The sequence below is a fragment of the Chiloscyllium plagiosum genome, chromosome 30, assembly GCF_004010195.1.
Source record: "Chiloscyllium plagiosum isolate BGI_BamShark_2017 chromosome 30, ASM401019v2, whole genome shotgun sequence".
Taxonomy (NCBI): domain Eukaryota; kingdom Metazoa; phylum Chordata; class Chondrichthyes; order Orectolobiformes; family Hemiscylliidae; genus Chiloscyllium; species Chiloscyllium plagiosum.
This window is the reverse complement of record NC_057739.1, coordinates 40,439,986-40,562,482: the sequence shown is the minus strand read 5'-3', so window position 1 is coordinate 40,562,482 and position 122,497 is coordinate 40,439,986. Positions and strand designations below refer to the sequence as shown.

General features: G+C 39.8%; 2 protein-coding genes across 12 annotated transcripts in view; one reads left to right on the top strand and one right to left on the bottom strand.

The window, feature by feature from the left end:
- Positions 1-1,436: 1,436 nt before the first annotated feature.
- On the top strand, positions 1,437-93,860 carry LOC122564948 (nucleus accumbens-associated protein 2-like). 11 transcript variants are annotated; one of them, XM_043720478.1, is made up of 11 exons: positions 1,437-1,554; positions 13,652-13,726; positions 16,323-16,411; positions 17,422-17,596; positions 32,507-32,613; positions 43,151-43,328; positions 57,084-57,995; positions 76,976-77,152; positions 86,678-86,783; positions 86,900-86,997; positions 91,741-93,860. In XM_043720478.1, exons 7-11 carry the CDS (start codon positions 57,140-57,142, stop codon positions 92,232-92,234), a joined length of 1,731 nt encoding a protein of 576 aa, XP_043576413.1. In that variant the 5' UTR covers positions 1,437-1,554; positions 13,652-13,726; positions 16,323-16,411; positions 17,422-17,596; positions 32,507-32,613; positions 43,151-43,328; positions 57,084-57,139; the 3' UTR covers positions 92,235-93,860. The 11 variants fall into 11 exon arrangements, with proteins under 11 accessions (XP_043576413.1, XP_043576410.1, XP_043576414.1 ...); XM_043720475.1 differs by lacking the exon at positions 43,151-43,328; XM_043720481.1 differs by lacking the exons at positions 1,437-1,554; positions 43,151-43,328 and adding an exon at positions 1,797-2,124.
- A 25,498-nt stretch (positions 93,861-119,358) lies between these two features.
- Positions 119,359-122,497, bottom strand: part of LOC122564619 (xenotropic and polytropic retrovirus receptor 1 homolog) — an 84,318-nt gene continuing 81,179 nt past the window's right edge. The window contains exon 15 of the mRNA XM_043719709.1: positions 119,359-119,615. Coding sequence (XP_043575644.1) covers positions 119,552-119,615 — 64 coding nt within the window. The 3' untranslated portion in view covers positions 119,359-119,551. The remainder of the gene's footprint in view (positions 119,616-122,497) is intronic.

Genomic DNA, 122,497 nt, shown 5'->3' with positions numbered 1-122,497 from the left:
TGGTACGTGTATGGAATGAGCTGCCAGAGGAAGTGGTGGAGGCTGGTACAATTGCAACATTTAATAGGCATTTGGATGGGTATATGAATAGGAAGGGTTTGGAAGGATATGGGCCGGGTGCTGGTAGGTGGGACTAGATTGGGTTGGGATATCTGGTCGGCATGGAGGGGTTGGACTGAAGGGTCTCATTCCATGCTGTACATCTCTATGACTCTATAACTTCCTCTCTCAGCTCATGCAGCTGCTTTGCCAGTTCTTTCACAAATTGTTTAACCCTATCCTTAAATTTGCACATCTCTGGTCCTCTCATTACCATGTCCTCTAGCAGCAGCATAACCCATCCAATCACTAATTCAAAGGAGGTTAGCCCCGTTCCCTTTGCTGGTGTTGACCTCAGTTTCATTAGGGTGGTGGGGAGTACACTAACCCATCGCTGCCCTGTCTCTGTCAGGGCTTTAGTCAGACTAGATTTCAGTGTCCGATTCATTTGCTCTACCAAACCTGAACTTTGAGGATGGTAGGGGATTTGGAATTTCTGTTTAATACCTAACAGGGCACATATCTGTTTAATTATTTTCCATGTAAAATGTGTTCCTTGGCCAGAATCTGCAGTGGAATGTTTCTACTCACCGAGTAAATCATGGGTGAAATGGCCATGCTGAATTAGCCAGGGATATGCAGGCTAGGTGGGTCAGCCATGGGAAATGTGGAGTTACAGGTATAGGGTGGGGTGGGCTGCTTTTTGGAGGGTCAGTGTGATGGGCCACATGACCTGCTTCCACACTGCAGGGATTCTATAATCTATGAGCTAAGACTGGATCAACTGGGCTAAAGATTGGATCAAGTAGGCTTGTAATCACTGGAATTGTTGAAGAATGAGGGAGGGATCACATAGAGACAAATAAAATCCTGATGGGACTGGCAGGCTAGACGTGGGAAGAATGGTCCCGATGTCGGGGAAGCCCAGATATCGGGGCAGTCTAAGAATAAACCATTCAGGACTGATATGAAGAAGAATTTCTTCACTCAGAGCGTTGAGAACCTGTGTAATTTTCTCCCAGAGGAAACTGTTGGGGCTGATTAGTGAGATATATTCGAGAGGGAGCTGGAGTTGGCCCTTGCAGCTAAAGGGATCAAGGGGGATGAAGAGAGGGGGGGGAACGGGATACTGTGATTGCATGATCAGCCATGATTGTGTTGAAGGGCCGAATGGCCTACTCCTGCACCTAGTTTCTCGGGTTTAGTTCGGGAACGCGGTCGGCGTGGACCGGTTGAGCCAAAGGGTCTGATCTACATGCTGCATGATTGCATGAGCCAGGGAAGAAAGGCGGTTTCCGGGGGAGGGGGAGATGTTTACAGATGGGCGCGGCTTGTTGCCGGGATACCGCGTGGCCGGCTGCGTGCGTCTACGTCACTTCCGTTGCTAAGAGGGCTGGTTTCCGGTGCGGTCGAAAGCTGTGCTCGATCTCGCCTGCGCTTGGCCACTGAGTGAGGGAGAGAGGGGCGGGGAAGAAACCCCGGAGGACGCCGTCGCTCTGCGGAGCTAACGGGCAGGTACAGGAATGCCGTGGTATTTAAATTTTGTTTCGTTCACTTTCTTCCCCTCCGCCTTCCTGGGGCAGGGGGTCGGAAAGGGCAGAGTAAGGGCCGGAGTTTTCAAGCAATCCCCTTAGCGACGGCCGGGGTCGGGATTAGGCGCGCCACTGCGCACGCGCGCCGTTGGCAGCTACTCTCGGAGCGGGTGGGCGCCTGAAACGTGAAGTTTTCCCAACCCGGGAGGGTGGGAATAGAAAACTTCAGAACTTCCTTCCTTTTTAGAAGTTGTTTCAGCGTTCCCCTCTACCTAGCCCTGTGGGGGGTAGTGGAATTCGCAATAGCTCTGAATGCCCTTTTTGGTTGCTGCCCACTTTTAGAAACTGCCTCTTGTTCCCCTCCACCATGGCTTTCTGCTCCATTGGAATAGGCTAATTCAGGATGCTATGCATTAGCGAATGTTTAATCATCCCATCAGTGCAATTTTTAATTGTTTTATATTATATCCTGTTAAACTTTTGTTAGTGTAGTCGTCTGTTTGTTCGTAATCTTTAATCCATTTTTGGAAACCTCCGTTGACACGCGTCTTTGGTATGTCCATGCATATTTGCCGAATACAGTAGTTACTTTTTTTCCTACGAGGAACTGACTCTCATTAAGAATTTCAGATACAGTACGAGAACTGTACTTGTGTGTATTTGTTGAGATTTATTGGGCTAGAAATGATTCATGGTTTTGCAGGTCTGGCTGAAATCATCTGTGTGTTTCTGTGCACGTAGTTTAACTACATTTTTTTGCAATCTGAAAATGCTGAGGTGATTTTAAGAAATGACGCCAACGCAGGGTTTGTTATACAGTATAGATTAGTGCAACATGTGACTTATGATTGCAGTGAACTTAAATTATTTCAAAGTCGTACTGCTAATGTAAAATGGACCATATTCTGATTTTACTTTTTACCCTTCACCAGTAGATTACTGAGGTATTTACTATTTGATATGGGGTTTGCATGTGGCACAATACATTGACTGGGCATTTATACTCTGGTAGATTATTTCCATCAATTTAAAATGAGTATAATGGATAAATGTCTCAGTCCTAACTGTGCACCAGTATCTAATGTGAATTTTCTGAGTTGTTCAATAATGATGGTACACTGGAATAGAATAGTCATGTGGATTTCCCTTTGGGTATATTATGAATCAGAGCAGTGAGCTATTGGTATCAGGAAAATCTCAGTGGGTCTGGCAGCATCTGTATGGAGAGAAAAGAGCTGACAAAGGGTCAGTTAGACTCGAAATGTCAGCTCTTTTCTCTCCTTACAGATGCTGCCAGACCTGCTGAGATTTTCCAGCATTTTCTCTTTTGGTTTCAGATTCCAGCATCTGCAGTAATTTGCTTTTATTGGTATCAGGAGTTTGAAGTGTAAAGACGAATGGATCTGCCGTTTCATCCTTAGCTGTGACCTCAAAGACTTTTACAAAACCTTACATGGATGACAAAGAACAAAACTTGGATAAGCCTACTGTGACATGGTATCAAAATTTGCTTGAGAGTCAAGTTAGTTTCAATCTACTGATATTATCTCATTTTGAATATAACGTCTCTGGGCATAGTGCCGTGGGTTTAAGTTTAATGTTTCTAGTGGAAGGAAAAAGTACAATTTGAGGTTACAGAAGTGAATCTTCCTTGACAGTGTATTGACTGGGTCATCAATTTTGCTCATGTATGAAGCTGGAAATTCTGCAGCAGAAAAGCAGTTGTGTAGATATGTTCAGTCATCAGCCTTCTAGTTTTTGAAAACGGTAGGGAAAGTGAATGTATCTGGCTATAAATAATCTGATTTTAAAATCATATTAAAGCACAAATATGTAATTAGTTGAAAATGAGAAAAGGCCACTCGGCCTATCAAACATTATTGTTCATATGCTGAATCTTGTGCAATCTTGAATCCATTTACACTTCGAATGCTGCTCAAGTCTGGCTGTTCTCTTTTTTTTAAATTAACATAAATGCTCTTTAAAAAGCTGATTTCCATAAGTATAGATGGCCTAAAAACATTAGTTTATAATCAACTTTTTAATAAAACTTAGGTCTTAAAATAGGTTCGGGTGCATTTTGTTATTTGTTTTAATAAACATTAAGACAAACTGCAGGGCTAAATGGTGCTGATGCTACAAGTGTTATCAGAGTAAGCAGTTTACAACATTTTTAATTTGTTTTCACTTGCCTGAAGTAAAGGCTTCAAAATATGTATTGAGGAATCCAGCCTAAAATGGAGCATTATGCTCTTAATGATTCAAAAGTTAAAATTCTATTAAAGGCCAAGCCATTAGAAATTTGCCGAAGTTTTAAAAGTTTTAAATCCTCTTATGAGTATGTTACAAATTTCAGTTCCTGAAGATGCAACTAAAAAAACTTTTCAAATGGAAATTTGTTTAGGCACTAACTGAATAAATTAAAGAGAGGCAATATGTTTTTCACTTATGAAATATTCGCAATTTCCTCTGCAATTTTCCTTTCCATTTTAAATGCTGCTGTGTTTCTGTGGGATTTTTCCATTATAAATATTTACATAAAATGCTGGCATGGAATCAGATTTGTGGGCTGTGTGCATGTTTACACTCTCTCAGTTCTGAATATTGTAAGGTTATTTTAATCAACCTGTTCAGACAGGTATGACACATATCTGAAGCAGGTGGACATTGAACCTGGCCTTTTGACCCAGGAGCAAGGATACTACCACTGAAAGTACTGATGCTAAATAAACTGGGGTTTTCGAGATGGCACACTACCACCTTTCTCAAATGCACTTAGAAATGAGTAATAAGTATTGGCCTTTTCAAGGATGCCTACACCTCCAGAAATACCTCCCACCTGTGCTTGAGGTTATTCTTGTTTTGATTCTCACCAATGCAGGCATGGCTGGATTTTGAATGCATAGTAACCAAAATTGCATAACTCCAGAATGTGTTCTGCTCAGTGTCCTAAATCTTTTTCAGCTGGGTGTTTAGCATCTTTTTGCTGTTTCAATAATGCTTTCATAACTTTGTCTCAGTTATGGACATACTAAGTCTACTGTTGCTTGTTGGTCCCTTTCTCAGTACTTTCTTAGTGCTATTTCAGTTCCTTTTGTGGTATTATTTCTCTTCCCATTGGTCTGTTCAACTGACGTGAATCTTCTATCAAATAGTTGATGACAGACTCTGTCTCAGTGAGTTAGATAGACTGGAATTTTTTTTCACTTAGGAATTCCTGTGTTCATTAACCATCATCTTAGAAGTTTTTCATTTGCAAAACTCAATTTCAAGCACATGTTTTGAAAAGCATTTTAAGTTGATTTAGTTCTCTAATGCTGAGTGTTTTTGCCACTATAATTCCTCTAATTCCAGTTGTAGAGCCTTTCTAGCTCAGCATTGGAAAATACCATAATTTACACCATCAATTCAAAACTGTTCACAAAAAGATAATAGAACAATATGCTAACTATATTGCAGAAGGCATTTGACCAATAAACTTAAGGTGTAATTCTGAACTCCAATATTTCCTTGTTCTTCCTCAGCATCCCCTGTGCAAAAGTCTCATTAGGCATTTTGTGTATCTTGGTTAGACCATCTTAAGGGCTAGAAGGTGACATGACTGTTTGTTTAGGAATGTGTTTTCATTTCTAGATCAAACAGAACAATTTAAAGGGCGATCTGTTGTTTCTCAGCCCAGCATGGTTTGGTGGGTGGTGCATGGCAGTCAGCACTGCTACCTCAGCACCAACGACCCAGTTTCATTTCTGGGTGACTGTCTGTCTGTGTGGAGTTTGCATATTCTCCCTGTGTCTGTGTGGGTTTCTCTGGGTGCACAGGTTTCCTCCCACAGTCCAAAGATTTCTAGTTTAAGTACCTTGGCCATGCTAAATTGCCACATAGTAGCCAGGGATGTGCAGATTAGGCAATTTAAGGTAAATGTAGGGCTGTTGAGTGGCGTCTCTGTCGGAATGCTGTTTGGAGGGACAATGCAGTCGATGGGCTCAATGGCCTCTTCTGCACTGTAGGGATTCAATATTTCTTTTAAAAAAGGCTCTTGGTTGTTCAACATTTTAATATTTTCTGAGCTCTTATTACATGTCCCAAATGCTTACCCAACTTTCTGTCGTTTTTAAAAACGAAAAGACAGCAGTTAGTGAAGTGTGCATAGGTACAGATAACTGAGAGGAGACACACTGTTGTATACCCTTAGCATGGAATAATGGTAAAGCCTGAGTGTAAGTTTGCACACTGAGCTGAAAGGTTTGTTTTCAGACATTTCGTCGCCCTACTAGATAACATCATCGATGAGACTCGGGCCTTAACACCAGTGTTTCACCAGCTTTCTATTTGTGTTCAGGTTTCCTTAGGTTGATGTCGTCGTTTCCTGTAGTAACGTCACTTTCCTGTTCTTTTTCTCAGAGGGTGATAGGTGGGATCCAAGTCAATGTTTTTGTTCATAGCATTCCAGTTGGAATGCTATGCTTCTAGGAATTCTCGTGTGGCTCTCTGTTGGCTTGTCCTAGGATGGATGTGTTGTTCCAGTCAAAGTGGTGTCCTTCCTCATCTGTATGTAAGGATACGTTGGGTCATGTCTTTTTGTGGCTAATTGATGTGCATGTATCGTGGTGGCTTGTTTTCTGCCTGTTGGTCCAATGTAGTGTTTGTTACAGTTCTTGCAAGGTATTTTGTAAATGACATTTATTTTGCTTGTTGTCTGTATACGGTCTTTCAAGTTCATTAGCTGCTGTTTTAGTGTGCTAGTGGGTTTGAGGTCTACCGTGATGCCATGAGGTCTGAGTAGTCTGGCAGTCATTTCTGAGATGTCTTTCTAGGGGAGAGTTTTGTATGCTGCTTTGGGTTTGTTGCTGAGAAATCGATGGACTGTGTTCATTGGGTTCCCGTTCTTTTTGAACACGCTGCTTTTCATAGTTCCTCGGTGCTGCAGTGTGTGGTAGCTCGTTGAAATAATGTTCTAATGCAGCTTTGTTTGTGGGTGTTAGGATGATTTGCTTCTGTCATTCAGTATTTAGTCTATATGTTATTCTCCTGGAGACGCTGGTTAGTAGACAAAATTCGCTAATGGTAAAGCCTTTTTGAATTTGTAATTAAAAATTGTTCAATAAAATGATTTGGTGAGTTGTCGAAATGCAAATGTATCACTCTAATATTCCAAATTTAGTGAGCAAAGGTGACATGCTATGAATTCTTACTAGTTTTGTTGCTTAGTCTTTAAATACTGTAACTTTATTGAATTTTATAAATCCGTCGGTAAACCATTTAACATGTTTTAGTATGTGGAATTTTGCTGAGCTTCTAAAGCCTCCAGTTGTTAGAGATTTGAAAGTGGTTTCCTTTGTGAATTTGCTCATGTTCTCATACAGCATAATTCATACAGCAGACTGATAAGTAACTAGCAAGCACTGGTTCCCTTGCCCACTGTTTTTTGTGCAATGCATTTAATAACATGCAAACTCCAAAATGTAGTCTTGTGCCTTCTACAAAGAAACAAAATATATTTTAAGTTAGTGTCACAGTGTCTGTGAAAAGATTTGCTGATAGGTTCATTAAGACTTAAAATACTTTACAGTAGGAGCATGCTGCACTGATTGTGGGTTTCTAAAAAGTGCAAATCTTGCTTTGAGATGTGGGAATATTATGCAGTATTGATTTTAGTCTGTGTATTTTTAGTAGAGCCAGACCTAATGTTCATATGTGATTGAGCCTGATGGGTTAGCAGTTTCAATTTTCCTGTAGTGGATATGTCCTTGAGTGGTATTAACTGAGACTATCTGTATTCTGACTACTTGCTTATGATATGTCATTAAGTTTAGCTATGTGATCTTATTACTGTCAGGGTGCCCCTTTTTTTCCTTACATTTTCATCTGCAGCAAGACTCTGACTCTATTACCCCTCACCATACTTTTCTTTTGCTGAAATCATGTTGGAAAGTTCCTGCTGGGAATACCAACGCTTCATTTATTACCATCACTATGTATTAACTACTTGTCCATGGAGGCCATTACAGCAAATACAGCATTATCCTCACTCAGTTGTTCCTTTTTCTAACAATATTACACTGTGGGAATCACTCACTGACTTTTTTTGTACTGTCTGGTGTCAGCAGTGCCATTTTTTGGGTGAACAGTTTAAGCCTGTTTGTGATCTTGGGTGGATGTATCCAATTCCATGTATTATTTTGAAGCAGAGTAAGGGCAATCTCCCTGGTGTCCAAGCCATTAATTATCCATCAATCAGTATTACTTGCATGAACTTTGACATTTTACTTTCACTTTATATGAACGCTGACAAAATTTAAAAGAATATTGTACTAAATTTGAATGTTAATGTCAAGTGTCAACATCAACAGAAAACAGTATGTTGTGACTTAAAAGGCTATTGATATGGTATTTTAAAGGTGGAACTGAGCTTCTGAACCACATGATTGATAGCAACTTTTGGAGTTAGTGAAGCAAAATCCAGTTATTGGAGTCTTTTGGGTTTTAGGTAAAAATTAAGTTGGCAAAGTTCCATTGTTAATAAAACTCTTCAGAGCTTTTGCATAGTAAATGCTTTCATAATCATGAAACTGTTTTTAGCAAGAGTTCAAATGTGATATTATCACAGGGCACAATGTGAATCAGGTGGTTTTGAAGTAACATCTTTGCCTCATGCAGTGATTTTAAATGGTCTTGCCTCTTTCAAGCAGTTGGAGTCATCTGAGTTTGCTGACAATAAAGTTGTGATTTCTGTGACAGCTGTTTCACTTCTGATTAAGCTAACAATTCAGTCTTTTATTTGCATGACCTAGAATAGAAGGTTAAATAAAATGTGCCGGCCTAGGCAGTGGCTACGCTATGTAAAGAGCACAATATGTGCCTTCAAGTCATTTCACAACTTCCTAAATTGATGTAAGGTAACAGCATGGTTTCAGTATGTGGGCTGAAAATACCATTTGCTGTTCATACTGTTAATTAAATGTTTTAACACACAGTATGGCAGAATGATCCTTCCAAGTCTTAACTACTGCAAGCAGTTTAACTTGCAGCATTGTGCACAGTGGAGCAACAATTCATAATTGGCTATTCATTAAACAGGGAATGTGTGTAAGATTTTAGTTTTCCTATTTCCCCCATAATTTGTTTTTTTATTCCAGTTCTTGACATCCAGTTTTATTCTTTTGTCTTTTCAGTTTATTAATTAAATTTGGTCAATATTTTCATCTCCCAGACAATTGAATCTGAGCAGAGATGGTGTGGCTGGCAGGGACGGCACTGAGAACAAATTTGGTCGAGATGGGCTGGAAGTGTGTGTTTTTTTTTATATATAATCTGGTTTTTAAAATGAGTTGCTGATTGCATTTAAACTGAATGTAGGGAGGGATCGCAGGAAAGCAACTCTTCACATTGATTATATGTGTATTGGAGTAGTTGATTTATGTGAGGATCCCTCCCATTAAGTGAAATGGCTAAAGACCCATAACAAAAGCTTTATTTGCAGATTGTGATTTTTTTTTCCCCCAGAAAATTAATTAATAGAATTTACAGTGCAGCCTGGCCATTGGCAGAGTGAAGGAAGGTGTCATCAACAGTGCTATCAAGTGGTTCTTACAAAGCCATAACCTGCTTGTTGATGCTGAGTTTGGACTCTTCCAGAGTTGCTTGGCATCTGATCTCAAGCTTTGACCAAGCACGGGTAAATTAGCTGAATGCTTAAACTGAGGTGAGCGACTGCTGTTGAAACATTGAGGTAATATTTCACTAATGAATTTAAGGAACCAGAGCAAAGTTGGTATCGCTGGAAATTTAAAGGGAGAGAACTCTCCATTGATTGGAGTCGAACCTTGCACAAAATGTTCTTGAGATTCTTAGAGGTCAATCATTTCCAGGTCAAACTCTGCAACTGCTTCATCAATGATCGTCTCTGCATCAGGAAGTCAGAAGTGTGATATTCATTTTGCATAATGGTCATGTTGTTTATTTTGTTCAGCAACATCTGTGACGACTCAGATACTGAAGCAATCTGTAACCACGTGCAGCAAGACCTGGACAGCATTCTGGTTTGACACACAAGTGCTAGAAAGAAGCTAAGTAGACAAGAAAATTTTTTAAAATCTCTCATGACGTTCAATGGCATTACGATCTGAATTCTCCACAATCATAACCTGGAGGTTACCATTGACCAGAAAGTGAACTGGATTAGCCATATTTGCATCATAAAAATTGAGCTACAACGTGTGTTCTATTGTAATCTGATCCTGTAGAAATGAGAATTCTGGATAAAGGATGATTGAAAAAATTAACATTTACAGATTCTTCTTTATGGCTTAGGGACTTGTATTTTTGAGAGTCAAGTATTTGTGCTGACTGGAGACTATCTTTGAAAGCTAATGAATTTCAAATGTTGCTGACCACTTGATGATTAAATGTGGGTTCAAGGAAGTGTGATATTTTGTGATAAGCAAATGATGGTATTGGCTCAGTTTTGAGGGTACACTTTTTTTGATATGTTTGTATTTATTTAAAATATATTTCTTAAAAACTTACAAGGCTAGAATGGGAAATAGTATTTTCTGTGGTCTTATGAAACTTTTTTTTGCACAGTGCAGTTGGAAGATTTCGCAATTTATATGCTGGACACTTCTTCACTCAGGAAAATGTGTTGGTGTGTGCCAATCTCAGAAGGCTCTATCATGCTAGTGTTTCTATGACAGTTTCGTTTCTGTTTTTTTTAATCCAGTAAATTTTGCTTAAGCAGTTTTCAAGAAATTTTGCTATGTTGCTATTTTACACATTCCACATTCATTTCAAATTTTTTGTCAATTTTGGTAAAAGAGTCATGTACTTCACAGACTTTTATATAATGACTATAGGAAGACTGTACAATACAGCATGTTTTTCTAACCATTGTTGTGGTTGTCTTATTTTAGGTGTGTAGTGATTTGAGAAAATGTAGCATTGCTCAGAATATTATGTCCCATGCATATAAAAGGCATGATGGAAAATTATTGGTATTATGCTGCATTCCAGGTATTGGAGCTGAAACCTCAAGAGCAGGAAGGAAAAGCTTGCATTTATGTAGCACCTTTCTTGACATCTGTTTTCCAAAATGGCTCTAAAGCCAACAAAATTGCTTCTGAAATGTTGTTGCTGTTGTAATCCAAAATTTATTGCCTTGGACTTAATTGATTTATGATAAACTACTGGTTTTGGCAAATCAGTTGTTAATTTTCATATCTGTTCTATGTTTATCCATTAATAAAACCCAAAACGTAACTTTGAAAATGCTATTGGTTATGTTTGGAATCATGAGGTAACTTTGAAGAAAACTCTGGTCATGTATTTGTACAATTAAAATTGTGCTTGATTAGAATACTTTCCTTCTATACGTTTATAGCACATTTGCATATTTAGCATCACATCACATCTTTAAATCTGGAATGTACAATATTAAATGCATACATTTGAAGGTCAAACATGCAACCTGTTGTTAGAAGCATAGAAAATAATAGGAGTAGGGATTCAGCTCTTCAAGCCTGCGTTTCCAATCATTATGATCACGATTAAGCATCCAACTCAATGGAATGTTCATGCTTTTCTCCCATATTCTTTTTGATCCTTTTGGCTCCAAGTGCGATATCCGATTCGTCCTTGAAATCATATGATGTTTTGGCCTTGTCTGCTTTCTGTGGCAGTGGATTCCACAGGCTTACATATGGATTCCAGAGTTTTACAATATGGAAACAGACCCTTCAGTCGAACTAAATAAAAGCAAATTACTGCAGATGCTGGAATTTCAAACCTTGGACCAACCTCGGACCGTCAGCTCTTTTCTCTCCTTACAGATGCTGCCAGACCTGCTGAGACTTTCCTGCATTTTCTGTTTTGCCTTTGGTCCAACTCATCTGTGCCAACCAGACATTCCAATCTGACCTAGTCCCATTTGCCAAGATTTGGTCCATATCCCTCTAAACCCTTCCTATTCATATACCTATCCAGCTGCCTTATAAATGTTGTAATTGTACTGCCTCCACCACTTTGACAACTTGTTCCAAATGTGGACCACCCTTTGTGTGATAAAGTTAAATCTTTCCCTTCTCTCCTTTAATCTACGCCCTCTAGTTTTGGACTCCCCAACCCTGGGAAACAGATCTTGACTATTTCACCTTATCCATGCCCTGCATACTTTTATTTACATGTATATGGTCATCCCTTCGCCTCCAATGCTCCAGGGAGAAAAAAGCTCTAGCCCATTCAACCTCTCCCTGTAACTCAAACCTTGTAGTCCCGGCAACATCCTTGTAACTCTTTTCTGCACCATCTCAAGTTCAACAACATCTTTCCTATAGAAAGGCAACCAGAATTGTATACAGTATTGTATAAGTGCCCTCCCTAATATCCTGCACAGCTGCAACATTACTTCCTAACTCCTGTATTCAGTGTTCTGACCATTGAAGGTAGGCATGCCAGACACTGCTTTTACCATCCTGTCTACCTATGACTCCACGGTCTTTGTTTGGTAGCGCTCCCCGGGGCCCTACCACTTAACTGTAGAAGTTCTGTCCTGCTTTGCCTGACCAATATGCAATTTGGGTGAAGACATTTATCCTCATCTATGTTAAATGGCAAACCGTGTATCCTTGGAGTGTGACACCTGTTTCTGGACTCCCCTGCCATTGGGATCAATGCTATCTAGTTCTTTTAGAATTTTATAGGTTTCTGAGATCCCCTCCATTCTTCTGAACTCCAGCATATATCCTGACTGATTCAACCCATCCTGTGGTAAACCTTCACTGCACTCCATGAATTGTAAGAAGATCCTTCCTCTGATAAAGAGTCCAAAACTTGCACAGTTTTCCAGTTGTGCTCTCATCAAGGCTGTGTAAAATTGCAGCAAGGCATCCCTGTTTCTGTACTCTAATACTGTTGCTATAGAGGCCAATATGCTATTTGTCATCTTTACTTGCTGCTAAACCTGCATAAGTGTATAAGGATACCTAGGCTTTGTTGCATATTCATTACCCTCTCTCAATTTATGGCCATTTCGATAATAATCTGCCTTCCTGCTTTTGCTATCCTCACATTTATACTGCATCTGTCATGCATTTTAGAATCCAAACAATGTACTACTATTTTTTCTCTCTTGCTCAAGTTCATTGAATGGACCATTCTTGGTATAAAGTCAGCATCCACTTCTTGTGCTGGGGTTCTATTTTTCAGGACTATTTCTTGCCTCCTGGTCCAGTGAGTGGTAGATGAAAAGCTGCTACATCTTGTCTCCTCTTAGTAATATTTAAACTCTACACTGCCAAGCAATATTTAGCTTGCCTCACTGGACAACTAAGTGATGTCCACTCTGAATTCAAATCTCTTTCATTCATGGTAGCTGATCATTTGTTTTTTTAAAAAATGTTTCCTACTGTTCTATTGCTTGTTTTGAATGTTTTGCGCTGAATCAATCTGGAGTTGCAAGAAGTAGTAGTGAGTCGGTGGGCAGTAGTTACTAGTTGTGAAAATTGTGTGTATTATCAGGATTAGAGTGAAACATTATACTAAGCAGGCATCTATTTGAGCTCTGAGAAACTTCTAGCTGTGCAACTAAATTATAGTTTTTCACTTTCACTTTAGGATGCATTTGGAGACAGTATTTTGAGCTGTCAGTCAGCAGGATAGCCTGGTAGTTATACCTTCTGATGGTGACCATAAGAACAATTTGAGATGTTGAATACCGAGCTTCAGCCAAAATCATTGGGGTGATTGCCATTTATATCAGAAAAAATCAATGCTGTAGCACAAAAACTTTTCTTACTGATTTCTTTCAATGCTGGTTCCTTTAGTAGTCAAAGTTTTTAAGATTTAATTTACCCTTTGTACAATAATTGAAATAGAGCCTTATTTTGTGATGAGTAAGTATGTGTGAATGAGGAAATATTTTGCCTATCCAATGACATTCATCTTTGTGTGTGATCCAAATGCCAATTTCATCTGTATCCAAATTCAGGAACTTGATATTTACCTTGTTCTTCCTCCCTCCTTAAACTGTGATTGGAATTAAATGTAGAAATATGACTGAAATGTAAATCTGTTTTTGTTCACTTCAGGTGCTGATGGACTTGCTGGGGATTTGCAGTGTTTTCCGATTTGATTATTGCTCACGTCTCTGAAGGAGGGCAGAGGTAATGTTTTCATTCTTTTAGTCTGCCTGTAAACAATTTTGCCTGAATTGCATGGATGAATTTCAATAAAATGTAAAGTAGTCCAAGGTTGAGCTCATTAGAGATCTGGATCTTCAATTGTTTTGGAAGGATTGGTTATAGAAACTTGGAATCTCTTCGCTCCTTTCAAATTTATCACAGCTGTTTAACGAAAATAAAGTAAACAGATTTCCAGAGCATCATCCAGGTAGAGAAAGCTGCAAGGAAGAGGTGTGTAAATAAAATATTAGTGAGTTAATGCTGAGTGGCAGCGCGATCTGCTCTACTAAGTGCCCACTTAAAGAATTTGGATAACTTTTTTTTATCTTGTAGATTACAATAGAGACGCAGGGAAACCTACAGCTTAAGAAATGTTATTTCTTATATTGAAATATAATTTGCACAAATGTGGAATGTTAATCATGGGCTGTATAAAAAAAAATTCAAAGAAAGTTCAACTACCTGCTTCAGTTTTCCAAACAATTTACTAAATGGGTGGCAAATGATATTCTATTCCTTGACTATCTCGCTGGACCACGGTTCCCCCAGTTTGGATATTTCATGTTCCTCAGTACTCCAATTGTTGTGATAATAATAGTAATAGAAGAAAATTGCATTGAAACGCAGGGAGCCTGCCCACAAATCTGTTCAGCAGAGCTTTGCAATAGCTGAGGGAACAATATTTAACCTGATTTGGGTACAAACATGTAGTTTAAAAAAAATGGAGGATTTGTTGCAATGAATACTTGAAAATCTTTTACATTTTTCAATTTCTCAACATCTTTACAATGGCCTGACTTTGTACAGTAAAAGATATAGAAAAATGTTGAGAGTTACTATGGAAAAGCTGTCATCTTTTTCTGTCTGTTGTGCTATCCTCAGATGAGTGCGATAGCGTCTGCCATGTCAGCACTGCAGTCAAAGGTTGCTAGTGCTTGGCAGAGTTGGGATGCAAGAAAGTTTCTTCCGCCTTACAGCATTGTTTTTCACATGATGTATCAGATTCACCTTCTCTCCAGTTGACAGCAATTTTAACTCTCTCTGGTTCAGACGTACGTGCAGGATTTGAGCCTCTTTTCATAGAGGGATCCCAGTATTGAATGATGGCTTGCCTGTGATTTCACACTCTAATGTGGCCTAACTCCGCACCAATTGGTTAGCATTGTCATATAACAAATGTGCACAAGTTTGGTTAATCTGAAGCTACAAGTCCAGAGCTTTGATTTATGTGCACCCCTCACTTCAATATCCTGTTTTGGCTATGTGAATGCCGACAACTTTGCCACAGCCAGAGTTTGTCACTATCCGAACTTAATCAGAATGAAATCATAAGTTTCGACCATTGTAATGTATGTCCCTTTTGCCTCAGTACAAATTTGAAAACCTGAGGTCTTGGGTAATGCAAGTGGCTTCCTCTTTGTAGTTCAGTATTGATCTAGCCAGTGCTGATAGCAAAATAATCTATTTCCAGCCTTCCATTTAAGGTGAGGAGCAATTCGAATCTGAGCATTATTGGGAAAAAAACATTTTGTTGAAATTTTCCATCTAGCACTCATGACAATTCATGAGACATGCTGAACATATACATTGCAGACAGACACATGCAAACACTCCTCCTGTTTCAACGCAGAGTAGGTGACAACCGTTATCAGCTTCATTTCTAAAGGCAGTGCCTTGACCAGTCAGTCAACCTGCCTCGTTTAAAACTTGATTCTTGTCAATTAACTGTCAGTCTTTATTAACTGGTGCATTTCTCCATAACAACTCCTCTATCCATCACTGCACTTTCTCTCCAATTTAAGTGTTGATTTTCGCCTTTTCTGTAGTATTCTTGTGGATTGTCCTAATGAATTGCAAGGTGAAAAGCTTTGTCAGAATGTGTCTTTTGTCAGCAGTACTTGAGTTTGCATTTCCAGAAACCATTTCAAGGTTGTAAGTCTGCATAGTTTCTGGAGGAGTACCATGTGTCATCTGGAAATCTTCAGTACAACTTAGGCCTGTGAAGTACATTCCATTTCATTACGAATGCATTGGCAGCTACCGCATAATACTGAGGGTAATATTTAATACCAAATATAAGCATATAAATGGCATGATGAAATGAAAGTTGTGAATGAAAGTTTGTAACTTTAATGAAAATGTTTTTTATTAAAAAATAATGTTGAATTCAAACCTTGGCACACTTGCTTTTGTCAGAATCTCTATAGGAGAAAGTGAGGTCTGTAGATGCTGGAGATCAGAGATGGAAATGTGTTGCTGGAAAAGCGCAGCAGGTCAGGCAGCATTTCTCCTGTTCCCTAGATGCTGCCTGACCTGCTGTGCTTTTCCAGCAACACATTTCCATCTCAGAATCTCTATAGTGGAGTAGTTTCTTACCATCTCAATATTTTCTCCCTTGTCCAAACTACAGTCTTTTAAAAAACTCCATAGTGCCATCTAAATACTGCTACTTTATCTGTTATACTCCTCTCCTTTTTTAGCTGTGGTAGTCCTTTGGACTTTTGCATAATTTTATAGTTTGGAAAATGTGCTTAGTTCATGAATAATGTTGTAATGTGTTTTGAGTCTTTTCTTGCAGGCAATGAATAGACCATAACTGAGCATCGAGTTTGATGGCACGGTGCCAGCTGCTGCACCTAATCTTCTGTAGGCAAACCTGCTAACCCTGTAACTATGATATTTAAAATCTAATTAAAGCCTTGTATAGAGTGCATCTGTAGGGTTTTACATAAGAAATGTATGTAGTATGCCCCTGTATCGCTACACGTGGGTTGCCAATAAAACAACATTACACACTTTTATGGAGGCAGAATTGACTAAGGAAATGAATGTTCACTTCTCCACCCTCAAGTAGAGACAGATTGAGAAACTTCAATCAATGTCAAAAAACAAACCACTAGTCTGGTATAAAACAGCTGGAGAAACCTAGTAGGTTTGGCAGAAACTGAAGAGAGAAAACAATAACATTCTAGATTCAGTTAACATTTTGGAATATTTAGGTGTAGGTATGTTTCATTTGCAATTTGGGCAAACAATCTACCAAAATAAATTCTTCAGCTTATTTCAGGAGCCAGCTTTAGTGTCTCACCCAGTGAATTGCATACCCATCTAAATAGTACTTATAGCGAGCAGATTCAACTTTAATCCTGATTGCATAAACCTACCCGCAATAGTGTTTCTTTGTTTAAAATCCCACCTGTAGAGTCGAGAGGTTTTCCTTAGACCTGAGTGCCAGGCTGGTTTTGTTGCACCACTCAAAACCCAAGTTTGCTGCGCTGACATTACTTTTTTGCTGTTATTTTTCTAATTTCATGTTTGATCTACTCACTCTCTCAGACACAACACATCAATTGCATTTGTTACAGTTTTTTTTTGTTGCGTTGCTGACCAGATTTCATTGTTATAATAGCAACTTTTATTTGGTACTTTTAAGTTTAGTGAGATGCTTCTCCTTGTTAAACCCGATATTATCTTGCATGTGTGTCATTAGACTTGATCACTCATACTCTATTACATTGTTGGTACTCTTGATAATCTTTAGCTCTATCAATTAAGGAAAATAAACTTTAGATTTATATTGGTCTTTTTGACATTATCAGTGAAGTACTTTAAGTGTAATTGTTGCAAAACAATGCTTTTGTGTCTGCATTTTAAATTCGTGCCCTTCTTGCTCCCAGATTTGATCTAATCCATCTCCGTCCTGGTCTCCACATGGTCTGAAATCCTGCAAAGTATAGTCATTTTAATCAACCTGTTTGGACATGTTGTGGTACATGTTTGGGCAACTTGAATCCAGTCCTTCTGGATCACAGGGAGATTTACTTCTGCATTGCAAGAGTCTGATCCTATAAAGTAAATATTTGGAGCAAAATGCCTTTTACTATTAATCTTTTTTGAATGCTTCTTCTATGTATCCATTGTTCTCTGTAGAACCTAAAACTTTGTTAATCTTTCATAACACGTTATCTTCACACTTGAAATGTATTTAATGATACATCCTGTCAGTGGCATTTTTATGTATTTCATTGTTTCCAATGAGACCTGGATGACTGAGGAACAATACCTAAAAGTAACTATTCAGACTATTCAATCCATTTTGTTAACTTAAAGTTCGGTGTATTCTAAGCATCCATCTATCTCTCAATCTCTTGTACCCCTTAATTATTTCTTTCTCCAAAAATAACTCCAGCTGTCTCTTGAATTTTCCAGGACTGTCTGTTTGGCTGTCGTTTGACATATTCACCGAGCTGCCAGAAATACACCATGCTCTTATTTCAGAAGTATTTTATTCAAAATGCACTGAACATTTAGCTCAAAATTTCGCTATGCAATGTTCTTTGCATTTGGTTGATTCAAGTTACTGGCTGATTAAAATTTAAGCATGAAGAGTTACTGTTAGGAGTGCTTAACAGCTATCAGTTTACTGAATTAGGCAGCTGATGACATTGTGATCTAAAACTCTTATTCTTAATCTACAACTCTGCACAAGTACCAACTTCCACCTTTCATTTCTTGATCCTCTCCCTATCCATAGACAACACTGCAGCTGTTTTTTTTAATTAAGCTATTCAGATATGTTATGTCAACTCTCTGGAAAAGGTAGGATTTGCACTCTGGCCTTCTGACTCCGAGGTGGGATGTTACCGCTGCACTATAAGAGCCCAATTCTTCTGGTACCCACTCCCAAAACACCCATTACTTCAATGAGCTTCACCTACTTTGAACTGATTCGGAAACTATCCTGGTTTACACTTGGGACCTAATGTTTCTAGCATTGTCAAAGTGTAGGCTAGTTGAATCTGACCAGCTGGCTTTTCTCCTTCCACAGTTTAATCCATGTTCCTTATGAGAGTTGATAACTATTTCTACTCACTTTATAAACTTTGGAATTTTCGTCCTCTCTCAAAATGAAAATCCTCTCAATTTAAACTCTGCTCATTGCTTGGACATCTAAACCTTTTCAGTTGGTTTCTGTACCTCTTTCAGAGTCAGATGGTTGCACTGCTCAGTATTGCATGTAAATTACTTTTCTCTGTGGTATTTTCTGTATTCTTTCTGCATATCTAGTTAGTCTTATCACATCATGTTTGTCCATATTAAATGATGTCTACCACACCAGCCTGAACTATCTGGATCATTCTGTTTAATTTGTGTGCTATCCGAAAGTTGCACTGCACCACAATGTCCCCTTTGTTCTAAAACAGTGTGCACTTGGAACACCACTAGGATGTCTGCTAATGTGTTGAATATTTTAGTTGATACACTTCTATGGATATATAAAGAACTTAAAATTCGATTGCCAGGTTATTAACATAGCAGTGCAGTTCCTTTGAGCCCACTAATCTGGTCTTTCAGAACAGAAGTATTTTTTTCCCCAGATCTGGGAGCTTTATGACTCATGATTGCAGTGCCTGCAAACATTTCAATGTGTTGAGGCTTATTAATTTTGAATAAGATGGAAATTACAAGTCTAATTGCATAAAGTGGAAGCTTTTTGCTTGATATGGTGACTGCTGAATAAAGTATAAATTTTCCCTGTGTGAAATTGGCTATGAATAAAAAAATCCCTTTATTACGCCAATTTTTCCATTTGATTTACTTTCTTCCTGCTAAAATAGCAGGCTCTGCCAGGTGGAGCTCAAAGGGGATTGAAAAATACTGCTTTGGGTTATAGATTTCATGGTATGCTTTCAGTTAAATAATCCCAATTATATGGTGGCCAACCTAATGCAGAAGTAGAGAGGTGAATGGTAATTTAAAATGATTTGAGATTTTGCTCAATTGGCCAGGTATCTGTATCTTAAACCAACAAGCAATGTTATGGCAATATGCTCCTATCACAAAAGTTTTTAAGATTTTCTTACTTGCTATTGGTATGAATCTTTGAATCTCATGGACTTGTTTCAATGACATTTCATTTTCTAAAAGACTAAATATTACTCTGCAAATGCTACTAATCTGAAATATAAACAAAAATGCTGGAAACAGCATCTGTGAAGAGAGAAACATAACAGTTAAGGTGTGCGACCTTCTGTCAGAACTGTATAATGTAGCAGGTTTTGAGCAAATCTAGATTAGAGGAGAGATAATGGGGAAGGAATGAAAGAGAGCCCTGGGATTGGATGGAAAGCAGAATTAATTTATTTATCAGCAATATCCTATTGTCACCTACTCTTGGGGAAAAATGACAACAGTGGTTCTAATGTAATGTTTGGTTCTGGCATAGTGTCTTTACCTGCTGTGGAAATACTTATGTTATTCCTCATGATACAATTTGGGGCGTAGGTTGTGTAGTATTGAAAGATCCAAGAGGCATGTCTGACCAAACATTAGACCTTTCAGTGAAAAGGAGCAGGCTTCCATCAGTGCATCATGCTTCAAGTAACCAGATTCAACCTGGAGACTGAGATCTTTGCACATAATTCACATGTAAGGCCTTGTTCCTCTAGCTTTCATTGCGTTTCATTGGAATATTGTAATAAACAGCTGTGAGATCTGAATGGAATTGAGAATTGAAAGTGTAAGAACTGGAGTCTGAGAGCCATGTTTGCAAACTGAAAGGAAGTGTTCAGCAAAGTGATCACTCAGACTTTGGCCTACTGAATGTAGAGGAAGCTGTAATATGTACAGTGATGCAGTATGCAGAGTTGAAAGATGTACATTCTTTCATTCAAGGAGTGATTATGGCAAGGTTGGAATTGTTTCAAGGAATAGTGTGGAATAGACTGTCACAAAGGAGTTCGGGAATACGGGAAGGGAAGTGATATTTTGGTGCGTGTGTTGTACTGGAGGTAATTAAAAAGACAGGTTAATTGCTCCATATAGAGGCTAGTGGCAGGAAGGTGCCCAGTCCCCTCTATCCCAGAATGAAGTGTGGAGAATTGGGTGGATACTGTTGGAGAGTTGCAGAAGAAAGGAATGCTCCTTGAGCCCCTCAAGCCTGTTCATCCATTTGACTAGATTATAGCTGGGAGAAAGTGAGGACTGCAGATGCTGGGGATCAGAGCTTAAAAATGTGTTGCTGGAAAAGCACAGCAGGTCAGGCAGCATCAAAGGAGAAGGAGAAGAATCGACGTTTCGGGCATAAGCCCTTCAGGAATGAGGAGGGTGTGCCAAGCACACTAAGATAAAAGGTAGGGAGGAGGGACTTGGGGCAGGGGCGTTGGGAATGCGATAGGTGGAAGGAAATTAAGGTGAGGGTGATAGGCCGGAGAGGGGGTGGGGGCGGAGAGGTCGGGAAGAAGATTGCAGGTCAAGAAGGCGGTGCTGAGTTTGAGGGTTGGGACTGAGAAAAGGTGGGAGGGGAAATGAGGAAGCTGGAGAAATCTGCATTCATCCCTTGTGGTTGGAGGATTCCAGAGAACACCTCTGGGACACCCACCCACACCAACCAACCCAACCGCCCCATGGCTGAACACTTTAATTCCCCCACCCACTCTGCCAAGGACACGCAGGTCCTTGGCCTCCTCCATCGCCAGACCATGGTAACATGACGCCTGGAGGAAGAGCGACTCATCTTCCGCCTAGGAACCCTTCTAGGATTGCCTCATTTTCCCCTCCCCCACCTTACCCCAGCTCCAACTTTCCAGCTCAGCACAATCCTCATGACCTGTCCCACCTGTCAATCTTCCTTCCCACCTCTCTGCTCCACCCTCCTCTCTGACCTAGCACCTTTTACCCTCCTCTCCATTCATCTATTGCACACTCAACTACATTTTCCCCAGCCCAATCCCCCTTTTATCTCTCCACCTCCGAGGCTCTCAGCCTCATTCCTGATGAAGGGCTTTTGCCCGAAATGTCGACTTTCCTGCTCCTCGGATGTTGCCTGATCTGTGCTTTTCCAGGACCATTCTAACCTCCAGCATCTGCAGTACTCACTGCTGCCTATACTCAATGACCCTCCACAGCCCTTTGGGATAATTGCAATCTTCTGGGTGAAAGCCAACTCCTTTCACCTCTGTCCTAAATAGCCAATTACTTATTCTTAGGCTGTGTAAAGAACACCCAAGTTTCATTGCATAGCTGTACTTTCCAAACTTTCTTCATTTAAGAAACGCTCTGTATATCTATTCTTTCCAAAATGCATATTTCCATGTCATAATCCCATCAGCCATGTTTTTGTCCATTTGCTGAGCCTATCCAAATCCTTCTGGAAATGGTTTGCATCTTCAAGATACGTGTTCCTGCATAGCTTTTATTATGTTACAGGAGGAAATGGTAGCAATCCAGTGGTAATGTTGCTGGGTCTAGGCATTGATCCCCGTGGAGCCCCACCAGTCAAAGTCTGCCAATGTGAGAATGACCTATTTATTTCAACTCTTTTCTGTCTGTTAGACATGCTGGTTAGTCCATACCAGTACGTGCCATTCCCTTTAATGTGATAAAACATCCTAAGGAACTCCACACCAGTATTGTGAAATTTTGTGATATTGAGCCGCCAAAGGAGATGTCAATGCAGATAAATGAAAGGTACGTCAAAGAAGCCTAGGCAGTTCGACCAGGAATAGGCTATTCGGCCCTTCTGAGTCTTTTCTGCCATTCAATATGATAGTGGCTGATTTTTGAACTCCGTACAGTGATCCTACTTCCTCTCCATACTTTTTTTGATCTCTTCAGCCCCAAGAACTATATCTAACTGTCTTTTAAAATATGGTATGTTTTGGCCTCAGTTGCTGTTTGTGGCAGAATTCTACCGGCTCACGACTCTCTAGGTAAAGAAATTTCTCATCTTAGTCCTAAATGGCCTACCTTATATCTGTAATCTGTGACCCCATGGTTTTGGATCCCCACTTACTTTCAGTGACTAATGTCCAAGGCCCCCTCCGCCCAGGAAAAAAAACACATCTCTTGCCATTCAGATGATCTACCAAAATGGATAACCTCGCATTTATCTACATTATTCTTCATAACTGTGCATTTGCCCACCCACTCAACTTGCACAATCACACTAAAGCATTTCTGCACCCTTCTGACAGTTCACTCTCCAAATCTACTTTGTGTTGTCTGCAAACTTGGAGAAATTGCATTTAGTTCTCTTGTCAAAATCATTTGGATGTATTGTCAATAGCTGGGGCCTAAGCAATGATCCCTGTTATACCCCACAAGTTACTGCCTTCCACTCTGAAAAAACCCATGTAGTCCTACTTCGTCTTCTCCATGCCAATTGGTTCTTCATCCATGTTGGTACACTGCGCAGAATTTGAGAAAAATTAAGGAGTATCATGAAGGAAGAAGGAAAGAGGCAGAAAGGTTTAAGGAGAAAGGGTTATGGGTAAAATCTTTGTAACTTTGGTGGAGTGAAGAAAATAAGGTACGTGCTGGACCCCCATTGACCAATCTTGTCTTTCCTACTTCCTTGCTCAATGTCTCTAGCCTTGCAAATTTATTTTATTCAAGTGCCCATCCAGTTTCCTTTCAAACTCCTGTTTTCTATTTGCAGTACACTTGTGAGCAGCAAATTCCAGGTCAGTGATGTTTACTGCAGAAAATAAGTTGTTTTACACAACTCCAGTATTGCTTGCACAAAACCTTAAAATCTGTGCACAGCTGGCCCATAAGAAATAGGAACAGAGTAGACTATTTGGCCCGTCAACCCTGCCCCAGCATTCAAGAGAATCATGGTCGATCTGACATTCCTCAGATCTACTTTCCTGCAATTTCCCTGTAATCCTTGATTTCCCCTATTGATCAAGAATCTGTTTCCGTCTTAATATACACAAGGATTCTGTCCCTCAAGTTCTCTGTAGCAAGTAGTTCCAAAAGTACTTAACTCTGAGAGAACAATTCCTCCTCATCTTGATCTTAAATTGGCGTCCCTAAATTCTAAGACTTGCCCTCTGGTCCTAGTCCCTCTCATGAGGGAAAGCATTCCTTCTGTATTTACCCTGTTAAGTCCCTTAAGGATTCTATATGTTTCAATACGGTCACCCCTCATTCTTTTAAACCCTACAGAGTAGAGTCCCAACTTGTTTAGCCTTTGCTCATAAGATGATCTGTCCATACTGAGGATCACCCAGATGAATCATCTGAACTGCATCCAGTAAAATGATCTCTTAAATCAGGAGATCAACTCTGCTGTCAGAACTCCAGGTGTGGTCTCACCAGCACTTTGTACAGTAGCAATGTGACTTCCCCACTCTTACACTCTAAAGCCCTTGAACCAGCATTCCATTAGTTTTCCACTAGCTTACCTGCTGCATTTGTGCGCTAACTTTTTTTGTGCTTCATGCACAATTACTCCCAAATGCCTTTTCTGCAGTTTTTCTCTTTTTAAATAATAATGTTCTTTTGTTCTCCTTTTCATATGAATAACTTCACATTCTCCCATTATTATACTCCATTTGCCAACATTTTGCTAACTCACATAACCTATTAGTATCTGTGTAATCTGTATCCCCTTCGCAACTTGCCTTTCCACCTCTTTTTGTATAGTCCTTATGTTATCACCTGATGGGAAGTGCTTTTCTTTGCCCCTTTATGTAAGCCTGTCACAATCATGTTAAATCTCTAATTCTTTCCTTGTTCTCCTGAGAGCTCGAGAGAGTATCTCCAGCTTGTCCTACCAAACTTGGTAACTGAAATTGAAAGCTTGTTAATTCACACTGTGGCCACTAAATCCGGTATAATTGGCAAATCTTAAAGTTTTACATTATACTCAAAGATTTACATAGAGCACAAAAAGGGTCTAATACCTTGATACCTTGTCAAACACTTCTGTAAAATTAACAGTCATGATTACTACATTGCTTTTCAGTCTGTTACTTCAAATTAAATGAGTCAAGCAAGATCTTTTCCAAATCTGTTGGCTTACATGAACCTCTAAGTGCTTGGTGATCTCTCTCTTCTTTTTCTCCACACCCCCACATTAGTATTCATGTAGTCTAGTCTTATTTCTGCTTGCATGATTTATAGTGAAAGATAGTAAGGGCTCATCATTGTATCATCATCTGACTTGGTCTTGAATGATCGTGGGTGACCAGGACAAACCTTTTACACAAAAAAAAAATTGTACTTTGGAGCCACCACCAACTTTCAAGAAAATCTATGGCAAAGTGAAGATTATTCAGCTCATGAGAGTTTTCCAGGCTAATTCCATTTTCCACCTCTTGATTTGTAACTCTGTAGATGAGGGCACTTCAAATGAGTTAGCCATATCCTAGTTTGTTTTAGGTTCAGAATTTCTGCCTTTACTACCCTAGGCAGTGAGATCCAGACTCCTATCATCCGGGTGAGAAATGTTCTATTCAACTCCCCTCTAATTGTTTTACCAGTTACTTCAAATCTATACCTCATCATTATTTATCTCTGATAAAAGAAACAGATCCTTCTTACCCACTGCATCACTGCATTTTCCAGTTTTATACACCTCAATTAAATAGGCAGAAGTGAGGACTGCAGATGCTGGAGATCAGAGTCTAGATTAGAGTGGTGCTGGAAAAGCACAGCAGGTCAGGCAGCATCTGAGGAGCAGGCAAATCGATGTTTTGGGCAAAGGCCCTTCATCAGGATTAAATGTCCACTTGACCTACTTTGATATAAAGTAAGTGCTGTAGCCTATTTAATCTATTTATAATGAAAAATCTCAATTTCTGACAATATCCTGGTGAATCTCTAGATCCTCTTTAGTGCAATCATATCCTTTCATGCTCTGTCCTTTTGCAACATTCTAGCTATGACCTAACTGTCTCAGTAGTTCTCTCACTATATTCATTCTCATATTTACGATACCTTCGGCCGATAAGTTTCCCATACGCTGCCTTCAAAGATCTGAGTCTGCATTTCAAAGTCCTCTGCTGTGTTACAGTTCCCAGTTTTTTCTAATCAATCATTTGTGTATCCCCTTTGTTTGCTCTCTTTCAATGCATTATCATGCATTTCTTTGAAGATAATTTCATTTGTCACTTCTCTGCCAATTTGACCAATCTGTTGACTATATTCCTGCTGTCTAAGTTCAACTTTGGTTGCTCCTGCCTAATCTTCGAGAAGCATTTTTCTGGTTTTATTAACCTATGCACAATTGCTTCTTGAATGTCTGACTCAAACAAATTACGAGACAGATGTTCAACTAGGAGAGTCCATTCGTTGGAAGAAGTAAAATGATTGGCTGTTCCTGTCACCCTTTTCAGTTCTGCCAGCTTGCTACTCTTTATTTCCCTTTATAATTGGAAAGTTGCCACGTTTAGTTTAAGATGGTTGGTAGGGTACTAAGGTTGTGGGTATAAAGGATGCAACTCCATGATGCAACTTTTCTGCTGTTGGTGCCGTATCTTTCATTAATTTTAAAATACATCTGAAGTTGATGGCTCTCTATTTTATATTAGATTCAAAGTTTGCATACCTTGTGACCTGCCTCTTATGGTGTTTCAGGGTGAAAGTAGCCAGATATTCAGTAAGAGCACTCAGTACTGAGGTTCCTCAAATACGCTTTATTTCTTTCAAACCAAATTAACAAAACAGCATTTTCTTTTTTTGCTTTGCTGGTGGCTTTTGTAATTTCATATCATTTGAATATCAATCATTGAAACAGCCTTTGCACTTTAAGCTTATTTATGATTTTTTTGGATTTTTTTTGGATTTTAGTTTCACTCCACTGCTCTTCCCCATAGTCCTGCAGTTTTTATCTTTTCTAGGTGTTTATCTAAATTGTTGAAAATACAGGGGATCCCCTATTTAGAAATATCTGACTTAGGAACATTCGTACTTATGGATGCATTCCCATACAGGGATGTAATTTTTAAATATCTGGCATACAAAAATTTCCTGAGTTTACAATTGGTTGCTTTTATGACCTCCTGCATTGTGTTCTGTCTTGTGTACAAAGGACTTGCAAACAGACTCAGGAGCTAAACACAAGAAAAAGTGTGGACTGCAGATTCTGAGATCAGAGTCAAGAGTGTGGTGCTGGAAAAGCGCAGGTCAGGCAGCATCCAAGGAGCAGGAGAATCAATGTTACTGGATGATGAAGGGCTTATGTCGTAACGTTGATTCTCCTGCTCCTTGGATGCTGCAATCCCTGTGCTTTTCCAGCTCCACACTCTTGACTCAGGAGCTGAACATGTTTGCAACTTGGGGATTGCCTGCAGTTATTTAATCTGCTTCCACAACCCCTACAGGTAGTGCACTCCAGGTCATAATTTGCTGCATATGTAAGCAAAACTTTTGTCTTCTCTCTGATTCTTTGATCAGTTAGCTTTAAATCTGTTTCCTTTGCTTGCTGAGATGTAGCAAACCCTCTTAAGTCTGAACTTGAATTAAATCTCTTATTTAATTTGTAAAAAAAAAAATCATTTGTTGGATCTCAGTGTTACTGGCTGGGGTAGCATTTATTGCCCATTGCCCTTGAGAAATTTATTGGTGAGCTGCTGCATTTGAACTGCTACAGTCCATGTGCTGTAGGTAGATCCCCAATGCTGTTGGAAGGAATTCCAGGGTTTTGACCCAGTGACTGTGACATATTGCCAAGTCAGGGTTGTGAGTAACTGGGAGGGAAAGTTGTAAATTATGATGCTCCAGGCAATGCAGGTCGTCTTCTTTTATTCTGGAAATCATTAAAATTTATTTTGTTCACCATCTTGTGGTTCCTCTCTTTGTAATTGTTTTGATTTTTTTTACATCAAGTATACTGGAGTGTTATCCTGTACCAGCAGTACAATAAATCTGAATTTGTGGGCTGGTTCGTTAATGTTCATCTGACGGCCAAACCTAGACCCAGTCCGATGCAGCGGTTGTTTTAATGCCCTTGGCAGCGAACGTGCTGTCTACATTCCATGAATTTTTTAAAAAGTTAGGTTTTGGATAGAATGTATAATAAAATAGGATTTTAAAGATTAGTGATCAAGAGATAAAGAAGTGAGTAAATGCAAAGGCTTAGCGAATCCTTGAGTGTGAGTGGAGCAGGATTTTCACTGTGCACCACTGAAGGGGCAATGAATAGGCTTTGCCAAAGTACAAGCCTGTAAAATTCATGCAGAACAAGCTTGTATACGATTAGAAAAATCACAGGATCATCATCATCTTGTTACTGCATTACTAAAATTTGGAATGTGAAATCCACCAATGTAAAATTCCTGGGAAAACATTTGTTCTTAGAACAGAACATAATGAAAATTACTTGAAGAATATTGGATGCCTTTAAACACATGTTGGTGTGTCTTATTGGAGATTGTATCTTGTCCAAATTCTGCTTGAGTAATTTAAACGCAATTTCTGTGGTTGTTGGTAGGAAACTATTGCAGTGATTTAACTGTGGTTAACAATGACCAAAAATGCCTTATTGCAGCTTGTGACCGAAGGACATTTCTTACTGCTAGTACAAAATGATGTCCCAAGAATTGTACTGCTGTTACTTTGTTTGGAACTGGCTTAAATAAGATTTTCTTTGATCAACCCAAATTAACCCTTAACTGAGGAACTGAACACATGCTCTGGGCTGATATACTGTGAAATGCTTTTTTTTTAAAAAAAAAAGAGGGTTGTTGGCTGAGGTGGTGTTCAATGAATTTAGAATTTTTCTCCACGTTCCACTACTTGAGATGAATGTCTTGTATATAAAACCAAAATCCTGTGTGTTATTTGAAAAGCAGCAAAAAGGTTGATGGTGCACTGGCCATTCATAATTGTCTAAAATGATTTTAATAGAAGTATGCCACTTGATGTTTATCATGTGGTGTAAGCATGAAATTGGTGCTACATGATGGTAATTGCACTTTTAAGTGAATACATTATGACATAGTTGTTTGACACATGATAATGAGCTTTTAGAAATTAAATTTTACCCAAATGTACAGGACTTGAAGGAAGCCAGTGATATATTAATTGTTTTTATAACTCTTGCTTTCTGCAAGGAAACTTTTTAAGTTGCTCAACTGTTGCTGTGAGTGATTTGAATGTAGTAATAATAATTAATTACAATATCCTTTAGTGTGGATCACTTTCAAGTTTTCAACTAGTTAATGACCATTATTTTGGCCTAGATTAATTGCAGTTTATAATTTTTTAGTGCTTTTTTTACATCATTAGCTTGCTGTACTTTTATAAAGTAAACCTTCAACTGGAAGGTTTGGGATTCTTGGAAAGCAATAAACAGGTCTGAGATTTAGTTGCATAGGTGGGTTGCTCAGTTTATGATGACCTTACTGATACTTATGCAGAGCATTGCATTTTTCAATGTGCCTCTCCAAATCAGTTGTGCCTTGTGAATGGCAGATTCAGGAGTGTTATGAATTATTCCCCACTTGACTGGTTGAATGTGGCTTCAACATCATCCAAGACAAAGGAACTCACCAAGGCTCCTTTGACAGCACCTTTCAAACCTGTGACCTCTGCCATCTCAAAGGACAAGGTCAGCAAAAGGATGGGAATACCATCACTTGCATGTTTCCTTTCAAGTCATATACATCCTGACCATGTCACAGTTCCATCACTGTTCCTGTACTTGAATCCTGTTTCCTCTGCCCATTAACTGCAACAGTTCAAGATGATGGCCCACTAAAGGCCCCAGCGCTATTGCTGACTGGCAATAAATGCTGGTGTAGCCAGTTACATCCACGTCCCATGAGTGTTTTTATTTTAAATACCTGGAAAATTCCAATTACCTGCATGAAGTACAAAAGGAAGGCAATTTGCTCCTTTTCCCACTCCCCAGCCTCTGAGGACAGCTCCTTCTGTATATCAACATCCTGTGTTTTGTTTTTCCCTAGAAGCTGGCTTTACAAACTCAAACTGGAAATTCATGTGCACTTCTGTGCTATGGACTTGGGGCCAATGGAAGTTGAGAAATTGAATTGTTTAATTGACTGAGAACTGTGCACTAGCACGAGAATTTCTGTTTTATTCTGGATGTATTGTAATTTTTAATTCATTTCAGGATGTGGGTAATACCAATATTTATTGCCTGATCCTATTCCATTATTTGCTGGTGATTTTGCTGCTCCTCGGATGCTGCCTGAACTGCTGTGCTCTTCCAACACCACAAATCCAAAATCTGGTTTCCAGCATCTGCAGTCATTGTTTTTGCCTAATTTTAGTGGGCTATTGAGAATCAACTAGATTCACATTTGGGCTCGTTTAACAATGGTATTTAGTGAACCAAGTGGGTTTATATAAAATTCGGTAGTACCATGTTAACACTCAATAATTCAAACTTGTAATTCTTGATTTATTCTGTTAACTGAATTTAAATTCCCAAATTGCTGTGATGGAACTCATATGCATGTGTCTGAATTATTAGTCTAGGCCTTTTGGATTATTAGGCTAGCAAAATAATGACTAATGTACTGAGCTCCTACTTTACCTGTACTTGAACACTTCCTTTAGGAGGTGCATTGTTGTTCCACTGCCAATATTGCACTCCAGTATAAAACTAGCAACCTCTAGAAATCTACCAGTAATTTGGATTTGCAAGTTTTCAAAATCTTTTGTGCTGTTGCCAGCTTCCACTTTGCTCAATAGGGAAAACTATTTTGGGAGCAGAGGTGTTAATTAATATTGTCCTTTTCCACTAATAGGTGTATATAATTGCAAGAGTGTTTAATAAGCAACAGTGGGGGAATTTCTTTCCTCCAACAAGTGAGTCAGTAACTGAATGTCTTGGGTTTCCAGTATTGGTCAAAAGAGCTATGAGGGGAAATTAGGACTTCTGCCACATTGGATTGTTAAGGTATGCAATTGGCAGCCTGAATGGATTGTGGGTTCAAATTCTATAGGAACTTCTCAAAGTTAATTGGATGTATACTTTGAGGGCTAATTTGCAGGATTTACTTTGGGATACAATGGTGATTGGGGAATCGAAATTTATCAGTGTGTCAGCACAGTCATAATTGGGAGCGTTTTTCTCACACAAATAAGGACAGAATGTGAAATCCTGATGCAATCATTTTGCTATAGTTCCCAAGCTCACTTTTTAGTTTTTTTTCCACAATCACATGTAGCAAAAAAAGCTCAAGACCCTGCTACCGTGACCGTTATTGGAATAGGAGATTAGGGTGATTTTAGCACAGAAGTTTAAAATTTGAGGGAATTAGACAGACTATTGAGAGAAACTAGTGAGAGAAACAGTATCAGAAAAATTAGGCTGTGGAATGCACACTTGAAGTTAATTGAAATGGGGATGTTTAAATATTGGGGAATAGGCTAGTTATGTTTTCTTTTGTTCATAGGGTGGGTGTTTCTAACAAGCACAACTAGCACTTGCTGCTGTCCCAAATTGCCCTTTTAACTTTAATTTTAAAGCTTCCTAGTGGGGGCAGATGAGAGTCCAAGCACATTTCTGGGGCTTTAGTCACAGCTAAAGATGGCAGCTAGTTATCAATTCTAGATTTTATTCATTTGAATTTAAACTACTATACTGATTTGAATACACACCCTTGGGACATTAGCTTGGGCCTCTGGATTACTTGTCTTGTGATTATAACCACCACGTACCACCATCTCTCTCCATGAGGTGTTGGGATAGGCAAGTTAAAGATTACAGTTGGAAAAAAAGTGGAATTGAAGTAATAGATGGAAAGGATGGTGGATGAGTGGTCATGATTGCAAGCCAAAGACCAACATGGACAATAAATCCCTTTCTCGGTTACAATTTTTCTGTCTCTGTTTTTCACTTTTTTCCACCCTGTCTTGAGCAAATTATTATTCAACATCTATTAGAGTCATTGTGTCATCAGCATAGAAAGAGGTCATTCGGCTGAGTATTTGTATGATCAACAAACATCAAATTTGTTAATCCCATTTTTATTCTCTTGCAGAAGATCTGTTTGCTGATGCCATTTTGTCCTTCATGGTTTCAGTTGATGCACACACTGAAACAATTTTTTAAAATAACTAACTGTTCAAGTTCATTACTTCTGTTTTAATTTCCAGTCATTTGCATTGTTTTAACAAATGTTAGTTGCAATTTGTTAACACTGTTCAAATTGTATCTGATTGTTTGCTCCCTTTCCCTCCATTTTACGCTGATGGAGTTCAATGCTATAATGCTATCATTATAAAGTTGGCATTCCTCCAGATCACTTGCAGAAATTTCCATAGTTCCTTCTGGGTAAAAAAAAAAATTGTTATGTACAGTGTTACTGAAGGTTGGAGAACTGAAATGATCACTCTTCTGACAAACTGATAAATCCACTGTCACTTGAAAGTTTTTTTGGGGAAAAAAAAAGAGATCTCATTTTAGTGCTGTGAAATTGATAGTTTTAGGTACTGTATCCATGTATAACGAAGGATACATGAGCAATGTATTGCGGACAATTGTGGCAGGAGTATACATCTGTTGATTAGCCCATTTAAAAACATTTTTTGACCATCATTAATCAACCAATATATTACGAATGACAGCAGACTTTGCTGCTTTGCTCCACATTGCAGAAAATTGGGTGATCTGGAGTGTCTGTCTTGAACGAAACTTACCTGGTCGTTCCTGCATTAGCTGTGGTTAAAATTGTAACTTCAGTTTGTTTGCTGTTGTGCCTTGGGTTCAAATCCAGAAAAAAGATTCCTCACTAAATTCTCTTAAATAGAAATGCACATTTCCAACCCTGAAGTTGCTTACACTCATTGTATTGTTGATTTTCATAAATATCTTGGCCACGTGATGTACTAGGCTACGTATTTACCATCAGGCCATGGGATATCACAGCAGAACTCTGTTTAATTATCATCTTGTACATGTGCAAATTGACTTCTCTTATTACAGAGTAGCCGTTCTGAACAGGAATCACTTTTTAAAAAAAATCTTTCCTTCTCTTTCTTCTCTCTGCTTGTGCACAGCTCTGGCTAAGAAAATATTTAGCAATATTTCTGCTGATCCAGCTGGATTTGCTGCAGAATATATCAAGCACTAAATGCCCCTTTTGACTGTGTGGCTGAGTTCTCTGGTAAGTTCGAGTTTTTATCATGGAATAAGTAAATGTTTCTATGTCCTTGTTTTAAAACACAACTCTAGAACGTTGTACCAATTAATGTTAATTTTTGAAACTGAAATATATGATTATTTAATCTGGATTAGTGTGTTTGCTTATATACTGAGGCCTATGTAAGTGTTTTTCTTTTAAAGAATGCTAATTTGACCACCATGGCACAGATTGTTATATCGCATGGAAGGCTATCAATGCAATTTGTAGTTGGTTCCTTTGGGTTTGGTGTGTCATGGGTGGAAACATTGGAGATAAGAATTAATAATTCATGTCAAAGGAAATTAATATGCAAGTCATGTACACATATTGTGCTGTTTGCCTAAATTCAAGGAATTACCTAAACTGTATTAATGTAGAGTTTTTTGCAATCAGTGGACGTCTCAAAGCACTTCATACCTAGTTAAGTATGTTTGAAATATACTCATGCTTGTATTGTAGGAAATGTATACCCAATGTCTGGACAGCATACACCAAAGGAGAGTAGTGTGATAATGACCAATAATCTGTTTTTGTGATGTAGATTGAGAGATGAATATTGGTTAGGATACCGTGGATAGCTCTTGTCGTCTTTTTCAAAAAAAAACGGCAAGGGATCGCTTATAGCAATCAGGAAGACTGGGCCTGGGCCTTATTGACTTAAAGGCAAAAATGTTACCAATTGAGCCACAGCTGATACTACAAAATGTGTACCACAGTCAATTCTTTGCCAGTCTTAATAGCAGTTCAGAGTTCAGTTCTGCAGCTCATTTCATTTGGTGGCTGAGTTATGGTGATCTTACACATTTTAATGGGTGGAATTTAAGGCCTTTAATAGACATTGGGACTGAACAGTGGAATAATTGCAATGAAATCATATCTTCTGGTTGGAATCTAGACATCTGCTTAAGGCTAAGGCAATGCTCTCTCAATGAGGCTGCTACTTTTTATGTTATAGCCCACAAATCTTATCCACATTAATTTTTATGTAAAATCTTTGCAGGCATGTGAAGCTATCATCATATCAGTTTGGGCTGACCTAAAACCCAGGTTCTGTTGTTGTTTGTGGCAGTGTACGTGCAAGTGTTGGTAGGACTTGACACACACCGAAATGAATTTGGGAGCATTTTGTACTGTCAATACTGATCATTAATTGATTCACATACAAGAGTTATAGTACTTGGACTGTCACATATTAGAAATATTAACCTGACATCCACTGAAATTTAATAGTCTCACCCACTGAATCAAGCCTTTCCCTCTTAAGAAATATGGAGCACTTAGAGGCAGGGAAGGATTATTGAGCTTAATTTCATCCTTGGCTAAAACCATCCAAATGTGACATTTGCTCTGAGCAAATAAAACTGTGTGCCTGTTTAATACTGCGTGCTAAATTTGGAGCCTCTTTTGCTTCATGAATGATTGTGATTTTTCTCTTCTGAATCAGCAGGATTTACAGTACATTTTTTTAAAAAAAGTGCTGCTATAAATATTGAAGGAAATTGTTGAACCATTTTGTGTTGAATAGCTGAATGCCTGAGTGTGGAAAGTTTTTCTCTCTTGCATCATTGAATTTCCTACTGTAAACACTGGTTAAATCTCATTGTTGCGTTGGTGTGGATGTAAATATTTTTCTACTTAGAAATTTGTTATCTGGTATCTAGAGAAGCTTTTTTTATTCTTTTTCTCCCACCCTGCCTCCGCCCCCAAAACCATCAGAGTTGTTTTGCAACAGAACTGTCAAATCATCGCAATCTAAATCAGTTTATCAGCAGGGACTTAACACAATTGAACTATTACAGTGTATGTGTGAAACAGAATATTTTTTGGTGTAGAACCTGTTTTGTAACCCATCAACAACATACAAAATAGATGACTGAATGTGTGTTGTTTCCAGTGTTTGAGTCTGATTAGCTGAATGTTATATCCAGAGTGCTACAATAGTTATCACAAGGTTCTTTACACCTGGACCTGTTCTGATTCTGCTGTGATCCAGTTCCTGTTGTTTTAGGGATCCACCTCGATGAACTAGGGTAGTCTTGTTTAATTTCACGTGGGCATGAATGACACATGCTGTCTCATTAACGCTAGTGCTCAAAGAAAACCGGGTGGTTGTTGTGGTAAAACTCCCCACCTGTGTCAATCATCCCACTGCCAAAAAAAACTCATGTTGCTTGCCTCAATGAGTACTGCCCAGTGACTCCGGCCTCTATAATTATGAAGTGCTTCCAGAGGTTAGTCGCGTCAACTGCTGTTCGCAAGACTGCAAGAACCTAGTGAGTCATGAGCACAGCCCAGTGCATCAAGTAAGCCAGCCTTCCATCCATTGACTCCACCTTTACTTCACACTACCTAGGGAAAGTAGCCGCATAATCGAAAATTTCTCCCAACCAGGCTATATTTTCCATCCTCTTCCATCAGGCAGAAGATAGAATAGTTTGAATATGCATACAAACAAATTCAAGAATAGCTTCTTAACTGTTATCAGGCTTTTGAATGGCCCTCTCAAATGTTAATATTGATCTCTCTCTACCTTCTCTACATTTGTAACACTATATTCTGCACTCTGTTCTGTTACCTGTGCAGTTTGTGTGTTCCAGCACAGCTACAAAATAGGCATCTTGTCTATTTTTGCCTTCTGCACGCAGCAGGACAAATTCAATCTGCTGAATTACCACCCCATCAGTCTGCTCTTGCTAATCAGGTAAAAACAATGACTGCAGATGCTGGAAACCAGAGATGATAGGTGGGAAAAAAATGTAGGCAGGTAGGACAAGTCATGGGCTGAGCTGGAAGTTTGAAACTGGGGTGAGGTGGGGGAAGGGGAAATGAGGAAACTGTTGAAGTCCACATTGATGCCCTGGGGTTGAAGTGTTCCGAGGCGGAAAATGAGGCGTTCTTCCTCCAGGCGTCTGGTGGTGAGGGAGCGGCAGTGAAGGAGGCCCAGGACCTCCATGTCCTCGGCAGAGTGGGAGGGGGAGTTAAAATGTTGTAAAAAATGTCAGTGTCAGGTCTGTCGTCACTAATGGAGATGGAGAGGTCCAGGAAGGGGAGGGAGGTGTCAGAGATGGTCCAGGTAAATTTAAGGTCTGGGTGGAATGTGTTGGTGAAGTTGATGAATTGCTCAATCTCCTCGCGGAGCACAAGGTGGCGCCAATGCAGTCATCAATGTAGCGGAGGAAGACGTGGGGAGTGGTGTCAGTGTAATTACGGAAGATGGACTGTTCTACGTAGCCAACAAAGAGACAGGCATAGCTGGGGCCCGTATGGGTGCCCATGGCTACCCCTTTGGTCTGGAGGAAGTGGGAGGATTTGAAGGCGAAATTGTTAAGGGTGAGGACCAGTTCGGCCAGACGAATGAGAGTGTCAGTGGAAGGGTACTGTTGGGGACGTCGGGAGAGGAAGAAACGGAGGGCTCGGAGGCCCTGGTCATGGCAGATGGAGGTGTAGAGGGATTGGATATCCATGGTGAAGATGAGGCGTTGGGGGCCAGGGAAACGGAAGTCTTGGAGGAGGTGGAGGGGCGTGGGTGGTGTCTCAAACATATATTGGGAGTTCCTGGACTAGGGGGGATAGGACAGTGTTGAGGTAGGTAGGAATGAGTTCAGTGGGGCAGGAGCATGCTGAGACAATGGGTCGGCCAGGGTGGTCAGGCTTATGGACCATGGGAAAGAGGTAGAACTGGGCAGTGTGGGGTTCCTGGACTGAGGTTGGAAGCTGTGGGTGGGAGGTCTCCTGAGGTGATGAGGTTCTGTATGGTCTGGGAGATGATGGTTTGGTGTTGGGGGGGGTGGGGTCATGGTCAAGGGGGCGGTAGGAAGAGGTCTGGGAGATGATGGTTTGGTGATGGGGGGTGTTTCCGCTTCCTCCAAACGGATCCCACCACCAGGGATATATTTCCCTCCCCACCCCTTTCCGCCTTCCGCAAAAACCGATCCTCCGTGACTACCTGGTCAGGTCTGCGCCCCCCTACAACCCACTGTCCCTGGCACCTTCCCCTGCCACCGCAGGAATTGCGTGCGCCCACACTTCCTCCCCACCTCCATCCAAGGCCCTAAAAGAGCCTTCCACATCCATCAAAGGTTTACCTGCACATCCACCAATATAATTTATTGTATCCATTGCTCCCGATGCAGTCTCCTCTACATTGGAGAGATTGGACACCACCTAGCAGAGCGCTTTAGGGAACATCTCTGGGACACCCGCACCAATCAACCACGCCGCCCTGTGGCCCAACATTTCAACTCCCCCTTCCGCTCTGCTGAGGACATGGAGGTCCTGGGCCTCCTTCACCGCCGCTCCCTCACCACAGATGCCTGGAGGAAGAATGCCTCATCTTCCGCCTCGGAACACTTCAACCCCAGGGCATCAATGTGGACTTCAACAGCTTCCTCATTTCCCCTCCCCCCACCTCACCCTGTTCCAAACTTCCAGCTCAGCACTGTCCCCATGACTTGACCTACCTGCCTATCATCTTTTCCACCTATCACCTTCATCCTCTCCCCCACTCACCTATTGTACTCTATGCTGCTTTCTCCCCATCCCCACCCTCCTCTCACTTATCTCTCCACCCTTCAGGTTCTTTGCCTATATTCCTGATGAAGGGCTTTTGTCCGAAACGTCAGTTTTACTGCTCCTCGGATACTGCTTGAACTGCTGTGCTTTTCCAGCACCACTCTAATCTAGTCTTTGCTCTTGATAATCAGTAAAGTGATGGAAGGTGTCGACAATGCTATTAAGAAGCACCACCTCACTGCCCAATTTGGGTTCTGACAAGGCTAGTCAGCTTCAGACCTCATTACAGCCTGTGTTCAAACATGGACAAAAAGAACTGCATTCCAGAGGTGAGAGTGACTGCATTTGACAGAGTGTGGTATCAAGGAGCCCTAGCAAAACTTGAATCGTAGATTATCAGGGTAAAATGCTCTTTGTGCATGAAGATAGTCATGGTTGTTGAATGCCAGTCATCTCAGCTCCATGACATCTCTGTCGGAGTTCCTTGGTAGTGTCATCAGCCCCAACATTTTCAGCTGCTTCATCAGTGTCCTTCCTTCCCTCAAGGTCAGAAGTGGGGTTGTTTGCCAATGATTGCATAGTGTTCAGCACCATTTGCAATTCCTCATATGAAAGCAGTCCATGTTCAAATGTATCGAGATCTGGACAATATTCAGGCATAGGCTAATAAGTGACCAGTAACATTCATGCCACATAAATGTCAGGCTATGATATCTCCAATAAGAGACAGTGTAATCACTGCCCCATCATATTCAATGGTGTTACCTTCACTGAATCCCTTAATATCAATATCCTGGGTCTGACAATTGACCAGAAACTCAGCTGGACTTGCCACATAAACACAATAGCTATGAGCAGGTCAGAAGCTAAGAATATTGTGCTGAGTAACTCGCCACCTGACTCTTCAAAACCTGTCCAATAGGCACAAGTCAGAAGTGTGATGGAGTACTCCCCACTGGCCTGGATGGGTGCAGCTTCAATAACACTCAATGTTGATAGCATCCAGAACCAAAGAGCCCACTTGATTGACAAGCATCCATCCCTCCACCATGGACGCTCAGTCCCCACAGTATGTACTATTTACAAGATGCACTGCAGAAATTCACCAAAGGTACTCAGCATGTTCCAAATCTACAGCCACTTCCATCTCGAAGGGCAAGGGCACCAGATAGATGGGAATGCCACCACCTTCAAGTTCTCCTCCAAGCCACTCACTGTCCTGACTTAGAAATGTATCACCGTTCCTTCACTGTTGCTGGGTCCAAATCCTGGAGTTCCCTCCCTGTCGGCATTGTGGGTCAAGCCACAGCAGATAGACTGCAGAGATTCAAGAAGACAGTTCACCAACACCTTCGTAAGAGCAATTAGGGACAGACAATAAATATCGGTCAACTAGCAACACCCACATCCCACATGAATTAAGAAAAGAAAAGCTGTTCATAATGACTGGTTGTGCACCTGTAGACCCTGTACCATGTGTTTTTTCATGGGTAAGCAAAAGAGGGTGAATGTGAAGGAAAATTTTATGCAGCAAGAGGCAATGACCTGAAACTCTTCCTATGAGGGTGATGAAGGCAGGGTCAGTGATTTCAAGAGGAAATTGGGCTCTTGAAGAACTTCCGATAAAATCGGTTGGGACTTGATAAGGCCAAATGTGGCCTATATAGTAGTACGGACAGACTTCAAATTACGATACAGTAATTTTAAAAATGTTCAGTCTGAAACCTCATTCTATCTCTCTTAGGAAGTGAAATTTATTTGAGTCTCTATATAAAGCCTAGGTTTAGGATTTATTTTTGTCCAAATCTGTGTGATGCCATAAACTGAGTTATATTGTTCGTGTGAGCATGTGATGTACCTAAATTACCATATGGTGTATATTCACACCCTTCAGTCAACTGATGGAATTGATTTTTGTATACATCTCCCTCAACACTCTCTCAGTTGTACCCAATCTGAACTTGTATTTTATATATGCTAACAAATTTGTCAAAACAAAATTAAAGGTGCTGGAAATAATTCAGTTAAGACAACCTCTGTGGAAAAGAAACTAACTTGATGTTGATGCCCTTACATTAGAATTAATGAAAACTGATGATTAGTCCTGCTGAAAGGTCATCGATCTGAAGCAATAGTTCTGCTTTTCCCTCCAAACTATTGTCTTTCCTGTTGAGTATTTTGAGTACTACTTGTTTTTATTTCAGATTTCTAGAATTCACTATTTTCATTTTTTTATTTTCTGTGCGTATGTACATCTGTCCTGTAGCCGAGAAAGGTAATGTAAGCATGCTAATCATCAATTTGTACCAAAACATTGAATTTTGAAAGCTTTAATCATCAGTATTTATGGAAATTCCTTGATCAAGTGCCAAATGTTTTCACCCCCAGACAGTGATCTGTTCCCTGCCAACGAGCACTAGCAATATCAGTATACCAAACCTCTCATTCAGTAACCATTTATACCATATCTCTGGTTTGCTGTCAAATACCTCTAGGCATGTTGTGGTAAATCATCCCCAAAAAGTTACATCTGACTTCTGTGAAATCTGAGGATTACTCCCAGATATTGCTGAAGTAGTGCACTGCTGACTAGGACAGCTAAATATTTTTTGTCCAAATTATTGCTCAATACCAAATTATTCATTAGCTTTAAAATAACTATGGGATAAAATATGTAAATAAAGGAATATATGCAAAATAGAACAATTTCATTGAAATAATGGACTGATGTGGAATGCAGTCCCCAAGGCACTATAAAAATAATCCACACCTACAATTTAATAAAATGTGGGATTCCGCTTTTGCAGTCCCTGTAAATGAATGTTATGCCAATGTTGAATAAATACCCCCTTTTTGTTAGACCAACAGCAAATCCTGTCTCTCATCGAACATACTGTGTCAAAAGTTCGCACTCGCACCTTCTTGTGGGCAGCACGGTGGTTAGCACTGCTCCCTCACAGCGCCAGAGACCCGGGTTCAATTCCCGCCTCAGGCGACTGACTGTGTGGAGTTTGCACGTTCTCCCTGTGTCTGTGTGGGTTTCCTCCGGGTGCTCCGGTTTCCTCCCACAGTCTAAAGATGTGCAGGTCAGGTGAATTGGCCATGCTAAATTGCCCGTAGTGTTAGGTAAGGGGTACATGTAGGGGTATGGGTGGGTTGCGCTTCGGCGGGGCGGTGTGAACTTGTTGGGCCGAAGGGCCTGGTTCATCACTGTAAGTAATCTAATCATCTAATCTAATCTAATCTAATCTAATCTAATCTGCTAGTAATGTCTAAAATGTATTTTATTGCACATATTAAATATTATAGTGCTTTTTAAAGGAAATTGAGTTGACCAGCTAGTTTATTTCATTTGAAGATTTATATCAGTCTTTCCTGCTAGCATTTTTAAAAAGCTTGAATCAAATTCCCATTGTGCTTCTAGGGAAGATTTATTCCTACCAGACTAATGACATTTGTTTTTACCCTGAAACCCATGACTTTGTGGTGGCAACTTAAAGAAAATACCTTCTCAAGCTTGGCACTCTTGGGGGTGGGAGGATTATTACTTTATCTTTTGAAGGGCAATTTTACAGAATGGATAAATTAACAGCAGATTTTAAGCAAATCTTGAATTGTGAAGCTATTTTCCTTTTTGGCTTATGCTTACCAAGGGTAAATGGTCAACGAATACTTGTTCTGCCAAAAAAACATTTTAGTTGAATTGTCTGTGGGAAAACTAAGCTTGTGCAGAGATGCAGCAAACTTTAAATGAGCATTGGCATATTTACAAATGTACTCTTGTGGTGCTTCAAACAGTTAGTCTTGTGACAGCTGAAAGTAAATTATTCAGCAATCGTTTCTGACTTGTTAATGATCCCATTAAACATGTTCAATGCTGTGGTGTGAAGGTTAAACTTCTCTGTAATTCTGTTAACATTTTTTTCTACCTGCTTCCTGATGAGCATTTCTTTGGATCTTCAACCTGCATGGTCTGAGCTGATAAACCCTTGGGTTTTAATTTTTTAAAAATTTTGTTTACGAGTAGAATTGAGCACTGAGATGAATGTTGTGCTCTGAGCTGAAACATTAGTGCTTTTTTTTCTACCCTGACTCAGCATAAATACTTTCAAGATTCAGGGATATCCTGACAATGCAGGAAAGAGCTACCTATGTTTTATTGCATCAAAATGTCTCCATTTTCTGAAATGAGCTGTGACACTGGATCGCTGCATTTTCGACAACCTGCAATTTTGTACTGAACTGATTTGTTATCAACCTAATGCTTTGGAATAGCACCCAATAGGAAGTAAGTTTAAAATGTTCAGAATTATTAGAGAAATTAACATTTCATCTCTAGTTGGATTCAGTCCAAGCCCCAGCAGTGAAAGAACAAAAGATGTCAAACAATTCAATGTGTCATGCCTGTTATTGATATATCAAGAAATTGTCAACAGTCATTTTGGTGGTTGGGAAAGCTCTTTTTATTTTTTAATGCCTTTTGATAAAGTTCAGATTCCATATTTGCAAGGAATTCTTTAGTTTTGTACTTTCACAGTAAAAATCCTCTTCCAAAGCTGTACCATATTGTGTATAAGAACCACTACAATAAAAGCTGTCTTTAGTATAGTGAAAGATTCTAAAGCATTGATCGAAGAGCAGATGGCAAACAGTAACAGAATCTGAATGTTCCAACACAGTAACATTTATTTTTCTCCATGTTAACTAGTCTACTCCCACTTAGCTGGTCAATCCCTGAACTCTTTGATATTCCTTTTTCTCAACAACAGCAATAACTTGTACTTTAGCACCTTATAAGTGATAAAATGCCCCATGGTGCTTCATAGAAGCCTAATAAATTAAAAATATGACATCAGCACCACCATAGGAAGATGTTATTTGGTGAAATATCTGACATTTTGGTCAAAGATGCAGGTTACATGCAATACTTGAGGTAAAGAGATGTGAGGAGAGCACCTGAGAGCTTGGGCTTCAGGCATTGAACATCTGGCCACTAACCGTGGAGCAATGAAAATAGGGGATGCTCGAGGCAGAGGAGCACAGATATCGCAATTTGTGAATTTAAGTCCATTACAGATATAAGCAGGTATGACACCATGGAAGCATTTGAAAATCTGGATGAAATTTTTAAAATAAAGAATCCATTGTAGATCAGTTGAGTGCTGGGGTGATAAAGGAATAAGATTTGCTGCAAGTTAAGACATGGACTCCAGAGCTTGGATGACCTAAAGTTTGAAGAAGACAATGTAGGACACTGAGTACATTGAAATAGTCAAAACTAGAGGAAATGAAGGCATGATTATGGATTTCAAGAGCTGATAATCTGAGGCAGGAGCCAGGTTAGATGATTATATGGAGATGGCCTTTGTGATGGTGTGTATAGGTGGTGTCAGAAATGGTGGCAAAGTTTCTGAGGATCTGGTTTAATTTCTGATCTGCCAGGAAGTGGGGGGGGGGGGCGACAACAGGTAGGGAATAGTTTTGTTTTTTGTCCAAATTCCGATGGTTTCTATCTTCCCATTATTCAATTGGAATAACTTGAGCAACTAATTCTGTTTTGAAGGCTATTTCTGAACTCTGCTTTAATGTTTTATGGTAGAGGATTCTGCACTTCAACAATATCTGAGAATGTATTTTTCTAATCCATGTTATCTCATTGTAGGCATTCTATTGGATCCATGTTCCCTCCCATAATAGTCTGAGCATCTCTACTGCCTGATTTCTGCTGTAAAATCAGCTTAACCCTTGGCGTTGCAATCATTTTTTTTTCCCTTCATGGAACATGGATGTTGTTGGCTGGGCCAATATTTATTATCCATCCCTAATTGTTGAGAGTCAGCCACGTTGCTGTGGGTCTGGATTCACATATTGGACAGACCAGGCAAGAATGGCATATTTCTTTCCATAAAGCATTTTAATGAACTAGATGGGGTTTTTCTCGGCAATGCGTGATGGTTTCTTCATCCCAGATTTCTATTGAATTCAAATTCTACCGTTTCCGTGGCAGGGTTTGAACCGGCTCCCCAGAACATCACCTGGATCTATTGATTTGAACCGGGTCCCCAGGATGTCAACTGGGCCATCACCTCCCAAATGTGATTGGAATCGGATATTTGTGGCTTTGACATATGTCCTCGAGAGGTCTCCAAACGTTTAGAATATAAAACTAAGGAATACTTGCTGAAGTAAGTACTGAGGGATGGCTGATGCATTTTAGTTTAGGTAAATGTGAGCTGTTGCATTTTGGTAAGGCAAGCCAGGGCAGGATTTGTACAGTTAATGGTAGGGCCCCGGGAAGCGTTGACAAACAGAGACTTGGGTGTGCAAGTTCACAGTTGTTTGAAAGTGGAGTCGCAGGTAGGAAGGGTGGTGAAGGAGGTACTTAGCATGCTTGCTTTCATTGGTCAGAACATAAGAGTATAGGAGTTGAAACGTCATGTTGTGGGTGTACAGGACATTGGTGAAGCCACTTTTAGAATACCACATACAATTCTGTTCATCCTTTCATAGGAAGGATGATGTTAAACTTGAGAGGGTGCAGAAAAGATTTTTCAAGGATGTTGCTGGGACTGGATAATTTTTTCATGTAGCGGGTGATACCTGTATGCAACAAGCTACTAGAGGAAGTGGTGGAGGTAGATCCAGTTACAAGATTTCAAAGGCATATGGATGGGTATATGAATAGGAAAGGTTTAGAGCAATATGGGCCAAATGCTGGCACATGGGTTTTGGCTAGATTGGGAAGTTTGGTCATGGTGGACGAATTTGACCAACCGTTCTGTTTCCTTGCTGTATGACTATGATTGTATGACTCTACATATAAGAAATGAAGTTATGTTTTTTCACAGATAACTGCATGGAACAAAATAATTTTGGTGGATTTAATAAGTGCTACTTATTTTTGTTATAATCCCAAAAATATTAATATGCTGTGCTTCTGTCAAAAGCCTCATGTATTTTACATCACTGACTAGGTGTAGCTGATTGACCTTGTCTGTCTTTTCTTTTTAAACTCTCCAGTTCATTGGTTGACTAAAGACTTCTGGCAAGCCAGGGCAGGATTTGAATAGGCGTGAGATGTTCATTTAATTACCAAGGCAGTCAAGCAAACTTTACTGACTACATTTTTTTTCTCAAAAACAAACGTACTTGCAATATATTTTTCATTTTCTGATTGTGTGAATGAACTCTTTTAAACATCGAGTTTTAATGGTTACTCATGTTTCCAAGATCTCTGGGAAATGACACAAAAAAAATCCAAAAACCTGTCTTCCATTTTTATGCTTGTATAATTCTTAGATTGGAGCTGCGATATTCCAGCTCATCCACTAAAGAGAATAATCTAATATTTGTAAACTTATCAAATCTTTCATAATCTTGAAACCTCTGACCATCCATTTTTCTTTCAAATTGGAGTGAAAAATATCTCTAACTTGTCAATTCACTTTCTTCACAATTGTTCATGACTATGACTCCTTAGCTGTGGTATTATCTTAATGAATCAGTGCATCTTTTCTCATTGATTTTAGTTTTAATCCTTTAGTGGCTTCCTACAGTGCTGGAACAATAGTAAGGCACAAAGAATGAGCATTGTTTTCATGCAGATCAGATGTGACGACAATTTGTAAGAGCAAAATTAGGCCATTCAACCATTTGAGTCTGCTCCATGATTTAAATGATGGCTGATATGTTTCTCATTCTCCTGCATTCTCTCTGGAACCTTTGCTATCCTTACCAATCAAGAACCTTTTTCTGTCTTGAATACACTCCATACCCGCTCTCCACAGCCCTTTGTGGAAATGAGTTCCACAGATTCATCACCCTTTGGCTGAAGAAATTCTCATCTCAATTCTAAATGGTCACCCCTTCACTTTGAGGCTGTGTCCTCAGGTCCTCTTCTCTCCTACTAGTGAAACACCTTCTCCAGGTCCACTCTCTCCAGACATCTAACCCTAGGTCGAGAGTGTGTTGCTGGAAAAGCACAGCAGGTCAAGCAGCATCCAAGGAGCAGGAGAATCGATGTTTCAGGCATAAGCCCTTCATCACGGAAGCAGTCCTTACTTTCTACTAGACTACTAATTCTGAAAGTTTCGCTGAGATCCCCCCTCTTCCCCCATTTTATCCTTTTAAACTCCATTGACTACATTTCCAGAGTTCTAAACTCTTAACAGATTCATCAGGCACAGCCTCCCATGACATAGCTGTGCTTACTTGGTCTTATTTTACTGTGGTTGACTGTATCGGCACCACCTTGTGTTCCTGTAAGGAGGTGGAACAGTGCATTAACTTGACTAACACCTTCCACCCTGACCTTAAGTTCACCTGGACCATCGCTGACATCTCCCTCCCCTTCCTGGACCTCTGTCTCCACCTCCGGCGACCGACCCAACACTGATATCTATTTAAAACCCACCAATTCTCACAGCTACCTGAACTACACCCCCCCCCCCCCCACCTTCAATTTGGCACCGCACTCTTGACCTGCCCCACCTGTCTATCTTCCTTCCACACTATCCGCTACACCCTCTGCACTGACCTATTGTAATCACTCCTGCCTGCATCCACTTATTAGCTTCTCAGCTACCTTCCACCTCCACCCCCACCCTATCCCTACCCCCTATGATATCTGTCAACACCCCGCTTCTCCCCTTGCCTCCCCAGCCAGTCTCCCTCCCCTCCTTATGAAGGTCTGTCCTACTCCTCGGATGCTGCCTGACTGGCTGTGTTTTTCCAGTGCTCCACTTCTCAACTGTGACTCTCCAGCATCTACACTCCTCACTTTCTCCTATTTTACCATGTACTTCCAAGTTATCATTATCAATGGTCCCTCGCAGGCATTATCAATGGTCCCTCTTTTGCTCTCTGGGTGAGTCTGTAAGTTCATAAGATAAGGCTATACAGACCAAAATGGCTCCCGCAGGCTGTGTTACATTTGGGGCAAATGGTGATTACAGGAAGGGATGGCTGGGGCATTGCTGTGGCAGAGTGTTCCTTTCACTGTTTTTGCTTGGCTTCCTTTTTTTCCCAAAGTCTTGAGGTGCTCGACCCATTCCTGGATGCTCCTACTCCACTTTTGATTTTGTTACGTGTATTTTACAGGGAAAAATACAGTGAAAAGCTTCCACTGTCGCCGTCATTCCAGCACCATTTTGAATAGCTTGAGTAATTTAAAAAATAGCTTAAAGACTGTCCTTAACTCTACCACTACTGCATTACTATCACCAGTGCCAGACCCAATCAGCACTGAAGTCCCCATTCCTCATGCGCCATCTTTCACTGCTGGACTTTCCTAGTTAACGTTGCCTCCACCGATTGTAGCAGCTGATGCCAGGTTCTGCTGTTCGCTCCTCCACCAGCCGCTTCGCCACTATCTGTCAGGGTCCCACTCCAGGCTCACCAGCACTGCCACATTCCAGTGACCAATGAAGTCGCTTGCCTGTCTGTTGGCTGTGACTTCACAGTTCCATTTTCATCTACTTTGCCTTTACCCACATGTCGTCAGCAACTGTAATGGTTTGCTTCTCTGATTGCCTTACCTTGCTTCTGATTGCCCTCCCTGAAGCCCAGACTTCACTTGAACTTGCACTTAAACCTCTTCAATTGAAGCAGCACTTCAATTGAAATACAGCCCTTCTCAGGATAGCTACTCTGCTATAGCTTGTCTCCCTTTTATTCACTCCTGGGTGACCAGTGACTGAGACAGCGCCTCCAAGAATCCTCCTCAGTCGCTTTTCAGCAACCTCCTCTGTAGGATAGTCTTGGGTCAGTGTTTCCCAGGTGTCTGAGGGAATGTTGCACCTTGCCAGCGAGGCCTTGCAGGTATCACTGCAGCACTTCCCTCTGTCCATCTGGGACACTCCTGCCATTTCAAACTGGGAGTACAACACCTGCTTGGGGAGTCTTGTCCCCAAGATTGACTTCCAAGTACTCCACAATATCATCCTTAATATCTAAAATCTTTATCACTGACTGAGGTCAGGTTAACTGACCTATGGTTTCCTGTCTTTTGCCTCCCTCTCTTAAACAGAAGTGTTCTATTAACCATTTTCCAGTCCTCTGGGAGCCTCCCTTGAGTCTAGCGATTCCTGAAACATAACCATCAATGTCTCCACAATCCCATCGTTTTTCTCCTTCACATCTCCGGGGTGTAGTCCATGCGTTTCAGGTGATTTCATCCACCTTCAGACCTTCCAACTTCCCCAACACCACCACCACCACCTTCATGATGACCACTGCACTCTCCACTGCCCCTGACACACTCGATATGCCATTAGTGTCTTCCATTGTGAAAACTAATGCAGAGTACTTTATTCTATTCCTCCACCATCTTTGATGTCCCCCATTACTTCTCCAGCCTTGTTTTCCAGTAGTCCAATGTCCACTCATACCCCTCTTTCACTTTTTAGGTATCTTAAAAAAAACTCTTGCAGTCATCTTTTACACTACGAGCTAGAGTTAAAGGCTTCCCAGGCCTCTGGCTTCCCACTAGTCTTGACTAATCATATGCTTTTTCTTCTGCTTTATGCTGTCCCTAACTTCCCTTGTCAATTATGTTTGTCTCATCTTTCCCTTAGTATGTTTCTTTGGCATAAATTACTGCTAAAACTCCTGAATTATTCCCAGAACTCCTACCATTGCTACTCCACTGCCTTTCCTGCTAGGCTCCCCTTCCAATCAATTCTGGCCAGCCCTTCACTCATATAGAACATAGAACAATACAGCGCGGAACAGGCCCTTCGGCTCTCTATGTAGCGCCGACCTGTGAACTATTCTCAGCTTGTCCCCCTACACTATCCCATCATCATCCACGTGCTGCCTCTGACATCTGTCTTAAATCTATCACGACTCAATTTGTAGTTATGCCTACTTGTACAAGCTAATGTCATCATCCTAGGAAAAAGACTTTCACTGTCTACCCTATCTAATCCTCTGATCATCTTTTGGGTCTCTATCAAATCCTCTCTTAGCTGCCTTTCCAATGCAAACAGACACAAGTCTCTCAGCCTTCCCTCATAAGACCTTCCCTCCAGACCAGGCAACATCCAGGTAAATCTCCCCTGCACATTTTCCAATGCTTCCATATCCTTCCTGAAATATGGCGACCAGAACTGTACACAATATTCCAGGTGTGGCTGCACTAGTATTTTGTATAGTTGCTGCATGATATTGCGGCTCCGGAACTCAATCTCTCTACCAATGAAACTTAACACACAGTGCTGTTAAGAAGGCATACACAATCAATCTGGGTGGCAACTTTCCGGGATCTATGTACATGAACTCCAAGATCCCTCTGCACATCCACACTACCAAGAATCTTTCCATTGACCCAGTACTCTGCCTTCCTGTTATTCTTCCCAAAGTGCATCACCTCACATATAGCCGCATTGAACTCCATTTGCCACCTCTCGGCCCAACTCTGCAGTTTATCCAAGTTCCCCCTGCACCTGTAACATTCTTCTAAACTGTCTACTACTCCACCAACTTTAGTATCATCTGCAAATTTACTAATCCATCCACCTATGCCTGCGCCTAAGTCATTTATAAAAATGACAAACAGCAGTGGTCCCAAAACAGATCCTTGTGGCACAGCACTAGTAACCGGACCCCAGGCTGAATATTTTTCAGAAAGCCAGTTTCTAATCCAAACTGCTAAATCATCCTTAATCCCATGCCTCTGCATTTTCTCCAACAGACTACCATCTGGATCCTTATCAAGGCTTTACTGAAGTCCATGTGTACCACGTCAACTGCCCTACCCTTATCTACATGCTTGTTCACCTTCTTTAAAAAAAACTCAATGAGTTTTGTGAGACACGACCTGCCCTTGATGAAACCATGTTGACTATCTGAAATCAAATTGTTGCTTACTAGGTGATGATAACTCTTATCTCTTATAAACCTATCCTACAACAGAAGTAAGGTTCACTGGTCTATAATTACATGGGTCATCTCTACTGCCCTTCTTGAACAAGGGCACAATATTTTGTAATCCTCCTGTCCTCTGGTACTAAACCTATAGACAATGACAACTCAGATATCAAAGCCAAAGGCTCTGCTATCTCCTCCCTAGCTTTCCAGAGAATCATCAGATAAATCCCATCCTGCCCAGGAGACATGTCTACTTTCACTCCTCCTAGAATTGATAACATATGTTCGTAACTAAGCTCTATCTTTTCTAGTCTGATATCTCTTACCTCATTCTTCTCCTCTACAATATTCTCCTTTTCCTGAGTGAAAACTGATGAGAAATATTCATTTAGCACCTCTCCGATCTCCACAGGGTCCACACTCAACTTCCCATTTCTGTCTTTGACTGGCCCTATTCCTACCCTAGTCATCCTTTTATTCCTCACATACCTATAGAAAGCTTTAGGGTTCTCCTATATTCTGTTTGCTAAAGACTGCTCATGTTTTCTCTTTGCTATTAACTTCTCTTTAAGTCCTTCCTAGCTGGTCTGTAACTCTCCATCACCTCATCTGAACCATCTTGCCTCATCAACACATAAGCCTCCCTCTTCTGCTTCACAAGAGATGCAATTTCTGTAGTAAACCATAGTTCCCTTGCCTTATCACTACTTCCCTGTCTGTCAGGGACATACCTATCAAAGACATGCAATATCTGTTCCTTAAACCAGCTCCACATTTCCATTGTCTGCATCCCCTGCATATTGCTACCCCATTCTATGCATCCTAATTCTTGCCTAATCGCGTTATAATTGCCCTTGCCCCATCGATAACTCTTGATCTGTGGCATGTAGCTATCCCTTTCCATCGCTAAACTAACGTAACTGAATTATGGTCACTCTCTCCAAAGTGCTCACCTACAACTAAATCAAACACCTGGCAAATCATTACCAAGCACCAGATCCAGTGTGGCCTCCCCTCTTGTCCGCCCTTCGACATACTGTGTCAGGAAACCCTCCTGTACACATTGGACAAAAACTGACATACTAGAGTTGTAGCATTTCCAATCAATGTTGGGGAAGTTAAAGTTCCCCATAATGACCACCCTGTTCCTTTCGCTCCTACCCAGAATAATTTTGCCAATCCCCTCTCCCACCTCCCTGAAACTCTGCGGAGGCCTATAAAAAAATCTCCAAGCAGTGTGGCCTCTCCTCTCCTGTTTCTACCTCAGCCCACACTACCTCAGTAGACGAGGCCTCGTCAAAAGTTCTTTCAGCCGCTGTTATACTATCCTTGACTAACAAGGCTACACCTCCCCCTCTTTCACCACCTTGCCTGCTCTTAATGAAAGATCTAAACCCTGGAACATGCAACATCCATTCCTCACCCTGCTCTGTCCATGTCTCCAAAATGGCCACAACATTAAAGTCCCAGGTACCTATCCATGCTGCAAGCTCACCTACCTTATTTCAGATACTTCTGGCCTTGAAGTAGACACACTTCAAACCAGCTTCCTGTGACCGTGAAATCCTGTCTCTGTCCACTCTACTCTCATCTTCCTGTGTACTGCAACTACGCCTCAGGTTCCCATCCCCCTGCTAAGCTAGTTTAAACCCACCTGAATAGCACCAGCAAATTTCCCACTGGGATATTAGTACCCCTTTGGTTCAAGTGAAGACTGTCCTGCTTGTAGAGGTCCCACCTTCCCCAGAATGAGCCCCAATTATCCAAGTATCTGAAACCCTCCTTCCTGCACCATCCTTGCAGCCACGTGTTGAGCTGATATCTGTCCCTATTCCTTGCCTCGCTATCACGTGGCACGGGTAACAAACTAGAGATAGCAGCTCTGTTTGTTTCTAGCTCTCAGCTTCCACCCAAGCTCCCTGAAATTCTGCCTTGCATCCCTATGCCTTTTTCTACCTATGTTGTTGGTACCTACATGGACCACGACTTGAGGCTGGTCACCCTCTCCCTTCAGGACCCCAAAGAAAACACTGACTTATATAGCTGGACTGAAATAAAAAGAAGTCCTTCCTTTCCCTGAAACCTCTGCTCTCTGATTTCAAATCAGTGAGTCACCGCTTCCGGCAGGCCCCTGGTCCAAGCTCCTGCCCTTCGAGTTGTTGCTGCCGCTGAGAAACCGAAATCTTTGCAGTTGCCTAGTCCTGTTTATTTTTAAAAGCAAAATACTTTTCTGATGCTAGAAATCTTGAGAAAAATTAGAAATTACTTGAAACATGTCTGACAACATCTATGGAGAGAAACTGAGTCCTAACTTCAAATCTGTGATCTTTCACCTGAGTTTTGACTTTGTTATTTCAGCTGGAAGAGGTTTGGGTTCATCCACAGTTTTAGTAAAATAGACTTGCGATCACTGATTACTATTTACCTGTTGAGTTCAAATGTGGTGTGAATAATTCAACACTTGTCTGTCGTATCTAATTGAGTAATGGTCCACCTCTTGAAAAAGTTGATCCCCAATATTTGGCCAAAGTAATTTATTTCTCATGTACCTGACCAATAAGTTGACCGAGTTTTGCTTAAAAAGTCCAAACTCTTCTAATTGTGCCCAAGTCAGTCAAGTCAAACTCTTCTTGGTGTTTGAATCATGCCTGCATGTATCAATATGTGATGTCAAATACTTCCTGCTACTTCAGTGCCAAATTTAGGGATGGGGTTGGCAAAACAGTCTCTGATCTGGCTGCTCCGTGATAGTGAGGCAATGGGAGAAGGTGAATTTCAACCTCTACGATTATGTAAATGTGGGCACCCTACTTTCTGACAAAAGAAATGAGTCTTTTGCACGAATACCTGCAGCAGTTTTGTTTTTCATTTACAGAGCTGCGGGTCTGGCAAACTGGCAAGTTAAAATCCAGTGAAGCAAGCAAAAAGCGATAGCTTCTACTCTTGTGCATCACTGCTTTCGTAAATAATTGTATCATTTATGGCAACTAATCATAAGCCACTAATCAGTAATACCTTGTTAAAAATCTCTGTTTTGAAAACAATGTATAATTAGTTGCCATATTTATAATTTTAAAATAAATTCAGCATGGATCTGAGTCAGTTTGGTAATACTTGCATTGTAGATTGCTATTAAACATTAGTTCACCAGCTGCAAATAAGTGTTTTTTTGCCAGCATTACTGACCGCTGCATAGTTTCAGGTCGGGGGGGGGGCGATGTTGAGGGAGAAACAGAGAAAAGAGCACCAAATGGGAAATGAACTCATCCTCGGTTGTAAATTTGTAAACTGGCAGAAGCAGTAATCTGTAATGGAGCACAAAGGGGGAAATAAGTACATGGCACAGGTCCCACTTAAACTCTGTTTTCACAAAATTCAATGCAAAATAAATGGGCATTCTGTCCTGATGTTCTCATGTCGAGTAATGCTGACTCAGGAGCTGATTTGCTAATAAAATACCAAACTGTGCCACCATAAATGGTAATGAAGCGATGAAAGTGACAGAATCTGATTCATTGAAGCTAGTCACTAATTGACTTTTTATGGTATTGACTCATTTTAAAGCTAACTTTAGGAAACCAGTTTCATGAGTCATACAAGATGTACTGTATTAGGTTGAAAAAGCATTGATTTTTTTAACGTATATATGAGCCAGCAATGTTGGGATTGTTTCTGCAAATTTCACGCCACACTGTAGTATGAATGCAAAATATTATATGAACAAGGGGCAGGGTGCAGGAAAAAAGAACCGTGAAGCAAAATGATATGACAAGCAAGGAAAGGTGTACAGAACTGATGTTTACTGAGAGGTTCATTGACCTCTAAGTAAAATGGAGAGCTGGCTTTAGTTGCTGTTAAGTGTATGAGTATGACTATATGCTGTGGTAATTCTCTTGCTAGAAACATTCAGAATGAAGAATTTTCTAGTTATTTTTACTGAATGTAGGCAATACTTTCTTTGCAATGTTCACTAAAATGTGTGAAGACTTTTTTTTGCTGGATTCTTGTGATAAAGGCAGAAATCATTAATTAGTGAGATCAAAATAACTAACTGCAAATGCTTCACAGATTTGGTTTTATTGAAGCTAAATTTGTATCTGAAGTTGTCATGTGGCCCTGTTATTTTCATCTCTTGATTATTCATGTTGACAAGTATTACTGATTTCTATCCAATTAAAATGTAACTATAACATAATACAGACCTGTTTTGGTGTGTTAAGATGAGGTGGCACATCTTGTTTCTGGTTAAATCTTGAGCTGGCAATTTGGATGTAAAAGGAAGCTAAAGATTATATAAAGGTAAGCTGAATTAAGATGTGCAGAGCAATTGCATATCTCTCCTGAATTAGTACAGAATTATATTTGTAAAACTCTCATGTTTTTGGACTGAGTGGTATTTGTTTTAGCTGAACAGGCAGGAAGAGTGACTTAGTATTTATAAAACACCTTTCACAATCTACACACGTCCCAAAGGACTTCGCAGCCAATGAAGTACTTTTGAAAAGAAGTTGCTTTTATGATGTGAAAAATGAAGCATGCAATTTGTGCCCAGCAAGCTCTCTCTAAAAGCAATGTAAGAAGGGCCAGATAATCCCTGTTTGTGGTGTTGATTGAAGGATAACTCCCCTGCTGTTAGATGTGCTGCTGAGGGCTATTTTACATTCGTCCAAATAGGTAGGTGGGGACTCAGTTTAACTTCCCATTTGAAAGACTGCACTGCAGCACTCACTTAACTGCACTGGAAAGAGAATCCGCTTATTTTGTGCCCAAGTCCTGTGAATAGGTTTAAACTCCACTTAGTATTTTGACTCCAGGCAAGAATGCTACAACAAATGATGCAAGTCAACATTTTGAATTGTCAAAAGAAAATGTACCTCATCCGCGGTCTCCCTGATGATGTGGAGGTGCCACTGTTGGACTGGGGTGGACGAAATCAGAAGTCACATGGCACCAGGTTACAGTTTGGCAGGTTTATTTGAAATCGCAAGTTTTCGGAGCATAAACCTGACGAACGGGCTATACTCCGAAAGCTTGTGGTTTCAAATAAATGTGTTGGACTGCAACCTGGTGTCGAGTGACTTAATCTCTTCCGAGGAGACTAATCTGTCTTTGCTGCAAGATATGGTACCAAGATATTACTGCATTTATGTGAGTAATTGTAGAAACCCAGAATTGTTAAGATGCAGAGGAGGTCATTCAGTCCACTGTGCTTGCAGCAGTTCTCCAAATCAGCATTTAGACTTGGTGGCATTCTAATGCTTTATGCACATTGTTTTTGTTCAAATGATCGTCTAATGGCCTCTTGAATACCTTAATTTCAACCCACCTTCATTACAATTACAATTCCAGTCAGGATATTCCAGATCCTAAATACTCCGTGAGTGGAAAAAGTTTTTTTTCACATCCCATTTTCTGCTTTTGCAGTTACATTAAATCTATGGTGTCTCAATTTTGAACTTTCTACAAGTGGAAACAGTTTCTCCCAATACACTCTGTTCAGAACTCTTTTTGAAAACTTCAATCACATTTAGTCTTGGTTTTCTGCTCTCTAGGGAAAACAGTCCTAACTTCTTGATCTGTCTTCATAATTGAAATTGCCTCTTCATGGAACCAAAGTGTTACTTTATTTTCCATGACTATTTGCTTGGAATTGCTAGATCTCTGCTTTGCAATGTGTTTTATTTGATTTTTATCTCGCAATTTTAATGCTACTCAAGAAATTACTGTTTGTGTTCCATGTCAACCATTGTGAATCTTTGCCCTTTCTTTCCCTCAAATAATTCTATTCTGTTAGGGTTATTTGTGATTTGAGCAACTTAGTCAGCTACTTGATGGGTTTTAGTTAATCACCTAATGTTGAACTGGAGTTGCGTGGACCAGACAAGGCTAAAAATGTCCCTGTTGGACAGTAGAGAGCTAGATAGTTCAGGGAAGCTGGGCAGTGTTCATAATTATTTTCCAGTTGCAAGCTCATATGTGGTCAAACATGTTGAATTTCAAACTTACAACTTACTGAAGTGGGGTTTGAACTCCTTTCATGAGTTCTGAGTCCAATATCATTGTCACTATGCTCTAATGCCCTGTTTTCTTGGACATTTCAGTTTGATTTCTGTGTGTCTCCAATCTCATGTTCTCTTATACCTTCTATTGAATCTGCCAACAACATGACATAGAAATTATTTACTGTTTTAATATTTTTGCTGATTGTGATAATTTAAAGATGCACACTCAAACATTACATGTGCTTTGTCCAAAACTAATTTTTGCAATGTTATGTTGATAATTTGTAAGAATTCAAATAAATGCTTTTTTTTAGGATTTTAAATTTAAACGACCCTATTTAATGTGATTTGGAGATGCCAGTGTTGGACTGGGGTGTACAAAGTTAAAAATCTCACAATACCAGGTTATAGTCCAACAGGTTTAATTGGAAGCGCTAGCTTTTGGAGTGCTGCTCCTTCATCAGGTGGTTGGACAACCACCTGATGAAGGAGCAGCACTCTGAAAGCTAGTGCTTCCAATTAAACCTGTTGAACTATAACCTGGTGTTGTGAATTTTAACTATTTAATGTGGAATTTGAACCTGATAATGTAGGAGTTGCAAACCATCCTTTAGACCCTCCATCTTTGGAATAATTTTTTCTTGTGTTGTGAACTGATGCAGTACAATACTTCTAAATCATCTCCTCTCCTTCCCATTGACAAGATGGTTTGCCCAATTCCAAAAACAAAATATTGCAGGTGTCATTCCGGCAGTAACTTTGGAGAGAGAAACAGAGTTAATGTTTACACCTTTTGCCAGTGAAGATATTTAAGATTAACAAGGGCTTGATAGAGTAGATAAGGAGAAGCTGTTTCCAATGTTCTGAAACCAGACAACAAAGATTTGAGATAATTGGAAAATAAACCACAGGGGAAAGGAGATGTTACTTTAAATGCTGCAAATTTGTTTGAACCTGGAATGCACTGCTTGAAATGACAATGGAAGCTGATTTAGTGGCATTTTGGATATATACTTGCAGAGGAAATATTTGCAGGGTTATGGGAAATGGTGAGAGGTAGGACTAATTGGATAACCCTGAGTACAAGCATGTTGATCAAAAGAATGCTGCTGCCCTGTAAGATTTGAATAATCGTGTTTAAAAGTAAAATGAAGATGTTTTTAACCCCCCCAATTTAATACTGCCTTTTCATCTTTAAAATAGTGTAAATGATTTCATTAATGTTACAGTACTGCTTTGTCACTGAATAGTTCAAATTATTGGCACATTTCCTGCACTGAGCTTGCTGTCTAACATGACACATGACTGCTGTCGACTTGCGTGTGTTGGAATATTTAGTCAGACCACATACGGTATTTGCATTAATAGAGAAAAGGCTCAGTGGCATTAATCCTCGTTGATAGGTGGGTACATTGGCTACTGTGATGGCTGTAAGTTTTAACAAGGTTTAATGTAACGACCTGTAGTTTTAATGGGCTGAATACTTGAAATGATTGAAATGTTTTAGCATTGTGAATGGCTCTATTGACTAAACTGCAGTGGGAGCTCTTGGGTACATACATAATTCAAAACGATCTCTGTTTCCCAGGCATTGCTCAACGGTGAGACAAAGCATACTGCTTACTGCCATCTTTGCAATGAGTCATCAAAGCTTGTACCAAAGCAAAACTTCACTTTAGCAACAAGATAACAGTACTGTGTTTGGAAGTCTCGTTTCTAAGCTGGCGGGCATTTAGGGCCGTCAGTCAAAAGCTCCATTCATTCAAGTGTGTAGCCTGAATGTTAATCGCTGTCCCTCCTGTTAATTTACATTCAGTGCACAGCACTACAGGGAGCTGACTTGGATAGTCTGAGCTGTCTAAAGCAGTGATTTGATCCTGTTTTTAAAAATCAGGTAATTTGTGCTGACATTCTTCAGTGGCTATAGTTTGAAAACAAATGTGCAGAATTTTTAAGTTTTTGTTTGTGATTCTGGTTGCTTTTCTTTGGGATGTGGAAACAGAACGAGCTCTGACCTGTTGATTTTCTTTTTGTTTCTTCCTCCCCAACCCTTTTATATTTTGCTTGCAGCTGTGCTTCGATGTTGTCACTCTAATTCTTGCAAGGACCAGCACTTCATCTTAACCATGGCTCAGATCCTCCATCTCGAGATTCCAAATTTTGGGAACAATGTCCTGGGATGCCTGAACGAACAGCGGTTAATGGGGTTGTTTTGCGATGTCTCTATCGTTGTCAAAGGTCAATCCTTCAAGGCGCACCGTGCTGTGCTGGCTGCCAATAGCCTTTATTTCCGGGACTTGTTCAGTGGCAACAGCAAAAGTGCATTTGAGTTGCCCGCCATGGTGCCACCTGCCTGCTTTCAGCAGATCCTTTCCTTTTGTTACACTGGCAAGCTCACCATGGCAGCTAGTGAGCAGCTGGTGGTGATGTATACAGCAGGCTTCCTGCAAATACAACGCATTGTTGAGAAAGGAACTGAACTGATGTTCAAAGTGAGCTCCCCACACTGTGACTCTCAGACCACCTCCATTGAAGACACTGGCTCTGAACCACAGAGTCCTTGTCCCCTACAGCCACCTGCCACTCCAACAGTTGTGTCTCCAGCTTTGCCCATTCCGTTGCTTTCTCGAGTGAAGAGTGAACACTGTGAGCAAGATCTGACAGCACCTGGCATTCATACACTTGCAACAAAGCGCTCACTGGATGCCAACCTGCGTGAGAGTGCCAGTCACCTAAACTGTGCGACACCTTTGAAGTTGCCCAGAGTTTCCTATTCTGGATCCTGGGGAACCACATCTTATGTGCAGCCGGTAACCTACGTTCAAGCAGAGCGCACAAGCCCAGGTGGAAGCAGCAATCAGACCACAGACAGTCCAACCTCCTACCATAATGAGGAAGAGGATGATGATGATGAAGCATATGAGACAATGGGAGAAGATCAGTATGGACAGATGTACATCAAGGCATCAACAGGATATCCTGGTAAGAGATCCTGACTTGTGTGCCTATCTATTGCTAATTGACACTTTTTTTTTTCTTTTGGCTATTGGTCCATTCCCTGTATCTTCAGCCTTCCTTCCCTGAATTTGGTTTCAGCCACTTCATAGAACTGAAAGGTTGAGAATGGAGTGCTAGCAGCAGATCTGAGGGATACAGGTGAGAGGAAAGGGAGCTGCAAGTGATCTTTTGGGTCAAAGTATGTATACTACTCCTTCAGTAATTGCTCATTTAAAAGGATGATTGTGTAAAGAATATGATCTTCTCCAAATTAGACTGTGTTTTATTATGATCGGGGAAGCTCCCAGATTTAATATAGAGCAGTTTATATGTCAGGAAGCAGATAAGTATGGAATCTGCTCTTTAAAATGGGTATCATATCTGACCCAAACATCCATATTTCCATTATTTCAATAACAGTATATGGAAATAATTAAATCAATTAAGGACTTGCACAGTAGCAAGAGCACGATGCATGTTATTACTTAAACATGGATTTATAAGAGTTTTGTAAGAGTGTAAGAGAATGATTCACCTCAATTTGTGATTTTTATAGGCAGATGCAATAGCACATACATTATTTTCAAAAATCATGACATGAAAGATGCAGTTGTTATATTGAAAACACTACAAATCTAGGATAAAGCATACAACCAAACAAGAAGCTAGTCTAAGAGACAAAAGCAGAAACAGAAAATGCAGTCAGCAACAAATGAGAAAAGCAGTTAGGTTTTTAGACTCATGACCTTTAATCAGAACTGGGAAAAAGTCATCAACATGCAGTGTTAACTATGTATCTCTCTCCACAGATGTTGCCAGACCAAGTATTTCCAGTATCTTTTATTTTTGATTTCTAGTGCCTGTAGTATATTTATTTTGCATTAGTTAAAATGTAGCCAGGAAACAAAAAGACGATGGGAAGAAGTATTGATTAAGATTTGGTTCAGGTTGTAAGTTTGCTCGCTGAGCTGGCAGATTTTTTTCAGATGTTTCGTTACTGTGCTAGGTAACTTCATCAGTGAACCTCTGGTGAAGCACTGGTGTTCTGTCTTGCTTTCTATTTGTGTGTGTCTTGGTCTCTTAAGGTGGGTGATATCATTTCTGCTTTGTTTTTCCCTCTGACGTTGCTAAATGGGGTCCAATTCAATTTATTTATTAATGGAGTTCCGGTTTGAATGCCAGACCTCTAGGAATTTCCATGCATGTCTCTGTTTAGCCTGTCCTAGGATGTGTTGTCCCAGTCGAAGTGGTGTCCTCCTCAATCTGGATGCAAGGATGCTAGTGATAGTGGGTCATATCTTTTGGTGGCTGGTTAGAGTTCATGTATCCTGATGGCTAGTGTATTCTGCCTGTCTGTCTGATGTAGTGTTTGTCACAGTCCTTGCATGGTAATTTGTAAATGGCATCTGTTTTGCTGATTGTTGGTATAGGGTCCTTTTTTATCAGTAGCTATTTCAGTGTATTAGTAGGGCTACCATGATGCCAAGGGGTCTGAGTAGTCTGGTAGTCATCTCCGAGAGGTTTTTTGGTAGTATGGCTAGAGTTTCTGGGCGTGTTGTCTATTTGTTTGGGTTTGTTCATAAATCAGCAGACTGTGTTTATTGGGTACCTGTTCTTCTCAAATACATTGTATAGGTATTTTTCTTCTTGTACTTCCTGGGTGCTGCGGTGTGTAGTGGCCTGTTTAAATAATGTCCTGATGCAGCTCCGTTTCTTCTGCTTCTGCAGTTAAGTATCTGGTCTGTGTGTTGCTTTCTTGTAGATGCTAGTCTGCAGTTCTCCATTAACTGCTTGTTCCAGTGTGACATCTCTGGGGAGTCTGTTCTTCTCTTTTGTGAAATTTATGCCAGTAAGGATGTTAATGATATTGTAGGTTTCCTTTTAATTCGTTCCATTTTGTGAGGTGTCATCCACTTAGTAGACCCAAAGTTTGAATTGGATCGTGGGGAGGGCTGTTCGTTTAAGTCTCTGCATTACTGCTTTTGCTCAGAAGCTTGATATTGGTATTTGTGTCCTTGCTTCGTCTTTGGTCAGGCTAATGTTAATTGATGTGAATAGGGCCATTACATCAAAGGAGACCGAGGTTACGTCATCTGACTGAGCGCCACCTGCGATTAACTGCATTTCTTACCTGTTTCCTGAGGCATTCATGTATTACCAAAATGTCTCAAGTACAAACCACTGCTCAACACCCCACAAGCCAGAAGAATATCAGAATAGAACAGCTGCAGAATGCTGAGAGAAATGATTAACGATACCCACAACCGACTCCACAAATACAATCTGGAAATTGCTGCCAAAAAACTTTATCCACCCATGCGACAGACCATAAATGAATGAAGCATCAGCATCAAATAATGGCAGACCAAGAAAAAGAAAAAAAACTATCCTTACAAGAAGAACTGAACAAGCTCACAAAAGAACAATACAGACAATTCAGAAGCTTGTATTAAAAACATATCGACTGACCACTAACAGACATGGAAAAAGCTATCCTAGTAAGAGGGATAAACTACAGCTACAGCGACACGGACAAAAAGGACTTGGCAGCATTAGAATCAATCCTGAAAGACAATGGACTTACAGAAAAAACCCAGCAGACCATAAGACAGACAGTTGCACCAAAACCCAGCTGGAAGAAGGAAGGGAATGCCTTTAACACACAGGAGAGGAAAGCCCAAGAAGGACTCAAAAGACAAAGCTTCTAATCCTACCTGCAGACAAAGGGTGCATGACTGTCATCTGAAACAGAACACAATACATTGAAAAGGTGAACTCACTACTTACAGATACTGACATTTACCAAAAGATGGCGATAGACCAGACTCCACAGCTAGAAAGCCGTATCACAGCTACATTGAAGGAGCTTCATAAGCCTGGTGAAATTAACATGACAGGTCTCCAAAAAATTAAACCTGATGGATCTAACACATCCTGCTTCTATGGAGTACCTAAGGCAAACAAACCAGAGGCCTCCCTGAAACCTAAAGTCTCACTCCCCAGCACATTGACTTACAGACTAGCAAAGGAACTCCACCGAAAATTGAAATACCTAGTACTATGTTTTCAAGAAAAATGGGTACCCAATCCGCCAATTCCTCAAACTGACCCAAACAAAGAGACACAACGCAAGCAAAAACTATAGCCGCATTATGTTACATCAAAGACGTATCAGAAATGACTTCCAGATTTCTCAGACCCTTTGGCATCATGGTGACTAATGAACCTAAAGGATCCATAAGATACTTCCAGTAAAACTAATGTCATTTACAAGATACCTAAGAACCGTTTAAGGAAAAAGCTACATCGGACAAACTACCAGGAAACTTGCCTCCAGGATATATGAACACCAACTAGCCACCAAAAGACATGACCCACTATCACTAGTTTCTATACATATAGACAACGGGCACCACTTTGACTGGGACAGCATATATATCCTAGGACAGGCGAAACAAAGACATGCACGAGAATTCTTAGAGGCATGGCATTCTAACCAGCACTCCAACAATAAACACATGGATAGAATAGGACAGTACCCAATTGTGCTCTGTGCAGAGCTTCTGTATGTGTAAGCATAGCTTTCTTTGGTTGTTTCAGTGATTTAGGCATGTTCAATTCAGATCTGTTTTACCCTTGGTATTCAAAGATGATAGAGTTCACATTTTATTCAGTGTGCTATAATCTATATTTGTATTAAATAATTGGCTTCTCTAGTCCCTACTAATTCATTTGACTTAGTGTGTTAGTCTGTCAAAGCCATATTGGATGCAGCTCTCATAAGCCCCACTTATAGTTGGTGTAGTCTGTCAATCTGGTGGATCTGTACAAAGCTTCTGAGCCCAAAGTTGTATTGTAAATGAGAAATGTTAAAGATTTCAAATGCTTTCTCTGTATTGTTCCATTCAGTCCCCCATACAACTTCAGTATTGCACCTGTCAAAGTACTTGTGACTTCATACCCAAAAGTCAATTTTTGCCATTTATTCCCAAACTTTATTTAATAATACCAAGACCGTTCAACACACATTAAGCATGAAATAGATACTGTTTTGTCAGTTTCCTTTGTGGTAGTATACTGTTGCCAGTTCTATAATCAGTCATTAATGTAAAGCTATTGGTAAACCTCTAATGCTGACTTTTATAATAAATTAGTGAAAGAGAAGTTTCTTCTGAATATTGTAATATTCACAAGCCATCTGTGGGATTTCCTAGCTAAATACATGTTCTGCACCTTAAAATACAGTTTCTTTGTTTGGATTAAGTTCTTGCATGGAGATGATACATGAAATCTGTTGTTCAACCCAATCAGTTGATAATTATTCTCTCAGCAATTAGTGCTCCTTACCATACCTTCCCATCTCACGGCCCCTTTAGCTTTAACCACTTCCTTTAACTTCATCTCAAAAAATGACAAGGAGTTGTCTTTAATCGTAACTTAATGCATGCGTTCCATAGCCCCTCAATTCTTTTTCAACAAAATAAATCTCTTCCATTTCAAAAAGGTAGCGTTTAATTCAATATTATTTGAACATAGTCTGACCATTTTTTTTTTAAACTAGTCTTGAAAACTTTGGAGAATGTCTCTGAAGGAAAGGATTCCTTCAAAGTGATTTGTTTTATTTCTCCGATATATAAATTCTCCTGTAATGGGCCTGCATTTGTTCATGTTAATCTTTGTCTTTCATGTTGTTAGCTTTTGGAGACCACCTTTATGTTCCTTATTAGTTTGCATTCAAATTCTTTTATTTTTTCCTTTACCAGGTTTTTTGCTGGGTCTTAAGTTGCTCCCAAACCTCCCTCAGTCTGACATTCTTGTAAGCCACTTCCTTTGATCTCATGCAATATTTATCATACTTTGTTAACTACAATTGTTTTTCCTTTCTCTTGGGTGTTTGTGCCTTAGTGGAATGTATGTGTTGTAGACCTTGTAGTTTTTTTAAAATACTTGCCATTACCTATCTACCATCAAATCTTTAAGTGTGCTTTTCCTGATCCATTGTAGCTAATGTGCTCCTCAACACTTGTGGTTTCCTTTGTTTGAATGCATAGTTCATTCATTCAGCAATGTAAAATTGTATTTTATTTTGGTCGCTATTTCTCAAAGGCTCCTTTACGTCTAAGTTATTCGTTTTCCCTTTCTACTTGCACAAGATTAAATTCAAAATAGCCCAATAGTTTATTTTCTTACTACACCTCCTTTTACAAGTTTAGCTTCCTTTGAATCTGAGCTCATCTTAGATTCACGTCCCCTGCCAATCCAGTTTCAACCTTTCCCCAACAAAGCTTGCAAACCTCCTTGCAAGGATATTAATTCTTGTCCAACTAAAAAAATGGTGTATCCATCTCGTACAGGTCCCATTGCCTCAAAAATCTGATATATTTCCTTCTCCACCAGTTTTCCAAAGAAGTCCCCTATTAGTAATACTGCTCTTCTATTGAGCTGTGGTTGACGTGAGTCTGACTGCGTTCCTGTGAGGAACAGCTGTCCTCACCATAATCCATTGGCGTACTCCTGTGTTATTTTCCTGCATCTCTTAAACCCCATTCCTTATTTGTCTGCATAACTCCAAGGTGTGGTGTGCCCACCTCCTGTGTTGGTGCTTTCTGCCTCAGATGCATGACAGTACATTCCTGCTGCTTGAATTGTAGAAAGATATGCTGGATGCAAGATTTACTGCTGAGAATAGAATATTGGATGTGAATGTGTTGGTCATAATCTTTTAATAGGATAGTGCAGTGTTGGAATCCCAGCACCATTGTATAATCCTGTCTGAATTAAAGTCAATCTCAAAAATGATTGTGAAAAAATAATTCAGTAGTTTCTTAGAAACCAAAAGAACAGTTTTATACTCTCCTGACAGCCTATTTTAAAAATGTTTATGTACTGATGATGAGAATTTACTCGACCGGCAAGAATCAACTTTAGATTACTGTTGGAACCACAAATGATTAGAAATGCATTAGGAGAAGCCAAAACGGCAGGCGCTCTGTTCATCTCAACAATGGGATTTGAGGCTTTAGAAATAAATGACAGAGGAGATAGGGTCAATTCAATTCCAATTTGATATGGAAAGAGAATTGAGGATGCATATAAAGATTGGATTGAGAGGAAGAAAGCAAAAAGGAAAGGAATCCTCCGAGCAGTTCACATACAGGAGATGGACAGCACAGTCTCATTTTGTTCCCTCTCTGGACTGCCAGGTTTGGCAAGAGTTATAAAAGTTATAAAACTCACTGCCATTATCAGGGTCTTTATGCAATGAGTTAGGAGTCCTAACTTATTGCAATGAATTTACTTCATAATTGTGGCAAAAAAATGCAGTAACCTTGTATTGCAGGGGGGTTTGATGAGAAGTTTCTATTTCTCACATGGTCCAGTAATATGATTATTTTCCCAGCTAATTCTGGGCCCTTGTTAATACACCAGACTTTTCATCAATTAAAAGGTGGGTTGTGATAAATTTCAATGTTGTATTATCAAGGCATTTACATTGTAAGGGTGATGGAGCAGTTCTGTATTAAAAATTGTTTGGAATTACCGCAACCTGAATTTCTGTGTTAACAATATTTGCTGGTCTCTAGTTTGTCTTTTTTTAAACACAAGATTTGTTATTGAATCATGCTTTCTGCTGCTGTACCACTTTGTTGTTTAAGTTTGTTCCACGTAATAGACTGGTAAATTTAACATCATTATTGGGTAAGGTTTTGAAATCCATAATCAGGATGTGTTTGGTGGAGGGAGTTTCAGATAAAACAATTCGTTATGTACTTACGAGGCTTCAGTTATAAGAGAGTTTGAAAAGGGCAGATTTTGTTTCTTCTAAATTCAAGGGATGCTGACATCGCTGGCTCGGCCAATCATTTATTTATTGCCCATGCCTAGTTGCCTCATGAGAAGGTGGCAGTGAGCTGTGGTTCATGTTCTGTAGGTACACCCATAATGCTGTTAGAGAGGGAGTTCCAGAATTTTGACCGAGTGATATTTCCAAGTCGGATTAATGAGTGACTTCGATAGGAATTTGGAGCAGTGTTCTCATGTATCTGTTTCCCTTAACTCCTGGATGGAAGTGGTCATTTTGCTGATAAATTCACAAAGGCTGATGAAAGGCACATCGTGGGTACTGTCAGTGTGGAATTCAAGTAAGTATGAGTAAAGACCACATGCAAGATTGGTTAACAAAGTTGAGGCTTATAGAATGGAAGAATCATTATCCAACTGGATGAAAAATAGGCCTAATGGCAGAATGTTTTTCAGACTTAATTAGTAGCATTCCCTAAGGATTTGTGTGTGCCAGTATTTTCTTTTGCTGTACTTGTGTATGAATGACTTTGATTTTGGCAGCCAAAAGTTCAAAATTTGCAGATGATACCAAACTTGGAATACAGTTAAACAGTGAAGGCTTCCTCACCAGTCTACCATGAGGAACCTTGTTGAATGCCTTACTGAAGTCCATATAGATCATGTCTACCACTCTGTCCTCATCAATCCCCCTCATTACTTCAAAAAACTCAATCAAGTTTTGAGTTTTTCCCATGCATAAAACCATTTTGATTATTCCTAATCAGTTCTTGCCTTTCCAAATACATGGAATCCTGTCCCTCAGGATTCCTTCCAACAACTTGCTTGCTACTGATGTCAGTGTGTGAGCAGTTTAATTAATAAGATATGTACAGTGGTGATGTATCTTTGTGGAGGTGCCAGTGTTGGACTGGAGTGGACAAAGTCAGAAGCCACACACGCTAGGTTATAATCTGACAGGTTTATTTGAATCATAAGCTTTCAGAGTGCTGCTCCTTCACCATGTGAAGTAATATATCTTGGCAGAAAAATTTGGGAGAGAAAGTATAGTAGCTCAGTTCTAAAGTGAGCAGGAACAGAGTGTGATTAGTAAAGCATACTGAATCCTGTGCTTCATATTCCTGATTGTGGAGTACAAAAATAAGGCAGTTATGCTGAACCTATATAAACCTCTGTTTAGGTTCCAGCTAGACATTTTTGCATCCAAGTAAATGCAAAATCTCTTCCCATTAGCTTATGGTAGAGTATGGGTGACACAGATTTAATACTTTGGGCAAGTCATGCAGGGGAAGTGTGAAGGAGAACTTTTTTACGCAATGAGTTTGAATGGTACTTGCTGCCCACAAGGATGGTAGAAGCAGAAATCAAAAATCTTTTTAAAGGAAATCAGGTGTTTGAAGGAAATAAGCTTGCAAGGCTGTGCGAATGAATGGAGAAATTGGGACAGCAAGATAGCATTTCAAATTACTGGCATTAGTTTGATGGGCTGAAAGGCCTCTCTGTATGTTGTAAATGATTACGATTCTAACTGTCACATCCCCACTTTATTTCATTAGATGTATTAGTGAGACTATTTGTTTTATGTACTTTCAAGCAATTAATATCATAGTTCTGCATAGATATTGCCTCATTAACTGGGTGACTGGACACTGCCATCAATCCAAATGTTTTTTAAATTGAATAGACTTTTAGTATCTGGATTCTAAAACAGTTTTGAATAAATCTGTACTTAATATTGAAGTTATTTTGTACTTCATTCTTTCATGCTGTGTTTTTAGTGTGAGCATAGGTAACTGTCTTTTCTGAATTAGAACTAACTGCAGGTCAATTGCTCCATTTAAAGGTCAAAGCTGATGTTTCTACTTGACCTCTGTTTTTATTCCTTTGTGTGCCCAATGATCCACTAAATGAAATGTTCTGATCTATTTAACTTTGTTTCATAGAGCTAGTTAAATCTCTGTTTATGCCACAAGTCTCTTTAAATGTCACGCGGTTCATCTTGATGGGATTTCCTCTTGCGATTCACATTGATAAACCACCTGCTTTGCTTACTGCTTGACAGCTCATTGAAGCCAATCAGCTGCTTTAGCATTGCATTATACTTCATAACCAGTTTAACAACCATGCCATGACTAAGAAAATTTTGCCTTACTTTTAAGGATTTAGAGTAATTCTGTAGTTATTTTAATAGCCTGTTCGATATGTTATAACATCTAGGGAAGGTGGGACTTGATCCCAGAAATCCTACCAGAGATGGGAGCACTACCACAGCACCACAAGAACTGTGGTGTTATTTTGTAGAATTACCATTATTCACATTGCAATTATTTGTGTTCTGAGTTAATTGCCAGAACGATTATTGCACAAAAAAAAGGCCCTGTATTAGTAGTCATCCCATTGGACAGACTGATCTTTTTTTTGATAGGTGGTGCTTGTTCTCTTGCATTACGTCTTGTCTTCCCACTACATTCAGATATTCTACCCGAGCAAAAAGAGTATATTTTGTCAAAACTCATCCAACTATTGGTATACGCCTCTTGTGCCCTAACTTTTAACCACTGCAGTATTCGCAGCTGTTCTTCAGTTGGTAGACCTCTAAGTCTCTCCAACACCCTCTTCCTTTTGAAACTTTTTTGACTAAACTTTGTTACATGTAAAAAAACTATATATAAAAGAAATTACATATATAATTTATATTTGTTTTATATAAAACAAATTTTATATATATAAAAATAAATAAAATAAATTTTATATATAGTGTAAATGCAAGTTGTGAATGGATGTATTCACTCTGGGAGAGTTCTAATGAACTTCAGCATTCCTTCAAAACATCAATAAGCCATTTACTCAGTATTGATTGATTTGCATAAAAGTTGTACGTTGGTTTATAATTGCACAAAAGTAACTGCATGGAATAGAGAGTAACTTTGAAAACTGAAAATCAATGTGAAGATCAGTTTCTTTTACACAGCAAAGAAGCTTGCCAAACCATTTCCATTCACTTTATAGTGATGGTTCAATTCCCCAGTGCTCACCCCCCACCCCTGTGTCCTTTAAAAGAAACTCATTTGAGATTTAAAATGTTAACTTTATTTTAGAGTTTAAAAATGGTAGTTTTAGTTTTAACTTATGTTATACAGGGAAGATTTTGAACTTGGTCACTTAAGAGATTGCAAAACTGCACAACCGGGTCAGGTTAGAAACTTTAGTTATCAGAATGTAAGACCTTTTTTTTGTGTTGGGGGATTCCAGTTTTGAATTATCATCATAGATACCCTCTGCACTATTGGCCATTTTAAATGGAGTATTATAGTGATAAAATCTCAATTTGTTTTTGCATTGTATAAAAGTAATCTGAGAAGGTTTCACTTAAAGAAAAATGTGGAATCTGCTTATACGTAGTTTGAGGGTTGCTCAGGTCTCTGCATTTTACGCAAGACCAACTGTACTTGTTACACTATCGCAATAAACTATATGAATAGTTGAAATAATTCAGTTGGGAAAATGAAAATGTGATTTCTAAGAATTCACAAGTTGCCTTAATATCACTGTTTTAAGATTTAAGCTAATCAAATTTTGATGTACAGTTGTTGTATGAAATTAGTTCCTGTTGATTTTAGTAGACACAAGAATATGCAAAGTCATGAGTTAATATTTGAAGAACTTAATTTCAGGCAAAAAAATAATGTTATTGAAATTTGAAAAAAGAATTGTTTTCATTTTCCTGCATCTTTTCAAATCCATGCCTGGTGTATTTTATAGGAGTATCAAACTGCAGGCCTCAGATTCTTGCTTGAAGCAATTTAGTGATCTTAAATTCACTTAACCTCATTGTACTGTAATTAATGATGAACGCCTATCACTCGGTACAACTGTTCAAGAAGCTCATTTATATGCCAATAGTTTTTCTATCATACAATTAGAATGGATCATGAACTTAAATTGAGATTTGCAGAATCTGCAGAGCTATAGTTTGAAAACCCCTGTCTTGCCTAATTTGTTTTGGTACCGTAGTCTGCTTTAATGTATATCACCTTGATCTTTGCAACAGGAAGAAATCAAGAAGTTTGCTTTCCATGCCTAAGAATTTGTAATTGATATCTGTGCTGAAAGGAATATATTTCAGAATGATTAGTGCTTCCGTACATTAGGCTATTCTCAAACATTCTCAGATTGTGTGTTACGAGAAAGTACTTTCATTTTGTAAGCAGCAATGTTGCACTTAGTGGAAAATCTTCAATGCCAGAGATGATATTTTAACACTAAACTCCTGGTTAGTTCCACTCAAAGCCTAATGTACTTGTTACAACACTGGGTTAAATCACCTCCCCCGACTAATTTAAACCAGCGACACAAGATTTACCCGTATAGTAATCTGTGAAAATTTGAGAGGCTAAGAACTATTGGCCAAAGCTTAAAGGTCACTCTTTAAAGTAAAAATTAACAACTTTATTTCTCAAAGTATAACAGAATAATTAGTAACTATTTACAACTCCTTTCTATAACCTATCTTTTATCTTGCGCTTCTATGACACTAGTCCAATAAAATCCTTGATTAAGATTTACCAAAATTCAACTTTCAAAACTAGCCAGCTGTCGAATTTTCTTTATAGCCTTCCTCTGTTTTCTTTTCTCCTTTTGGGATTTCTGTTTTACAGGTCACTGATCGATAAAGGTACCTTATACGAGAGCTATTTTTCGGGCAGTCTGAACATGCTGGTGGCTTGGCAGTTCTCTCCCAACTGTTCAGTTTTTCCTGGTCTTATACCCCCAAAGCATCGGATTGTGTCATTGGCTTTTAATATTGTCAGTATACTCAATTCAAACTTGATTGGAGTTTGCTATTTTTTTCGAGATATAAATTAAACTGATTGGCCTAATTCGAATTTGTTGTTTTTGTCTTCAGGCGACCAGCTACTGGACCAAAAGGTTACATTATATTTTGTTCAGAACAATTGGTGCTGTCAGGTAGTCTGCTAGCTTTAACTTTCTTAAATGTGCAGTACACCCACATCTTCGTAACATACTTGAGACAGAGGATAGTGGGGAAGGTATAACTATTTTAGCCCCAAAATACACCAATAATCAAAGAATAGTAATTGTCTACAATCGTCAGTTTGACTTGTAGAGTGGAAATATATTGGCTAATTATTTGATGGAGGCCACAATTGATAAATGTGATATTTGGAGCTTGAGTATTTTTGAAAGATTTAAAATTCCTGCTTGATTGTTCTGCATTGGGTGAAAGTGAAAATGAAATTGTCTTGACAGAATGGTTTGATTTGGATGAAGGGAGGGAAGGCATAGAAGCTAAATTTGCTTGGACCAAGATGGGTTTGCAAATCTCTTGTGAAGAAGCCATAAGCAAGTTGCAGATAGATATAGGCAGGTTGAGTGACTAGAGAAATCTCAGCTGAAATATCATGTGAAAATGTGAAGTTGTTCTCTTTGGCAGAAAGGAATGAAAAAGGGTATAATTTAAATGGAGAACAGCAGCATTCTGGGTAATCCCAGATGGAGAACAGGAAAAAGTTGTGGCTGTCAGAGCTTTTTTTTTAGGTATTTTAGTACTGGACTAATTTCTCATTCTAAGAGCAGCAATTTCTGTTTTATAAGCTGTTGCATTGTTTTGGAACTTTGGAAAAGTAAAGATCAAAACCACAACACTTTAAAAAGGAGGAAGAGAGATAAAGCAGTGACCATGTTGGAGGGTAAAAATGGTCAGCAATGTTTGAAAGGCGTCTGGATGGGTATATGAATAGGAAGGATTTAAAGGGGGCTGGGCCAAATGCTGGCAAGTTGCAGTAGATTTATTTAGAATATCTGGTTGGCATGGACGAGTTGGAAGAAGGGTCTGCTTTAAGCTGTACCGCTCTCTGACTCTAATTGCAGATTTCAGAGGTATGTTTGTGCTGTGCATAAGTCACTAAACATTGACATGCAGGTGCAATACAGAAGGCAAATGGGGTGTCTCTTTTATTACTAGAGACTGTGTTGAATATAAAAGTAATGGTGTTATGCTTCAGTTATACAGGATGTTGATGAGACTATATCTCTAATGCTGCATGCAATTTTAGTTTCCTTATTTAAGGAAGGATAGAAATGCAGTGGATGGGAGGTTTCCTAGATTGATACCTGGAATGAATTGTTTGTCTTGTGAGGAAAGATTGAACAGACTGAGATCATTTCCACTGGAATTTAGAAGAGTGAGACCTTGACTTGTTTGAAATGGATCCAGAATGGTGGTGACAAGGTGGCCATGAAAAGGGTGCTTCCTCTTGTGCGTGAGTCCAGAATAACATTATTTGGATGAAGTTCCTGTTTTTAGCCTTGAATGGAGAAAAACAAAAAGTGACCTAAATCTTTGAGAGGCATTAAATAACAGCTACCTGATAACATTTTAATTCAAATACCATGACTAGATATTAAAACCTCCTGTTTAAAACTGCTGTTATGTGACCTAGCCAAAAAAACAAATACCATGGCATAGAGGGATCATGTAGTCTGTATTCAAATTCTTCCATTGAAAGCTTCTAACTGATAGTTATTTTTAAATTATCACTCGAGATTTTGGGTGAAAGTTCCTCTTTTTTTTTTAAAGTGACACTCCCTTGCAGTTGCTTATGTTTTACTTGGGCCATTCGGCACAAGTAGATTGTATTAGTATTTAGGCTCCATATGAACCTGTTCCCACTCTATTTATTCTAACCCGATCAACATAACCTTCCATTCATATGCAGCTTCCTCTTAACTGCACCTGTGCTATTTGACAAAGCTTCTCCATGCAGCAAATTTCACATTCTAACTGCTCCATGGGTGATGGCGATTCTCCTTTTTATATCCCCTTGTTATTTTCTCTGTCTGCCCTATCGAACTGCATCATAAATTTAAATACCTCCAATAGCTCACCCTAGCTGTCTTTAGATAAAAGAGCCATCAACTGAAAATGAAAGCTAAATTAAACATACTCAAAAGTATCTTGGTTGGTCAGGTTATTCAGAGACTATAGTTTTGGTATGGATACTTCCTGTTTCAAATCACAGGCATTCATCAGTATTGCAAAAGAAATCTCAGCACAATAAGTGTAGGATTGTTTCATCAGTTTTAATTTTGTTGATTTTAATACAAAAATTGATCAGAATATTTAACTTAAGTGCTGAAAATAAAAGGCTTTACATAAGCAAGGGAAATCACTTGGCTAAATAGACTCGATCATCACTTTAATAATGGAAATCAGTCTTCTATTCAGCATGATACTTATTTCTATTTTCTGTTTTATATTTGCTAAGCATTTTATATCTCTTAGAGTTTTCCAATTGATTTCTAATTCTTTCTCTCTGATATCTTTTGGTGTCTCACACTAGTCTTCAGAAGGTATACACCAGTTGTGGAGAGTGATGTTCCTTCTCAGGAAAGTATTCACCACTGCTAACCTTGTCCCTCAATGATCTACCTGTTAATGAGGATGTTGTGGCACTGGGAATCTTTTTTTGTTTTACACTAGTGCATTAAATGCTGTGCCATCAAGTGCCAGATCTGTGTTCCTCCAAGTGTTTCCACTCGATCTTTTGTGATGTTTCAGTTGCAAGTCATCTCTGCTTGTCCATGACTCTTACAGTTGACTCAAAAAGTATTTGTGTAGTTTGCTGTGACAAGCAAGAATAGTCCAAATTGGTCACTAATGGGAAATAATCGTTTTGAAGAGCTTTAGGTGATCATATGAAGTGGTGTGCAAAACTGGTGGTTTAAGCATATTACTTGAGCTCTTGCTATTATTAGACAATAGTTGCAGGAGTAGGCCATTCTGCCCTTCGAGTCTGCACCACCATTCAATATGATCATGGCTGATCATCCTTAATCAGTATCCTGTTCCTGCCTTATCTCCATAACCCGTGATTCCACTATCCTTGAGAGCTCTATCCAACTCTTTCTTAAATGAATCCAGAGACTGGGCCTCCACTGCCCTCTGGGGCAGAGCATTCCACACAGCCACCACTGGCTGGGTGAAGAAGTTTCTCCTCATCTCTGTCCTAAATGGTCTACCCCGTATTTTTAAGCTGTGTCCTCTGGTTCGGCACTCACCCATCAGAGGAAACATGTTTCCTGCCTCCAGCATGTCCAATCCTTTAATAATCTTATATGTCTCAATCAGATCCCCCCTCAGTCTTCTAAGCTCAAAGGTATACAAGCCCAGTCGTTCCAGTCTTTCAGCGTAAGGTAGTTCTGTCATTCCAGGAATTGACCTCTTGAACCTACGCTGCACTCCCTCAAAAGCCAGAATGTCTTTCCTCAAATTTGGAGACCAGAACTGCACACAGTACTCCAGGTGTGGTCTCACCAGGGCCCTGTACAGCTGCAGAAGAACCTCCTTTGCTTCTATACTCAATCCCTCTTGTTTTGAAGGTCAGCATGCTATTAGCCGCCTTCACTACCTGCTGTACCTGCATGCATACCTTCATTGACTGGTGTACAAGAACACTCCGGTCTCTCTGTACTGCCCCTTTACCTAAATTGATTCCGTTTAGGTAGTAATCTGCCTTCCTGTTCTTGCCACCAAAGTGGATAACCATACATTTATTTGCATTAAATTGCATCTGCCATGCATCTGACCACTCACCTAACCTGTCCAGGTCACATTGTAATCTCCGTGGGCGGCACAGTGGTTAGCACTGCTGCCTCACAGCGCCAGAGACCCGGGTTCAATTCCCGACTCAGGCGACTGTCTGACTGTGTGGAGTTTGCACATTCTCCCCGTGTCTGCGTGGGTTTCCTCCGGGTGCTCCGGTTTCCTCCCACAGTCCAAAGATGTGCAGGTCAGGTGAATTGGCCATGCTAAATTGCCCGTAATGTTAGGTTAAAGGGGTAAATGTAGGGGTATGGGTGGAGTGCGCTTCGGTGGGTCGGTGTGGGCTTGTTGGGCCGAAGGGCCTGTTTCCACACTGTAAGTAATCTAATCTAATCTCCTAACATCCTACTTACATTTCACCCTGCCACCCAGCTTAGTATCATCAGCAAATTTGCTAATGTTATTACTAATACCATCTTCTATGTCATTAATATATATTGTAATATATATTGTAAAAAGCTGCAATCCCAGCACTGATCCCTGCGGTCACTGCCTGCCATTCCGAAGTGGAGCCGTTTATCAATACTCTATTGATAAAAATAAGGATAACATTCTTTGTTGGTTTGTTTCAGATTCTAGCATTATGAGGACTTGGAGAGATATTAGGGCAAAAGAGTTCACTCAGTATCATCCGATCAATTCAATGAAATTAATTCCCTTGTTTTGGGTTTCACTGCTAAGCCTGGTGTTCAAGTCCCATCTCTCGTTGCCCTCTCTGAATGGTTTGCAGATCCTCCTGTTTGCAGCCTTAAAGTTCTATTTGACTTGAGCTGAGCTTTCAACTTCTTGTCACCTGGTAAATCTATTATTACCTGTTTCTGCTGCTGAAGCCATCGCATATGCTTTTATCAACAGACCTGACCAGTCTAATGCTCTCTTCACTAATCTCCCATTTTTCATTCTTAAACTTCAGGTCATCCAAGCTTCTGCTGTCCATATTCTAACTCACTCTCTTGTACATGCTTCATCCTTGTCTTTCCTGATCTGCATAGGCTGCCAATCTAGCATTACCTCAAATTTTTAATTCTCAGCCAGGAATTCAGATCCCTCAGTGGTGTTCCTCTTTCCTGTCTGTCTTTTTTATAAATCCTTGCAGGCATGCAAACTTCTGAGATATCTGACTCCTTCAAATCTGACCTCTTGTGCATCCTGGATTCTTGCATTCCACATTGGTGGCCTTCAGCTATCTCGTCATACGCTCTGGAGTTCTTTTCTTTGTATTTGTTCCTACCTTCCCTTTTTCGTCTTAAGATATTCCTTTAGGATTAGTCAGAGTTAAGTTTTTTTTGCTCCGTATCCTTGTATCTCCCTGTGTGGCTCGATCCTTCTGTTGGATAAAATGTTTGTAAAATAGCTTAGAATAATTTTACTGCATTAAATATACTATACATGCAGATTTATTAGTGAAATTTTCTGAGGAGTCAGTGATGAGATGACTTTCCTTAAGCAATTGATTGCTGAAGCATGGAATGTTTTTCAAGGAGTATGAGTGAGTGGCTGTGACATCTTGCAAGGAATGCTTTTGAAACAGGAAGATGTAGGCTATGGAACGCGCATAACTTGGTGGAATTGGGTTTGAATTACTCTGCTGTCGAGCTTTCACAGAAACATTTGGATAAGCGACCTCTTATCCTGTGAAAATCTCTTTATTATCAGGTAGTTTAACACATCAACCAATGGTCTTTTAAAATCTGCCAGGTAATTGAGTTTGAGATATTGTTGATAAATGACAGTATACAAATCAATGGTTCCTGCTTCCCAAGTTTTTTTGAAGAAGGACAAAGCGGATTGATGAGTGCAGAACAGTGGATGTGATCTGTGTAGATTTCAGTAAGGCATTTGACAAGGTTCCCGATGGGAGACGAGTTAGCAAGGTACAGTTAGTAAGTTTGCAGGTGACTCCAAAATTGAAAGTGTAGTGGACAGTGAAGATGGTTACCTCTGATTACAACAGGATGATCAGATGAGCCTATGGGCTGAGGAGTGACAGGTGGAGTTTAATTTGGATAAATGCGAGGTGCTGCATTTTGGGAAAGCAAATCAGAGCAGGACTTAATGGTAAGGTCCTACGGAGTGTTGCTGAACAAAGAGACCTTGGAGTGCAGGTTCATAGCTCCTTGAAAGTAGAGTCGCAGGTAGATAGGATAGTGAAGAAGGTATGCGTTCTTTTATTGGTCAGAGTATTGAGTACAGGAGTTGGGAGGTCATGTTGTTATGCCACTTTTGGAATATTGCGTGCAATTCTGGTCCTTTTCCTATCAGAAGGATGTTGTGAAACTTGAAAGGGTTCAGAAAAGATTTACAAGGATATTGCCAGGGTTGGAGGAATTGAGCTATAGGGAGAGGTTGAATAGGCTGGGGCTGTTTTCCCTGGAGAGTTGGAAGCTATGGGGTGACCTTTTATAGAGGTTTATAAAATAATGAGGGGCATGGATAGGATAAATAGACAAGGTCTTTTCCCTGTGGTGGGGGAGTCCAGAACTAGAGGGCTTGGGTTTAGGATGAGAAGGAAAGATATAAAACAGACCTAAGGGGTAACTTTTTCTCACAGAGGATGGTGCATGAAGCTGAATATAGGCTGCCAGAGGAAGTGGTGGAGGCTGGCACAATTGCAACATTTAAAAGGCATCTGGATGGGTATATGAATGGGAAGTGTTTGGAGGTATATGGGCCAGGTGCTGGCAGGTGGGACTGGATTAAGTTGGGATATCTGGTCGGAATGGCCGAGTTGGACTGAAACATGTTTCTGTGCTGTTCATCTCTATGACTACCGTGTTATCCTTATTTTACAGTAGTACACTCTATCTGATGAGGTGATGGGTTAATTGCAATAGTAGCAGTTGGGGAGGAATTGAATGAGAAGATAAAGTTGATAGGATATGGGACAAGAGTGGGGATGAGGAGGGGGTAGGACTGATTTGTATGTTTTCCAAGAGTTGGTGAAACCTGATGAGCCAGATGTATTGTCTGTTGCTGCAATATGGAATTATATGCATTTGCAAGTTTTGAAAATATTTCATGAAAAAGCAGCACAATATAATCTTTAGTAAATCCCTGGACTATGAATATTCAGGTTTTTCACTGAAACTAACTAATTGCTTTTGACAGATTTATTTTTAATTATTTGAACATGGGTTAAAAGAATCAGTTTTAACAAGTTTTGAAGTACTTCAGAGCAATTGCTGGTTAGACTTTCAGCTTTATCACAGGAGGTGATGAATGGTTTGAAGCTGCTTAGTGATTGCTAACATCATACTAAGATGACAAACTTCTGACTGAACATTAGTCATATTTATACACAGATTTGACTATATATTTCCAGTTAAAGCATTTTGTTGAGAAGAAACAGCTGCTTGTTTTTATTGAGCTGTTTAAAATCTATCCTTGTTTTGCATTGTAAGGTGGCAGCACACTAACCTATGTTTCTTTCTCTTCAATTACTCCAATTTTGTTAAATTGATTGCCACATCTGTGTTATGATACATCAACTGTAATTAAAATTAACAATTAATCTTTCTAAAATTTTGTTTTGTCTTAGTTCAAGAGAAGGTTGGGCAATTGGCAAACCACATGCCAGTAGAGAATCGCTCCTGTGTGCTTGTTCGCCGTGATTTGGTTGCACTCCCTGCTAGTCTCATCAGTCAGATTGGCTACAGGTGTCACCCGAAGCTATACTCTGAGGGTGATCCTGGTGAGAAACTTGAACTTGTCTCAGGTAAACATAATTTAATAATCTTGATTAATTACTTGTGAAAGGTCCATGGCTCAGTGAATTACTGAAGCATTTGTTATAATTTTCCAAAAACCATCAGTTTCTGCAGAAGTACCAAAAGGTTGGAAAACTACTGATTTGACACCCCACCCCATTCAAAAAGGGTGAAGGCAAAAAGTGGGGGACTATATTCCAATAAGCCTAACATTATTGTAGAAAGGTATTGGAATCCATTGTTAAAGGAGTATTTGCAAAACATTTAGAAAATCATAATTTAAGCAGAGTCAGCATGCTTTCACAAAAGGAAATTCATGTCTAACTAGCTTACAAGTTTTTTTGAGGAAGTCTGAGTGGATAGAGGGAAACAAGTAGATTTTTTGTTTGACTTCCAGAAGGCATTCACCAAGGTACCTCACAGAAGGTTGTCATAAGATAAGAGCCCACAGTGTTGGAAGTTTCTTTTGGCATGGATAGAGAATTGCTAATGGGTAGGAAACAGTGAGTGGGGATAAGGGTTCTTTATCAGGTTGGCGACCTGTGACCAGTGGGGTTCCACAGGGAATACAACTGTTTACAATAGATAATATTCACTTAGTGGAATGAAGTGAATGTGCTGTCACCAAATTTGCAGATGACACTAAGATAGGTGGAAGGACAGTTAGTGAGGGGGATGCACATGGCTTACAGAGAGGTATTGATAGGTTAAGTGGGCAGAAATTTGGCAAATGGAGTATAATATAGGAAAATGTGAAGTTCATTTTGGAAGGAGAACAAATGAACAGAATATTATTTAAAATGAAAAAAACCTGCAGAAGGCTGCATCAGCAGAGGGATTTTGGGATACTTGTACACAAACCACAAAGTTAGCATATGTGCAGCAGCTAATCAGGAAAGGGAATGGAGTGTTGGCACTTCGGGGGGTTTGAGTATAAGAGTAGTGAAGTCTTACTGCAATGTACAAGGTAATGATGAGACCACATTTGGTGTACTGATAGCAGATTTGGTCCCCTTACTTAAGGTATCATTTCATTGAAGGCAGTTCAGAGACAGTTAATGAGGATGGTACTCAATGTGGTGGGATAGCCTAATGAGCAAGGGCTAAGTAGGTTGAGACATTGCTTGCTGGAGTTTAGAAAAATGAAAGGTAATCCCATTGAGATATTTAGGATCTTTAAGGGGCTTGAGAGGCTAAATGCTGACTGGGTATCTCCCCTTGTGGGAGAGTCGAGGACCAGTGGGCATAGCCTCAGAATAAAGGGGTGCCCATTTAAGACAGGTGAGGACCAATTGCTTTTGAGTTGAATGCCTTTGGGTCTCCATGCCACAGAGCTGTGAAGGCAGAGTTCTTGTGCATACATATAAGGTTGAGATAGATTTTTGACCAGGAAGGGAATCTAGAATTATGGGGAAAATGCAGGAAAGTGGGTGCGAGGAAATTCAAATCAACCAAGATTCTATTGAACAGCAGAGACCAAACTGCATACTCTCGTTCCTGTTTCGTAGGTTTTGTGGTCTTAAAGAACAGGAATAATAGATTGGGCCTCCTGACTCATTCCTTCAGAAGGATTCTTTGTAATGATTTTCAGTAAACCATTGAGTCGAGTGCATGCTTTTTTGATGCCTCATTTTAATTCATTGTGCTTGTTTTTAAATACATTTACTCTTTGCCTATGATGGATGGAACCTCATTATAATCTATATTGGCAAGAGGGCTGAGAAGTGGAAATCCTGGCAAATTCTGTTTTTAAGGGCAGCTGGGAAATACTGGGATTGGACAGAAATGCTTACAGTCCAGTGGAGAAGAGAATGAAGTTGGAGAGTTGAACCTAAAAACAGATTCAGTGAATGGACGGAGGGTATGAATGAATCGTTGATCAATGCTCATTGATCGACTGTGCATTTGTGCTATAGGTTTACAGGTCTGTCCTTGTGGTGATTCATTATTTGGCACTGCATCTTTGGTTGACCTAGTTTAAATTCTGTACTAAAGCACGTTTCTAAAATCCAGTGAAAGATAGAGCTATTCATGTGCTAACCAACTACCAAGAAAAAGATGCATGTTAAATTTTGTACTATTTGGAACTATTTAACAAGAATAGTCTTGAGTCATTGTTCTTTATTGCATTAGAACAAAATGGAACAGGCTTGATTAGTGAGCTAGTCTTTTCTGACCACCTTTTCTGTCTGCTACCTTTTGGCTTGTAGCTTTTAAGCACATGCTCAATGTTTTTTTAATGTCTAAACAACAGCAATAGGTTTAAACCATTTCAATCTATTAGATGTTTCGTTAAATACAATTTCATTTGAACAATCTTGTTTTGTCTTCCGTACCTTTTGTTCAAATCTGTATATATACTATGTCAGTGGAGCCAATGCAGTTCATAGCATAAACCGACCAAGAGAACATCCATCAGGTTTTGAACCACAATGATTGATTATCTTTTCAGTTAGCAATTCTAATAACGAATTGGATTTGTGGCATTTTAAATGCTCACGTTATGTTTTTGTGTCCAACAGAATTTGATGGTTTTTCAAACAATTGGCCCTTTCATGCTACAACTTACTGACCTGTCTCTGTGCATGGTGTAATCCTGCAACATCGTTCTCCATTTGCATTCCATCATTATCTGTCTGCTTGCCTATTTAATTTCTTCTAATTTGTTTATCTCCAAGTAAAAAGGAGAAAGTGAGGTCTGCAGATGCTGGAGATCAAAGTTGAAACTTTATTGCTGGAACAGCACAGCAGGTCAGGCAGCATCCAGGGAACAGGAGATTCGACGTTTCGGGCACAGGCCCTTCTTCAGGAATGAGCTCATTCCTGAAGAAGGGCCTGTGCCCGAAACGTCGAATCTCCTGTTCCCTGGATGCTGCCTGACCTGCTGTGCTGTTCCAGCAATAAAGTCTCCAAGTAAAAAACCTTCTCACCCAAGTGTTCAAATCCCTTTTTGCTCCTTCTTAGTAACTTTCAGCTGTATATGTTTAAACCCTTCCTATTCATGTACCCATCCAGATGCCTTTTAAATGTTGTAATTGTACCAGCCGCCTCCACTTTCTGTGAAAAAGTTGCCCCTTAGGTCCCTTTTAAGTTTTTCTCTTCTCACCTTAAACCTATGCCCTCTAGTTTTGGACTTCTGTACCTTGGGGAAAAGACCTTGACAATTCAACCTATTCATAGCCATCTTGCTTTTATAAACTTATATAAGGTCACCCTCTGTCTCCAATTCCAAGGAAAACAGCCCCAGCCAATTTATCCTCTCCCTTTAGCTCAAACCCTCCAACTTTGGCGATATCCTTGTAAATCTTTTCTGAACCCTTCCAAGTTTCACATCTTTCCGATAGCAGGGAGACCAGAATTGAACACAGTATTCCAGAAGTGACCACAACATGATCTCCCAACTCGTACTTAATGCACTGAACAATAAAGGCAAGCATACCAAATGTTTTCTTCAGTTCTGTCTACCTGCAAATTCACTTTCAAAGAACAATGAATCTGTACACCAAGGTCTCCCTTTTTCAGCAACGCTTGCCAGGGCCTTGACATTAATTGTGAAAGTCCTGCCCTAATTTGCGTTACCAAATGCAGTACCTCACGGTTATCTAAATTCAACTCTTTCTGCCACTCTTGGCCCATTTTCCCATCTGGCTAACATCCTATTGTTTTGAAGTAATCACCTTTGCTGTCCACTTCACCACCACTTTTTGTGTCATCTGCAAACCTTCTGACCATGTTGTCTATGTTCACATCCAAGTCATTTATATAAAGGACAAAAAACAGTGTATCCAGCACCAATCCTTGTGGCACACTGCTAATCTCAGGCCTCCAGTCTGAAAAGCAACCCTTCACCACCACCACCACCACCACCCTGAGTCTTCTACCTTTGAGGCAATTTTGAATCCAAGTGGCTAGCTGTCCGTGTATTCACTGTGATCTAACCTTACTAGCTAGTTTACCGTGTGCAGTACATATAAGCAGTGTCCATTACTCTGACTTCATCAATCATCATTATTTCAAAAGAAACTTGATCAAGTTAGTGAGACACAATTTCCCATATACTCAACCTTAATCAGTTCTTGTCTTTCCAAATGTATGTAAATCCTGTCCATCATCATTCCCTCTGACAAATTACCCACCGGTGATGTCAGGCTCACCGGTCTATACTACCCTGGCTTTTCCTTACAGCAGCACGCTAGCCAACCTCCAGTTTTCTGGCACCTTTCGCTTCAATTCTTACATTTTGCAGTACCCCAAATTTCATGGCTCTGCTTGACAGCTGTGTATTTAGCCTCTGAGGTCATCTAGGCCAGTGCTTTTTAATCTATTTCCCAACATGGCCCTGTTTTGAGCAGTGAGAATGGGTGTCTGTTTAGAGTATGAGTGCAGCTTTTGTAATTAAATCAAAATTGTGTGGTGACCATTGCTGCCTTGGAACTTGGGACCCTAAAATTCACTTGGAGTCCCAACCCTCACTTTGGGAAAACCTGCCGTAAATTCTGGATTCTCTTCCTGAACACCTGTGCATCTTGGCTTTTTTTAAAAATTCATTAATTGTAAGCTACTATTTTGCCTTTATTTCTCCTTTTGTGACTCAGTGATTTTGCCTAATGTTCTTATGCACGACCTTGGCACATTTATTCTATATTTACTTTATAAATGATTCCAGTCACTTACATTTCCTAAATATCTGCAATATGTTTTGAAGATGATATCCACTTTAACATCCTGTCATTGTAGTTTCAATGTAAGATTGTTATGTCAAAGTAAATAACTACTGACATTTGCCGGTAGAAAGTTTTCAAAGGATAAATAATCTTAAAAACGTTTGCTTTTCTTTGTACCCCTACCTTTTGGCCAGCAAATGATTCAGGAGACTTCTCATTTCTCTAAGTGGGTGGTACACAACTTCCAGTAACTTTATTCCAGTGCATGGCTGAGCTGAGTTATAAACCTGTGCAATACACTTGTTTAGTATTCACACCAAAGTGTATTTCTGCATTGTCAGTTGCTAAAATATATTTCTTTTGATTTTGCTTTTGAGCTCAATTAAATCTTTTATTTTTAAACAAAAGTCAAAACTTTAGTTAGAAACAGTTTTGAGATTACGCCAAACCTTTAATGAGAACGCTAAAGAGCTTGTTAAATAAAGATTCCTCCAGTGCAATTAATGTTTGAAAGATATACTATTACTTCCCAGTCTCCCCTTTCTCATTGTGTTTATCTCGCACATCTTGACAGATGCAGTCCTCATGGACTTCACTATTATAATTCCTTATGCCCTTTTCCTTCTACAGTACTGCATGATGCTTCTCTTATATATTTGGATTACTGCATTTAAGTGTTTGAGTTTGGAAGTTATTACACAATGTATTATAGTTCAGATTTGTCCAGTGGTAAATTATATTGTGTAATCCAGATCATGTTACAGGCCAGACCCCCTCAAAACATTTCAAGGAAGTAGCCCGGACCCTAACTTTGCCAGTTATTTTAAGCCGGTGCAGAATGGATACTCCAGGAGTGATGCAGCTGGCCAACCACTTAGGCTTGAACAAAACTGAACTTATTTGCAAGATTACCAAATGAAACACAAAAGAGAACAGGATATAGGTTAAGTTATTCTATCTGAAAACCTAATCGATCATCCCAACTTAAAGATGCTGTTCCAAATAATTGCAACAATCCCCATGAACACCTCTTTTCAAAAAAAAGAAAAATCCAACACAGGTTCTTACAGGAGAGATGTCCGAGAGAGGGAGGATCAGCATGGACCTACTTCTTTGGGTCCAGCAGTTTCATAACTGACTGCTTGCTAAAACCAAACCAGAGAAAAGCTGAGCTGGGAGAACTGGCCATTTCCCTTTCATTGGACAAGTGTTTTTTTTTTAACTTGAAAGCCTTTTGCCTAAGGTAATATGTTAGCTATAATCAAATTGACCTAAAACCCATCCACGCCAGACCTCTTGGCAACTCTGTGTTTATGACCCCTCTGGAAAAAGAACCAAAGGCAATATTACCTTGTTAAATGAGCAGCATAATTGCAAGATGTTGATCTTAAAGTGACAACTATGTACAAAGCAGTATAGTCAAGTAGTTTTGGGGTCAATATCTTGAAAATGTCATTAGTTTAAGATTTTAATACCTCTTGGTTGATTTAGAAATGTCATCCATTGTTTATTGCGGTTAAAATTGGGTAACATTAAATTCCCAGCTAGACCTGCACCATGTTCTTTCAAGTGGCAATGCTTGTAAAGTTCTTGGAAAGAAGCAGTGCCAAATGAGTTAGGGGAAGAACCCTTGAACCTGCTCTACCATTCAATAAGATTGTGGCTAATCTAATTGTGGTCTTAACTTTATTTTGCTATGCCAATCTGTGATACTTTTTTTGCTTTCCTTTTTAATCCAGAGTAAGGAATGTTCAGAATCACTCGTGCATGTGCTATTAAACATAGAGCTCTCTTTCTTCTACTAAATTCCCTTTGGTACTTCTGTAGGGTGGCCGTAAGCAGACAAAATACACAATACAATTTTCAGAACACTACATGCCTCCCCTTCTTAGTAATGGAGAGGCATAGCGTGTTTCACTGGTTTGGTTTCAAATGTGTAAACAAACCTAAGCATACTTAAGCATTCAACTTCACCAGGAGCAGCATTTCCTATGTAAACTTTTGCATTAATTTAGCAATGCATTCAGTTGTATACAACAAGATCAAAAATTTGTTGCCTAACCAAGAGTAGTTTACTTTATAACATAACCACTTAAGTAGGGTGGATGTCTTCTCTCGTCATTAGGATATTGTCATTAACTTTTGTTCTTTTTCTGAGATGTTTTGTGTGCAGTGAAGAATGATTTGCAAACTGCGCTTAGCAATGATGATAGATCCTTTTTGAGTTGATCACAACAAATGGTTGGATATCATAAGGGATTCTTTACTTTCCAGCATGATGTTCAGGGTACAGAAATAGTTTAAAATTTCGTGTTTCGTTTTGCATTCACTCTCCTACTTGTTATTATTTTTGTACATCTTGATCCTTCGTTCCATGGGGTAGCTCATGAAGGTGTGCAATGATGTGTGTAGCTGAGGGCTTCTCAGTGGTCAAACATATTGTTGCTCTGTCATTGAGAATAAAATTATGCTTCTGCAATTTTCTCTCAGCTGTTGAGGCACACTTTTTTTTTCAAAGTGTGATACAAATCTTTAGCTCTTGGCTAATTGCAGTCCAATTCTAGGAGGTAATATGCTATGGATATAGGGAATCCGGTGGATATACTTTGATTAGATTTTCAGAAGTAATTTAGTAATGGTAAAGTTGTCATAGTCCCACTGGACTACAGGGCTGCAGTCTCCGAGAGAGACAGCTGATGGTTTAATCTGAGGGTTATCATGCCTTTGGAAAGGTTTAAAAAGAGTCCCTCAAGGTAACCTCAGCCAGTACAGAAATTAAGGTAAAAACAATGACTGCAGATGCTGGAAACCAGATTTTGGATTAGTGGTGCTGGAAGAGCACAGCAGTTCAGGCAGCATCTAAGGAGCTTCGAAATCGACGTTTCGGGCAAAAGCCCTTCATCAGGAATAAAGGCAGTGAGCCTGAAGCGTGGAGAGATAAGCTAGAGGAGGATGGGGGTGGGGAGAAAGTAGCATGGAGTACAATGGGTGAGTGGGGAAGGGGATGAAGGTGATAGGTCAGGGAGGAGAGGGTGGAGTACAGAAATTGAACCCAGTGCCTCACGCTGCTTTGCAAATCAACCATCTCTGTCTGTGCTAACTGATTCCCATGTAATTTGATAATGTGCATTACCAAAGATTGTTACAGAAAAATTAAAATCTATGTCAATGTGGATGGAAGATGTGATAGAATAGTCTGAATGGGTGCAATTGCAGCAACACTTGAAACTCCACACTATCACGGGCAAAAGTCAACCCACTTAATCAGCAGTTCTTCCATTCTACACACCATTAGTATACCAGAGCTGCAGTTTACGCTGTCTGCAGTATGTACTGCAACAAAATGCCAAGATTTCTTAGGTAGCACTTCCCAAGCCAGGAACTCTGACGTCGAGAAGGCTTCATGATAATCTCCCTCATACACTATTGTCAAGTTTCTGTCCAAATCGGACACCTATCCTGACCTTGGAGTTGTATTTACTGTTGCTGTTGCAACATTTTCTGAAACACACTCCTGAACAACACCAATAGGAGTACTACCATCTCTCAAACTGCAGCTGAAGTGGGTTCACCATTAGTTAAGGGTTACAGATTTTGGTGCTGGCAGCGATGCCCTCATCCTGAGGCTAGAGTTTTTTTTTTAATGGGCTATTACTAAAATATTGAGCAATTCTGAATGCCGTTTTACAAGCATACTGACCCAAAACCGATAGGGGAATAAGAATTGTCATTTTATGATCAAATTTAAAGTATGTCTACTCTGTACTTAAGATCATGCTCTGAAGAGCTGTATAAGATAAGGGGATATGGGACTATTATGATATTGAGAGTAAAATATAAAGGCAGCATTATGAATGTAACCACCTTTTTAACAAGAAACTCTGACCACAAATTTTCTAAATAGTGTACATTACATGGATTCACTTAAATATGCATAGACTCTGCGCATGAAAATCAATTACTACTGAGTAATAATTTTTATTAAGGATTCTGCAACAATATGCAAAATTGGAAATATGCTACATTCTTCCAACCTGTCCTTAACACTGTGTTGCATAACTAGTGGTGATACAAAGCTCGTCAGTGGAACAAATGCAAGTGTTTCTAATGCATAATGCATTTTATGTAAATTAAATTTATTCATGACTTGTGTGCCCTAATTATTCAATCCTTGGTTTCTATGTCTCACCAGTCCCGCCAGTGATTGTGATGAATTCGGTGCCAGACAAAAAATTACAACGTAAACACCATTTCCTTAAAAAAAATCATTTATTCTAATTCCCAAATAACATTGAATTTTGCATGTTTCCTTAGACATGAAGCTCATTTTAAGTAAAAATTAATGATTTTTGAGTCCTAATAGAGAGATGACTATAAAATTATAAAACTTGCATATTTGGGATTAACTAATATGACATATTTTGGAGAAAGTTCTAGTAAACAGCTAAAACATGGAAAATTTGATTCTCCTAATGTATTGGTTTGAAGTAGAATGTACAAGTAAATGCAATTTCCCTTTTTATAAAGAAGTGTTTTCTATTGCTGGTATCGTCACCCCGTGACTTGACCTGATGTCTAATTTGAACGGAGTATGCTAACTTAATTCTGACTATATCCAATAATAACAGCACATGGCCCTGCAAAAAATTTGTAGTGTAGTCCATTATGCATAGCTTTCGGTTATTAAATGTACACTGGCTCATCATCCTTTTTAATGAAGGCAGTTCCAATTTTTCCTTGAGTAGCCATCTGAAGCAGCTGAGGATAGTCAACTAAATGGTAAACTATATGTTTATAATTCATTTTGAAGGCAATCTCGCACAAGTGTGTGTAAAGCACAAATTGAGCAATTTTGCTATTTCTGTCCAGGTTCAGGAGTTTATATCACACGAGGTCAGCTGATGAACTGCCACCTCTGTGCAGGGGTTAAGCACAAGGTCCTCCTCCGTCGCCTGCTTGCCTCATTCTTTGACCGGTGAGTGACCACTGCTTGACCATATACTGTTCATCTTGGGTTTAAGTCTTCTGTTTTGTACAATCAATGAACTGTGGATCTACCACAAATAATGATGTCTTCCATTAACTCTACAGCAACACTTTGGCAAATAGTTGCGGCACAGGGATCCGTTCCTCCACAAGTGACCCCAGCAGAAAGCCTCTGGATAGCAGAGTCTTGAATGCAGTGAAATGTGAGTTGGAAATGATTTATCTTATCAAAGGTGAACTGTGAAGTTGTGGAATAATTGGTAAGAATGTATGTACTGTTTGTGTTAGAATTTTGCAGATAAATTTGATGTGAAGATTTTTATAGATTATTGTTACTCTGCTTTCCTCTTCCCAGTAGAAAACCCCAATTCGATCGCAATTAAATTCTTTTTAGTTCTTTCAAGGCATGTTGGCATTGCTAACTATTTCCCATTCCTGATTGCCCTTTTAAACAGTGTGGCTTGCCAGACTATTTTAGAGGGCAGTTAAGAATCCATTCTGTTGCTATGAAGTCACGTGTAGGTCAGACCAGAGAAGGATGGCAGACTTCCTTTCCTAAATTAGATTAGTGAAGTCGATTTGGTTTTAATGATGGTTGAACCTTTTCATGGTGGCCATTACTGAGATCAGCTTTCAATTCCAGATTTTCCTCCGGGTGGGTTTCCTCCGGGTGCTCCGGTTTCCTCCCACAGTCCAAAGATGTGCAGGGTCAGGTGAATTGGCCATACTAAAAAATTGCCCGTAGTGTTAGGTAAGGGGTAAATGTAGGGGTATGGGGTGGGTTTCGCTTCGGCGGGTCGGTGTGGACTTGTTGGGCCGAAGGGCCTGTTTCCACACTGTAATCTAATCTAATCTAATCTAAAAAATTTTATCAGTTGACTTAAAATTCCCCCAGCCTTTGTAGTGGAACATGAATTTATCCTCTGGAGCATTAATCTAGGCCTCTGGATTTGTAGTCTAGCAATTACTTCCCTTACCTTTTTTGTAGAAAACTGTAACTGACAATAGCTCCTTGACAGCATCTTCCAAACCAGTGATCCCTACCTCAAGAAGGGCAAGTGCTAGAGATGCATGGGTGCATCGCCACTCCATGTTCCTCTGCAAACCACACACCATCATGACGATAAAATATATTACCATTTCTTCATAGTCATTGGCTGCAAATCCTGGAACACCCTCCCTGTCCCTACACTCCACAGACTGTATCAGTACATGAAGGCAGTTTGTCACTGCTGCCTCCCGGGTAATTAGGGATGAGCAAAGAATGCTGACTTGGCCAGCGATGTCCACACCCCATGACAAATTAAAGAATCGCAATGGAAGAATATGGAGAACAATTTATAACTCAAGATTGCAGTGACGAGGAAGGGTAAAGTCTGTGGAGAATTTTGAACATTAGACTAATGGTTTTAGATTTGAAGAGACTGAGCCATGAATCCAATGATGGCCAGGCAGGATTTGATAATAGTGATTGAAAAATTGGATTTTGGATTGATCTGGTTAGGATGTGGGTAACAGATTTTTGAATGAGCTGAGTTTATGTTGAGTAAGAGATGGGAATTTGGCAGGACAGTGGTCCAATCCTGGGGTTGACTAAAATGGTGGTAATTCTTGCATGTGTACTGTGGTTATCATCAAAAATATCTAAGTGAGCTATTAATGGGAAAGCAAATTTTATGCTGAACAAAACCAAAGTCACTTCCACCAAATTATCCAAAGGCTTGAATGCTTTCTGAAACAGAAGAGAAGTAGCAAGATTGCTATTTTCCCTCCTGGCAAATATTAGAAAGCTCTCTGCTTTAGCTTTTGGGTTTTGGAATCCTACTTAAGCATTGCCTTGCATGTGCCACTTCTTTTTAAAACTGTTTGCAAGAGTGGGTGTCTGCAGGTTTGTTGAATTCTAATATGCAGACGCTCAGAACATAAATGTATAGAACTGACTTGGTGCATTGTCATATCATCAAATGTATACTTTTTTAAGCCAATGATGTATTTGTAGGCTCAACTTTTCATATGTAAGTCCCTGAATCTGGATTGTTCAGATTTGAAAGTGAAAAAAGGTAACAAACAAGGAACAACTGTGAACCACTGAGTTGGAGAACTGGGAGAAAGTCACTTAAAGAGGTTGGGAATGAAATATTGCAACGGATCAAAACCCAATAAACAATTTGTGATTTTGTTTTAAACAAAATCATAACTCTCCTGAATCATAGTATAACCATTTAGCCAGTAGTGAATGCTTCTAGTTCTGTCATTAATTCTATTGCTGCAATGAGGTCAGAATGCTCAGCTGGCAAATTCTGCATTGCAAAGGAGCTGGAATAGAGTTATATAGAGTCATAGAGATGTACAATAGCATGCAGGATAAGGAAATGCACAGGCCTAAAAGTAATTGGAAGCTTCTTGCTAATGTAACTGGCTATGTGCATTACAATGATAGGAAACAGGAGTAGGCCATTTAACCCCTTGAGCCTGTTCTAACATTCAGTGAGATCATGTCTGATCCAAGCTCCAATCAAAATACCTGCCTTTGGCTCATATCCGTTAATACCTTTGTTTAAAAGAAATAAATGTCCGATTTAAAATTAACAACTGAGCATCAACTGCCATTTGTGGAAAAGAATTCCAAACCTCCCTCTCCCTTTTGTGTGTAGAAGTACTTTCTAACTTCTCTAATGAATAGTTTGGCCCTATTTGGCCCTATATGTCCCTTATCTCCAACCCATGGAAAATGAACAGTTGTGGCTATATCTCCATGTGGTGCCTTTGTGCCTGCACCTAAGAATGGAAATCTTTGAAACATTTTGGTGAATACCTATGTTTTGATCTTGTGTGTCAGCTGAAGCTTAATTCCTAGCACTGTCACATTAGATTAGATTACTTACAGTGTGGAAACAGGCCCTTCGGCCCAACCAGTCCACACCGACCCGCCGAATCGCAACCCACCATTCCCCTACATTTACCCCTTTACCTAACACTACGGTCAATTTAGCATGGCCAATTCACCTGACCTGCACATCTTTGGACTGTGGGAGGAAACCGGAGCACCCGGAGGAAACCCACGCAGACACTGGGAGAACGTGCAAACTCCACACAGACAGTCGCCTGAGTCGGGAATTGAACCCAGGTCTCTGGCGCTGTGAGGCAGCAGTGCTAACCACTGTGCCACCGTGCCACCCATTAAGCTACAAGGTTCTGTGTTACAGTAATCCCACTCTAGGGCTTGAGCACAAACGTCAAGGCAAATGCTCCAGTGAAGTGTGATGGCACATTGCATTGTTAGAGGTGCCTTCTTTCAGCTGAGATATTAAATTCAGTATCAGTCTGTCTGACTGGGTGAATGCAAAAAACCTCATGACAATATTTTGAAGAAGAGCGCAAGTTGTCTCTGGTGTCCTGACCCGTGTATACCATTGTACCTCGATCACTATCACAACACTGTTTGTGGGAGTTTGCTTATGCACAAACTAGCTGCCTCCTTTCCTAAATTATAATAGTGACTGCATTTCAAACATTACTGTGTCAGCTGTGAAGAGATTTTCATGAAAAGTATTATATCAATGCAAGGTCTTAGCTTTAGGATGGAATATATGTGGGAAAATGTTAAGTTCTCTTTGGCAGGAGACTAAAACAGCAGAGGATTCCATAAAGGGAAGCAACTGCAAAATTGAGGTGTGGAGAGATTTGTATGTTCTAATGTGTGATTCACAAAATGTTAGGTACAGTACAATTCAAGAAGGTTATTGAGATGCTTTCCTTTTGTTATGAAAGGAATTGAAATTATCTCAGGAACAATATAAATTCATAGGGGGCTCAAGAGGTTTACTAGACTGACATCTGGAATGAGTGAGTTGTCTTATGAGAATAGGTTGGACAGGCTATGCTTGTTTCCACTGGAATTTAGAAGAGTGAGGCTGACTTGATTGAAGTGTCTAATATTCTGAATGGGTCTAGATAGCGCAGAAGTGGATAGGAAGTTTCTTGTGAATCAGTTGATAATTAGGAAGCATTGTTTTAAACTTGGGTGTTGTCCTTTTAGGACTGAGATGGGACTTCTTTTCTCTAAAGATGGTATGGTCTTTGAACTCTGTGCCACAAAAGGCAATGGAAATGGGGCCATTAAATGTTTTTAAGGTAGGGGTAGATGGATTCTAGTTAGGTAGGGAAATCGATGGTTATTAAAGGTAGATGGGAATGTATAATTCAAAATACAAACAGATAAGTCAAGATCTAACTAAAAGGTGAAGCAAGCTCAAGGGTTCAAATCATTTTATTTCATCTATTTTGCATGTTTGTATGCTATCGAGAAGGGTTTTTAAATTGAAATTTTACCTGCTGATAACATTAGTTCGTCTGTTAGAAGGTTGAGTTCAAATCCTCCTTCACAAGTTTGACCAGAATCTTAACTGGTCATGCAACAATACTGAGGGAATGCTGCACTGTTTAAGTGGTCATCTGTGCAGTGACATAGTTGAGACTCCTATCTTCCTTTCCAGGTGGACATGCCACTATTTCATAGAAATTCTCTCCAGTGCCATGAACAATATTTTTTCATGAACCAACGTCATTTAAACAGATTCTGATTTTTGCAATATTTCTATTTGTAGCATTCTGTTGTGTGCAAATCGACTGCTGCATTTCCTACACTTTAGCAGTTTGAAAACTGCATTTTGAAATATACTTCACTGTGTAACCTTAGTTTTTGCAACCTCAAAGCATTCCATGATACAAATTAAAATTCTTCTTTGTGTTTTTACAAGAATTGAAGCAGTTTTATCACTTGTGTAAATCATGCGATGACATTGATTATTTAATCATAACTTTTGATCCCTGTGAGTTTTAGTGCTTAATGTTTTGTTAAATGCAAGAGATTCTCTGTGGTGGAATTCGCTAATAGACTACTATTTTGCTCAGTGTTTAATTTTTGCTTTAATCTGTTTTTACAGTATATTGTCAGAACTTTGCTCCCAACTTCAAAGAAAGTGAGATGAATGTGATTGCTGCTGACATGTGCACTAATGCTCGACGGGTTCGCAAGCGTTGGCTTCCCAAGATCAAATCCATGCTCCCTGATGGAATGGAAGTATATCGCACTGTTATCGGAGATGCAAATGGTGGAAGCAGCTTGGACCCGGAGCTCTATGGAACTGGGTCAACATTTGAGCAAAGTAGTCAAGCTGAGAAGAGGAATGATTCTGGGACTGTACTCGGAGAAAGAGCAAACCCTGTAAGCATAGACGTAGAGTCCCCCAAATCTGAGCAGTCATGTGAACAGAATGAAATGATGGAGTCAGTAATAAGAGAAGCTGCTGGCACTAATGTTTTGCCCCTAGACACACCCAACACAGTCCACACTTTTGACCAAGAGGACACTTCCTCTAACAATAGATCTGAAACACCCATGCGGAAACTGGATGGAACATATGCAGGGACCTTGTGAAGATTTCCACTCTGGTCAGAAGGAAACGCATCTTGTTATTTGAAATGGCTTGCATGCATACTAACCCTCTCAACATTTGGCAGTGTTATTAAGCCACTGACCTGTACCCGTTGCCTGAAGACATAACTTTTATCCCACCTGTATACGGTATGCCGTGAAGAAATGAAGACGCCTTTATAACACTGAAACAGATCTTCCCAGTTCAACTTTGTCTTAACAAAAAGACAACAGAATTTGCAGTCTCTCTGCCCTTTGAAAGGCCCAAACAAGGAGCAACTGTGGTAATTTGAAAGTTGCCTTTCAAGCTGGTAAATGGTATCCAGATCATTTGAGCACTGTTGGTCCATTAACAGACTCCTAAAATGGAACTGACTTACACATAGCAAAACACACTAACTGGGTGAAAAATAAGATTGGAAAGTGTATAGTTCTTAGGGGGAAAAAAAAAAGTTCTCATCGTTATCAGTCTGGACATCAACACTCTTCTCATATCGCCAAGGCCAAGTAAACTGCTCCAGTGTGTGATCGCTTATCTAGCTAGAATTTGGTATTTAGCATAATATGACATTTTTTTTCCAGACATATAAATATATATACAAACTGATGTCATAAATGATTATGACGCAAGCATTTGTTTTTCAGCTGGTAAGAAGTCATGGAAGTATTCTGCTCATGTTTACTGGGAATGTTTTGGGCATTTTACAGGTCAGAGGGCAGCAGTTTCAGGAAAGCAGCTTGGACTTTAAACCTCCCTGGGTTTGATGAAGTAAGAAGTGTTTAATGTGGTGGGCGGGGGGGAAGAAAGGTCCAATCAGAATCTTAAATTGAGTGAAGAATGCGTGACCAAGGGTGTCTGCATGCTGTGACTAGACTGATCATGCTTAAGATGTAGATTATCATAAAATATTTCATAGATTGTAAACACGCAAAACCATGTGCCTTAGATATTTGATTTATTCCCTGTTTGGAAAGAAAAATCCCATCCTATTTGAGCTGATTATTTTTGTGAATGTGTAAAAGAGTACCCATAGTATTTAAGTGACTTAACAGTATTTATGTATAATACAGATTTGTTCACTAGTATGTGAATTTTCCAAATAGTTCCTACTTTGTTTGAGCAGCACTGGTATAAAAACAGTGCTGTTAATAAGACTGTTAGCAAAATGCACTTTGCGGAAAATATTTTTGTTTTTCTTCTGACCAAACTGATCATTCCCTTGACCGATCTAAGTCATTTTTAAATAGAAGTCGAAAGTGCCATTCGACAGCTTGGCCATATAACCTTTGCAACTTGAACATTTTGAGATACACTGTAACGATGCACTTTATCGTACATGCTAGAAGGTTATCAAAACATTTTGGTCAATCGTGCGTCCTCTAATATAGTTAATATTTTCCTACTTTTTATTTTTGAAGAGGAGTTGCCAAGTTGATTAAACAGTAACTAGACTTCTATCTGCATTACTAAAATAGGAACACTTCCTTAGAGTGAATAACAGTGATATCATTGTCTGAAATGCGCCTTCAGAATGCTGACTCTCATGCCATTGGTAAATTGTCCTATGGTTATCCTATCTCTTTCCAATTCATGTGATGCTTACTGAATAAAATGATATAATGTATAAATTTATTTTCTCCCCTATCACTTTGTGTAGTACATTCATTACCTTTTCCGACATGAAGTCAGTATTGTTTCCTTTATATAAAAAAACTGCCCATTATAACAAGACTAATTTGTGTTTTTATGACCAATTGTCAACGTCATGGAGTTTCCTGGAGAATTTCTGTCTGAAGGACCTAATGCATTTACTTGTGCTGTTGTCCCAAACCTACCTCACTAACTATCCATCCCGCCTCCAGCCTGATGCTGGCTCCACCACTTGTTGCAGCAGAACTTGCTACTGTCCAGATATCCTGGAATAGACTGGCATCCATGGTGCCATCTTACAATCCTGGCCAAACACCCAGTCAAGTATTGGCACAATGGAGCTATCCTTGCCCAGCTGCAAACCTATGCTGTTTATGACATCTGGCTGATCTTGCACATTCAACTGTACTTTGTTGACTCGGGCCACACAACTTGCTTGTTCTTAGCAACATCCCATCTTACTGCCCTGTCAAAGTCACTGCTACTGTGTCCCCAAAAGCCCACTGAAATTAGCATCTCCTCATTGTCCAGTATTGGACCATTACATTGACAGCATCATTCAAACAGTGCCAAAATGTTTATCTTGCATTTGCAATCAACAGAATCAAACAGAAAAAAAATCAGGCAGCATTTTACCCCCAAAATACAAATGAATTGCTTCCATATTGACCAACAACTATTTTAGTCAATGATTATTAGATTCACTTAGCCCTTGACTTCTAGAACCGGAGTCTTAGTCAAATCCTGTTTGGCTTATAGAGCTTGATGCAGCTGACCTCTGTCATGCATGAGGTGAGCTTCCACCTTCTCGATGTACTTATTCTCCTTTAAAGAAAACCGCTTCTATTTCCCAGCTCCTCAGCATTAATCACATCTCTAGATTTCCTCCTCCAAATTTGCATAGTGCAGCATGCTGGGATGATGAGGCATGCACTGTCCAAAGTATATTGCAGCCTCCCCAACTCAAAGCTTGTCCCAGCAGCGGAAATGTGTTATCAGCAGCCCTGGCCACCATGTCCCTCATTGAAGCATGGGTGGGATTTTAACTCTGCTCTGCATCATTGGAGGTGTTCCACAGAGGTGGTGTTAGTCATGCTTGAATGGGTAACCCAAAAATCAGGCTTGAAAGTTATCTGGACTGTCAAACACAGCAAGAACATGAAACTATTACAGTCATGGCTGCTCCCAGGGTATTGGGTGCACTTCAAGAACAGGTAATGGTGATTACTGATCACTTGACGATTAATGGAATAGAACCCCTTCCTATTGATGAAATCCACCATGTTGTGAAATGGCCCTTTCAGTGCAATATGTGTGCAGTCAATGGTGTCTGCACATGGGGTAGGTCAGCTGTGTTGACAGATCCTGCCTGTGCTTTAGCACTGATATTGTTATGGGGGCAAGAAAATGAACCAGATCAATCTTGCATAGTTGTCTTGTTCACAACAAATCTGTCCAGAAATGATCAATGGAGCAATTACATACAGGACTCCTGTGGCTTTTTGGAAGAAACCAGTCGTGTAGAAGTTCACTGCAGTTGTCATTCTTCACAGCTACCAAGAGAGGACAGTTCCCACCACAACCCACTCCTTCACGTTTCAAGTCCTGTTCCAGTAGGTAACGCAATTCAGTCAGTATCCTGGGATGCGCGCAGTCTATGTTGACACTGTAACTCACTCATTCCAAGGAAATGGCTTTGAGGATGAAAGATACCAGCCCTCTTGTGTTCCCAGTGCATCTTACAGGGTCCTGCAGCTGAGACATCTTCCTGTGATGAAGGCTTATCACCCTCTGCTGTGGCTTGCTGTTGCTCCTGGGATGGATGTTGCACCTAACTGTCTTTGGCTGTCGTAACAAGATAGCCATTGTGACAAGCATACCATCTGTGGCTGAATTCATCAGTTGCTGGCACTGATCTGCGTTATCAACGTAAGGAACAAATTAGGTTCTTAGCTCTGACAAGAGTTAATGCTGGCATACCCTGTATATGATGGCTGCCTGCATTTCTCCAAAGAACCAGTGCAGTGCATGGATGAGGAGGGCCATATTTCAAGTTGTCACGGCTCTTTGAAATAGATGTTTGCTTGGTAGAGGAACTCCATTGGCTGAGTGACAAATACATAGCAATATAATTGGGAGACCTCTGAATCCTTCCTATTGCAGCCCCCCATCAACTATGGAAGTTATGTCATGTCATGATACTCAGTGCAGGTTGAGAGGGATTCAGTTAACTGCCACACAGCACCCTTAAGATGCACAAGAATTGTTGGTTTTCATTGTCCCATGTCAGCCTCTAAGTCAGTTGCAATTTCATTAGGCCTTGAAGGGGCACAGACATTTCAGTGATATGGTGGGCATTGCTTGTGACCAGAGTTTGCAACATATGTGCACTCCATGCAAATCATATGATTGTAAATGATATGAAGCTGCAATGTGCAAGAGCATAATTGATACGATTATCCCTTCAGTGGCCTTCCACCAAGCTGTAGTGAAGTCTGCCCTCTGCCTATCAAGTTGATACAGGCTCTGCCCAGCCTAGGCATTGTCTTTAGCATTTTCCAGTTGCAGGTCATTTCTGCTAATTGTGAAGTGATGGCAGCAAAGTCACCTCATGATGTACGCCCTCACTACCGGGTTCAGCCTGGTCATTAGGTACCTCCCACTTTTGAACTTCCATGTTCTGTTTTATCTTGCTGTTTTTAATCTTGTCAGTCTACATCTAGTGATTCTGACATCTCCACCCACACGTGTGAACACACACCCTACCCCCTTGTCCCCTCTTCAATTCATGCCTCTCGTCCAGCCTAAGAGCTTGGTGCTTTTCCTTGCATGCAATGTGTCTTTGTTGGTGCACCCCACAGTGCAACTTTAAAATGGAGAAATGTACTGTAAATCTGGGCGTAACAGGCATTGGATATCTCTAGGTGTGAGATGTGAGCAGCTATTGCCCATTGAGCAAACCCTGAAATGCTGGTGTCAGGTATCCAAACTGGTTAGATGGAGGAGCGACCAGCGAGCTGGTCACCAGCTGCCCTCTTAAACTTATCCAGAATCCTAGCCATTTAGTTTCCTCATGGCAGGTTGTACGGTAGTGGACTGTTTATTAATGAGATAGTTAAAGATGGTGAAGCAAACTATGTTCCCCATTAATAGGCATCTTAACATTTACCTAGTGGGAATCTTGTCTCGTCGCTCAGAACTTTCTTGGAAAATACAACTAGTTGTTCTTGGCTTAAGAAAGACCTTGCTGAATTTGTTATTCTTCCAGATTGTGGACAGGGTTTTGGGGCTTGTGTCTTAATAGGCACTGATTAAAAATTCGGCTCTAGGTTTTTTCATCCGCCTTCTATCGTTTCAGAAGTTACTGCAGCCTTGCGTTCACTTCTCTTCCCAAGTGTGTTCAGTCTGGGAGCTGAGGAAACAGGAATGCATTGACAATTTCTTGTCATGTTGCTAGTTCAATTGTGTTGTCCAGTACTTTGGTTCTCCTTTGATTTTGAAGCAATTTGATGTCATCTTGTGAGTCACCGCAGCAGCATTTTGTCTGACTACCAAAAATATTTCCATTTGATGATTGTGATATGGATGTGTACTAAGAGCACTGTTTATAAGCCTTAAAATATTGTGCTGAAAAGTCTGTGAATGAATACAGCTGTCTTCCTTTATTATAATTGATACTGACCTTCCATCCAAACTAAGTAATTTAGATTGGATAAACCAGAGGGAACTGTGTACATAACTGCACTCTTAATTTCTGGGCTGATGATGTTCGGCTTTTACCTAATTGAATTTCTTTACTGACTAGCATGTTTTCTACTCTATTTTCATGTTTCTATTTGTTGATCTCTTCCTTCTCCCCACCAACCCCCAAAAAAGCAATTCAGTAATTACAATAACAAAATGACAGCACATTCCTTCCGTTCTATACTGATACACCTCTTGCAGTCCTATTTAAGTGTTTCAGTAATGTCTCTTTTGGTTTCCATGCATTCTCTTCAGCATTCTGCAGGCCAGTGCATATCACTATCCCAGCATAGCAAGGCATGTTTCAGACAGTGGAATTGCTGACCAGATGAGGGCAGCCTGGTCCCTCTGAAACCACCATATTGTCAGAAACTGCAATTTGTTGGGAATGTTAAACGTTAATATTGAAGAAATGAAGCAAAATATGGTTATACTCCCTTCAAAGTTGCCACAAGTACAGAAACTGAATTTTAAACAAAAATGTGATGTTTTAATGCTTGGTATTTGCAAACCATGACATCCAATGCACTGGTAAAGGAATAACTTTCAATTGCAGGAGCAAGTCATTTGCATTTAAATATCTCCAATGCAAGTTCCAGTAACTACAAATTAAAATTATTTCTTAATAAGCTCTGTGTTAACCATGGGAGCACGAGGCTGACTAGCACCTTACCTTAAACACTGTAAAATGTTAATTGGCTAGCCATAGGATCAACTGATTTTCATATTTGTAGACACTAATTTGTTAAAAAATTGTTAATCTTTTTGTTTCAAAAGGATTTTAGTTTTGAGGAATTTCACTACAGAAAAATGCAGTGATAACAAAAGTATTGACCCCAATCTGAGTTCTGGAAAAGACAAATTGCTGTAGAAGAGACTTGTTTTTAGTTCGTTGTGGCTGCCTTTGTGCTGAGATTATTTTGGCTCTCTCCTTGCCCCTTTCAGGCTTAATTATCCTAGAATCCATTTGAGAAACATTCAGTTAAGTTGTGAGCTAACCTCTTGACAAGATTACTTTATGAAAATACCTCCTGGTCAAGGCAAGCAGACCTATGTTTTGTTGAATCGTTGGTATATGGCCTGATTGAGATGTTAAAAAGATGGCAGTCTATGCCACCCAAAATAACAAATTTACCGTGTGCCCAAAAAACTGTAACAAATTTTGAAGGCAAGCATTGCTTCGGTGTTGAGTGCAGTCAATTGACACATAATCAGTATATATAATCATTTCAAAATGTCAAAAACGCAACTAGAAGAATTTGGCAAACTTGAATTATAAGTTGTGGTTAAATATTAAATTACAGTTTCTGATTTTGAAATATTCCAGGCTATTGTTCTGGAGTAGTTTTGTAATGTCAACCTTCACATGAGCATTTATAGGAACGGTATCAATATACTGATTATGAAAAGCAACCATTTGAACTGTGGTAGCTGCAGTTGTAAACTTAGCATCCTTTACTTTTGACAAGTGGGTTTTAAAAGGCTCTTGAATCCTTAAACTTTGAGAAGAACTAAAATAATTATTTGTCAAAATGCTCTTCAGTCAAGTGTAGTGTGAGAGTGATTGCACTAGTTAAAGATTACAGTAATCAGGGACAAATGTAAAATGATGAGCTTCAAAGCTTTAAAAAATTCCTGAATGAAAGGATTGAGCAGAAGAAGCTAAAATGAACATCTTGACAATTCCTGCAGACTTTAGAGGATATCAGGGATTGGGAAATGGGGTGTGAATTGTCTGAATATTGGAGCATCTAATGGTCAGATAACCAGACCATTGAGCATGTTGTCAAGGTATGTTCACAAGTTATAACAGAATTGCAGGTTTTAATATGTGTAAGATCCTCAACCTGTCCCCCTATTATCTGATTTCTAAGTAGAATTTACAACTGGTGATTCTGTGGTTGTGACACATTTTCCCGTGTGCAAAGAGTTCCTTTTTTTGCATGCAGTTGAGAGACATGTTATGTTCTTGTCTAATGATTTTAATCACTTATCAAATCCCTCTTTTGTCTGAAGAGGTGCCAATCTGTGCATATTATTTATAGGCTTCTCTTTTGCTCAGCATCAAGATGAATGCCATATACTCCCATGTTTAATCAAGTACATTTCTTATTTTGAAATCACAAAATAGAGATAACTAATTGTTAATGAAGTCCCCTGTATACATGTTAGATATTAATTTTAAAACCATTGTGTTCTAAAAACTTCTAATTGTGTATACCAGCAATTCTGGATAATGCTAACCAGTAAAATCTGGAGACTGTTGCCTCCCTGCATTCTTCATTTTCCAACTGGCAGTAGTTATGTTCTTACTGGCAGGTAAGAATAGTTGCCAACATTGCGAATGCAAACTTGTGATTAGTGATTGACTCAACTTTAAGGAACTCTAAAGATGGTGAAGTCTGTTTTTACAAGAATTCGTAATTATCTTTTTCCCTCTCTTAAATCTGTAAACTGGCCTGCTGATTTTCATTCACTGGTTTTGACCTTGTTCCTCACTGTTGGAATCCCTACTGTGGATGCTTGCAGGCAGCAGTCTTTGCATTTTGCTCTCAAACATTAATCACTAATGTGTGAAACGTTCTTCTCTCGAACTTTTTTTTTGTGCGGTGATTATTTTAACATTTTATTATTTTAAAAATGCAGCGTAGAAATGCTTTTGAATTCTAGAAGGAGAATCTCAAATGTTATTGATTTGCAAATTTTGTAAGTACTGTAGACGTAAGAAAATAATTGGTGTTCCCTGTCTGTAGTGGCGGAATGAAGGGGTTTGTTAAAACTGTTCCAAGAGTTGTATCATCTTGGTATGGAAGCTTGAAATTGTAACCCTGAATCTGCTTGAGACCCTGTTCTCAAATACATCTGAACAGGGGAATTTGCAAGAGAGGAACAAAGTGAAGAAATCTCTCTAGACCTGCTGAATAAACAGGACCTGGTATGGTTAGCACAAGAAATGTTGTGAAATGCAAGCATTTACAGTTTAAGATTTTGTAATGTTTGGTTGGTTTGCTGTTGAATCATTTTATTCTTGTAAATTTATTTTTTTTCTTCCTTTTCTTCCTGATCATCTAGACAGTTTATTCCTGCCAAAGTGCAATTCTTTTCCATGTTTGTAACAATTATGTATCTTCCCATGCAGCGCTTCTTTCAATATGAGACTGAACATCGAATGCTGGTCAATGTGGGTATAAAGGCCTCAATCCAGTCCTTGTTCCTACCTATAGTATAGCCATTTGTACCATTGCCTTGTTGGACAATGCATTGCAGAAGGCATTCTGGCTGAATTATTTATCTCTCTGCCTGTTGACGTCCACAACCTGAAGCCAGGACCACTAACGTTAACTAAACTTTTATTCCTGAGGTCCTAACTTGATTTAGACCAAGCATCCAGCCTTCCTCACCTATATGATCTCCCAGGGTGAGCAATGGGAGAAACAGCTTTATGTAAAATAAATATTTTCAGAAAGCAAGTTATGTTCTGTTAAAGAAAACATCTTGAGAGCTGAATTACCTCACAATGCTTGAAGATTCACAAAAGATTGTTGAAGGCAAAACTGACCACTTGCAATCTTGTCATTATTTGGTTTAAGACAAAGTTGAAGTCTTTAAATGCAAAGACTTCTGTCAAATGTCCCCATATGCAATCAGAACATTTATTATAAGTCCATAAGTTCTAATTCCTGTGTCTTAGTCCATTTCCGTAATCTAACAGTGTTTAATTGGAAAAACATCAACAATTAATTAACTTTTTTTCATGTAAATACAAACTACTCTTCAGGTCCATAGTAATGAATCTATAGGAAAGCATATTCATTACACCAGCAAAAACAAAATTACCTTAATTTTTTCAGAAATCAATTAAAAGTGTACTTCTCTGAACATCTTGCACAGACTTGCTTTGAGAGCATTTGTATGTGTTCTTTGCATGTTCTTGCTGCCCCCTCCTCTACCAAACTCACTGAGCAATACCACAGAAAATTAATCTAAAACTTTGCACCCAACTTTTGTATTCCGAAGTTACTCGTCACCTTTGAGACTCCGTGCCAGGCAGGGATGCCATCTTTTGGATAAGATGTTAAACCAAAGTGCTTTCTGTTTTGTGGCAGCTAGAGTTCAAAAGTACTTGGCTGTAAAGCATTTTGGGACATTGTGCAACCATGAAAAGCACTGTTTAATTGCAAGTAAGTTGGCTCTGTACAAGGAAAGGCATTCCATTTTGATAGAAATTTGTCTGTCAAGTACTCAAAGCACTAATGCTCATTCTTTTCCTTTTGTTCTCCCTTGCCTTTTTCACGTCTGTAAAGCAGAGCAACCAAACACAAAATCACACTTTAACTGTGATACAACTGCAGAAACCATTCTGCACCAAAATAAACGTAAGACCTCGAACTTGTCTTAACAAATTTTTCAAGATTTGAAAGAATGTTTTGTGTTCCTGAACCCTTCTGTCAGGCTACAGATGGAAAGGGCAGTCAGTATGCAAAAATGAGAATTTGTTGAGGTTAACCTGACCTGCTGCAGGTTCATAAAAAATGTGAGTTTTTATTTTTAAATGACGCTGTAAAATGTCTATGAGCCATTTCAACACATTTGCACCTTTGAGTTCTATGAAAGATTGTATTGGTAGAGCTGCCTTACTGAAAATGGCACTGTTGGGACTGTTACCTCCAGCAAGATGACTGTTAAATTCTGGGACTGTTTCTAGACTTGGCCAAGATATAATGTGTTCAATAAAAGTAACACACTTGTACTGTTTAATGTCTGCTGTCGTGCTTTTAGTTTGTTCAATGTTTTTTCCGATGTGTGCAACTTTCTATTACTGGATTTCTTATTACTGCACCCAAGAAATTTGACACCATCCAGGAAGACTGGCCTCTTGATTGGCACCCCATGCAGCACCTTAAGCTTTGATTCACTCTATCACTGGCCCGTTATGAGTGCAGTGTGTACCAGTGACAAGATGCACAGCAGAAACTGGAAGGCTTCTGTGATAACCTTGTGATTTCTCAACCTCTGGCATAGGGCACCAGATGCTTGGCTGCATTGCCACCTGTAAACCTCCTTCTGATCATGCATCCCACCTTGGGAAGGGCCTTGGGAGTACAGCACAATGTGACAAGAGTAATACCTGGACTTGAGAAGTTAAGTTATAAGGAGAAAGTATGGTACTTTTGCCTGTTTTCTCAACAGTTTAGAAGGTTCAGGGGTGATCTGATTGAAGACTTCAAAGATATTAACAGGAAAAGACAGGTTACATTAAGATAAACTATTTCTACTGGTTAATGATCTAGAACTAAGCGGCATAGTCTGAGAACATTGGCCAGACCATTCCATTTTGCACCTGCCTCTTCCTGATGGGCTTTTGCCCGAAACGCCGATCTTCCTGCTCCTCGGATGCTGCCTGACCTGCTGTGCTTTTCCAGCACCACTCTAATCTAGACTCTGGTTTCCAGCATCTGCAGTTGTTTTTACCATTCAGGAGAAATGTTAGGAAGCACTTCTACTTACACTGATAGATCTTTGGAACTTCATTCCACAAATGGCAGAGGATGCTTTTTCAGTTAATTTTAAATCTGAGATTTTTTTTAATTGAACGAAAGCTATAAAGGGATTTGGACGAAAGGCAGGCATGTGAAATTAAGCCACAGGTCAACCATAAATCTATTGAATGGTGAAACAGGCTGAGGGTCTGAACGACCTCGTGTTTGGACACCCCCATGTATCACTCTGACTTTATGAAGAAATGGTAATACATTTCCATCACTAGATCAAATATTTGGAGTTCCTTCCCTTTATAGCCTGGGATCTGCAATGATCGAAGAAACTGGCACGCAGCATCACCCTTCAAAAGGATGATATGTAATGGACAATAAATGCTGGGTTTGTTGCTTTTGAAAGATGTTTTCCAGGCCAAAGGTCACAGGCTTGATGTGCTTGGGTAACATTTTTGAGAGAGATTGACATATGTCTGGTTGGAGCCTAAGGAAGTTAATGGATCATTAGTAATTACTGGTAAGTAATAACTGCAATTTGGTTGCTGTTCTTAACCTGATCTTTAATAACCTGAATAAATAACACAAACACAAAAATGGTTTATGCATTTAATTGCAGACACCCATCTTTGTTAATATTTGTACATTTCCAATTGAATCGAGTCATTAACAGTTGCAGAATTTAACTTTGGGTTTCAATTTTTGGCGGTTGATGCCTTAAAAACTACATTTATCCCTTTCAAACAAAGATAGGAATCAGAGAGTAGGTATTGATGGGCATTTCTCAGGCTGGAAACAATTTGAAAATGGTATTCCTCAGGGATCAGTGTTGAAACCTTTGCTTTTTCCTCTATGCATAAATGATTTGGAGGTGGATGCAGAGGGTAAAATGTCCAAATTTGCAGATATTAAGCTAGGGAGAATTGTGAGGAAGCTGAGTGACTTCAGTGTTATTGATAAATTGGCCAAATGGGTAAACACCTGGCAGATGAAATTCAATGCAGAGAAATGAGAGATAATGCATTATGGTAGAAGAAACATGGCGAGACAATACAGGCTCAATAATACAATTTTGAGAGGAGTACCAAGCACAGGGGGATCTCGAAAGTTCAAGTGTATAATTCTCAAAGTGGCCAGGAAATTGCAACAGTTATTAAGAAAGCTTGCTCATAGGATTCTTGGGTTTATAAATAGAGGCATAAAGTGTAAAAGCAAGAGAGTAATGCAACACCCCTCCAAATCATTGGTCAGACTATATTAGGAGTGCTGCGTTCAGTTCTGGGCACCTTATTAAAGGAAGGATGGTAATGTGCCTGGACAGAGTTCAAAGATTATTTACCAGAATGATACTGGGAATGAAGGATTTTAGATATAAGGAAAAATTATAAATGGTGCTTATTCTCCTTGGAGAGAAGGTTAAGGTGATCTTTCTAAGGTGTTCAAAATTATGAATAATTTTTGATAGTGAAAGAAAGATATCCTGTTTCCACTAGTTGGTATGTCACTTGGGGGTCACCATTTCAAGATTGTCAGCATGAGACCTAGGGGTGGGATGACAGAAATTTCTTTATTCAGAGTTGTTATGATTTGAAATGTGCTGCCTGGGAGAGTTGTGGAGGTGGATTTCATAGGTTTCAAAAGAGATCTGGATATCAATTTTAAAGTAATTGAGGGCAACGGAGGTTGGGCTAATTGGGTAACTCTTGGGAGCCAGTACAGACGACAATGGACTGAATGGCTTTCACTCTCCTGTAAAATTCTATGATTCTGTATTCAATGTTATAACCGCCGTGTAGTTAAACATTTCATGATGCTACCAGTGAATTGGCTAACCATTGTTACTGAGGCATAAAAGTAGGTGAATGACAATAATGACTTCATTAACCATGAACTAGAATGTCCTGAGGTCATGAAAGAAATCGAATGTTACAATCATAGAGGTCTACAACATACAAAAAAAGGCCTTCAGCCAATCGACTCTACGCCAGTCAAAAATACCTAATGATTCTAATACAATTTTACAGCACCTTGGACCCAAACCCTTGAATGCGTTGGCATCACAAATGCACATTGAAATATGGAGCCATATAGCATGGATCTATACCTGTCATGATTTTATAGCCTGAAAGTTGACTTCTCAAATCCTCTAGGACCCAGCAACATCCTGGTTCTCTACCGTGCAGCTTGACCTGCTGAGTTTCTCCAGTGCTCCCTGTTTTTATTTCAGATCTCCAGCATTAGCAGTATCTTGCTTTTATCTGAAATATACTAAAATGCTGTTAGGGTTTCTGCCCCTATCATTCTTGTAGGCATGTTCTTTTCCCCTCTTGTGTTTGGAAACAAACCGTATTATAATTGATGAGAATTTCTGTCCGTTGTGTAAAAATGCCGAGGCCCGGCATTTTCCTACCACCTTCCCAACCAATAGGAGATTTTCCTTTCTGGCCTGGTTTGTTTACTGGATAAATGGGAAAAGCTTTAAAGGAAAAGCAGTACTGGATATAGGTCAGTAAGTCTGTAATAAAAGATTGCTGTATGTGGAACTTCAGTCCTTCTCAAATGTTGATGCATCGATCACTTTCAAAAGCTAACTGACCTGTTGTGGATCTCCTAAAATATTCGATTTCTGCTTTGAGTTTTAAAAAGAAATCCTGCTTCGTGATTTGACAGAGGTGTACAACTGCACAATATAGAAATAACTTCCAAAGAACTTTGATGTTGATTCAAAATTGGTCATAACTATTGCTTACACGGACAATAACACTTTGCGTTTATGTAGTTTTTTTTTAAACAATGTTAATAAGCCATATTTAACACTCAGCCATGTGTAGAAATATTAAGACAAGTGACAGAACACTCGTTATGAAGAGGGTCTGAAGGGCCCTCTTAATGGCAAGGCAAGATGGGGGGAGAGTTTGCTTGCCCTAGGCAGCTAATGACCAATGGTGTAGGGGCATCCAGTAGGCCAGATTTGGAGAAATGCAATGATCTTGGTGGGTTGTAAGGTGGAAAGAAGTTTCAGCAAGGGAGGTGTGAGTTCATGGAGAGATTTGAAAATTAAGATGATAATTTTGAAATAGATGTGCTCAGACTGGGAGTCAGTATGGGTCAGCAAACATGTGACAAATGACTGAAATTTGGTGCTAATTAAGATGCCAACAGCAGACCTGAAATACACTGGGAATGTTCTCTTTTCTAAATATGAAGGTCACCACTAGTTTTTCATTGGGCTTAGTTTGGTAAGTATTGGATTTTTTTTAAAAACATATATGTGTATTTAAATATAAAAGGGGTTAATTGTTCCTGAGACTAGATGACAAATTTTAATAGGGTATTCCGCTAATGCGTACAGCAGAGATGAGCTTTGTCCTGTCCTTGCCTGATAGCTTCAAATCAGAATGGAGATTCCTGACCACCATCTAGGTCAGGATGCAAGCCAGTTAGAATGACAAACTTGTGTCTTGCAATGCTTGTCATTTTCATCAAATGTCATGAAGTTGCCTCTCTCCTGAGGCTTGGTGAATTTTTTTTTTGAGGTTTCACTCCAAACTCACCTCAATAACATTCCTGATGACAAACTTGTGTCTTGCAATGCTTGTCATTTTCATCAAATGTCATGAAGTTGCCTCTCTCCTGAGGCTTGGTGAATTTTTTTTTGAGGTTTCACTCCAAACTCACCTCAATAACATTCCTGATGAAGTGCTTGTGCCCAAAACGTTGATGTTCCTGCTCCTCTGATGCTGCCTGACCTGCTGTGCATTTCCAGCACCACTCTAATCTTGACTCACTTCATTAACAACCTACCCCACTCCTCTTGGGCGCCCTTCTCATCTGAAGCCAGTTGGGTTTTGCCACTTGCTATAGCTAGGAGAACTCCTCACTGTCCGGATATCCCGCAATAGACAGGTATCCTTGGGGCAGACCTAGCAAAGTATTGGCTGCCTGGGATTGCTCTTCACCAGCAGCGTAAGAGGAAACCCATCTTGCTCATGGCATAAAGGTGGCAGGGTTGACACCTTGGGTGTGTAATGCCATTCCGTTTCTCTGATCACTGTTGGCCACACAACTCCCTAAGCCTCATTGCATCTTAGAACTCCCTGTAAGTAACTGCTCGTCTTTCCTAAATGCCCAGTACAGGCCAGCATCTTATCATTGTTCAATGGTGAACCAACTCTCACAGGTAAGCTGTCAGGCAATGTGAAATATCCTGTCGTAATTGCAAACACCTAAAGCAACAGAAAGTGAACAAACTGTACTTCTCTCCCAGAGGATGAAGTAATTAGTTACAATTTGAGCAACAACTGTTTTACAGTTAATGAGTCATCACTGTGCTGTGCTATAATTTCCTGAAACTCCGTGTCCATAAAAAGTAGGAGCAGAAGTGGACCATTTGGCCCATCAAGTCTGTTTCATCATTCACTGGCCTTATTTGGTAATCCTCAACTCCACTTTCCAGTCTTAATCCCTATGACCCTTCATTCCCTTACTAATTAAAAATCGGTCTGATTTCAGCTTTGATTATATTTAATGACCCAGCTGGACAGCCTACTCCGATGAGGGGAAATTCAACAATTTCTCCATCTCAGAAAAATCCACCTCCTTTCTGTCTTCATGTGACTCCTCATTCTGAGATTATTCCTACTGGTTCTAGACTCTTGCCCCTTAAGAAACCTCTCTCCATACCCTGACCTAGTGAACCTTCTTTGGAGTGCTTCCAACACCAATATGTCTTTCTCTTAGAAAAGGGAACCAAAACTGTTCACAGTATCCAGCTGTGGTCTGACTCATGCCTTGTATAGTTTTAGCAAGATCTCCCTTTTTTCGATACTTCATTCCCTTTGAAATAAAGACTAAGATTCTAATTGTCCTTCCCTCTTGCCTGCTGAACTTGAATGTTAGCTTTGAGCTTACTGTACTAGACCTCCCAAACCTCAGAGTTGAAGAATTTTGTAGTCTTTCTCCATATAAACAATATTCAGCCCTTCTATTCTTACTGCCAAAGCGCACAACCTCGCATTCTCCCACATTACATTCCATTCACCAAGTTTTTGCCCATTGACTTGACTTTTCCATATTCCTCTGAAGACTGCTTGAGCAATCCTCACTATCTGCCTTCCCACCTATTTTGATGTCTGAAAACTTGATGTTTGTACATTTACAATGCTAAATACATTCTGCAGTTTAAAACTTATCTCATCAGTTTGGTTCATTGTGACCTTGATTACCCTCTTGGCATGGTAGACTAATGAATCTGTACATTCTTCCATTACTTCACTTATAATCTACCGGAAGAGAGCAGTATGACCATGAAAGAAAAAGACGGGGCACTTGGAAATAAACTCATAACAGAGTGGGAATTGATCAGAGGAGTAGGACTCGCTGGATTGCTCTGCTGAGGGATGGCGCGGACATGATTGTCTGAATGACCACTATGTCATAAATTGCTGAGTAACAGGATCCCACGTAGGCAGTTCCATATTGATAGCAATGTCACATCTATTTGCCTGCATGAAGTATCCAATTAAATAATCTGGCTGAAGTTGGAACTCTGCTAATTAAATGACATTGCAATCATAAAATTATTTTCAAATGGATTAATGTGTGTAGCGACTGCTGAGATGCAACCTCCTCCATTTTGTCTCAAGCTATGCCTTCATTTTAGATGGTAAGTAAGAAAACTGTTTCAACAAGATAATTGTGTACAAGACTGTGGGGAATCTCAACCTGATTCTAGAATTCAAGGGTTTGGATTTCCTTCAACAATAGCAGCTTTGGCTGAAAGTGCCTATATTGATATGGATGACCAGACACCTCTGCCTGCACCAAAAGTTTCCAGTGGGCAGTCTCAACAGGCAAACTGCAATTCACAGACTACAAATGTCACTCAAACTATAGTCCTTTGTGGGAAAAGGAAAGACCCTGCTCTTTGGGAAGAGTTCAAAATCTGCTTTGGATGAAGAGATGCTGCTTGTTTGATACATGTCTTGTATAGTTTTGTGACTTTCAGAGTTTTGTAGCCACCAGTTAGCAGGTTTGACACTGAGTTCTGTGTGCCTGCAGTCCTGTACAAAGCTGAAGAAAATGACAACATGCACTGGAAGTCTCTTTAATGTTTGCTTTCATTTAAGGCAACGAGGGAAAGGGTTGTGATGGAAAATGCAAACTAAACTTTAAAGATAACATGCAAACTTTAAATTTGTGAAATAAAAACTGTGAAAGCTGACGATACAAAACGAGCTGCACCCGAAAAGGACATGCCAGAGCAATGATTTGTGTGTGACATTTCAGAGTGGCAGCAGCTAAACCCTGAATCAATACTTCCGATACTGACTTGTACATTTCCTGTTATGTGCAAAGAGCAAGTGACTGGAATTTTCGAGATTAGCCAGACCAAATTGTTAAAATGCAACTTGTCTCATCACAGTGGTCTAAAGAAAATTTGCTGAAGTATACTCTTACATTAGTTTGTTAGGCAGTCTCAAATTAGTTTGTAAGTAAACGTTAGAAGGGGCCAAGGTTATCAATGAACTGTTGGGCAGAAAGAAATTAACTCCCATCAAAATTGAGCTGCACTAAAATTGTAGCTCTGGCTAAGACTATGTTTTCATCATGGTGGAGATATGGAGCCAATGGAACCTCAACATCAAAATCTTATCTGTATGGAAATCCATTCCAATTATTACATTAACATACTCAACCCAATTTTATTTGAGACATTTTAATCCTTGTGAGGAAATGAGAAGAATTTTAACCACTTTTGCAGGTTTGGGCCTTGATAACCAGGCCATTGGAAATCTGTAGCAATGATCTCACAAACAATCAGTGATCACTGATGAACAGCAGGTACCATCACTCAGTTTATTTCATCCTTCTAGACTAATCTCCCACCCTAGACACCAAAACCAAATGATGCAACAAAGCGGGTTGAGACTCAAATAACTGACCTAAACCGAAAAGTCATTGTTGCATCCAGTGCAGCTTATGTTCATTATTCGCATTATCTATTAATATGGTTGCAGCTTACCATGATGCAAACCTTGTGCATCATGCAAATGTGGTATGAACAAGGTATGATGTCTTATTTGCACAACAGTGACATTTCGAAGAACAATGGCGTAGCAAATTTAGCATTAAAATTAGTTGTTTAAAGCCCATTTTAACATTTGGAATTTGTACTTTACAGCTGCTTAATTTTTAAAAACCCTTTGATCTAAATTGTCTACCCACATGAGCTTTTTTAAAAAAATTAAGTCCTGATTTAATAACTCTGTAAACTGTAAAGTCAGTTTGGTGTTGTTGGAACATTAGATTAATATCTAGTTGGTTCTTCCTCTCTCAGCTTTGATGTTCTAAGTGCTTAATCAGTCCTTTGAAACCACACTGGAGTGTTAGAAGCATATTTAGTAAATGAACGTGGGTTGTAACGCAAAGAAAACATGTAAATGTTTGTCTTACTCCAGAATATAGAGCTGAACTGCAACTGTTGAATTTGGTGAGTCAGGACATTTAGTAGTGTAGTGTAATAATGAAATATATAAACCAGGTAGATCCCACCTTAAGTTCTTGGTTCTTTGTCAAGTTGTTCTGCTGCAGTAAAATGAGCATCCGGACATGGAGTACCCATGTTAAAATGGGGGCACACTATCATTGTGGTTATGTTACGAGCTGAGAAGAGACATTAGTCTAACGATTTAGCAAGGTAAGCTGAAGTTCCACCATGGCATTAGGCATTTTTCAAAAAGGCAGCAGTGAATAGCTGGATTGTTTTAAAGTCCATCTGCTCCATTAATGTACTATGGGAAGGTAATTGCTGTCAAAGAGTATAGAAACAGACTCTTCAGTCTAACCAGTGCATACCGACCATAATCCCAAACTAAACTAGTCCTTATTCAGTTAGGCTGACATGTGTCTCCAAACTCTCAGCAATGTGGTTTACTCTTAACTAGCCTGTGGAATGGCTTAACAAGATGGCTTGTTAAATACAATGGAGGGTAATTCAGAATGGGAAATAAATTGTGGTCTAGTGAGTGACACCGTGACTGAAAATTACTTTCCATCCTTGTTGGGGAATCTGTACACTGGTGTAGATCAGATTGGCTTAGAGGTGTTCCAACCCTTTTGGTATCCACTATATAAAGCCAAATACCAAGCATGGCCACTACAGAGCAATCACCTGTGAAACTCCATAATTAGCACAAAAGGCAGCTGCTGTTAAATTGAAGAAAGCACTTAAAGAACAATACTTGGATTTCGTTGGCACATTTTTCAGCCTCTGGTTGTTCCAAAGCACTTTAAGCCAGTTAAGTACTTCTGAAATGTAGTCACTATTCTAATTTGGGAAACTATTCTAAATGTAGTCACTATTCTAAGGCAACCTATTTGTACACAGCAACAGCCCACCGTAAAAACAAAGCAATGGCCAAATGGTGTATTTGTGTGATGGTGATTCAAAGAATGAATATTGACTGGGATACCAGGGATAATTCTTCGCTCATCTCCAAAATTGTACAATGGACTCTTTCACATCCACCTGAGGGGTTGTAGGGCTTGATTTAACATATCATCTGAACGGTAGCGCCTCCAACAGTGCAGTACCCCCTCAGTACTGCACCAATGATGAGCATATGTTTGTAATGCCTGTGCCATCACTAGTGAAATACAAAGATATCGCAGCAAGGGTCCTGTCTTTGCAGGCAGATGGTGGGATATACATAGAGTTGGCCTTTCTGAAAAAGATATTTTGCCAATAAATTGGATATTGAATATTTTGGGGGTAAATGTACTGTAAGCAGTAATCAAACATAAATTAGAGTAATTTTGTTCATCTTTATGCGCGTCCATCAGAATGATTTGAAACCTCTTGTTAGGTTGGGTTAAACACGAAATGAATCTGCATCTGAGTTTAACCCACACTTTATTGAGGGTCTCATTTCAGTCAAAGCAAGCAATAAAGGGCTAGCAGAGGTTGGGGTTACAGTTATCATTGGGCTAAGCAAAATGTTAGGGATTCGGCTCTTGGATTGCTACCCATTGAAGTACATTGGAAGATACACGTCAATGTTGAAAGGACCACAAGATCTGATTGCACTGTGATCTTATCTCCTGTTCCCCAAGTTATGTAACCCTGGTGTAGTGTGTAAATATTTTGCATAGTATTGGGTGTGTTGTGTTATTTATGTAATGCACTGTGGCTAATAGTTCTCATTCAGTGTAAAAATCAATACCATTCTATATCTCAATATCCTATCTTGGGCTGTTAATGCATCTCTATATGCCCAATATAATCTTGTAGCAACAGGTTTGTCCTCTTATCACTCCTCCTTGCAACTGGAGACTTGCATCTGGTTGGAGGGTTTAGTCGATTTGAGCAAGGTGTTTGTCTGTTATCTGGAGTGACAGCCTTTCCTGGCTGTTTCACTGTGACCGTGCTCCTAATCCAGGCTGTGCGAGTTATTACTTTCTCGATTCCTCCGTTTTCCAACTCTAATCTTTGTAACTGATCTCGAGGGCAGCTGGAACTTGCCTCAGTAGATGCTAAATTGATCTCGCACTCTTATTTTGAAATCCTATTCTCCTGAAAGGCATCGTAACCTTGGAAACACATTGTACTCCTCTCAGATGTGTTTGATGGTCAATGATTTAGTGTGTTTGTGACACATTGCAAATCTCTCTAGGCACATTAAAGGTTATCAGTCCAAATTTTAGACTTGAACTGGTTGAGTTTTTTAATTCATTACTGGGATGTGGGTGTTGCTGACTGGCCAGCATTTATTGTCTATCTCTACTTTCCCTTGAGAAGGTGGGGGTGAGCTACTTTGTTGAACTGCTGCAGTGCACCTGCTGTGGGTTAACACTCAAGGCATTACAGAAGGAATTCCAAGGTATTGACCCAACAACAGTGAAGGAATGGCAGTGTATTTCCAGGAAGGATGGAGGGGTACTTGCAGGGGTGGGTGTTCCCATCTGCTGCCCTCCTCTTTTTAGATGGAGGTGATCATGGATTTGGAAGATGTTGTCTGAATATCTTCGGTGAATTTCTGTAATGCATCTTGTAGATATTGCTCCTACTGAGCGTCAGTGGTAGACTATGTACTGAGTGGATGCTTGTGGATGTGGTGCCAATCGAGCGGGTTGCTTTGTCCTGAACATTTAGTTTGATTTCTTTGCCATTTATGGTCTGGATCTGTAGATCCTCATTCCTAAACAAGGAAAAGGATTGACCCAGTGCTGTTATCACTAAACATTTCATCCAGAGACCCAGATAATGGTCTGGGGAACTGAGTTAGCATTCCACCCAGGGAAAAGGTGGAATTTTAATTCAATAAAAATCTAAAGTTAAAAGTCTAATGATGACTGAATTGTTTGTTTGTTTGTTAAGGCGCATCTGGTTCACCGATGCCCTTTTAAGGACGGAAACTGCCATCTTTACCTGGTCTGGCCTACATGTGACTCCAGACCCACAGCAATGGGATTGACTCTTAACTACCCTCTGGGCAATTAGGGATGAGCAATAAATGCTGCCCTAACTAGTGACCCCCTCATTCTGTGAATAAAATAATACAAAATATTGTTGTAGTGGGCACTTGGAATTCTCTGTCCTCTTGGGACAGGAGTGGAATCACCATATAGGCTTAACCTTTTTCCAAGGACTTCATTTTTGGATGGATATGTTGCACAAGTCTGAGAAGGTCATGATGCTGCATGTTACACCAGAGTCTACCTGACATTTTATGTTGACCTTGTCTTGTTTCTTGACGACTGAATTAACCCTGTTGTGTGATGTAGAGTGACTTGTCAGTATCTCCTGTGGCCATCTGAATCTGCGTCCTATGCTTCCTTGCCAGACTCTTGTGCAAAATGATTCCTTTTTTGTACAGAGAGAACACTGCTTTCCCTGCACTGAATGTGCCTTTTGGCATGATAGCTTCTGCAGTATTTGCATCTTGCCCTTTTGTCTGTGATTGTTCTGCCCTGTGTTCCTGGAGTATCAGTCAGCATTATGCAAGATCTGGACTGTTCTGCCATTTATACACTGTATCATTTGGTTCACAAGCTTCTGCACAGATTAACTTCCTCTCCTGAGTATAATTTTACTTCTCTCATTAGCCATGCTGTCACTTGGATCCATTTATTCTAACATAATCTTTTCCCTACTTCATGTACTCTCTAATTGCATGCATTTATGGATTTCTGTCATAGTCATAGAGATGTACAGCAGAGACAGACCCTTCGGTCCAACTCGTGGCTGAGTTAATGTTACAGGCTCATCATGAGACTCTTTCTCACTTTATTCTCCAGTATTGAACACATACAACTCATATGTAACATTCACTTGAGCTGGAATCATGCTTTCAAACTTTTAAAATTTGTGCCACCTCTTTTACTGGTTATCAGTGAGATTTGAGTTGGAATACATTTTGAAACATTCTCTTCCCAGCAGTGATAAAGTGTAGCAACTTGTACTTGTTCTGAGTTGCTCAACAAATCTATAGCTATTGCATAATTCAGTCATTGTTTGTGGAAGAGTTCCCAGTATCTGTAGTAATTTAAACAGGAGTTGGTTGGGAGAAAGCTGAAGTCATTTTCTCTTGAGCAGCATTTTCACAGTGATTTTCATGTTTTTTTTTTCTTTTTAATGGCAGCTCTCTGCTCTGCAGCTGTGCTGTTTATTTCAGTTCTGGGGATTCACTGCTTTTGATCTACATTTTGAGTGTACCATACAGACGTGTGTTCAACTTGAGGACTTTATTGAAGTGAAACTGAAGATGTTTGTATGTGACCTGTGCCGATGTCATGAAGTGCTGCTGTGTTGTAGGTAATAAACTGGACAAATTCAGGCTCTCACCTGTTTGTCTCTGGCTGATGCCATGAAATCAGTCACAACTTTAGAATCCACCTGTAAACCCCCGAGCTAAACATTCAGTCCTGGGATGACGCTTTCAGGAGGCTGGCTGACTAATTGCTCTGCACTGATGAATGTTTCTATTGACAACCTATTTTCCCTTGGAGAATGTGGTGAGGGTCAGACCAAGCCTGTCTTTCCTTGGCATTGGAATATGCATGTGCTAACCAGCCAGTGGTGCAAGACAATAGATTGGACTGCAAGCAAGCTCCTACTGAGGTATGCTCTGTAACATGCTTCTGAACCTGAGCACTATGTCCTTTTAATCACTCAACTCGCCAAACAGCATGCGTCAAATCAATAACTTCATTATCATCCAGTGCTGCACTGACTTTTGCTTATGGCATTAAAAAAAGGACTTGCATTTAAAGTATGTGTTTGACAACTTCGGGATATCTGATTGCATTTTACCATCTCTAGTCAAAGTTCTAAAGGGCAATCAGGATTGTAATGTAGGAAAGGTGGCAACCAATTTGTGCACAGCAAGCCATTGAAACAACAACGTGATAAAGATTAGACAATTTGGATTGGTGTTATTGATTGGGAATAAATATTGGCCAGGTTATTCGGGAGAACTTCTGGAAATGTGGCTGTCACAAGGTTTTGCTTCTCTTCTGAAATATAGGGTCTCCAACTGTGTCGCACTCCCTCAGTACAGCGACTGGGTGTGCAAACCTCAATTGTATGCTGTAGTCTTTGGGGTGGGTTCTTGAACCCTACAGCCTTCTGACTGGAAGATGAGAATGCTAATCACTGCAATCAATCGGTCAGTTTACTAAATTTCCACCGGTGCCAATTCCTGGATGATGGTGGGTCACATGCATTGCTGCATGCTGCTCAATACCTGACAGTAAAAAGTGCTGTTTTTATTTCCCTTTATAGTTAATTATCATGTTCCTAAACTGTGGGATTCTCACCAGCTCTGAGTGCCAGTTACAGATATTTTTATCGATGCTGCTTTGCCAGGCGCTGCTGGCTTTTGATGACTCTGTTAGTGCACACTGAATGAAATGTTCTGTTACTGTGAAAACCATCACTTCACACCTGCCCCCAATATTATCCTGAGCTGCTTTTCCCACACTGAAGCAGTTATCCAATTTTTTTTTCTGTCCTAAAAATACTTGTTTTTTTTTTCTCTCTCCCCCTCTATAGCTTAATCCTGTCTAAGATTTGTGCAGTTGCTTTTCTTCGTTGCTGTGTTATTGTGATATGTTGATCCATCTTGCACACTGGCTATCCTGAAGGCTTTGTTGGTGCCAATAGTGTTTCTTTGGAAACTGGATCAAGCTAGTACATACTAACTCCTATAGCCAGTCAAGCCAGTGTTGAGCTAATAAAAAGAATGTACTTGCCTTTGTATCACATTTTGCAACCTCAGGACTCTCCAAACCACTTAGCATGCAATGAAGGACTTGCAGAAGTGTAGGTCTTGCTTTAATCAAGGGCATAAGGCAGCCACTTTGAAGACAAATGGCAATACAGTAATGCAGTTGGTTGAAAGATACAGTAGGGCTTCCCAGCTCCAGTACACAATTGTGTACATCCAAAGAGGGAAGGTGATGACACTGACCTTGCTGCATTCCCTCAGTGGTACACTGAATTGTCAGCCTAACATTTGTGCTTACGATTCGAGCCCCCTGTTCTAACACACAGGTGACTGTGTTACCAACTGAGCCATAGCTAAGGCCTAAAACCAGTACCTAGTATAATCTATGTATAGAGGGGAAAGTTCATGTTTGTAATATTAATTTTTTTAATTACTGGCCTAATAATTTTAATATAATTGGAAATATCAGCATCAATATGCTACGTGCTATTATTAATATACAAACCAATCAGTGAATTACAAAAATTAAGAGATACAAATGAAGATGTGAATCTCTGGAACCTACTGGTTGAATGACAATACATAAATCACCCATTCAGCATCCTGTTAGTTTTAACACCCGTGCTTGCATATTTATTGCACGTTGAACTGACCACAGGAAGTTGAGCCTGGCATGTAAGCACCTTGGTTTTGAAGCAATGCAATAATTATTAATGCATTGCAAATCGACCTCTCTGACCAAGATTAGGAGCTACACTGAGGAATCATGTGGCAAAATGGCAATGTTCCTACCTCTGAAAAAGGTCAGGTTCCTGTACCAACCGCTGCTGAGGTGTGTAATAATATCTCTGAACAGGGTGATTTAGAAAATATTTAACAGCCACATTAAGGTACCTTATGATGCAGTGGTAATGTCCCTACCTCTGATCCAGGAGGTCCAGGCCAGTCCCATCTGCTCCAGCAGTGTGCCATCACCCATCTAGACAGGCTGATTAAAAATATTCTACTTAAATGATTAAAATCTCATTCCTACAGGTTTGACTTTAATAATGTCCAAGTGGAAATGATTTTTTTCTGTTGTCTTTTTTCCTTTTCCTCATCTCTCTGAGGAACAGAGATTGTGTCTAAAAGAGACATTCTCCTTTCTTCATTGTCTCTCTGTTTCATTCTCAATCTTTTGATTATCTTAGTTGAGGAAATGAGCTGATGTTCCTGCTTGCCGCTGAGGTCTTCGCTAGCTCCTTGCCTTTGCTGCATCATGAATCAGCTCAGCGTTATGTGCACAAGTTGGACTGCGAAGAGCGGTTGAAGAATCAAGCAGTAACGTTGTACACAATATCACTTTTCCAAGTGAACACAGAGCCTGTTTTACATCCGGTGAATCTCCTGTACAGATTAATCACTCCGTACACTCAACAGTTTATTTTTAAGAAATTTCATGTTATTCCAAGCAGTCAAAGCAAAGCACAAACGTGCTTTATATACAGGAGAGTAGGGAACAAGATCATCTACACATTCTTTTAGCATCTATTATAAAACATCATTTTTCACTGGAAGACTATGTACAAGATTTAAAACTGTAAAATATTTTGATTATATACACCCAAATTATTTACATGTTGTTCCAACTCCTGGTTTGTCTGCCTGTATTTTGTGTGCAGTGAGGCAACTTTGACTCTCCTACCAGCAGTATTATAGCCCACATGATGTTTAATTGACCTGCTCGCATTTGCCCTAATGGGTGGTATCAACATTTGAGCACGATCTTATGCTTTCCATTCATCTCAGTGGTCTGATCGGTGACCTTGATTGACTGATCCAGTTCAAGTTGCTCCATGCAGGGCAATCTACACAATGCGGGGGCAGAGCGAGTTGATTGGGTTTTCCATTCCGCCCATTACAAATATCTTAAAACCACTGATTCTATGTTTAAAAACACAACATTTTAGTGTCAACCTACCTAGAGAGTTAGGACATACGAAGGAGCCACTTTGTGCTGACTGCCCCCAACACACACAGCTAACACTACAGGGCAGCAGCTAACTCCCTCTGTTTGACCTGGCAGTCAAGTTATTGAACTATAAAAGCGAGACTGAACCCCAGTAAGCATGTGCATGCTCGGGGTTTCCAATATTAAATAATGCCACACTGGGATTTTAACCACTTGTTTATTTTCTTTTGAGTATGAGATGTCCGTCTTGAGCAGAACCGGTTCATTTAACCATTGGACATACAGCCAGAAATATTCCAAACATTTCTCTTCTTCCTGAATGATTTCAGATTCTCTTTGTTTTCCTGCCTACTCTAGTCATGTATTTCACTAAAAGTGTCTGTCTACCCAGATGGCTAGCAGTTTTTTTCTTGAACTGCATACTCTAGTATTGTCTACCAGTCTGTTTGAAAAGGTGTTGAACCCTCTGTCTCTAAAATTTGCTTCTCTGCAGCATTTTGGTCTGTTTCTACACTGTCCACCTGTCTACAAAACAGTGAATGTGAGATTGTGCCTGCATGTGTTTCTAAATCTCTAAAATTGTCCCTAAGTATATGCTTTGAAGTCTGGCTATCAGAATTGGAGGTTCACTGAATTTGTTTTGCACTGTTGAGTAATATCAATGAGCACCATTTAATGCCATTGACTTTAACTGTTTGAAGTTTAGCAATTTAGATGCACGAGGGTGATGTCTGTGCTCCAAATTATGATTGGATAAAGATTCGCCCACAATTCATGCCCACATAAGTCTCACCAGTGCTGTCAAAGTTGATGTGTGGGGTGGGGGAAAGTGTGGAAAATGAATGGGTGGAGAGGTGGTAGGGAAATAAGGGGGTGAAAGTAGGGGTATAGTGGTGTGAACTGAGACCAAGTACTCATTCAACAGTGAAGCACAATCAGAGGGCTGAACCAGACAGGGTTGGAACCCTGAGCAAGAGAGCAATTTTCTTGTTATTGGAGTCTGGGAGCAGACATTTGAACCAGGAAGACCAACAGAAAGCAAGAAAACCTTTTGCAAACGTAGGAACATTTGAAAAGAACTACCTTTTTTTTTGAAAAAAATGTACTTTGTTTTACCAAAGTCCAAACGTTTTCTGAAGTCGCTGGCTTCAGAGCCTTTACATCATTTGAAAAGTTCTCACTTTGGCCGGATCAGCCTTGGAGTGTATGAATCCACACCATGTTTACTTTCGGCTATTAAAAGGAGCCATTGTTCAGCTCTTCATACCATCACCCTCTGACTCTTCAATGTCTACCTTAGTTTCCACGTTCTTGGCTCTGGGAGGGAAAAAGAAAACAATTGTTTTTACAATTCATTCTTTCCTGGGATTTCTGAATACCCTCAGTGCTAGTAGGAAGGAAGTTTCAGGAGTTTGACCCAATGTCAGTGAAGGAACAGTGATATATCTCCAAGTCAGGACGGAGTGTGTCTTGGAAAAGAAAATAGGGTTTGGGATCCTGTGTATTTGCTGCCCTGGTACCTCAAATGGTAGAGGTGGTACGTTTGGAATGTGCTGTCGAAGGAGCCTTCGCTAGTTGCTGCAGTGTATCTTGGAGGTGGTACGTGCAGCTGCCCACTGTGTCGATAAATGGAGGGAGTGAATGCTTGAGGTAGAATGATTTAGGAATTTAATTCTCCGATCTCTTACCCGGGGTGATCCAAAGAACACAGGAAGTAGGAATAGGCCACTCAGCCCCTGAGCCTGATCCTGCTATTCCAACTGGATCTTGGCAGATCTGCCATCTCTTTGTACTATCCCAATATCCCATGATATTTTTAATACCTGGAAATCTTTTGACCTCTGACACTCAAAGACCAAGCCTCCATAGCTCTCTAGATTTCCAAAGATTTATTACCCTCTGAGTGAGTGACAAAATTCCTCTTCATTTTAACCTCGAGCGGTCTGCCCATATGCTGAGATTGTGTATCTTGATCTTGACACAGTACTGCTCCTGTTTACCCCAGTGGCCCATGGATCGAAATCGATTTCTCCCACAACAATCTTTCAGCTGCACAGTTCTTATTGACTTTATCGGCTCATGGGTCAAGTCATGTGCATTTGAAGAGGGCAAACAAAACCAGGGACTGCACAATAAACAGGAGGGTATTAAGAGGAGTAGAGGGGGTGAGAGACTTTGCAATGCATGTCCACAGACCTCTGAAGATGGCAGGACAGGGAGATAAGGTGGTAAAGGTTTCCTTCATTGGGTGAGATACTGTGTACAAGAATAGGGATGTGCTGTGGGGAGTATAAACGACATTGGTTAGGCCACAGCTGGAGGTTTGCCCACAATTCTGGTCACCACATTAAAGGAAGGACAAAATTAGTTGAGAGAGAGTACAGCGATTTACAAGAATGGTGGAAAATTGATTGGATAGGCTCAGGGTGTATTCCTCAAAACAGAGGAAGCTGAGGGGTGACTTAATTGAGGTTTATAAAATAATGTGAGATTTGGATGGAGTGGAGACAGGGAAGACCAGTTTCCCTTATTGGAGAGGTCACAATTAGGCAATTGATAGAAGCATTAGAAGAGATATGGGGAGAAGTCACCTTCAAACTGTTTTTGTTGAGTCTGATGGTGTCTGGAACTCACTGCCCAGTTTGATAGAAGAGGCAGGAACCCTCAACTCATTTACAAGGAAGTTGGATCCGAAGGGCTGGAAATTGCAAGAGTACAGTTCATGGGGCTGGAAAAGTGGGCTTGTTTATTCAGCCTGCGCGCACACGATGGGCTGAATGACCTCCTTCTGTATCGTAACTTTTCTTTAGTAGCATAACAATTCAGGAATTATTGCCTTTGAGATTATGCTTGTTTATTTAGCTCCCTAGCTGGAGCAGTTTTTGTGTACTGCAGAAAGACTTGGCTGTTCACATGGGGGCACCTGCTGGAAGCAGTAGGACATTAAACATCTGCTTTAGAATCTTAGTTTACAGCACAGGAGGCTATTTGGCCCATGTCACCTGTGCCAGCTCGTTGTCAGAGCAATTTGGCTTATCTCCCATCCCTGCGCTTTCTCTGTGTCCTGCAACCTCTCCTTGGGCACTTATTCAAATCCCTCTTGAAAGTGTTGATCGTAACAGTCTGAACATTTAATTTTAATCATGTAAGCATTCTAATTTAGATGGGTTTAAAATCACACAACACCAGGTTATAGTCCAACAGGTTTAATTGGAAGCACACTAGCTTTCAGAGCGACGCTCCTTCATCCTTCATCACCTGATGAAGGAGCGTCGCTCCGAAAGCTAGTGTGCTTCCAATTAAACCTGTTGGACTATAACCTGGTGTTGTGTGATTTTTAACTTTGTACACCCCAGTCCAACACCGGCATCTCCGAATTTAGATGGGGACGGTGGGGAATGGTTGCGACTACGACTGAGGTTGTTCAATAAAAACAAACTTTAGGAAGAACAGAGAAGATGCTTTAAAATATTGATACAAAAGCATTAGCCAGATGAATGTTGTGTGTGTGGATTTACTGCAGTATTTCAATTTACCCCCCCTTGAATTTCCAAAATGCAAATTGCGAAAGATTGCAGTATGGCTTTCTGGCAGCAGGTGATGCTGTGTTGCAATTTTAACACTTGATAGGCAATTTACAAAGAGCAGCAACACCATCTACAGGCCACAAACAAAATCCTGGAAGTCAGTGGACTCTCACTTTGCCAATACATCCGTTTACTCCAAATTTCAAATCCTTTCACCTCAGCTCCTGACACGGAATGAAGATAGGATTTGATCTAAGTTTTGATGCCCATGGTTGTCTTTGGCGAATTTAACCACAAGAGTGTTGGAATGGAAGGGGTGGGGGAGATGCACTTACTGCAATGGGTCATTATCCTGTTCTCCCTTGGATTCAGGAATTGCTCATAGGGAAGGGGACTGGGAGCAGATGTTCCTCCCTTCTCTCTCGGTATTTTCAAATCAGATTGTTATAACACCGCGCTGGAGCAGACTGCACTACAAACGTTCCCTCCCACTTATCTCTTAGCTATGTACCCAGTTCTGGATGAACTTGTTTGTGAAGGTTCCACTACACACTAGGAAGCAGGCTGAACACTGTTACGAGGCAACACTGAAACCAATAATCATTTTATGGATCTTATATAAAAATAAAACATTTGTTTGTTCCCACTTTTTCAAGAAGAACATAGTGACTG

Excerpts from the sequence above, each read along its gene's own strand:
- LOC122564948 (XM_043720484.1), top strand. The coding sequence starts at position 57,140 with ATGGCTCAGATCCTCCATCTCGAGATTCCAAATTTTGGGAACAATGTC. Across the intron at positions 86,784-86,899 it reads CTTGCCTCATTCTTTGACCG|CAACACTTTGGCAAATAGTT; the intron begins GTGAGTGACCAC and ends TTAACTCTACAG. Across the intron at positions 86,998-91,740 it reads AGTCTTGAATGCAGTGAAAT|TATATTGTCAGAACTTTGCT; the intron begins GTGAGTTGGAAA and ends CTGTTTTTACAG.